The 110,866-nt window shown below is 44.0% G+C and overlaps 1 protein-coding gene across 2 annotated transcripts; it reads right to left on the reverse strand.

Annotated features, from left to right (window-relative positions):
- Nucleotides 1–4,684: 4,684 nt before the first annotated feature.
- hs2st1b (heparan sulfate 2-O-sulfotransferase 1b) lies at nt 4,685–91,246 on the reverse strand. 2 transcript variants are annotated; one of them, XR_011668377.1, is made up of 8 exons: nt 90,819–91,246; nt 14,869–15,107; nt 13,310–13,395; nt 11,506–11,644; nt 11,273–11,370; nt 10,503–10,660; nt 8,837–9,846; nt 4,685–8,799 (listed from the first exon to the last, which is right to left on the reverse strand). XR_011668377.1 is itself a non-coding variant. In XM_071346521.1 (7 exons), the coding sequence occupies exons 1-7, from the start codon at nt 90,940–90,942 to the stop codon at nt 9,620–9,622; spliced, it is 1,071 nt and encodes a 356-aa protein (XP_071202622.1). In that variant the 5' UTR covers nt 90,943–91,246; the 3' UTR covers nt 4,685–9,619. The 2 variants fall into 2 exon arrangements, 1 of the variants encoding a protein (XP_071202622.1); XM_071346521.1 differs by having other exon boundaries at nt 4,685–9,846.
- Between the last annotated feature and the right edge of the window lie 19,620 nt (nt 91,247–110,866).

The following is a 110,866-nucleotide window of genomic DNA, read 5'->3' on the forward strand; positions in this document are numbered from 1 at the left end:
CAATACCTTCATTCTGTTCAGAGTGTGTTGTTAGACTTGAACTTCTATTGAAAATAACCTTTTACATTGTGAATGTATACCTGACGTGTTGAGGGTGGACTATTGTACATCAAATCAAAGTTTATTTGTCACGTGCGCCGAATACAACAGGTGTGGACCTTACAGTGAAATGCTTACTTACAGGCTCTAACCAATAGTGCAAAAAAAGATATTAGGTGAACAATAGGTAGGTAAAGAAATAAAAACAACAGTAAAAAGACAGGCTATATACAGAAGCGAGGCTATAAAAAGTAGCGAGGCTATATACAGTAGCGAGGATATAAAAGTAGCGAGGCTATATACAGACTCCGGTTAGTCAGGCTGATTGAGGTAGTATGTACCTGTAGATATGGTTAAAGTGACAATGCGTATATGATGAACAGAGAGTAGCAGTAGCATAAAAGAGGGGTTGGCGGGTGGTGGGACACAATGCAGATAGCCCGGTTAGCCACTGTGCGGGAGCACTGGTTGGTCGGCCCAATTGATATAGATAAAACACAGTATTGTACATCATTGTAGAACGTTCAGAATATTCTGCATCCTGTCCCCGTCTTTCCCTCAGCTCTGCTCTTTACATTACTTTTAACTTCTTATGGCTGCAATCCCGTTAACGGGATGATATGACAACAGCCAGTGAAAGTGCAGGGCGCCAAATTCAAACAAAAGAAATCTCATAATTAAAATTCCTCAAACATACAAGTATTATACACCATTTGAAAGATAAACTTGTTGTTAATCCCACCACAGTGTCCGATTTCAAATAGGCTTTTCAGCGAAAGCACCACAAACGATAATGTTAGGTTGCCGCAAAATCACAGACAAACACAGTCATTTTTCCAGCCAAAGACAGGAGTCACAAAAAGCAGAAATAGAGATAAAATGAATCACTAACCTTTGATGATCTTCATCAGATGACACTCATAGGACTTCATGTTACACAATACATATATGTTTTGTTCGATAAAGTTAATATTTATATCCAAAAATCTCAGTTTACATTGGCGCCATGTTCAGAAATGCCTCCAAAATATCCGGAGAAATTGTAGAGAGCCACGTCAAATAACAGAAATACTCATCATAAACTTTGATGAAAGATACATGTTTTACATAGAATTAAAGATACACTTGTTCTTAATGCAACCGCTGTGTCAGATTTCAAAAAGCTTTACGGCAAAAGCACAATATTCAATAATCTGAGAACAGCATTCAGCCACAAAAGGAAGCCATACAGTTACCCGCCAAATTGTGCAGTCAACAAAACTCATAAAAAGCATTATAAATCTTCACTTACCTTCGCTGATCTTCATCGGAATGCACTCCCAGGACTCCCACAAGAAATATTCGTTTTGTTCGGTAATGTCCATCATTTATGTCCAAATAGCTATTTTTGTTAGCGTGTTTGGTAAACAAATCCAACGTCAGGAAGTGCGTTCACTAAAAGCAAAAGTTCCGTAACAGTCAGTAGAAACATGTCAAACGATGTATTGAATCAATCTTTAGAATGTTTATAACATAAATCTTGAATAACGTTCCAACTGGAGAATACCATTGACTTCAGATGTGCGATGGAACATAGCTCCCTCTCATGTGAACGCGCATGGTCAGAGCATGGCCAGGTCATGGTAGACCTGACTATTTCCTGTCTCCTTCGGCCCCACTTCACAGTAGAGGCATCAGACAAGGTTCTACAGACTGTTGATATCTAGTGGAAGCCGTAGGAAGTGCAAACTCATCCATATCCCACTGTTTGTTCAATAGGGACTGTGTTGAAAATCTACCAACCTCAGAATTCCCACTTCCTGTTTGGATTTTTTCTCAGGTTTTTGCCTGCAATATGAGTTCTGTTACATTCACAGACATCATTCAAACAGTTTTAGAAACTTCAGTCAGGCCAACTGTCACTAGCTGAATGAGGTCACTGTTTAGGAGCTAATTAACTAAAATAGGATCACGTATTCCATTAAGATCAATGGAAGGTATTTTCCAAATCACAGTAAACACTGTAATAGCAATCACGTTAGATTTCCGGGAGAAGTAACCTCGTTTTGTATCACTGGTTCAGTAAAGTTGTTTGTGAGAGGTGACATGCTGCTGTGAGATGGTCTTTAAAACTTCCTTTTTTTACAATAAGTAGCGAAATCATGGGAACAACCCATTTATGCCGTAAACCCTGGATTAAAATGGAGCTGTGTCATTATCCAATACCCTGAGAGTGCAGCAGCACAAATTATCCAAGACCAAGAAGATAACCTATTTATAGAGGTCTCCATTAGAGCCCAGAACCAATTGAGCTGTAATGGCTCAATCTGTATTCTTAATGGTGATACCCTATTCGTTTGTCCCATTCGGCTCTGCTCTGTACAGGTGCATTAATGAGGTCTGCTGGTTAACAGACCAGTGAACAGTTCCAGGGAAAGCAGACTAGCTTAGAGAATGAACAGGGTTGTGTAGTGGTTCAGTGGTTTCTTAGCGCCCTCTAGTGGCGCCCTTTAAGACTACAGTCAATTAAAAGGCCGTTTAAAACGGAACAAGTGCAAGCATTAAAATCTCAGCACACAGAATCAAATCAACTACAATATCAAGTCACCAGAACAAGTGTGGCTATTTACAGCATTCAGATTGATTAAATAAGAGACGGCTGTCCAAGAAGGCGATTACTCCTATTCATCTGTGACCGTTGAAGGGGTGGGGGAAATGGTGTTATTTTAACATTATATAAAACAAAACAAAACAAAGCAGTGTTTGTTATAAAACAAAAAAAGCTAAATAGCAAAGACTGTTAGATTAATATCACTATCATTAAATCACGCAAAAAAAACTATTCATCATTCAAAACACTGAAATAATAAAACTGCTGCCTCAAAATAAAATAAATCGGCAACATAAAAAAAAAACCCACAATGGAAACATTCACTTGTGTAGTTTTCCGTTCCCCTATTACCCTTCAGAGAACTCATCAGCTGACATCAATATACTGTAGAGAGTGTTTTTAATTGAGAAGCAGTAATTATCCTACTGGATCTAGTTAATGAACACAACCAACGCTCCATGTTGCCTACAGCTAAACTGGTAATTGAGTTTCTATTTTCTGAGACGGCTGGTCTGGCTCTTCTTGTGACTGTTCTACCCCCCCCCCCCCCAATCCGATTGGTTGGGGCCTCTGGTTGGGGCCTCTGTGTTGCTGGCCACACGGTGAGAGAATCTGATTGGTTGGGGCCTCTGGTTGGGGCCTCTGTGTTGCTGGCCACACGGTGAGAGAATCTGATTGGTTGGGGCCTCTGTGTTGGACGGGGACTGTTGGATCGTAAAAAGGCCTGAGGAGTAGGGACCACTGGCACGTTTCCCAAAGCTGGGTGAAGTTAGGTAGTCCCCTAGGTACAGATCTAGGATCAGCTTCCCCCTCCCACAATCCTAACCTTAACCATTAGTGTGGAAAATGCAAAACTGACCCAAGATCAGGATGTAGTGACAACTTCACCCTACACCTATCCCCCCTGGGGGTGGCACAGACGGTGCAAGAGGTGTCACCAATCCCTTCTTCAGGAGACCATCTTACCCCAGAGTATACTGATAATATTCAAGGCTATTGTTAATAACAGCCCTATGGTTTGTTAGGCTTTATTTCCTATGACATTGGTGTGAATTCATAGGACGACTACTGTTTCCATAGTGATTAAATAAGGCTCTTGTTACAGTTGGATGTTCTGTCACGTTTCCAGTGCAGCATCCTCTCTTGTTACAGTTACATTTCCAGTGCAGCATCCTCTCTTGTTACAGTTGTCACGTTTCCAGTGCAGCATCCTCTCTTGTTACAGTTACATTTCCAGTGCAGCATCCTCTCTTGTTACAGTTGTTACATTTCCAGTGCAGCATCCTCTCTTGTTACAGTTGTTACATTTCCAGTGCAGCATCCTCTCTTGTTACAGTTACATTTCCAGTGCAGCATCCTCTCTTGTTACAGTTGTTACATTTCCAGTGCAGCATCCTCTCTTGTTACAGTTACATTTCCAGTGCAGCATCCTCTCTCGTTACAGTTGTTACATTTCCAGTGCAGCATCCTCTCTTGTTACAGTTGTTACATTTCCAGTGCAGCATCCTCTCTCGTTACAGTTGTTACATTTCCAGTGCAGCATCCTCTCTTGTTACAGTTGTTACATTTCCAGTGCAGCATCCTCTCTCGTTACAGTTGTTACATTTCCAGTGCAGCATCCTCTCTTGTTACAGTTGTCACGTTTCCAGTGCAGCATCCTCTCTTGTTACAGTTGTTACATTTCCAGTGCAGCATCCTCTCTCGTTACAGTTGTTACATTTCCAGTGCAGCATCCTCTCTCGTTACAGTTGTCACGTTTCCAGTGCAGCATCCTCTCTTTAAGCTTATGATTTAGAGTTATTTGATTGACAGCATCACTTCTACAGCACCACAGAGGAAGAGGCACTGACTGTGTGTTATTTACTAGCTAGCTTGCTGTTGGATTTTTTTTTTTATTATCAAGATGTCAATCTGTTCAAAACAACAGTGGTTTAAAAAGACAATGCCACTTTTTATTTGTGGGATATCGCTTTTCAACAGGAAAAGTTCAACAAGAGAATGTCTTTAATTAATCTAAGTTTACACTTCAAAACAGAAGACCAGCGGAGAATGTGAAACAGTTTATGTATTTATTTCAAATGTTTTAGGTTGTTTACAATAAGAAATTTATATGAAAAAACAAAACCAAAAAAAACGGTATACTGACAGTTGAACAGATAATTGTGTCAAATGAACGAGCACAACACATTCAGGAACGAAAAGTGAAGGGGAAAGAGGACATGGGATATCAAAAAGTGGCTTAGGAGTCTTGTATAAATATGCATCCCAAATTACACCCTAGTCCCTATGTAGTGCACTACTTTCCCCCAGGGCCCTATGGGGCAGTGGTGCGCAGTAGTGCACTAAACAGGGAATAGGGTGTAATTTGGGATGCATATTTATACAAGACTCCTAAGCCACTTTTTGGGAAACTAAAATAATGACATGATGAAGGCACTATCAAGGATGTGTTTCTCTTCTTAGCGTAGCTCGCTCCCTAACGAGCGTGACCCTGTTACCCCCCAAAAAAAACATTCTTAGGCATAAAACATGTGACTAGACGGTCCCGATTTGCACCTTTCCCCACGGGACAGACACTTCCATGTCTGTAGATTTGTAAGGTGTATGCAACACGGTGGACGATATACCATCGCTTATACCTAGCCAGACCTTTCTGATCTGCAAACACTAAAAGGGTTAGGGCCAAGGGAGAGGGGTAGAGAGCAATTTGGGACTGGCTGGGGTAAAAATAATAATAACAATAATTTAAAAGAAAAGTGTTATTTCTGGTAAATGTTGATCACACACTGTTGAGTCATAGCGACACAGTGCTGCTGCGTTCACACACTAAACCCTTGTGCTAAAAACACGTTCGTTATCCAGACAACTCCAACACACTGATGAATGAAACACATTTGGAATGTGTGGTGGTTAAAAATGGGAGGAACTTCAGGTCGATAGTACAGAATGGAGATTATTTTAACAAATCTGAGAATGTTTTCTCAGTGGGCTACAAATTACTAGATGTTATGTTAGAGAGACACAAAAAAAGGTACAATGTTCAGGGAAGTTCTCCCAACCGTTTGGTCCAGTACATCAGATATGTTGTGTATAAATACACTGTGTACTGTGGTTTCATGTGTTCACTCTGTAAACTGCTAACAATGGATCTAAATATACAATCGTGGCCAAAAGTTTGACAAATATTAATTTCCACAAAGTTTGCTGCTTCAGTGTCTTTAGATATTTTTGTCAGATGTTACTATGGAATACTGAAGTATAATTACAAGCATTTCATACGTGTCAAAGGCTTTTATTGACAATTACATGAAGTTGATGCAAAGAGTTCATATTTGCAGTGTTGACCCTTCTTTTTCAAGACCTCTGCAATCTGCCTTGGCATGCTGTCAATGAACTTCTGGGCCACATCCTGACTGATGGCAGCCGATTCTTGCATAATCAATGCTTGGAGTTTGTCAGATTTTGTGGGTTGTTTGTTTGTCCACCCGCCTCTTGAGGATTGACCACAAGTTCTCAAAGGGATTAAGGTCTGGGGAGTTTCCTGGCCATGGACCCAAAATATCAATATTTTAATCCCCGATCCACTTAGTTATCACTTTTGCCTTATGGCAAAGTGCTCCATCATGCCCTAAAAGGCATTGTTCGTCACCAAACTGTTCCTGGATGGTTGGGAGACGTTGCTCTCGGAGGATGTGTTGGTACCATTCTTTATTCATGGCTGTGTTCTTAGGCAAAATTGTGAGTGAGCCCACACCCTTGGCTGAGAAGCAAACCCACACATGAATGGTCTCAGGATGTTTTACTGTTGGCATGACACAGGACTGATGATAGCGCTCACCTTGTCTTCTCCGGACAAGCTTTTTTTCGGATGCTCCAAACAATCGGAAAGGGGATTCAGAGAAAATGACTTTACCCAGGTCCTCAGCAGTCCAATCCCTGTACCTTTTTCAGAATATCAGTCTGTCCCTGATGTTTTTCCTGGAGAGGTGGCTTCTTTGCTGCCCTTCTTGACACCAGGCAATCCTCCAAAAGTCTTTGCTTCACTGTGCGTGCAGATGCACTCACACCTGCCTGCTGCCATTCCTGAGCAAGCTCTGTACTGGTGGTGCCCCGATCCCGCAGCTGAATCAACTTTAGGAGACGGTCATGGCGCTTGCTGGACTTTCTTGGGCGCCCTGAAGCCTTCTTCACAACAATTGAACCGCTCTCCTTGAAGTTCTTGATGATCCGATAAATGGTTGATTTAGGTGCAATCTTACTGGCTAAAATATCCTTGCCTGTGAAGCCCTTTTTGTGCAAAGTAATGATGACGGCACGTGTTTCCTTGCAGGTAACCATGGATGACAGAGGAAGAACAATGATTCCAAGCACCACCCTCCTTTTGAAGCTTGCAGTCTGTTATTCGAACTCAATCAACATGACAGGGTGATCTCCAGCCTTGTCCTCGTCATCACTCACACCTGTGTTAACGAGAGAATCACTGACATGATGTCACCTGGTCCTTTTGTGTCAGGGCTGAAATGCAGTGGAAATGTTTTTGGGAGATTCAGTTCATTTGCATGGCAAAGAGGGACTTTGCAATTAATTGCAATTCATCTGATCACTCTTCGTAACATTCTGGAGTATATGCAAATTGCCATCATACAAACTGAGGCAGCAGACTGAAAATTAATATTTGTGTCATTCTCAACTTTTGGCCACAACTGTACACACACAATGTAGATGAACAGCCCTTAACACACACAGTGCTAGCAGCATCACACGGAGCTGGAGCCACTCAGCATCACACTGAGCTGGAGCCCCTCAGCATCACACTGAGCTGGAGCCACTCAGCATCACACTGAGCTGGAGCCCCTCAGCATCACACTGAGCTGGAGCCCCTCAGCATCACACTGAGCTGGAGCCCCTCAGCATCACACTGAGCTGGAGCCCCTCAGCATCACACTGAGCTGGAGCCACTCAGCATCACACTGAGCTGGAGCCACTCAGCATCACACTGAGCTGGAGCCACTCAGCATCACACTGAGCTGGAGCCCCTCAGCATCACACTGAGCTGGAGCCCCTCAGCATCACACTGAGCTGGAGCCCCTCAGCATCACACTGAGCTGGAGCCACTCAGCATCACACTGAGCTGGAGCCACTCAGCATCACACTGAGCTGGAGCCCCTCAGCATCACACTGAGCTGGAGCCCCTCAGCATCACACTGAGCTGGAGCCACTCAGCATCACACTGAGCTGGAGCCACTCAGCATCACACTGAGCTGGAGCCACTCAGCATCACACTGAGCTGGAGCCACTCAGCATCACACTGAGCTGGAGCCACCCTTTCCTCCTTGTAAGTACAGTACCTCCCTTTCACAGCCTACTGTCCTTCTGACACTTTGATCTGAAGTTATGTACTACAGATCAAACGTCCGAATTTCTGACATACTTCCGTTTTCTTTTTAATTGACCTTCTCATATGTTGTTTGATAAAAACAACGAAACGTAAAATAGACAAAAGCTTTTGCTGGGCGTCTTCCGATGTGGTTGTGGTTGGGCAGCCATTTTGAGTTGGAGCCTGAAGACCACAAGGCAGGTCCCCAGTGGAGGGGGGGCTTATTGACCTCTGACCTGCGTGTATATATGGGCCCTGATGAATCCGCCATGCCGGATCTGGTTTTAATAACCTGTAGAAGTGACAAGCTACAGAGAAGTACAGGACACCATGTTGGATCTGGCTTCAATAACCTGTAGAAGTGACAAGCTACAGAGAAGTACAGAACACCATGTTGGATCTGGCTTCAATAACCTGTAGAAGTGACCAGCTACAGAGAAGTACAGAACACCATGTTGGATCTGGCTTCAATAACCTGTAGAAGTGACAAGCTACAGAGAAGTACAGAACACCATGTTGGATCTGGCTTCAATAACCTGTAGAAGTGACCAGCTACAGAGAAGTACATGACACCATGTTGGATCTGGCTTAAATAACCTGTTGAAGTGACCAGCTACAGAGAAGTACAGAACACCATGTTGGATCTGGCTTCAATAACCTGTAGAAGTGACCAGCTACAGAGAAGTACAGGACACCATGTTGGATCTGGCTTAAATAACCTGTTGAAGTGAACAGCTACAGAGAAGTACCCAGACCCCATCAACATCCCCCATGGCCTGATATTAACCCAAACCTCATCAACATCCCCCTGGCCTGTTGTTAGCCCAGACCTCATCAACATCCCCCTGGCCTGATGTTAACCCAAACCTCATCAACATCCCCCTGGCCTGTTGTTAGCCCAGACCTCATCAACATCCCCCTGGCCTGATGTTAACCCAGACCTCATCAACATCCCCCTGGCCTGATGTTACCCCAGACCTCATCAACATCCCCTTGGCCTGATGTTAACCCAGACCTCATCAACATCCCCCTGGCCTGATGTTAACCCAGACCTCATCAACATCCCCTTGGCCTGATGTTAACCCAGACCTCATCAACATCCCCCTGGCCTGATGTTAACCCAGACCTCATCAACATCCCCCTGGCCTGATGTTAACCCAGACCTCATCAACATCCCCCTGGCCTGATGTTACCCCAGACCTCATCAACATCCCCCTGGCCTGATGTTACCCCAGACCTCATCAACATCCCCTTGGCCTGATGTTAACCCAGACCTCATCAACATCCCCCTGGCCTGATGTTAACCCAGACCTCATCAACATCCCCTTGGCCTGATGTTAACCCAGACCTCATCAACATCCCCCTGGCCTGATGTTAACCCAGACCTCATCAACATCCCCTTGGCCTGATGTTAACCCAGACCTCATCAACATCCCCTTGGCCTGATGTTAGCCCAGACCTCATCAACATCCCCCTGGCCTGATGTTAACCCAGACCTCATCAACATCCCCCTGGCCTGATGTTAACCCAGACCTCATCAACATCCCCCTGGCCTGCTATTAGCCCAGACCTCATCAACATCCCCCATGGTCTGATGTTAACCCAGTTTCACCCTAGTTCACTTTGGGGTAGATTTTCTCATAGAAGAAGTTCTGGGCCAGCAGGTAGAGTTCCCCGTCCTTCTCCCGGACGGCGTGGGCTCTGATAAACTGGAACTGCTCCAGGGCAAACTCATAGAACTCGTTCTCCATCTTCCATATGTGGGACTGCTGCAGCTTGGCGATGGACTCCTTGGTGGGCGGCTTCTTCTCTGTGGTCTTACGCAGGTGGGACTTCTTACCTGGGAGCACACGGGGACAGGAGAGGATCGGTTAGGGTCTACAGTGGTATTGCAGCACAGTACTTTGATTATTTTGATTCAAAGCCATGAATGAGTGAGTCAACTCAGCTTTATATAGGTGCTGAGGCTATATGACTGTGCCATCAACTTGACAATATATAAACGATATTTGGAGATTATTCAGATTACAAATCGCTGACTTTTGTTTTTTTGAAAAGTAAATGAAGGCCAAAACATTTATTTCTGTTTTTAGAGGGAGAGAAACGCTGGGCCAATTGTTCGCCACCCTATGGGACTCCCAATCAAGGTCGGATGTGGTGACGCAGGGTACCGTACTAAACCACAAATTACCTCTAAGTCCCGCAGCATAATCGCAAAACTTTTAGTGGAGCAACCACTGTATCTATCCAACAGGCTACTCCTTCACTTGGTCTGCCCAAGTGTACTAAATAGGAGATTAGTCTGCCCAAGTGCCCTAAATAGTAGGTTATTCTTCCCATGTGTACTAAATGCTGTTACCAGGAAAAGAGCAGAGCTGCAGACCAGGGTCTGTCCGGAGGACATGGTACCACAGAGACAAGGCTAGAACACTGACAGGGTTTATCTGCTGAGGTTAAGTGAGAGGAACCAGGATACGTGATGTGCCAGTACAGTACCTGTTTTGTAGAGGCCAGTGGCACCCTTGAAGAAGCGTGGCAGGGCTGCCTCCAGCATCATGATAAAGTCCTCCAGCTCCTCTGTCACCCCTACTAGTAGATATTCATTCAGCAGGTTATACTTGGCCTGATCCAGCGCCCACCTGCTGCCCACGTTCCTATAGTACACATACACACAACATACAGTTCACACCATGGTAATTACATATAGAAAACTAATTTAATAGGATGTATCTGTGGTTTACACACGGTTTAATGACGACAAATTACTTAAATCATTACGTCATCAATGTGTTCTGATTACTAACACATTGACCAAAGTTCCCTAGGCCCCAGCCGGTGCAATGGGGATAAGTGGGTCAGCGCTGGCAGCCATCTTGGCACCCACCCGGCACTGGCAGCCATCTTGGCACCCACCCAGCGCTGGCAGCCATCTTGGCACCCACCCGGCGCTGGCAGCCATCTTGGCACCCACCCGGCGCTGGCAGCCATCTTGGCACCCACCCGGCACTGGCAGCCATCTTGGCACCCACCCGGCACTGGCAGCCATCTTGGCACCCACCCGGCACTGGCAGCCATCTTGGCACCCACCCGGCACTGGCAGCCATCTTGGTACCCACCCAGCGCTGGCAGCCATCTTGGCACCCACCCAGCACTGGACTGGCAGCCTACTTGGCACCCACCCGGCACTGGCAGCCATCTTGGTACCCACCCAGCACTGGTAGCCTTGTTGGCACCCAACCAGCACTGGCAGCCATCTTGGTACCCACCAGCACTCTGAGTAGTGTCCGCAGAAGAATGGGATCTGGAGCCAAAGCTTCTCAGAGGCACAGTCAGAACCACCTGCTGACACACACTCATCAAAGGTCTAAAACAAACACACACACACACACACACACGTCAGAAATAGAGCTTGATATACACTCACTAGGGCGATAAGAAATGTTAAAACACCATTGAAAACCAGTATGTTACTGTGTAACTTATATGTAAACAACAATACCTTTTTGTCGCCTTGTTTTCTCCGTCGAAGGCCGGGCCTGTAGTCATCTCCAAACCTCAGGAAGTAGTAGTATGATACGAGGCGTTGGATAGGGTCCCGGACCACGTTGATGTAAACGGGTTTACCTCTCACCCCATACCTAATCAGAGGGCAAAATAGTTAGGAGTATACCTAAACACAATAGTTAGGAATATACCTGTACCTAATCACAATAGTTAGGAGTATACCTGTCCCTAATCACAATAGTTAGGAATATACCTGTACCTAATCACAATAGTTAGGAGTATACCTGTCCCTAATCACAATAGTTAGGAATATACCTGTACCTAATCACAATAGCCAGCAGCATACCACCCTGCATACCACTGCTGGCTTGCGTCTGAAGCTAAGCAGGGTTGGTCCTGGTCAGTCCCTGGATGGGAGACCAGGTGCTGCTGGAAGTGGTGTTGGAGGGCCAGTAGGAGGCACTCTTTCCTCTGGTCTTAACAAAGATCCCAATGCCCCAGGGCAGTGATTGGGGACACTGCTCTGTGTAGGGTGCCGTCTTTCGGATGGGACGTTAAACGGGTGTCCTGACTCTCTGAGGTCATTAAAGATCCCATGGCACTTATCGTAAGAGTAGGGGTGTTAACCCCGGTGTCCTGGCTAAATTCCCAATCTGGCCCTCAACCATCACGGTCACCTAATAATCCCCAGTTTACAATTGGCTCATTCATCCCCCTCCTCTCCCCTGTAACTATTCCCCAGGTCGTTGCTGCAAATGAGAACGTGTTCTCAGTCAACATAACGGTAAAATAAAATAAAAAATAGTTAGGAATATACCTGTACCTAATCACAATAGTTAGGAATATACCTGTCCCTAATCACAATATTTAGGAATATACCTGTACCTAATCACAATATTTAGGAATATAACTAATCACAATAGTTAGGAATATATTTGTCCCTAATCTCAATAGTTAGGAATATACGGTGCATCCGGAAAGTAATAAGATCCCTACACTTAACCCACATTATTACGTAACAGCCTTATTCTAAATATGATTAAATAGTGACTACACACATCAATCTACACACAATATACCATAATGACAAAGCAAATGAAATGTTTGAAAAAGTATTAAAAATAAAAACTGAAATATGACATTTCGGGTAAGTATTCAGACCCTTTACTCAGTACTTTGTTGAAGCACCTTTGGCAGCGATTATAGCATCGAGGAGTGATGGTTGCTGATAATGGGCCTATGTAGATATTCTATTTTTTTTCCTTTCTTTTTTTAATCTGCCGTTTCCATCTACAATAGTCATTTACAACATTAACCATGTCTACACTTTATTTCTGATCAATTTTATGTTATTTTAAATGGACATTTTTTTTGTTGCTTTTCTTTAAAAAACAAGGACATTTCTAAGTGACCCCAAACTTTTGAACAGTAGTGTACCTGTCCCTAATGACAATAGTTAGGGGAACACCTAATGACAATAGTTAGAAGTGAACTGCTAAAAGAATAGCTGAACTTCTTTGGTGCTTTTGATTCACGCCCAATGCATTTCACAAATACAGGACTAGTTCCACTTTCAGCCACATGGTGGCAGTAGACGTTTTGAGAAGATGAAGAGCAAAGATAACCACACAGTAGGAGAAGTATACAAGCGATGAGAACAGTAAAAAAAACAATCTACATTAGTAACTAAATAAATAAATAAAAAGCACCAAGTCAAGACCTTCCTCATGTGTCATATAAAATGTGTTTGTTACTCATCTGGATATCAGTTAAGTAAAGATTGTAATGGAGCGTTTTACTTGGAGAAGTCCAGGAAAGCCACATGTCCGTGGTAGAACCCGGGCTTCATCTCTCTCCAAGACGTCACGTTACGGACAAAGCGCACCTGGAAGCACAAATCAAGAGTCCTAATCGCACAAGCTGATTAGTTTGTTATCTATGTCGTCTACACATGTCTGACACAGACATCAGGACAAGTACATTAGAGTGGCAGGTAGCCTAGTGGTTAGAGCGTTGGACTAGTAACCGTAAGGTTACAAGATTGAATCACCGAACTGACGAGGTAAAAATCTGTTGTTCTGCCACTGAACAAGGCAGTTAACCCGCTGTTCCTAGGCCGTCATTGAAAATAAGAATTTGTTCTTAACTGACCTGCCTACTTAAATAAAGATAAAATAAAAAAACAAAAATGAGACAGACAGACGTCTAACAACTTCCCTCTTGTCCCCATTAACATCTTCTTCTTCTTCAAACTGAAACGTTTTGTTAAACGTTCCTATTCCTTATTTTGGGGTAACACTCTTATCCAAAAGAGATACATTTAAAAAGAACATCAAACATTGAATTGTATTTACACTACAGTCCCTTGTGGCTACGAGTTTCTCTCATCTATCTAGGTGACATTTAACAACGCTCAGATTCTCCCCACCCATGTCGTATCGTCTGCACAGGGAAGAGACTGCTGTGAGAACAGACAGGTTATTACCTTGGCAGAGCAGAGGACAGAACTAACACTATCACGGCTCTAGCCAGAGGCTCCAAGGCATTCCTCCTGCTCGCTCTCCGTGTTCTCAACAGGAGTCACAGTGACAGTCAGGAATACAAATGCACACAGCCAGACCAGACTAAACACGTCAGGGCTGTGAGGACGCAGCCAGACTGTTTCTCTGACCAGGTGCTTGATGAGGCAATACTGTTTCTCTGACCAGGTGCTTGATGAGGCAATACAAGGGTCAATATGTGCAGGAGGGGTAAAGAGACAGATTTGTATTCAGGTTTCCCAACAAATCCTTAAATTAGTACTGTAGTGGCTCCTAGAAAATTCTCTTTTTTAAATGGATTCAAAAAGACGTTTGTGAAAGTACATGCCGAATTCCTTACCTTCCAAATCATGCTGACATCATTCTATTACATACGACTCTGTTAAACACCCCCTCCTTAACACCCCCCTTGCTCAACACCCCCCTTGCTCAACACCCCCCTTGCTCAACACCCCCCTTGCTCAACACCCCCCTTGCTCAACACCCCCCTTGCTCAACACCCCCCTTGCTCAACACCCCCCTTGCTCAACACCCCCCTTGCTCAACTCCCCCTTGCTCAACACCCCCTTGCTCAACACCCCCTTGCTCAACACCCCCTTGCTCAACACCCCCTTGCTCAACACCCCCTTGCTCAACACCCCCTGCTCAACACCCCCTGCTCAACACCTCCTGCTCAACACCCCCTGCTCAACACCCCCTGCTCAACACCCCCTGCTTAACACCCCCTGCTTAACACCCCCTGCTTAACACCCCCTGCTACTAAATGCTTCTCGTTGGAGGATCGTTTATAAAGTGGCAGGTGTCAGCTATGTTCTCACCTGGTCTTGTAAGGACATGACAGGATTGTTCTTGGTGGTGTTGATGTGCAAAACGTGGAAGTGGTTCTTTCCACAAAGGTCGTAGGCGATGTTGGTGAACGACGTGCTCGCCGTCTTGGGCACTCTATTATATATGATAACCACGTCCTCTGCTTCAGCCAGCGGCGGCGTGTCCCGTACGCCATCTTGGGTGTGGCGCTGCTCTACCTCCCTCACCTCGTGTCTGGCGATGGTACGCTCTTATAGGAGGGAGACAAGAGGAAGGTCAGGTTCACACGCAGAAAAGATTTATTGTGCCAACATTAGGCAATGGTCGTTAGCAATACAATGATCTGGTTTCACAATAAATAGGGGCTTCTGGGGGACTAAAGGATGAAGACAGAGCGTGCTGCTGGATAGACTGGAGAGTCACAGTGTACCAGCAGGGGGAGCAGGGGGGGCCTCAGGACGTGTACACAATAGCCTTCCATCTTCTATGACAAGTGCCTCCTGATAAACAGGCTATAGTCAATTACTTGGCCCAGTGTTTTTCGCTGAAGGTGTGATAGAGAGGGGGGGATAGAGAGAGAGAGAGGGGGGGGGATAGAGAGAGAGAGAGGGGGGGATAGAGAGAGGGGGGGATAGAGAGAGATAGAGAGGGGGGGATAGAGAGAGAGAGAGGGGGGGATAGAGAGAGAGAGGGGGGGATAGAGAGAGAGAGAGGGGGGGATAGAGAGAGGGGGGGATAGAGAGAGAGAGAGGGGGGGATAGAGAGAGAGAGAGGGGGGGATAGAGAGAGAGGGGGGGGGGATAGAGAGAGAGAGAGGGGGGGGGATAGAGAGAGAGAGAGGGGGGGGATAGAGAGAGAGAGGGGGGGATAGAGAGAGAGAGAGGGGGGGGGATAGAGAGAGAGAGGGGGGGATAGAGAGAGAGAGGGGGATAGAGAGAGAGAGGGGGATAGAGAGAGAGAGGGGGATAGAGAGAGAGAGGGGGGGATAGAGAGAGAGAGGGGGGGATAGAGAGAGAGAGGGGGGGATAGAGAGAGAGAGGGGGGGATAGAGAGAGAGAGGGGGGATAGAGAGAGAGAGGGGGGGATAGAGAGAGAGAGGGGGGGATAGAGAGAGAGAGGGGGGGATAGAGAGAGAGAGGGGGATAGAGAGAGAGAGGGGGATAGAGAGAGAGAGGAGGGTAGAGAGAGAGAGGGGGTAGAGAGAGGGGGGGTAGAGAGAGTACAGGACAGGCATGTTTTAACAACGACAACACAGACAGGACTGTTCACACGTTCCGCTGGTGGCTGGCCCCTGTACAAACTAACGGTGTAATTACACAAAGCTGGTAATTGACCCATCCTTCCTCTACAGTAAATAGATGCCCACTGGTGCATAAAATAACTAGGTTCCATTATTGATCACAGCGTCACAAGGCACCATACATCAACCTGGGAGCCGCCTGGATGTGAAGCTAGTCTCTCTGTTAAGAGCTGTCTAAGACCAAGGTCTCCATCATCCTGTAACAGAGGATAGTTGTTTCAGTTCGCACCACAGCCGTCTGAAACCTGAGGGGTCTAAACTATTTCTGTATCACCAGCTGGTCATGGTAGCAAAATCAGTCCGAGGGTAGGAGGGCTGGAAAACTGCCACATCAAAATAACTGCTCTCTCCTCTCTCTAACACATTGTAAATTAGATCATACTGGGTCATGATGCTAGCAGGCAGTCTGAACACACTGCAGAAGGCTCAGAAGTTCAGAAACGGCTGCTGCTGTCTAGTCTGTCCTCCACAGTCCCAAGTCCCCAGGCTCCGTTCAGGCTCAACTCAGCTCCTGCCTCCCACTCTGCTTGTTTGCATACTCACTGTTTCACTACTCAAACTACACTGTCCACACTCTGCACTACTCTCCAAACGGCACTCTCTGCACTACACAATGCAGTGCACTACTCTCCAAACTGCACTCTCTGCACTACACGATGTAGTGCACTACTCTCCAAACTGCACTCTCTGCACTACACTCTCCAAACTACACTGCACTACAAACTGCATGCAGGCATTGAGAATAACTGCTCTGTTCTCTGAAAATCAAACATTTTGAGAATAACTGCTCATCAGGCCAGCGAGCTGAGCACCGCACGTCTTCGCTCGTTAGCGTGGCTTAATTATCTAAAACAAACCTGCCCCTTCGCAGCGCACAAACCGGTTTCCATGTGATTAAGCCTTTGATGAAAACATTGAAGAGAGGAGGCGTAATTACAAGTGAAGTTTGTTTCCATTGTCCCAGTCTGATGGAAGTTAATTACAGGTATGGCCTTGTCAGTGTGTGTGCACAGTTTTTCTCCTAGGATTATTTTTCAGCAGCGTTGGCAAGTGTGTTTGGGGTGCTTCTGTTGCTTAGAGCACAGTCATCCGGTGGGCATCCTGCCGGCATCCTGCTGGCGGGCCTCTTTTAGGGTAATTTCACCAATTCAGTGCCTTTTGAGAAGTGTAACTTGGTCAAAAAAAAACAAAAAAACATTTGATTTGATCTAATTTTAACATTGTCATAAAGAACAGATGTTCAACTTCATAAAAACATGGTTTCCCATCTCAAGATGTTAAATAAAAATAGTAAGTGCCTATTAAGTGCCAAATAAAGTAACAGGGTGGACAATTTCTACTTAAATCAGCCATGAATCCCCTTGTGACAGGGGGAATGGAAGCTTGTTATGTGCATCAGGGAGTGGCAAGTGAATGCAAGCTGCACTAAAACATTGAAATTGTTCAAACATTTCTAGTCTTTCTATCTATGGGTAACGCGGTTGGACGTGTTCTGCTCGACCCACTCAGTTTCCTGGAACCAGAACACCTGATTTTACTGTATGACTTGACTATTTGGATGTTCAATGTTTCTTTGGAAAAACATATATAAAAAAATATTTTAAAATGAATAGTTTCACCATATATTAAAAACAAGAATTCAGTTCATGTAACAGGGTTGACCTTAAATGCGGGATAGACATAAAACGAATCATTAATCTCAATAAATAAATGAATCATTAAATCACATGAAATAAATGAATCATTAAATCTCATGAAATAAATGATTCATTAAATCACATTAAATAAATAATAATCTTCAAAACTGACTGTCAAAGCAACAAAGATAACTAGGTCTTTACAAATGTTGGGGTTAACTGGGTTAAAATTTTCCAACAAGTCACAGAGGGTAGACGGAGGGAAATGTCAAATTGCAAAAATTGTCACTTTAGCAAAGTCTTTATTCATATACAAATCTGATTTATTGAATTCTCCATATGGTCTATATTAAAAAGGGCACGTGATTTAATATAACCAGCTTTTAAAATTATATATTGGTGCAATTTCTACTTAAAATATTAAAAGGCACTCTTTTGTTAAAATGACCCATCTGTTGTACTACCACCAGCGTTCCAACGACACAAACACCAGCGTTCCAACGACACAAACACCAGCGTTCCAAGGACACAAACACCAGTGTTCCAAGGGCACAAACACCAGCGTTCCAGGGACACAAACACCAGCGTTCCAGGGACACAAACACCAGCGTTCCAAGGACACAAACACCAGCGTTCCAGGGACACAAACACCAGCGTTCCAAGGACACAAACACCAGCGTTCCAGGGACACAAACACCAGCGTTCCAGGGACACAAACACCAGCGTTCCAGGGACACAAAAACCAGCGTTCCAGGGACACAAACACCAGCGTTGGGGTCTGCTTAAGGGGGAATGTACACAGCTGTGACTATAACTGACGAGAATTCTCTTGGAGGTAAAATGGCCAGCACTTGAATGTAAGGAATTATAGAGCGGGTGAGCAGAAGGACTTGAGTTCCTGTATGTTGTTATGTTTACCACATGAGTCGTTAATCATGAAGCATACACCCCCGCCCTTCCTCTTCCCAGTGAGGTGTTTATCTCTGTCGGTGCGATGCATGGAGAAGCTCGGTGGCTGAACCGATTCCGACAACATTTCCCGAGAGCCATGTTTCCGTGAAACAGAGAATGTTACAATCTCTGATGTCTCTCTGGAAGGCAAGCCTTGCTCGAATTGTGTCTACCTTGTTGTCAAGAGACTGGACATTGGCTAGTAATATACTCGGGAGCGGTGTGCACGTCTACAGAGCCTGGCCAGGTGGCCGCTTCGTCTGCCCCTTATGCGGCATAGTTGTTTTGGATCGCCTACTGGAATTAGCTCCATTGTCCTGGGTGGTGGTCCGAACAGAGGATCCGCTTCAGGAAAGTCGTATTCCTGGTTATAATGTTGGTAAGTTGACGTTGCTCTTATATCCAATAGTTCTTCCCGGCTGTATGTTATAAGACTTAAGATTTCAATGTAAGAAATAACACATAAAAAAAACTAAATACTGCATAGTTTCCTAAGAACTCAAAATTGAGGTGACCATCTCTGTCGGCATCTTGCTGTTGATCCAGGAGACAAGCACCAGTGTTCCAGGAGACAAGCACCAGTGTTCCAGGAGACAAGCACCAGTGTTCCAGGACACAAGCACCAGTGTTCCAGGACACAAGCACCAGTGTTCCAGGAGACAAGCACCAGTGTTCCAGGAGACAAGCACCAGTGTTCCAGGAGACAAGCACCAGTGTTCCAGGAGACAAGCACCAGTGTTCCAGGAGACAAGCACCAGTGTTCCAGGAGACAAGCACCAGTGTTCCAGGAGACAAGCACCAGTGTTCCAGGAGACAAGCACCAGTGTTCCAGGAGACAAGCACCAGTGTTCCAGGAGACAAGCACCAGTGTTCCAGGAGACAAGCACCAGTGTTCCAGGAGACAAGCACCAGTGTTCCAGGAGACAAGCACCAGTGTTCCAGGAGACAAGCACCAGTGTTCCAGGACACAAGCACCAGTGTTCCAGGACACAAGCACCAGTGTTCCAGGACACAAGCACCAGTGTTCCAGGACACAAGCACCAGTGTTCCAGGACACAAGCACCAGTGATTAATCTACTTGGGTGTGAGAGCTGCTTTGGAATTAGTCTCTCAGTCTACACACCACTCCCCCTTTATCTAAGCTGAGACAGTGTAAATGTGCCCCGCCAGGCCGCATGCTCTGTTCTTAAAGTCCAAAGTAAATCAAGAAAGTAGCAAAGCATTCCAGGATCAGGAGTGGGGTACATCTGACACTGAGAACAGATGTGAAGAAGGAACATTTACTTTACTGTGACAGTAATGGAAAGGAATCCTGGTTAAACCAGTCTGAACTCTAAGTGAAGCCAAATAATAGTGACTGTATCATGTAGTTCAACGTAATGCAAGAACAGTAGGTATTAGGGGAAGCTTCTCCTCAACCATTCTGAACCCTGTATGAAGACAGTGACAACAAGGAAAGCATCTCAGGCCTACCTAGGGTGGAGCACCTAGCCTGACAAACGCCGGCACTGATATACGACCACCTATTCCAGAGATGGTTTCTCTTATCATATCGTTACATCATCTCACCTCCACAGTACAGAGAGCCCTCCACAGTACAGAGAGCCCCCCCCCCCCCCCCCCCCCAGTCCCAAAATGGCACCCTACAGGGCTCTGGTCAACAATAGTGCACTATATAAGAAATAGGGGGTCATTTGTACTGCAGTCCCATAGTGATGGCCACACTGTCTGTCACTGTCACATTCAGTCAGCTTCCCAGCAGACACTGCACACATCTTCCCCTAGGCAAAAGCTTGTGGTACCCTGCTGTGGAGTCCAACTATCGATCCTCTTTTTCCACTTATTTAAGTTTTTTCTTTTTTAAAAAGGTCAACTTTATCCACAACACTGGGCTATACAACACCATTTCAAATGTGGATACATTTCTCTAGCTATTTGAACATGGAGTATTGTACATGTAAGTACAGAACAAGTCTCATAAGTCTTCATCACCAAAAGTCTAGCCGATATCATCCTGCTTTAAAAATCGCACTCAAGAAAAAAACATGAACAAGGGAGAAAACATGAACAGCAACATCTGCCTGACACGAGTCCCAAGGTACATATTCCTATAGGTACTCTGCCTGACACGAGTCCCAAGGTACATATTCCTATAGGTACTCTGCCTGACACGAGTCCCAAGGTACATATTCCTATAGGTACTCTGCCTGACACGAGTCCCAAGGTACATATTCCTATAGGTACTCTGCCTGACACGAGTCCCAAGGTACATATTCCTATAGGTACTCTGCCTGACACGAGTCCCAAGGTACATATTCCTATAGGTACTCTGCCTGACACGAGTCCCAAGGTACATATTCATATAGGTACTCTGCCTGACACGAGTCCCAAGGTACATATTCCTATAGGTACTCTGCCTGACACGAGTCCCAAGGTACATATTCCTATAGGTACTCTGCCTGACACGAGTCCCAAGGTACATATTCCTATAGGTACTCTGCCTGACACTAGTCCCAAGGTACATATTCCTATAGGTACTCTGCCTGACACTAGTCCCAAGGTATATATTCCTATGGGTACTCTGCCTAATCCTTAGTCACGACGCCGCATAATTCATGTTTCTGTCTTAACTGTAAGCAAAAAAGTTGTATACATAAACCAAAATATTCCAGTCTCTTCAACGTTGTTGACGGAAGACTGTTCCTCTGCAGTAAGTTACTGAATCTACAGTTATGGACTTCATTTCAAAATGGCACCCAGGGAGGAAGGGAGGAAAGGAGGAAGGACAAGAGACAGTCCCCTTCTTATAGTGTTCCAGTCAGCCTCGGTGAAATACGAAGTCAACCAATTATGTGTGTTTATTCAAGAGGCCTGGGCTACACTTTAACCTGACTGAAACAAATCGAACGACCCTGGGAGAAGAAGTCTGTCAGCAGGTTTTGGAGGAGCTGATCCGGGCTACTTCTTTATCAAGAATACAGAAGTGTCGAATCTATTGCAGATGAGCTCGTAGAATAACCTCCACTAGCCTACTCCTTACACGTCAACGCTTACAAAAAGGAAAACATTTGAGTTTCAGGGTGATCTGAACCATTCAAATTGTAAAATTGATATTTAAAAATATGATTAAAAAACAAGCTCTAAAATATAAATCTGTGCTGAAGACAGTGAGAAAGAAAGAGAGAGACAGGCAGAGAGAGAGACAGGCAGAGGGAGAGACAGGCAGAGGGAGAGACAGGCAGAGGGAGAGACAGGCACAGGGAGAGACAGGCAGAGGGAGAGACAGGCAGAGAGTGAGAGCATCCCAAAAACCATTGTACACCACCATATTCTATGCTAAGTTCAACTGATTTATGGGTATAAACAACCCTGTGGACAGCCATAATGGACCTGGCCACCTATCAACATACTCTTGACAGTGTAGAATTTAAGGAGACAAAACAAGACCAGTTATCATCAGGAAGAGATGAAAGACAGAGCAGGAAGGTCAAATAGCTTCCGCTCTCTCTCCTTCTCTGCCTGAGCAGCTTCATGTTGCCCTGAACCGTGTCTTGTAATGGCCTACATGGGATGCCAGATAAAAAATAAATAAAATGGTACCCTACGCCCAGAAATACACGACCTCTGTCGAGCTGGATAAGTCCCAAATGGTACCCCAGTCAAAATCCCTTCTTACATCAGCTGATGCCACAAAGTGCTGTACAGAAACCCAGCCTAAAACCCCCAAACAGCAAGCAATGCAGGTGTAGGTGTAGAAGGTGTAGAATGCAGGTGCTGAAGCACGGTGGCTAGGAAAAACTCCCCAGTGAGCTCCAACAGTATTGGGGGAAATGACACGTTTAATTGTTTTGTCACTGTACGCCAACACTTTGGATTTTAAATAATGACTAGGAGGGTATTCTCATACATATTGGTTGAACCGTTTAGAAATGAAAATACTTTTTGTACATAGTTCCCCCTTTTTAGGGTACCAAAGGTATTGGGACAAATCTACTTACAGGGCATTCGTAAAGTATTCAGACCCCTCGACTTTTTCCACATTTTGTTACCTTACAGCCTTATTCTAAAATTGATAAAATAGTTTCCCCCCTCATCAATCTACACACAATACCCCATAATGACATCACAATACCCCATAATGACAAAGAAAAAAAAACATTTTAAATTTGTGTGCAAATTTATTTAAAACAAATCTAAAACTTAAATAATCACATTTACATAAGTATTCAGACCCTTTACTCAGTACTTTGCTGAAGCACCTTTGGCAGCGATTACAGCCTCATGTCTTCTCGGGTATGACGCTACAAGCTTGGCACACCTGTATTTGAGCAGTTTCTTCCATTCTTCTCTGCAGATCATATCAAGCTCTGTCAGTTGGATGGGGTTCAAGTCTGGGCTCTGGCTGGGCCACTCCAGGACATTCAGAGACACTCCTGCATTGTCTTGGCTGTGTGCTTAGGGCCGTCGTCCTGTTGGAAGGTGAACCTTCGCCCAGTCTGAGGTCCTAACCGCTATGGAGCAGGTTTTCATCAAGGATCTCTCTGTACTTGTCTCCATCTTTCACTCGATCATAACTAGTCTCCCAGTCCCTGCCACTGAAAAACATCCCCACAGCATGATGCTGCCACCACCATGCTTCACTGTAGATCTGTGCCTCAACACAATCCTGTCTCGGAGCTCTACGGACAATTCCTTCGACCTCATAGCTTGGTTTTTGCTCTGACATGCACTGTCAACTGTGGGACCTTATATAGACAGGTGTGTGCCTTTCCAAATCATGACCAATCAATTGAATTTACCACAGCTGGACTCCAATCAAGATGGAGAGACATCTCAAGGATGATCAATGGAAACAGGATGTACCGGAGCTCAATTTTGAGTCTCATAGCAAAGGGTCTGAATAGTTATGTAAATAAGGTATTTCTGGTTTTTATTTGTAAAAAATCTGCAAACATTTCTAAAAAACAATTTTGTCTTTTCATTATGGGCTATTGCATGAATTGATGAGGAAAAAATATATTTTATCAATTTTTGAATAAGGCTGTAACATAACAAAATGTGGAAAAAGTCAAGGGGTCTGAATACTTTCTGAATGCACTGTATATATGTGTATTAAAGTAGTCAAAAGTTTAGTATTTAGTCCCGTATTCCTAGCATGCAATGATTAAATCAAAGCTTGTATTATTTCAAATCCAATGTGCTGGAGAACAGAGCTAAAACAACAGTACATGTGTCACTGTCCCAATAGTGTTGGAGCGCACTATAGTGCACTACCTTTACCAGACCCTTACATTTGGGACACACCCTCTACCCCAGGACACACAGCATTCTGGGAAGAGGTGGACAGGCAACGATGAATAAACGGTGAAAGTCGTTTTGTCCTTTTGATTGACTCGGTGACTGGCGAACACAGTGACTCTAAAGTTGATTTGGGACAGAGCACAGCTGCTTAGGAAAATGAGAAACTTCAGGACTAACTGCATTTGGACATATTTATTGGTTTATTCAGACTTCATTTGTTTGGTTCCGTGGAGAGATATTTTAGCGCTTTCCATTAAGTTAATGTTTCTAGAGCTGGTCAACGGTCACAATTCGCCAGACAAATCCAACATGTCAGCAAGGTGAATTTGGGACAAATTCTGATGAGATTTTGATCCATAGGCCATGTTAGTCCCAAATCTGGAGCTGCTGCACAGTGGGACGCCACCTGTTCTCCCTGCGGTCATCTAGCCACCTGATCTCCCTGCGGTCATCTAGCCACCTGATCTCCCTGCGGTCATCTAGCCACCTGATCTCCCTGCGGTCATCTAGCCACCTGATCTCCCTGCGGTCATCTAGCCACCTGATCTCCCTGCGGTCATCTAGCCACCTGATCTCCCTGCGGTCATCTAGCCACCTGATCTCCCTGCGGTCATCTAGCCACCTGATCTCCCTGCGGTCATCTAGCCACCTGATCTCCCTGCGGTCATCTAGCCACCTGATCTCCCTGCGGTCATCTAGCCACCTGATCTCCCTGCGGTCATCTAGCCACCTGTTCCATCCCTCAGCATGACCTAATCCAGGAGTCCACAACTAGATTCAGCCACGGGACAATTTTCTTCTTGAGTGGATGGTCAGGGGGGCAGGAACATAACAATAAATAATTTTTACGCTACAAATTGATGCAAGAAGCCCCAACAGATATTGTATTTGACAAAAACAATAATTTCAAATCTTGATTACATTGGGACACAATTACATCTCTGAGTGGAGATAAATGTCTTATATTGCAACTATTTTGAGCTGAATTCCTAGTGATTTTACATTCTTTGATGATCAAAAAGTTAGAACAAAAAAAAAAAAATCGACCGCCAAATAAGGCATTTTATAAATAAAATAAATACATACAGATTTTTTGCTCAGAAAACTTTAGGGGGCCAAATAAAATTGTCCGTGGGCCGCCAGTTGTTGATCCCTGACCTAGTCTAACCACAGTCAACGTCACCAACATAAAGACTGGTGAACAACAACCAGCGTGCTGAAACAGGAAACCAAAATTGTGCTTTTGGGGGAATTAGGAGTCAGTTTAGCATTTTGAGCCAACAGATCTGTGCATTTGTCAGTTTCCACTGAAAACATCTCACTCTCATTACAATATCCAGCTGACTGACTCAAAACACCACCAGCTGCATGATGACGCACGATGTTTAGGCTTAAAAGCATCTTTAACTAAGGCAGGAACCTCTTCCTGATCCTTCTCCCTCCCAGAGGCAGATCTCAAAAAGAGCCTTAGAGAATGAGACTGACTCAACACTATCAGAAATCCTCATCCCAATTTAGAAGCTTCCTCTCTGATGAAACCACATCTCACAGCCCACCGAACACTAGTGTAGGGCTAACCCCCGTCTCACCCCCTCCTCCCTCATCCTCATCCTCACCCCTTCAACCCCTCCTCTCCCCACCGCCTCTTCCCTCAACCCCCTCCTCCCAGTCTCCTCACCCCAGTCTTCACCCCATCCTCCCTCAACCCCTCCTCCCAGTCTCCTCTCCCCACCGCCTCCTCCCTCAACCCCCTCCTCCCAGTCTCCTCACCCGTCTTCACCCCATCCTCACCCTCTCCTCCCTCAATCCCTGCCAGCCTGCCCTGAACCCTGTCAAATCACCAGACAAGACAAGCCCTCTCTAATACTTGTTCCCAATTAGAGTGTTACACTTCCCATCGTATAGCATGGTGGGGGAGAACAGACAGCTTAATGAAATTACAAAAGACTATTGGGAGCAGAGAAGAAAGAGAAAAGAATCCCTTACATATTGTGCTCTGGCCTAATTATTCGGTTTCCTGTTTCCAGCCGTAGGGGCTCTGTACTTTCCTTCCTTCTGCAATGAGCAAAAGACTAATGATTTGGCAGAAATCTTAGGAATCTTCAAAAATGCTTTGGATAATGGAGTGAAAACGTGTTCACATATTATCATGGCCTGAAACACATCTGATGCAGACCAATGTCACTGGTGAAATGTGGGCGGAGCAGGAACAGGAGTCCCAAAATGAACAAAGCTTTGACAAAAAAAAACTACCCATTTTCAAAAATGTCTCAACCTATGTGACTCATCTTTCCAGAACATTGTCTTGTTTCACTCTCCTCCAGTTGTGATGTCCAGTTCTTCGGAGACCAAATCACCGGGGATACAGAGGTAGCCCAAACTTGTCCATTTCACTTAAAATGTCACCTTTGGCTGTCTGTCAATGCCTGCCCCAGACGTGTGGCTAACAAGTCCCCAAAGCCTGCAACTGTGGATCAGGTGAGGGGTTGACAGTGTCACTCAGGGGAGGGATTCGTCCCGACGAGCATCCTACTATAGTGCACTACACTTGACCTGAGACCTATAGGCCCAGCATATAGGGAATAGGGTACTATTTGGGTCAGATCCAGATAAGAAGAAGAGGAAGATCATAGCTGACAGCTGGAAACAAGGGATGTAAAGCAGTTCTCTGAAGACACTTCTTCAGGACTAGACTGAAGGTGCTGTTGCAGCAGCAGACAGACAGTTCATGGTTTAAAAACAGGGTCTCCCTGAGAGGCTGAGATCAGAGGGAGAAATCTGGGATTAGTAAATAATTGTTTTTACTTTTAGTGGCAGGGTGACCCTCTTTGTTGTTGTTTGAATCCCAACTTGCCCCTTTAAAAAAGGAGACATGTTTTACCTTGTCCTCTGGGGTTAGTCTGACATGTTGAGATCCATGTCTCACTGAGCCGCCGGTGCCACCGACCAGACGGACCAATTAACAGGCACCTGGTGGAGGGTGTTAAAGACACCAGGCTGGAGTCACAGGGTCAAACACATCGAGATGAGGTTCTCATGTCCTCAGTCTGTGTTGTGTTAGAAGAGAGATGACCAGTATCCCTCAGAGTATTCATTCAATAGTGCTTGGTCAAAACATAATCTGGTAGGAAAATTGTGTTCCCCAACGTTCTATTGGGGAGCCTATGCTTTTTAAGATACGTTTTAAAATGATCATGGCAGGGGGTTTAAAATGTACACTGAACAAAAAAATATATATATAAAAACACAACATGTAAAGTGTTGGTCCCATATTTCATGAGCTGAAATAAAAAGATGCCAGAAATTTCAGGACACAAAAAGCAGATTTCTCAAAAACTAAATTGCACAAATGTGTTTACATCCCTGTTAGAAAGCATTTCTCCTTTGTCAAGATAATCCATCCACCTGACAGGTGTGGAATATCAAGAAGCTGATTAAATAGCGTGATTACACAGGTGCACCTTGTGCTGGGGGACAATAAAAGGCCACTCTAAAATGTGCACTATTGTCACACAACGCCACAGATGTCTCAAGTTGAGGGAGCGTGCAATTGGCATGCTGACTGCAGGAATGTTCACCAGAGCTATTGCCAAAGAATTGAATGTTCATTTCTCTACCATAAGCCACCTCCAGCGTTATTTTAGAGAATTTGGCAGTACGTCCAACGGTGTTGTGTGGGCGAGCGGAGTGCTGCATGGTGGCGGAGGGGTTATGGTATGGGTAGGCATAAGCTATGGACAACGAATACAGTTGCATTTTATTGATGGAAATTTGAATGCACAGAGATACCGTGACGAGATCCTGAGGCCCATTTAAGGTACAGTATCTGTGACTAGGGTTGCAAAAGGTCGGAAACCTTCCGGGAAATTTCCGGAAAGTTAAGCCCTGGAATTTGGGGAATTTTGCTTAAATTCATCAAAAAAAAGTTCTTATAAACAGTGAACCTTTTTTTGTGGGATACACAAGGCAATTCTAGGTCTTGTGGTATATTTTGGTTAAACTATCCCCAATTCAATGGAATTGCAACCCTCTGCATGCACAGTGCATTCTTCCATCACATGTGCAGTGCATTCTTCCATCACATGTGCAGTGCATTCTTCCATCACATGTGCAGTACATTCTTCCATCACATGTACAGCTGATTCTCAAAATCTTGCACACTAATGAGATGCTATTGAGCCCACACTACTACACCGTCTGAGCCAAGGACTACATGCTTTCTGGTAAGTTTTGATTACAATACTGGGTGGGGTGAATACATTTTATATGACATACGTAATGTTTTGTGAACTAGTAAATAGTAGCCTACAGCAAAGTGTGTTTAAATCATTTCTAACTTGTTAATTTCTGCTAGTTAGTTTTTGCTACCATGTGGGTTTTAGCTTGTGTGAGCCTGCTAACTAAGGAGTGTTAATTCACCTGTTTCCATACATGTTTAATTTTAAAACATTTCTTACAAAGGAGTTGTTTAACTGTACATAACAAATACACCATGACAGCGCAATACACAATGGGTGGAACAGTGGCAAAGGTACCGACAGTACAAACAGAATAATATTAGGCTGAGGAGAGGTTAAATAGCATTAATACAACAAAAATAATTCTGGGGGTTTTTTTTACTCATTTTTTTCTCATCTTTACAGGAAAATACATTTCACTGCAGCTAATGTAGAAGGAAAAGCTGTGTACATTTGCAAATACTGTGCCAAATGATATGTGAAGAAAGATGCAGAATCATCTGGCCAAGTGCATAAAGTTCCCTCAGCGCTCATAACAAGCAAACGCTGACAAAAGTCCCTCTACTTCTACTCGAGGTGAAAATGATGAATCAGACACCTTATCGATAGCAACAGCTCATGGACCTCCTGGAATCAGAAGTTTTTTTTAAAAACTCAATGGAGGAACATAGTCAGAGAAATGCTGATGAATGTCTTGCTCGAGCTGTGTATGCAACTGGTTCACCTCTGATGCTCACAGGCAATGTGTATTGGAAGAGATTTCTGAATGTTCTTCGCACAGCATACACCCCTCCAACCAGACATGCTTTATCTACTCATTTGCTGGATACAGAGTTCAAGTGAAGGTTAAGCAAATCATAGAGAAAGCAGACTGCATTGCAATCATCTCTGATGGGTGGTCAAATGTTCGTGGGCAAGGAATAATTAACTACATCATCTCCACCTCTCAACCAGTATTCTACAAGAGCACAGACAAGGGACAACAGACACACCGGTCTCTACATTGCAGATGAGCTGAAGGCAGTCATCAATGACCTTGGACCACAGAAGGTATTTGCACTGGTGACAGACAATGCTGTGAACATGAAGGCTGCTTGGTCTAAAGTGGAGGAGTCCTACCCTCATCACACCCATTGGCTGTGCTGCTCATGCATTGAATCTGCTCCTCAAGGACATCATGGCACTGAAAACAATGGATACACTCTACAAGAGAGCCAAGGAAATAGTTAGGTATGTGAAGGGTAATCAAGTTATAGCAGCAATCTACCTCACCAAGCAAAATGAGAAGAATTAGAGCCCCACATTGAAGCTGCCCAGCAGCACCCGTTGGGGGTGGTGTTATCATGTTTGACAGTCTCCTGGAGGGGAAGGAGTCTCTCCAAGAAATGGCCATATCACAGTCTGCCGCTATGGACAGCCCCATCAAGAGGATCCTCCTGGATGGTGTATTTTAGGAGAGAGTGGTAAGCGACCTGTAACTCCTGAAACCTATAGCAGTAGCCATTGCACGGATTGAGGGAGACAATGTCATCCTGTCTGATGTTCAGACTATGCTTGCGGATGTAAGAGAAGAAATCAGTACTGCCCTGCCCACATCACTGTTGCTCCAAGCAGAGGAAACTGCAGTTCTGAAATACATCAAAAAGCGTAAAGACTTCTGCCTGAAGCCCATGCAGCGTACATGTTGGACCCCAAGTATGGGATGGAGATGCAATATGGCAGTCGTGCCAACATCTCATCAGCCACCTGGTGGAAGGGACTTGGTGGATCTGAGGCTCTTTCCCCTGTTGCCTCCATCATCCTCCATATCCCACCAACATCAGCCGCCTGAGAGCGCAACTGGTTCAACAAGGGTTGAAAAATTGGTGGCCATCTGGGCAAATTTGAGGCTTTTTGAGCCTGACAACGAGGCATCCTCAACAAGGTTGGAAAGTGACAGTGAAGATGTCTGATGTTGAAGAGGTGGACATTGAGGAGGTCCAGGGAGAAGACATGGAAGCCCGAAGAGGAAGAAAACCAAAGCTTTAGTTTCTAGACTATAATTTTACAGATGTTGAAAACGTTTCTGGGAGATGCGATGGATCATTCAATATTCCCTTTTGTTGTTCAGTTTAATCATCCCAGTGAAGAGTGAACTCTTTTAATTCAAGTTAAATTAGTAACTAAATTGTTTTTTTATTGGAAGGATTGAATCATTTGCAATTATGTCTACTTATGATAAAGGTTTATGTTTCTGTCGCCATATGATATGGTAAATATATCCAATGCAAAAAACATCTACATTTAAATGGTATTAATATGTATTCCCATATATTCCCGTTAATTCCAACGGAAAGTTTCCATCTCTGAATAATCCCCAAAACGTGCAACCCTATTGGTTACTGTCCTTTCAGCTTCACAACCCTATTGGTTACTGTGACAGATGCATATCTTTATTCCCAGTCATGTGAAATCCATAGATCAGGGTCTAATGAATGTATTCCCAGTCATGTGAAATCCATAGATCAGGGTCTAATGAATGTATTCCCAGTCATGTGAAATCCATAGATCAGGGTCTAATGAATGTATTCCCAGTCATGTGAAATCCATAGATCAGGGTCTAATGAATGTATTCCCAGTCATGTGAAATCCATAGATCAGGGTCTAATGAATGTATTCCCAGTCATGTGAAATCCATAGATCAGGGTCTAATGAATGTATTCCCAGTCATGTGAAATCCATAGATCAGGGTCTAATGAATGTATTCCCAGTCATGTGAAATCCATAGATCAGGGTCTAATGAATGTATTTCAACTGACTGATTTCCTGATTTGAACTTGAAATTGTTGCATGTTGCATTTTTATATTTTCGTTCAGTATAATAAAATGGATCAACATGCAACACCAGTCTACGCGTGACACATATACAGCCCAGATGAGACGTATGAGACGCCATAGGAAAGCCCAGACTGAGAATAGGCTTAGAGGCTATTGCATCTGGTGGCTATGTGACTGTTCGTTTCGCTTCGACAACAGCGGATCGAGAGATCAATGGAGGATGAAGGAGAGAAGAGGTTGTCGATGCTGGAAATGGGAGACATGGCCAGTAGACACACGAACGCACGCACTCACTCACAAAACACACGCCAGGAGCCTCCTCTCCGCTGGGACTAATTACACGGCTGGCATTTAGCTCTCGCTCCACTACAATCCCCCTCGGCTCACCCTCCTCCTCTCGTCCCTCTCCTCTGTTTATTCATCTTCACATCAAATCGCAGAGAAAGAGGCGCTGCTGCTCATTCAGAAAACCTTGTCCTTCACTCACTTTGTATTTCCTCGACCCTTTGCGTCCTCATACTTTTCACCGCCTTCTATTTAAAACACATTGGAGGAGATGCAAACTTCCTGATATAGGCCTAGACTATCTTCTCCTAAACCAGTCTCAGGAAGTTATTACTCACACGCACAGGGTCGCAAATAGAATCCCAGGGTACAGTGGAGGTCAAAATATTATAAGTGAATTGTGTGAATGGTGTGGCTGTTGAACAAGTTGAGACTAAATTACTTGGCGTTACCTTAGAATGTAAACTGTCATGGTTAAAACATACAGATTCAATGGTTGTAAAGATGGAAGAGAGGTCTGTCTGTAATAAAGAGATTCTATGCTTTTTTGACACCACACTCCAAAAAGCAAGTTCTGCTGGCTCTAGTTTTATCTAATCTTGATTATTGTCCAGTCGTGTGGTCCAGTGCTGCAAGGGAAGACCTAGTTAAGCTGCATCTGGCCCAGAACAGAGCGGGACGTTTTGCTCTTAATTGTAATCAGAGGGCTGATATAAATACTATGAATGCCAGTCTCTCTTGGCTAAGAGTCAAGGAGAGGCTGAATGCATCACAAATTATTTTTATAAGAAACAATAATGTGTTGAAAATCCCGAATTGTCTGCATAATGAATTTACACATAGCTCTGACACACACTTATCCCACCAGGGGTCTTTTCACAGTCCCCAAATACAGAACAAATTCAAGAAAGTGTACAGTATTATATAGAGCCATTATTGCTTGGAACTTCCATCTCATATTGCTCAAATGAACAGCAAACCTGTTTTCAAAAACCAGATAAAGCAACACCTCACGCCTCTCCCCTATTTGACCTAGATAGTTTGTGTGTATGTATTGATATGTAGGCTACTTGTATGTATGTAGTTCTGTCCTTGAGCTGTTCTTGTCTATTGATGTTCTGTATTATGTCATTCTGTATTATGTTTCGTGTTTTGTGTGGACCCCAGGAAGAGTAGCTGCTGCTTTTGCAACAGCTAATGGGGATCCTAATAAAATACCAAATTTTTTGGGGGGGTAAAGGTTCATTGGGGGCCTGATGGCCTGGGATAGGAGATATTGGTTTTTGCCATCATACTCCTCGCGTTCATTGCACGCAGAGTCAAGGTATATGCAACAGTTTGGGCCGCCTGGCTCATTGCGAACTAATTTGCCAGAATTTTACGTAATTATGACATAACATTGAAGGTTGTGCAATGTAACAGGAATATTTAGACTTATGCATGCCACCCGTTAGATAAAATACGGAACGGTTCCGTATTTCTCTGAAAGAATAAACGTTTTATTTTTTAAATGGTTTCTGGATTTGACCATATTAATGACCTAAGGCTCGTATTTCTGTGTGTTATGTTATAATTAAGTCTATGATTTGATATAGCAGTCTGACTGAGCGGTGGGAGGCAGCAGCACGCTCGTAAGCATTCATTCAAACAGCACTTTCCTGCGTTTGCCAGCAGCTCTTCGCAATGCTTCAAGCATTGGACTGTTTATGACTTCAAGCCTATCAACTCCCAAGATTAGGCTGGTGTAACCGATGTGAAATGGCTAGCTAGTTAGCGGGGTGCGTGCTAATAGCGTTTCAAACGTCACTCGCTCTGAGACTTGGAGTAGTTGTTCCCCTTGCTCTGCAAGGGCCGCGGCTTTTGTGGAGCGATGGGTAACGATGCTTCGAGGCTGGCTGTTTTCGATATGTTCCTGGTTCAAGCCCAGGTAGGGGCGAGGAGAGGGACGGAAGCTATACTGTTACACTGGCAATACTATAGTGCCTATAAGAACTCATCCAGAACGCCGCAGCCCGTCTGGTGTTCAACCTTCCCAAGTTCTCTCACGTCACCCCGCTCCTCCGCTCTCTCCACTGGCTTCCAGTTGAAGCTCGCATCCGCTACAAGACCATGGTGCTTGCCTACGGAGCTGTGAGGGGAACGGCACCTCCGTACCTTCAGGCTCTGATCAGGCCCTACACCCAAACAAGGGCACTGCGTTCATCCACCTCTGGCCTGCTCGCCTCCCTACCTCTGAGGAAGTACAGTTCCCGCTCAGCCCAGTCAAAACTGTTCGCTGCTCTGGCACCCCAATGGTGGAACAAACTCCCTCACGACGCCAGGTCAGCGGAGTCAATCACCACCTTCCGGAGACACCTGAAACCCCACCTCTTTAAGGAATACCTAGGATAGGATAAAGTAATCCTTCTAACCCCCCCCCCTTAAAAGAGTTAGATGCACTATTGTAAAGTGGTTGTTCCACTGGATATCATAAGGTGAATGCACCAATTTGTAAGTCGCTCTGGATAAGAGCGTCTGCTAAATGACTTAAATGTAAATGTAAATACATCCAAAAGTCAAAGGTATATGAAATACAAATGGTATAGAGAGAAATAGTCCTATAATTCCAATAATAACCTCAACCTAAAACTTCTTACCTGGGAATATTGAAGATTCATGTTAAAAAAGGAACCACCAGCTTTCATATGTTCTGAGGAAGGAACTTAAACGTTAGCTTTTTTACATGGCACATATTGCACTTTTACTTTCTTCTTCAACACTTTGTTTTTGCATTATTTAAACCAAATTGAACATGTTTCATTATTTATTTGAGGCTAAATTGATTTGATTGATGTATTATATTAAGTTAAAATAAAAGTGTTCATTCAGTATTGTTGTAATTGTCATTATTACAAATAAATAAACACTTTTTTTATTTATTTTTTTATAAATGTTTTATATATATATATAAAAAATACACTTGTTTTTTTAATAAAATCGGCCGAATAATCGGTATAGGCTTTCTTTGGTCCTCCAATAATCGGTATCGGCATTGAAAAATCATAATCGGTCGACCTCTACTTGGCACACCTGTACTTGGAGAGTTTCTCCCATTCTTCTCTGCAGATCCTCTCAAGCTCTGTCAGGTTGGATGGGGAGCGTCACTGCACAGCTATTTTCAGGTCTCTCCAGAAATGTTAGATCGGGTTCAATTCCAGGCTCTGACTTGGCCACTCAAGTATATTCCGAGACTTGTGCCGAAGCCACTCCTGCATTGTCTTGACTGTGTGCTTAGGGTCGTTGTCCTGTTGGAAGGTGAACCTTCGCCCTAGTCTGAGGTCCTGAGCGCTCTGGAGCAGGTTTTCATCAAGGATCTCTTTGTACATTGCTCCGTTCATCTTTCCCCTCGATCCTGACTAGTCTCCCAGTCCCTGCCGCTGAAAAACATCCCCACAACATGATGCTGCTGCCACCACCATTCTTCACCGTAGGGATGGTGCTAGGTTTCCTCCAGACGTGACGCTTGGCATTCAGGCCAAAGAGCTCAATCTTGGTTTCAACAGACCAGAGAATGTTGTTTCTCATGGTCTGAGAGTCCTTTAGGTGCCTTTTGTCAAACTCCAAGCGGGCTGTCATGTGCCTTTTACTGAAGCGTGGTTTCCGTCTGGCCACTGTACCATAAAGGCCTGATTGGTGGAGTGCTGCAGAGATGTTTGTCCTGCTGGAAGGTTCTCCCATCTCCACAGAGGAACTCTGGAGCGCTGTCAGAGTGACCATTGGGTTCTTGGTCACCTCCCTGACCAAGGCCCTTCTCCCCTGATTACTCAGTTTGGCTGGGTAGCCAACTCTAGGAAGAGTCTTGGTGGTTCTAAACTCCTTCCCATTTAATAATGTGTTCTTGGGGATCTTCAATGCTGCAGAAATGTTTTGGTACACTTCCCCAGATCTGTGCCTCGACACAATCCTGTCTCGGAGCACTACAGACAATTCCTTCGACCTCATGGCTTGGTTTTTGCTCTGACATGCACTGTCAACTGTGGGAACTTATATAGACCGATGTGTGCCTTTCCAAATCATGTCCAAACAATTGAATTTACCACAGGTGGACTCCAATCAAGTTGTAGAAACATCTAGGATGATCAATGGAAACAGGATGCACCTGAGATCAATTGAGTCTCATCGCAAAGGGTCCTAATACTTATGTTCCCATGATGGGATATTGTTTGTAGATTAAATACATAATCAAAAATCCTCAAAATGTCAGAATAAGGCTGTAACGCAAGAAAATGTGGAAAAAGTCAAGGGGTCTGAATACTTTCCAAATGCACTGTATGCCTAGCCTACAGCACAGTACACCTCCCTGTGCAGCAGTACCAAAGACTTGGCTGGCTCAAGAGCAGATTTACCCAGCCAAGAGAATAATCACAAACACCTTTTCAAACTAATTTAGTTCATACAGTTTGCCAGAGAATGACTACTGCCACTCCAACATTGAGACAATCAACCATCAATCAGTGAGGAAAACTGATCAGACAAGCCCACACTGTGTGCCCGTCACCCTACTAACCGTCCATATGCCCATGTCACCCTACTAACCATCTCCCCGTCTGCCAGACTGCCTGTCACCCCGTCTGCCAGACTGCCTGTCACCCCGTCTGCCAGACTGCCTGTCACCCCGTCTGCCAGACTGCCTGTCACCCCGTCTGCCAGACTGCCTGTCACCCTACTAACCGTCTCCCCGTCTGCCAGACTGCCTGTCACCCTACTAACTGCTATCATCAGTGGGCTCTACAGATGAAGGTCCTAGCCCTATGTAGTCACAGTGCAGGTCCCAGATGGCACTAAATGCACAACACAATGACATAAAATCGAGCTGGAATTGGCTGATGACCAATCGCGTTCTCTGAACCTGACCCACGGACAACCCTGCAGTCTAATTGGTCTATTGATTTCCTGAAGTGTGTGATGAGCTTTCTGTCTCTCTGAAGAGAGTGCCATCAATGCTCGAGTCCCAAATGGCACCCTACTCAGTACACTACTTTAGACACATAGGGCTCTCTGGGTCAACCGTAGTTCACTATGTAGGGAATAGGATGCCATTTGGGATGCACATTGTGCCATGTATCATCAGAAGTGGGCATTAGATGCCCTGTAAAGTGAACAACCTCTTATTCCCTCAGTGAAGGACAAACATTAAAACAGTGATATCAGAGTAACAAATAAAGAGAGAGAGAGAGAGAGAGAGAACGTGGGAGATTATACTGTGTCACTGCCATCAATCATCTCACTGAGGGTTCCAGTGTTTTCCCATTAGCGCCGACTTGTTGGCTAATCAGCCGGTTACAGACTCATTTTCAGGCGGCTACATTTTCCACTTCATTCGAACCATACTAACTTTTCATTGACGTTTCAATCCGCTAGTCTGTCAAGCCGTCTCCCACTAGAACGGACGATATGCATCTTCTAGCAATCTAGTGATAGGCGCCTGTCAGTCACAAAGTGAGCGATGACACGGTAACGCAGCAGAGCGGAAAGAGACGAAAACGAGCGGTTTCACTCTCGCCAAAATCTGGAGACATGAGCATCTCATCATTATATACAGGTCTGTGGTTGCAGTCAAATGTCTTTACACGGAAGGAGAGAGAGCGCGATGCTCATGAATTTGCACCTCCCATGTAATGTCGTAACGATCAGGCAAAAATCAACAACTTAGCCTAATCACTATTTTCTGAAAAATGCATTTATTTTCTTTCTCGTGTTTCACATAGCCAGCCACACGGGAGTCCTGGTGCGTAGTATACTATTTACTGTGCGTTGATTGACAACCGAACAGCAAGTGTTGACTAGTTTATAAAAAGGTGTCAAATTGACTGAATAAAGTCGATATATATCCCTTTGCCATCCATAAAATCATGTAATGTGGTTAATTTTTTGTTTTTTTCACCTTTATTTAACCAGGTAAGCTAGTTGAGAACAAGTTCTCATTTACAACAGCGATCTGGCCAAGATTAAACAAAACAGTGCGACTAAAACAACAGAGTTACACATGGGATAAACAATCGTACAGTCAATAACACAATAGAAAATCTGTGCAAATGGAGTAAAGAGGTCAGGCAATAAACCGGCCATAGTAACGAAGTAATTACAATTTAGCAATTAACACTGGAGTGAGATGTGCAAGTAGAAATACTGGTGTGCAAAAGAGCAGAAAAAAATAACAAATATGGGGATGAGGTAGGTAGTTGGTTGGATGGGCTATTTACAGATGGGCTGTGTAGAGCTGCAGCGATCGGTAAGCTGCTCTGACAGCTGACGCTTAAAGTTAGTGAGAGAGATAAGTCAATTCATTCCAGTCACTGGCAGCAGAGAACCGGAAGGAAAGGCGGCCAAAGTAGGTGTTGGCTTTGGGGGTGACCAGTGAGACATACCTGCTGGAGCGCGTGCTACGGGTGGGTGTTGTTATTGTGACCAGTAAGCTGAGAAGGCAGAGCTTTACCTAGCAAAGACTTATAGATGACCTGGAGCCAGTGGGTTTGGAGACGAGTATGGAGCGAGGACCAGCCAACGAGAGCATACAGGTCGCAATAGTGGGTAGTATATGGGGCTTTGCTGACAAAACGGATGGCACTGTGATAGACAGCATACAATTTTCTGAGTAAAGTATTGGAGGCTATTTTGTAAATGACATCGCCAAAATCAAGGATCGGTAGGATAGTCAGTTTTACGAGGGTATGTTTGGCAACATGAGTGAAGGAGGCTTCGTTGCGAAATAGGAAGCCGATTCTCAATTTAATTTTGGATGGGAGATGTTTAATATGAGTCTGGAAGGAGAGTTTACAGTCTAGCCAGACACCTAGGTATGTATAGTTGTCCACATATTCTAAGTCAGAAGCGTTCAGAGTAAGAAGCGTCCAGAGTAGTGATGCTAGGCGGGCGCGGAGAGCGATCGGTTGAAGAGCATCCATTTAGTTTTACTAGCGTTTAAGAGCACTAGGAGTGTTGTATGGCATTGAAGCTTGTTTGGAGGTTATATGTCCATGGTATTGTATCGGGACAAGTAAACCCAAGGATTTCCTTGGCTCCCTTTCCTAGGATCTCGGGGCTTGCCAAATAGTGAGTGATTCGTCAGTCAACATAGCCTACCGAATTGCATCAATGAAATAGCCGTTCATTTGGCTCCTTAATTTGCAAAGGCTACTGGTAGGCCTAGGCTTTTTGGCAATGATCTGCAGATAAATTACTAAAACAATTTGATGACGATGGTGAATCCTCACTGTAGGAACAATAGGTCGTGGAGAGCCTCATCCTGGTTCAAATACGATAATTGGGGCTCTAACGGAATCCAGGCATTAAAACAGGATAACACTTTTTATTTTTTAATATTGACCTTAGTAGAGAATCAACTAAATGTATTATTTGCCAAACGTTTATCATCATAAGACATGAACATAATGCATCAGTCATTCATATTTCCTGCAACTTTATGTAGATGCAATGACAATGCCCACTGTTCTGATAGATGGACAGGCTTCCCCAAAAAAACTTCTCAATGAAATGTTAACTACAAAGTAACCAACGCTGACCTGGCAGAAGAGACATCATGATTATTTTTTATCAATCCAGTACTTGTCAGAAGTGGGTAGTAACACGTTACAGTATTTCGGTACAATTTCGGAGGAACTAGGGCTGTTGTAGTTACTGTCTGGAGGAACTAGGACTGTCTGGAGGAACTGTCTGTGGGCTGTACTGTCTGGAGGAACTAGGACTGTCTGGAGGAACTATGGCTGTTGTAGGTACTGTCTGGAGGAACTATGGCTGTTGTAGTTACTGTCTGGAGGAACTATGGCTGTTGTAGTTACTGTCTGGAGGAACTAGGACTGTTGTAGTTACTGTCTGGAGGAACTATGGCTGTTGTAGTTACTGTCTGGAGGAACTATGGCTGTTGTAGGTACTGTCTGTGGGAACTATGGCTGTTGTAGTTACTGTCTGGAGGAACTATGGCTGTTGTAGTTACTGTCTGGAGGAACTATGGCTGTTGTAGTTACTGTCTGGAGGAACTATGGCTGTTGTAGGTACTGTCTGGAGGAACTATGACTGTCTGGAGGAACTATGGCTGTTGTAGTTACTGTCTGGAGGAACTATGGCTGTTGTAGTTACTGTCTGGAGGAACTATGGCTGTTGTAGTTACTGTCTGGAGGAACTATGGCTGTTGTAGTTACTGTCTGGAGGAACTATGGCTGTTGTAGTTACTGTCTGGAGGAACTATGGCTGTTGTAGTTACTGTCTGGAGGAACTATGGCTGTTGTAGTTACTGTCTGGAGGAACTATGGCTGTTGTAGTTACTGTCTGGAGGAACTATGGCTGTTGTAGTTACTGTCTGGAGGAACTATGACTGTCTGGAGGAACTATGGCTGTTGTAGTTACTGTCTGGAGGAACTATGGCTGTTGTAGTTACTGTCTGGAGGAACGATGGCTGTTGTAGTTACTGTCTGGAGGAACGATGGCTGTTGTAGTTACTGTCTGGAGGAACTATGGCTGTTGTAGTTACTGTCTGGAGGAACTATGGCTGTTGTAGTTACTGTCTGGAGGAACTATGGCTGTTGTAGTTACTGTCTGGAGGAACTATGGCTGTTGTAGTTACTGTCTGGAGGAACTATGGCTGTTGTAGTTACTGTCTGGAGGAACTATGGCTGTTGTAGTTACTGTCTGGAGGAACTATGGCTGTTGTAGTTACTGTCTGGAGGAACTATGGCTGTTGTAGTTACTGTCTGGAGGAACTATGGCTGTTGTAGTTACTGTCTGGAGGAACTATGGCTGTTGTAGTTACTGTCTGGAGGAACTATGGCTGTTGTAGTTACTGTCTGGAGGAACTATGGCTGTTGTAGTTACTGTCTGGAGGAACTATGGCTGTTGTAGTTACTGTCTGGAGGAACTATGGCTGTTTTAGTTACTGTCTGGAGGAACTAGGACTGTCTGGAGGAACTATGGCTGTTGTAGTTACTGTCTGGAGGAACTATGGCTGTTGTAGTTACTGTCTGGAGGAACTATGGCTGTTGTAGTTACTGTCTGGAGGAACGATGGCTGTTGTAGTTACTGTCTGGAGGAACGATGGCTGTTGTAGTTACTGTCTGGAGGAACTATGGCTGTTGTAGTTACTGTCTGGAGGAACTATGGCTGTTTTAGTTACTGTCTGGAGGAACTAGGACTGTCTGGAGGAACTATGGCTGTTGTAGTTACTGTCTGGAGGAACTATGGCTGTTGTAGTTACTGTCTGGAGGAACTATGGCTGTTGTAGTTACTGTCTGGAGGAACTATGGCTGTTGTAGTTACTGTCTGGAGGAACGATGGCTGTTGTAGTTACTGTCTGGAGGAACTAGGACTGTCTGGAGGAACTATGGCTGTTGTAGGTACTGTCTGGAGGAACTATGGCTGTTGTAGTTACTGTCTGGAGGAACTATGGCTGTTGTAGTTACTGTCTGGAGGAACTAGGACTGTTGTAGTTACTGTCTGGAGGAACTATGGCTGTTGTAGTTACTGTCTGGAGGAACTATGGCTGTTGTAGGTACTGTCTGTGGGAACTATGGCTGTTGTAGTTACTGTCTGGAGGAACTATGGCTGTTGTAGTTACTGTCTGGAGGAACTATGGCTGTTGTAGTTACTGTCTGGAGGAACTATGGCTGTTGTAGGTACTGTCTGGAGGAACTATGACTGTCTGGAGGAACTATGGCTGTTGTAGTTACTGTCTGGAGGAACTATGGCTGTTGTAGTTACTGTCTGGAGGAACTATGGCTGTTGTAGTTACTGTCTGGAGGAACTATGGCTGTTGTAGTTACTGTCTGGAGGAACTATGGCTGTTGTAGTTACTGTCTGGAGGAACTATGGCTGTTGTAGTTACTGTCTGGAGGAACTATGGCTGTTGTAGTTACTGTCTGGAGGAACTATGGCTGTTGTAGTTACTGTCTGGAGGAACTATGGCTGTTGTAGTTACTGTCTGGAGGAACTATGGCTGTTGTAGTTACTGTCTGGAGGAACTATGACTGTCTGAAGGAACTATGGCTGTTGTAGTTACTGTCTGGAGGAACTATGGCTGTTGTAGTTACTGTCTGGAGGAACGATGGCTGTTGTAGTTACTGTCTGGAGGAACGATGGCTGTTGTAGTTACTGTCTGGAGGAACGATGGCTGTTGTAGTTACTGTCTGGAGGAACTATGGCTGTTGTAGTTACTGTCTGGAGGAACTATGGCTGTTGTAGTTACTGTCTGGAGGAACTATGGCTGTTGTAGTTACTGTCTGGAGGAACTATGGCTGTTGTAGTTACTGTCTGGAGGAACTATGGCTGTTGTAGTTACTGTCTGGAGGAACTATGGCTGTTGTAGTTACTGTCTGGAGGAACTATGGCTGTTGTAGTTACTGTCTGGAGGAACTATGGCTGTTGTAGTTACTGTCTGGAGGAACTATGGCTGTTGTAGTTACTGTCTGGAGGAACTATGGCTGTTGTAGTTACTGTCTGGAGGAACTATGGCTGTTGTAGTTACTGTCTGGAGGAACTATGGCTGTTGTAGTTACTGTCTGGAGGAACTATGGCTGTTGTAGTTACTGTCTGGAGGAACTATGGCTGTTGTAGTTACTGTCTGGAGGAACTATGGCTGTTTTAGTTACTGTCTGGAGGAACTAGGACTGTCTGGAGGAACTATGGCTGTTGTAGTTACTGTCTGGAGGAACTATGGCTGTTGTAGTTACTGTCTGGAGGAACTATGGCTGTTGTAGTTACTGTCTGGAGGAACGATGGCTGTTGTAGTTACTGTCTGGAGGAACGATGGCTGTTGTAGTTACTGTCTGGAGGAACTATGGCTGTTGTAGTTACTGTCTGGAGGAACTATGGCTGTTGTAGGTACTGTCTGGAGGAACTAGGACTGTCTGGAGGAACTATGGCTGTTGTAGTTACTGTCTGGAGGAACTATGGAGGTTGTAGTTACTGTCTGGAGGAACTATGGCTGTTGTAGGTACTGTCTGGAGGAACTATGGAGGTTGTAGTTACTGTCTGGAGCAACTATGGCTGTTGTAGGTACTGTCTGGAGGAACTAGGACTGTCTGGAGGAACTATGGCTGTTGTAGTTACTGTCTGGAGGAACTATGGCTGTTGTAGTTACTGTCTGGAGGAACTATGGAGGTTGTAGTTACTGTCTGGAGGAACTATGGCTGTTGTAGGTACTGTCTGGAGGAACTATGGAGGTTGTAGTTACTGTCTGGAGGAACTATGGCTGTTGTAGTTACTGTCTGGAGGAACTAGGACTGTTGTAGTTACTGTCTGTGGGAACTATGGCTGTTGTAGGTACTGTCTGGAGGAACTATGGAGGTTGTAGTTACTGTCTGGAGGAACTATGGCTGTTGTAGTTACTGTCTGGAGGAACTATGGCTGTTGTAGTTACTGTCTGGAGGAACTATGGCTGTTGTAGTTACTTGTCTGGAGGAACTATGGCTGTTGTAGTTACTGTCTGTGGGAACTATGGCTGTTGTAGTTACTGTCTGGAGGAACTATGGCTGTTGTAGGTACTGTCTGTGGGAACTATGGCTGTTGTAGTTACTGTCTGTGGGAACTATGGCTGTTGTAGTTACTGTCTGGAGGAACGATGGCTGTTGTAGTTACTGTCTGGAGGAACGATGGCTGTTGTAGTTACTGTCTGGAGGAACTATGGCTGTTGTAGTTACTGTCTGGAGGAACTATGGCTGTTGTAGGTACTGTCTGGAGGAACTAGGACTGTCTGGAGGAACTATGGCTGTTGTAGGTACTGTCTGGAGGAACTATGGCTGTTGTAGTTACTGTCTGGAGGAACTATGGCTGTTGTAGTTACTGTCTGGAGGAACTAGGACTGTTGTAGTTACTGTCTGGAGGAACTATGGCTGTTGTAGTTACTGTCTGGAGGAACTATGGCTGTTGTAGGTACTGTCTGTGGGAACTATGGCTGTTGTAGTTACTGTCTGGAGGAACTATGGCTGTTGTAGTTACTGTCTGGAGGAACTATGGCTGTTGTAGTTACTGTCTGGAGGAACTATGGCTGTTGTAGGTACTGTCTGGAGGAACTATGACTGTCTGGAGGAACTATGGCTGTTGTAGTTACTGTCTGGAGGAACTATGGCTGTTGTAGTTACTGTCTGGAGGAACTATGGCTGTTGTAGTTACTGTCTGGAGGAACTATGGCTGTTGTAGTTACTGTCTGGAGGAACTATGGCTGTTGTAGTTACTGTCTGGAGGAACTATGGCTGTTGTAGTTACTGTCTGGAGGAACTATGGCTGTTGTAGTTACTGTCTGGAGGAACTATGGCTGTTGTAGTTACTGTCTGGAGGAACTATGGCTGTTGTAGTTACTGTCTGGAGGAACTATGACTGTCTGGAGGAACTATGGCTGTTGTAGTTACTGTCTGGAGGAACTATGGCTGTTGTAGTTACTGTCTGGAGGAACGATGGCTGTTGTAGTTACTGTCTGGAGGAACGATGGCTGTTGTAGTTACTGTCTGGAGGAACTATGGCTGTTGTAGTTACTGTCTGGAGGAACTATGGCTGTTGTAGTTACTGTCTGGAGGAACTATGGCTGTTGTAGTTACTGTCTGGAGGAACTATGGCTGTTGTAGTTACTGTCTGGAGGAACTATGGCTGTTGTAGTTACTGTCTGGAGGAACTATGGCTGTTGTAGTTACTGTCTGGAGGAACTATGGCTGTTGTAGTTACTGTCTGGAGGAACTATGGCTGTTGTAGTTACTGTCTGGAGGAACTATGGCTGTTGTAGTTACTGTCTGGAGGAACTATGGCTGTTGTAGTTACTGTCTGGAGGAACTATGGCTGTTGTAGTTACTGTCTGGAGGAACTATGGCTGTTGTAGTTACTGTCTGGAGGAACTATGGCTGTTGTAGTTACTGTCTGGAGGAACTATGGCTGTTTTAGTTACTGTCTGGAGGAACTAGGACTGTCTGGAGGAACTATGGCTGTTGTAGTTACTGTCTGGAGGAACTATGGCTGTTGTAGTTACTGTCTGGAGGAACTATGGCTGTTGTAGTTACTGTCTGGAGGAACGATGGCTGTTGTAGTTACTGTCTGGAGGAACGATGGCTGTTGTAGTTACTGTCTGGAGGAACTATGGCTGTTGTAGTTACTGTCTGGAGGAACTATGGCTGTTGTAGGTACTGTCTGGAGGAACTAGGACTGTCTGGAGGAACTATGGCTGTTGTAGTTACTGTCTGGAGGAACTATGGCTGTTGTAGGTACTGTCTGGAGGAACTATGGAGGTTGTAGTTACTGTCTGGAGCAACTATGGCTGTTGTAGGTACTGTCTGGAGGAACTAGGACTGTCTGGAGGAACTATGGCTGTTGTAGTTACTGTCTGGAGGAACTATGGCTGTTGTAGTTACTGTCTGGAGGAACTATGGAGGTTGTAGTTACTGTCTGGAGGAACTATGGCTGTTGTAGGTACTGTCTGGAGGAACTATGGAGGTTGTAGTTACTGTCTGGAGGAACTATGGCTGTTGTAGTTACTGTCTGGAGGAACTAGGACTGTTGTAGTTACTGTCTGTGGGAACTATGGCTGTTGTAGGTACTGTCTGGAGGAACTATGGAGGTTGTAGTTACTGTCTGGAGGAACTATGGCTGTTGTAGTTACTGTCTGGAGGAACTATGGCTGTTGTAGTTACTGTCTGGAGGAACTATGGCTGTTGTAGTTACTTGTCTGGAGGAACTATGGCTGTTGTAGTTACTGTCTGTGGGAACTATGGCTGTTGTAGTTACTGTCTGGAGGAACTATGGCTGTTGTAGGTACTGTCTGTGGGAACTATGGCTGTTGTAGTTACTGTCTGTGGGAACTATGGCTGTTGTAGTTACTGTCTGGAGGAACGATGGCTGTTGTAGTTACTGTCTGGAGGAACGATGGCTGTTGTAGTTACTGTCTGGAGGAACTATGGCTGTTGTAGTTACTGTCTGGAGGAACTATGGCTGTTGTAGGTACTGTCTGGAGGAACTAGGACTGTCTGGAGGAACTATGGCTGTTGTAGGTACTGTCTGGAGGAACTATGGCTGTTGTAGTTACTGTCTGGAGGAACTATGGCTGTTGTAGTTACTGTCTGGAGGAACTAGGACTGTTGTAGTTACTGTCTGGAGGAACTATGGCTGTTGTAGTTACTGTCTGGAGGAACTATGGCTGTTGTAGGTACTGTCTGTGGGAACTATGGCTGTTGTAGTTACTGTCTGGAGGAACTATGGCTGTTGTAGTTACTGTCTGGAGGAACTATGGCTGTTGTAGTTACTGTCTGGAGGAACTATGGCTGTTGTAGGTACTGTCTGGAGGAACTATGACTGTCTGGAGGAACTATGGCTGTTGTAGTTACTGTCTGGAGGAACTATGGCTGTTGTAGTTACTGTCTGGAGGAACTATGGCTGTTGTAGTTACTGTCTGGAGGAACTATGGCTGTTGTAGTTACTGTCTGGAGGAACTATGGCTGTTGTAGTTACTGTCTGGAGGAACTATGGCTGTTGTAGTTACTGTCTGGAGGAACTATGGCTGTTGTAGTTACTGTCTGGAGGAACTATGGCTGTTGTAGTTACTGTCTGGAGGAACTATGGCTGTTGTAGTTACTGTCTGGAGGAACTATGACTGTCTGGAGGAACTATGGCTGTTGTAGTTACTGTCTGGAGGAACTATGGCTGTTGTAGTTACTGTCTGGAGGAACGATGGCTGTTGTAGTTACTGTCTGGAGGAACGATGGCTGTTGTAGTTACTGTCTGGAGGAACTATGGCTGTTGTAGTTACTGTCTGGAGGAACTATGGCTGTTGTAGTTACTGTCTGGAGGAACTATGGCTGTTGTAGTTACTGTCTGGAGGAACTATGGCTGTTGTAGTTACTGTCTGGAGGAACTATGGCTGTTGTAGTTACTGTCTGGAGGAACTATGGCTGTTGTAGTTACTGTCTGGAGGAACTATGGCTGTTGTAGTTACTGTCTGGAGGAACTATGGCTGTTGTAGTTACTGTCTGGAGGAACTATGGCTGTTGTAGTTACTGTCTGGAGGAACTATGGCTGTTGTAGTTACTGTCTGGAGGAACTATGGCTGTTGTAGTTACTGTCTGGAGGAACTATGGCTGTTGTAGTTACTGTCTGGAGGAACTATGGCTGTTTTAGTTACTGTCTGGAGGAACTAGGACTGTCTGGAGGAACTATGGCTGTTGTAGTTACTGTCTGGAGGAACTATGGCTGTTGTAGTTACTGTCTGGAGGAACTATGGCTGTTGTAGTTACTGTCTGGAGGAACGATGGCTGTTGTAGTTACTGTCTGGAGGAACGATGGCTGTTGTAGTTACTGTCTGGAGGAACTATGGCTGTTGTAGTTACTGTCTGGAGGAACTATGGCTGTTGTAGGTACTGTCTGGAGGAACTAGGACTGTCTGGAGGAACTATGGCTGTTGTAGTTACTGTCTGGAGGAACTATGGAGGTTGTAGTTACTGTCTGGAGGAACTATGGCTGTTGTAGGTACTGTCTGGAGGAACTATGGAGGTTGTAGTTACTGTCTGGAGCAACTATGGCTGTTGTAGGTACTGTCTGGAGGAACTAGGACTGTCTGGAGGAACTATGGCTGTTGTAGTTACTGTCTGGAGGAACTATGGCTGTTGTAGTTACTGTCTGGAGGAACTATGGAGGTTGTAGTTACTGTCTGGAGGAACTATGGCTGTTGTAGGTACTGTCTGGAGGAACTATGGAGGTTGTAGTTACTGTCTGGAGGAACTATGGCTGTTGTAGTTACTGTCTGGAGGAACTAGGACTGTTGTAGTTACTGTCTGTGGGAACTATGGCTGTTGTAGGTACTGTCTGGAGGAACTATGGAGGTTGTAGTTACTGTCTGGAGGAACTATGGCTGTTGTAGTTACTGTCTGGAGGAACTATGGCTGTTGTAGTTACTGTCTGGAGGAACTATGGCTGTTGTAGTTACTTGTCTGGAGGAACTATGGCTGTTGTAGTTACTGTCTGTGGGAACTATGGCTGTTGTAGTTACTGTCTGGAGGAACTATGGCTGTTGTAGGTACTGTCTGTGGGAACTATGGCTGTTGTAGTTACTGTCTGTGGGAACTATGGCTGTTGTAGTTACTGTCTGTGGGAACTATGGCTGTTGTAGGTACTGTCTGTGGGAACTATGGCTGTTGTAGGTACTGTCTGGAGGAACTATGGCTGTTGTAGTTATTGTCTGTGGGAACTAGGACTGTTGTAGTTACTGTCTGGAGGAACTATGGCTGTTGTAGGTACTGTCTGTGGGAACTATGGCTGTTGTAGTTACTGTCTGTGGGAACTATGGCTGTTGTAGTTACTGTCTGTGGGAACTATGGCTGTTGTAGGTACTGTCTGTGGGAACTATGGCTGTTGTAGTTACTGTCTGTGGGAACTATGGCTGTTGTAGTTACTGTCTGTGGGAACTATGGCTGTTGTAGTTACTGTCTGTGGGAACTATGGCTGTTGTAGTTACTGTCTGTGGGAACTATGGCTGTTGTAGTTACTGTCTGTGGGAACTATGGCTGTTGTAGGTACTGTCTGTGGGAACTATGGCTGTTGTAGTTACTGTCTGGAGGAACTATGGCTGTTGTAGTTACTGTCTGTGGGAACTATGGCTGTTGTAGGTACTGTCTGTGGGAACTATGGCTATTGTAGTTACTGTCTGTGGGAACTATGGCTGTTGTAGTTACTGTCTGGAGGAACTATGGCTGTTGTAGTTACTGTCTGGAGGAACTATGGCTGTTGTAGGTATTGTCTGTGGGAACTAGGACTGTTGTAGTTACTGTCTGGAGGAACTATGGCTGTTGTAGTTACTGTCTGTGGGAACTATGGCTGTTGTAGGTACTGTCTGTGGGAACTATGGCTGTTGTAGTTACTGTCTGTGGGAACTATGGCTGTTGTAGTTACTGTCTGTGGGAACTATGGCTGTTGTAGTTACTGTCTGGAGGAACTATGGCTGTTGTAGTTACTGTCTGGAGGAACTATGGCTGTTGTAGTTACTGTCTGGAGGAACTATGGCTGTTGTAGTTACTGTCTGTGGGAACTATGGCTGTTGTAGTTACTGTCTGGAGGAACTATGGCTGTTGTAGTTACTGTCTGGAGGAACTATGGCTGTTGTAGTTACTGTCTGGAGGAACTATGGCTGTTGTAGTTACTGTCTGTGGGAACTATGGCTGTTGTAGTTACTGTCTGGAGGAACTATGGCTGTTGTAGGTACTGTCTGGAGGAACTATGGCTGTTGTAGTTACTGTCTGTGGGAACTATGGCTGTTGTAGTTACTGTCTGGAGGAACTATGGCTGTTGTAGTTACTGTCTGGAGGAACTATGGCTGTTGTAGTTACTGTCTGGAGGAACTATGGCTGTTGTAGTTACTGTCTGGAGGAACTATGGCTGTTGTAGTTACTGTCTGTGGGAACTATGGCTGTTGTAGTTACTGTCTGGAGGAACTATGGCTGTTGTAGTTACTGTCTGGAGGAACTATGGCTGTTGTAGTTACTGTCTGGAGGAACTATGGCTGTTGTAGGTACTGTCTGGAGGAACTATGGCTGTTGTAGGTACTGTCTGGAGGAACTATGGCTGTTGTAGTTACTGTCTGGAGGAACTATGGCTGTTGTAGGTACTGTCTGGAGGAACTATGGCTGTTGTAGTTACTGTCTGGAGGAACTATGGCTGTTGTAGTTACTGTCTGGAGGAACTATGGCTGTTGTAGGTACTGTCTGTAGGAACTATGGCTGTTGTAGTTACTGTCTGGAGGAACTATGGCTGTTGTAGTTACTGTCTGGAGGAACTATGGCTGTTGTAGTTACTGTCTGGAGGAACTGTCTGGAGGAACTATGGCTGTTGTAGTTACTGTCTGGAGGAACTAGGACTGTCTGGAGGAACTGTCTGTGGGCTGTACTGTCTGGAGGAACTAGGACTGTCTGGAGGAACTATGGCTGTTGTAGTTACTGTCTGGAGGAACTATGGCTGTTGTAGGTACTGTCTGGAGGAACTATGGCTGTTGTAGTTACTGTCTGGAGGAACTATGGCTGTTGTAGTTACTGTCTGGAGGAACTATGGCTGTTGTAGTTACTGTCTGGAGGAACTGTCTGGAGGAAATATGGCTGTTGTAGTTACTGTCTGGAGGAACAAGGACTGTCTGGAGGAACTATGGCTGTTGTAGTTACTGTCTGGAGGAACTATGGAGGTTGTAGTTACTGTCTGGAGGAACTATGGCTGTTGTAGGTACTGTCTGGAGGAACTATGGAGGTTGTAGTTACTGTCTGGAGCAACTATGGCTGTTGTAGGTACTGTCTGGAGGAACTAGGACTGTCTGGAGGAACTATGGCTGTTGTAGTTACTGTCTGGAGGAACTATGGCTGTTGTAGTTACTGTCTGGAGGAACTATGGAGGTTGTAGTTACTGTCTGGAGGAACTATGGCTGTTGTAGGTACTGTCTGGAGGAACTATGGAGGTTGTAGTTACTGTCTGGAGGAACTATGGCTGTTGTAGTTACTGTCTGGAGGAACTAGGACTGTTGTAGTTACTGTCTGTGGGAACTATGGCTGTTGTAGGTACTGTCTGTGGGAACTATGGAGGTTGTAGTTACTGTCTGGAGGAACTATGGCTGTTGTAGTTACTGTCTGGAGGAACTATGGCTGTTGTAGTTACTGTCTGGAGGAACTATGGCTGTTGTAGTTACTTGTCTGGAGGAACTATGGCTGTTGTAGTTACTGTCTGTGGGAACTATGGCTGTTGTAGTTACTGTCTGGAGGAACTATGGCTGTTGTAGTTACTGTCTGGAGGAACTATGGCTGTTGTAGTTACTGTCTGGAGGAACTATGGCTGTTGTAGGTACTGTCTGTGGGAACTATGGCTGTTGTAGTTACTGTCTGTGGGAACTATGGCTGTTGTAGGTACTGTCTGTGGGAACTATGGCTGTTGTAGGTACTGTCTGGAGGAACTATGGCTGTTGTAGTTATTGTCTGTGGGAACTAGGACTGTTGTAGTTACTGTCTGGAGGAACTATGGCTGTTGTAGGTACTGTCTGTGGGAACTATGGCTGTTGTAGTTACTGTCTGTGGGAACTATGGCTGTTGTAGTTACTGTCTGTGGGAACTATGGCTGTTGTAGGTACTGTCTGTGGGAACTATGGCTGTTGTAGTTACTGTCTGGGGGAACTATGGCTGTTGTAGTTACTGTCTGTGGGAACTATGGCTGTTGTAGTTACTGTCTGTGGGAACTATGGCTGTTGTAGTTACTGTCTGTGGGAACTATGGCTGTTGTAGGTACTGTCTGTGGGAACTATGGCTGTTGTAGTTACTGTCTGGAGGAACTATGGCTGTTGTAGTTACTGTCTGTGGGAACTATGGCTGTTGTAGGTACTGTCTGTGGGAACTATGGCTATTGTAGTTACTGTCTGTGGGAACTATGGCTGTTGTAGTTACTGTCTGGAGGAACTATGGCTGTTGTAGTTACTGTCTGGAGGAACTATGGCTGTTGTAGGTATTGTCTGTGGGAACTAGGACTGTTGTAGTTACTGTCTGGAGGAACTATGGCTGTTGTAGTTACTGTCTGTGGGAACTATGGCTGTTGTAGGTACTGTCTGTGGGAACTATGGCTGTTGTAGTTACTGTCTGTGGGAACTATGGCTGTTGTAGTTACTGTCTGGAGGAACTATGGCTGTTGTAGTTACTGTCTGGAGGAACTATGGCTGTTGTAGTTACTGTCTGGAGGAACTATGGCTGTTGTAGTTACTGTCTGTGGGAACTATGGCTGTTGTAGTTACTGTCTGGAGGAACTATGGCTGTTGTAGTTACTGTCTGGAGGAACTATGGCTGTTGTAGTTACTGTCTGGAGGAACTATGGCTGTTGTAGTTACTGTCTGTGGGAACTATGGCTGTTGTAGTTACTGTCTGGAGGAACTATGGCTGTTGTAGGTACTGTCTGGAGGAACTATGGCTGTTGTAGTTACTGTCTGTGGGAACTATGGCTGTTGTAGTTACTGTCTGGAGGAACTATGGCTGTTGTAGTTACTGTCTGGAAGAACTATGGCTGTTGTAGTTACTGTCTGGAGGAACTATGGCTGTTGTAGTTACTGTCTGGAGGAACTATGGCTGTTGTAGTTACTGTCTGTGGGAACTATGGCTGTTGTAGTTACTGTCTGGAGGAACTATGGCTGTTGTAGTTACTGTCTGGAGGAACTATGGCTGTTGTAGTTACTGTCTGGAGGAACTATGGCTGTTGTAGTTACTGTCTGGAGGAACTATGGCTGTTGTAGGTACTGTCTGGAGGAACTATGGCTGTTGTAGGTACTGTCTGGAGGAACTATGGCTGTTGTAGTTACTGTCTGGAGGAACTATGGCTGTTGTAGGTACTGTCTGGAGGAACTATGGCTGTTGTAGTTACTGTCTGGAGGAACTATGGCTGTTGTAGTTACTGTCTGGAGGAACTATGGCTGTTGTAGGTACTGTCTGTAGGAACTATGGCTGTTGTAGTTACTGTCTGGAGGAACTATGGCTGTTGTAGTTACTGTCTGGAGGAACTATGGCTGTTGTAGTTACTGTCTGGAGGAACTGTCTGGAGGAACTATGGCTGTTGTAGTTACTGTCTGGAGGAACTAGGACTGTCTGGAGGAACTGTCTGTGGGCTGTACTGTCTGGAGGAACTAGGACTGTCTGGAGGAACTATGGCTGTTGTAGTTACTGTCTGGAGGAATTATGGCTGTTGTAGGTACTGTCTGGAGGAACTATGGCTGTTGTAGTTACTGTCTGGAGGAACTATGGCTGTTGTAGTTACTGTCTGGAGGAACTATGGCTGTTGTAGTTACTGTCTGGAGGAACTGTCTGGAGGAAATATGGCTGTTGTAGTTACTGTCTGGAGGAACTAGGACTGTCTGGAGGAACTGTCTGTGGGCTGTACTGTCTGGAGGAACTAGGACTGTCTGGAGGAACTATGGCTGTTGTAGTTACTGTCTGGGGGAACTATGGCTGTTGTAGTTAGTGTCTGTGGGAACTATGGCTGTTGTAGTTACTGTCTGTGGGAACTATGGCTGTTGTAGGTACTGTCTGTGGGAACTATGGCTGTTGTAGTTACTGTCTGGAGGAACTATGGCTGTTGTAGTTACTGTCTGTGGGAACTATGGCTGTTGTAGGTACTGTCTGTGGGAACTATGGCTGTTGTAGTTACTGTCTGTGGGAACTATGGCTGTTGTAGTTACTGTCTGGAGGAACTATGGCTGTTGTAGTTACTGTCTGGAGGAACTATGGCTGTTGTAGGTATTGTCTGTGGGAACTAGGACTGTTGTAGTTACTGTCTGGAGGAACTATGGCTGTTGTAGTTACTGTCTGTGGGAACTATGGCTGTTGTAGGTACTGTCTGTGGGAACTATGGCTGTTGTAGTTACTGTCTGGAGGAACTATGGCTGTTGTAGTTACTGTCTGGAGGAACTATGGCTGTTGTAGTTACTGTCTGGAGGAACTATGGCTGTTGTAGTTACTGTATGTGGGAACTATGGCTGTTGTAGTTACTGTCTGGAGGAACTATGGCTGTTGTAGTTACTGTCTGTGGGAACTATGGCTGTTGTAGTTACTGTCTGGAGGAACTATGGCTGTTGTAGTTACTGTCTGGAGGAACTATGGCTGTTGTAGTTACTGTCTGGAGGAACTATGGCTGTTGTAGTTACTGTATGTGGGAACTATGGCTGTTGTAGTTACTGTCTGGAGGAACTATGGCTGTTGTAGTTACTGTCTGGAGGAACTATGGCTGTTGTAGTTACTGTCTGGAGGAACTAGGACTGTCTGGAGGAACTGTCTGTGGGCTGTACTGTCTGGAAGAACTAGGACTGTCTGGAGGAACTATGGCTGTTGTAGTTACTGTCTGGAGGAACTATGGCTGTTGTAGTTACTGTCTGGGGGAACTATGGCTGTTGTAGTTACTGTCTGGAGGAACTAGGACTGTCTGGAGGAACTGTCTGTGGGCTGTACTGTCTGGAAGAACTAGGACTGTCTGGAGGAACTATGGCTGTTGTAGTTACTGTCTGGAGGAACTATGGCTGTTGTAGTTACTGTCTGGAGGAACTATGGCTGTTGTAGTTACTGTCTGGAGGAACTATGGCTGTTGTAGGTACTGTCTGGAGGAACTATGGCTGTTGTAGGTACTGTCTGGAGGAACTATGGCTGTTGTAGTTACTGTCTGGAGGAACTATGGCTGTTGTAGTTACTGTCTGGAGGAACTATGGCTGTTGTAGTTACTGTCTGGAGGAACTATGGCTGTTGTAGGTACTGTCTGGAGGAACTATGGCTGTTGTAGTTACTGTCTGGAGGAACTATGGCTGTTGTAGTTACTGTCTGGAGGAACTATGGCTGTTGTAGGTACTGTCTGGAGGAACTATGGCTGTTGTAGTTACTGTCTGGAGGAACTAGGACTGTCTGGAGGAACTGTCTGTGGGCTGTACTGTCTGGAAGAACTAGGACTGTCTGGAGGAACTATGGCTGTTGTAGTTACTGTCTGGAGGAACTATGGCTGTTGTAGTTACTGTCTGGGGGAACTATGGCTGTTGTAGTTACTGTCTGGAGGAACTAGGACTGTCTGGAGGAACTGTCTGTGGGCTGTACTGTCTGGAAGAACTAGGACTGTCTGGAGGAACTATGGCTGTTGTAGTTACTGTCTGGAGGAACTATGGCTGTTGTAGTTACTGTCTGGAGGAACTAGGACTGTCTGGAGGAACTGTCTGTGGGCTGTACTGTCTGGAGGAACTAGGACTGTCTGGAGGAACTATGGCTGTTGTAGTTACTGTCTGGGGGAACTATGGCTGTTGTAGTTACTGTCTGGAGGAACTATGGCTGTTGTAGTTACTGTCTGGAGGAACTATGGCTGTTGTAGTTACTGTCTGGAGGAACTATGGCTGTTGTAGTTACTGTCTGGAGGAACTATGGCTGTTGTAGTTACTGTCTGGAGGAACTATGGCTGTTGTAGTTACTGTCTGGAGGAACTATGGCTGTTGTAGTTACTGTCTGGAGGAACTATGGCTGTTGTAGTTACTGTCTGGAGGAACTATGGCTGTTGTAGTTACTGTCTGGAGGAACTATGGCTGTTGTAGTTACTGTCTGGAGGAACTGTCTGGAGGAACTATGGCTGTTGTAGTTACTGTCTGGAGGAACTAGGACTGTCTGGAGGAACTGTCTGTGGGCTGTACTGTCTGGAGGAACTAGGACTGTCTGGAGGAACTATGGCTGTTGTAGTTACTGTCTGGGGGAACTATGGCTGTTGTAGTTACTGTCTGGAGGAACTAGGACTGTCTGGAGGAACTGTCTGTGGGCTGTACTGTCTGGAGGAACTAGGACTGTCTGGAGGAACTATGGCTGTTGTAGTTACTGTCTGGAGGAACTATGGCTGTTGTAGTTACTGTCTGGAGGAACTAGGACTGTCTGGAGGAACTGTCTGTGGGCTGTACTGTCTGGAGTAACTAGGACTGTCTGGAGGAACTATGGCTGTTGTAGTTACTGTCTGGGGGAACTATGGCTGTTGTAGTTACTGTCTGGAGGAACTATGGCTGTTGTAGTTACTGTCTGGAGGAACTATGGCTGTTGTATGTACTGTCTGGAGGAACTGTCTGTGGGCTGTACTGTCTGGAGGAACCAGTACTGTCTAGAGGAACCAGTACTGTCTAGAGGAACCAGTACTGTCTAGAGGAACCAGTACTGTCTAGAGGAACCAGTACTGTCTAGAGGAACCAGTACTGTCTAGAGGAACCAGTACTGTCTAGAGGAACCAGTACTGTCTAGAGGAACCAGTACTGTCTAGAGGAACCAGTACTGTCTAGAGGAACCAGTACTGTCTAGAGGAACCAGTACTGTCTAGAGGAACCAGTACTTAGAGGAACCAGTACTGTCTAGAGGAACCAGTACTGTTGTAGTTACTGTCTGGGGGAACCAGTACTGTCTGGAGGAACCAGTACTGTCTGGAGGAACCAGTACTGTCTGGGGGAACCAGTACTGTCTGGGGGAACCAGTACTGTCTGGCTGTCTGGGGGAACCAGTACTGTCTGGGGGAACCAGTACTGTCTGGGGGAACCAGTACTGTCTGGGGGAACCAGTACTGTCTGGGGGAACCAGTACTGTCTGGGGGAACCAGTACTGTCTAGGGGAACCAGTACTGTCTAGGGGAACCAGTACTGTCTGGGGGAACCAGTACTGTCTGGGGGAACTAGTACTGTCTGGGGGAACTAGTACTGTTGTAGTTACTGTCTAGAGGAACCAGTACTGTCTAGAGGAACCAGTACTGTTGTAGTTACTGTCTAGGGGAACCAGTACCGTCTAGAGGAACCAGTACTGTTGTAGTTACTGTCTGGGGGAACCAGTACTGTCTGGGGGAACCAGTACTGTCTGGAGGAACCAGTACTGTCTGGAGGAACCAGTACTGTCTAGGGGAACCAGTACTGTCTGGGGGAACCAGTACTGTCTAGGGGAACCAGTACTGTCTGGGGGAACCAGTACTGTATGGGGGAACCAGTACTGTCTAGGGGAACCAGTACTGTCTGGGGGAACCAGTACTGTCTGGGGGAACTAGTACTGTTGTAGTTACTGTCTAGAGGAACCAGTACTGTCTAGAGGAACCAGTACCGTCTAGAGGAACCAGTACTGTTGTAGTTACTGTCTGGGGGAACCAGTACTGTCTAGAGGAACCAGTACCGTCTAGAGGAACCAGTACTGTTGTAGTTACTGTCTGGGGGAACCAGTACTGTCTGGGGGAACCAGTACTGTCTGGGGGAACCAGTACTGTCTGGGGGAACCAGTACTGTCTGGGGGAACCAGTACTGTCTGGAGGAACCAGTACTGTCTGGAGGAACCAGTACTGTCTGGGGGAACCAGTACTGTCTAGGGGAACCAGTACTGTCTAGGGGAACCAGTACTGTCTGGGTGAACCAGTACTGTCTAGGGGAACCAGTACTGTTGTAGTTACTGTCTGGGGGAACCAGTACTGTCTGGGGGAACCAGTACTGTCTGGGGGAACCAGTACTGTCTGGAGGAACCAGTACTGTCTGGGGGAACCAGTACTGTCTAGGGGAACCAGTACTGTCTGGGGGAACCAGTACTGTCTGGGGGAACTAGTACTGTTGTAGTTACTGTCTAGAGGAACCAGTACTGTCTAGAGGAACCAGTACCGTCTAGAGGAACCAGTACTGTTGTAGTTACTGTCTGGGGGAACCAGTACCGTCTAGAGGAACCAGTACTGTTGTAGTTACTGTCTGGGGGAACCAGTACTGTCTGGGGGAACCAGTACTGTCTGGGGGAACCAGTACTGTCTGGAGGAACCAGTACTGTCTGGAGGAACCAGTACTGTCTGGGGGAACCAGTACTGTCTGGGGGAACCAGTACTGTCTAGGGGAACCAGTACTGTCTAGGGGAACCAGTACTGTCTGGGTGAACCAGTACTGTCTAGGGGAACCAGTACTGTTGTAGTTACTGTCTGGGGGGAACCAGTACCGTCTAGAGGAACCAGTACTGTTGTAGTTACTGTCTGGGGGAACCAGTACTGACTGGGGGAACCAGTACTGTCTAGAGGAACCAGTACTGTCTAGAGGAACCAGTACTGTTGTAGTTACTGTCTGGGGGAACCAGTACTGTCTGGGGGAACCAGTACTGTCTGGGGGAACCAGTACTGTCTGGGGGAACCAGTACTGTCTGGGGGAACCAGTACTGTCTGGAGGAACTAGGACTGTCTAGGGGAACCAGTACTGTCTAGGGGAACCAGTACTGTCTAGGGGAACCAGTACTGTCTGGGGGAACCAGTACTGTCTAGGGGAACCAGTACTGTCTGGGGGAACCAGTACTGTCTGGGGGAACCAGTACTGTCTGGGGGAACCAGTACTGTCTGGGGGAACCAGTACTGTCTAGGGGAACCAGTACTGTCTGGGGGAACCAGTACTGTCTGGGGGAACTAGTACTGTCTGGGGGAACTAGTACTGTTGTAGTTACTGTCTAGAGGAACCAGTACCGTCTAGAGGAACCAGTACTGTTGTAGTTACTGTCTGGGGGAACCAGTACTGTCTAGAGGAACCAGTACCGTCTAGAGGAACCAGTACTGTTGTAGTTACTGTCTGGGGGAACCAGTACTGTCTGGAGGAACTAGTTACTGTCTGGAGGAACTAGTACTGTCTGGAGGAACTAGTACTGTCTGGAGGAACTAGTTACTGTCTGGAGGAACTAGTTACTGTCTGGAGGAACTAGTTACTGTCTGGAGGAACTAGTTACTGTCTGGAGGAACTAGCACTGTCTGGAGGAACTAGCACTGTCTGGAGGAACTAGTACTGTCTGGAGGAACTAGTTACTGTCTGGAGGAACCAGTACTGTCTGGAGGAACCAGTACTGTCTGGAGGAACCAGTACTGTCTGGAGGAACTAGTTACTGTCTGGAGGAACTAGTACTGTCTAGAGGAACTAGTACTGTCTGGAAGAACTAGTACTGTCTGGAGGAACTAGTTACTGTCTGGAGGAACTAGGTACTGTCTGGAGGAACTAGTACTGTCTGGAAGAACTAGTACTGTCTGGAAGAACTAGTACTGTCTGGAGGAACCAGTACTGTCTGGAGGAACTAGTTACTGTCTGGAGGAACTAGTACTGTCTGGAGGAACTAGTACTGTCTGGAGGAACTAGTACTGTCTGGAAGAACTAGTACTGTCTGGAAGAACTAGTACTGTCTGGAGGAACCAGTACTGTCTGGAGGAACCAGTACTGTCTGGAGGAACCAGTACTGTCTGGAGGAACTAGTACTGTCTGGAAGAACTAGCACTGTCTGGAGGAACCAGTACTGTCTGGAGGAACTAGTACTGTCTGGAAGAACTAGTACTGTCTGGAAGAACTAGTACTGTCTGGAGGAACTAGTACTGTCTGGAGGAACTAGTACTGTCTGGAGGAACTAGTACTGTCTGGAGGAACTAGTACTGTCTGGAGGAACTAGTACTGTCTGGAAGAACTAGTACTGTCTGGAAGAACTAGTACTGTCTGGAGGAACTAGTACTGTCTGGAGGAACTAGTACTGTCTGGAGGAACTAGTACTGTCTGGGGGAACCAGTACTGTCTGGAGGAACCAGTACTGTCTGGGGGAACCAGTACTGTCTGGGGGAACCAGTACTGTCTGGGGGAACCAGTACTGTCTGGGGGAACTAGTACTGTTCTAGTTACTGTCTGGAGGAACTAGTACTGTTCTAGTTACTGTCTGGAGGAACTAGTACTGTCTGGAGGAACTAGTACTGTTCTAGTTACTGTCTGGAGGTACTAGTACTGTCTGGAGGAACTAGTACTGTTGTAGTTACTGTCTGGAGGAACTAGTACTGTCTGGAGGAACCAGTACCGTCTGGAAGAACTAGTACTGTTCTAGTTGCTGTCTGGAGGAACCAGTACTGTCTGGAGGAACCAGTACTGTCTAGAGGAACTAGTACTGTTCTAGTTACTGTCTGGAGGAACCAGTACTGTCTAGAGGAACTAGTACTGTTCTAAATACTGTCTGGAGGAACCAGTACTGTCTGGAGGAACCAGTACTGTCTGGAGGAACTAGTACTGTCTGGAGGAACTAGTACTGTCTGGAGGAACTAATACTGTCTGGAGGAACTAGTACTGTCTGGAGGAACTAGTACTGTCTGGAGGAACTAGTTACTGTCTGGAGGAACTAGTTACTGTCTGGAGGAACTAGTTACTGTCTGGAGGAACTAGCACTGTCTGGAGGAACTAGCACTGTCTGGAGGAACTAGCACTGTCTGGAGGAACTAGCACTGTCTGGAGGAACTAGTACTGTCTGGAGGAACTAGTTACTGTCTGGAGGAACCAGTACTGTCTGGAGGAACCAGTACTGTCTGGAGGAACTAGTTACTGTCTGGAGGAACTAGTACTGTCTAGAGGAACTAGTACTGTCTGGAAGAACTAGTACTGTCTGGAGGAACTAGTTACTGTCTGGAGGAACTAGGTACTGTCTGGAGGAACTAGTACTGTCTGGAAGAACTAGTACTGTCTGGAAGAACTAGTACTGTCTGGAGGAACCAGTACTGTCTGGAGGAACTAGTTACTGTCTGGAGGAACTAGTACTGTCTGGAGGAACTAGTACTGTCTGGAAGAACTAGTACTGTCTGGAAGAACTAGTACTGTCTGGAAGAACTAGTACTGTCTGGAGGAACCAGTACTGTCTGGAGGAACCAGTACTGTCTGGAGGAACCAGTACTGTCTGGAGGAACTAGTACTGTCTGGAAGAACTAGCACTGTCTGGAGGAACCAGTACTGTCTGGAGGAACTAGTACTGTCTGGAAGAACTAGTACTGTCTGGAAGAACTAGTACTGTCTGGAGGAACTAGTACTGTCTGGAGGAACTAGTACTGTCTGGAGGAACTAGTACTGTCTGGAGGAACTAGTACTGTCTGGAGGAACTAGTACTGTCTGGAAGAACTAGTACTGTCTGGAGGAACTAGTACTGTCTGGAGGAACTAGTACTGTCTGGAGGAACTAGTACTGTCTGGGGGAACCAGTACTGTCTGGAGGAACCAGTACTGTCTGGGGGAACCAGTACTGTCTGGGGGAACCAGTACTGTCTGGGGGAACCAGTACTGTCTGGGGGAACTAGTACTGTTCTAGTTACTGTCTGGAGGAACTAGTACTGTTCTAGTTACTGTCTGGAGGAACTAGTACTGTCTGGAGGAACTAGTACTGTTCTAGTTACTGTCTGGAGGTACTAGTACTGTCTGGAGGAACTAGTACTGTTGTAGTTACTGTCTGGAGGAACTAGTACTGTCTGGAGGAACCAGTACCGTCTGGAAGAACTAGTACTGTTCTAGTTGCTGTCTGGAGGAACCAGTACTGTCTGGAGGAACCAGTACTGTCTAGAGGAACTAGTACTGTTCTAGTTACTGTCTGGAGGAACCAGTACTGTCTAGAGGAACTAGTACTGTTCTAAATACTGTCTGGAGGAACCAGTACTGTCTGGAGGAACCAGTACTGTCTGGAGGAACTAGTACTGTCTGGAGGAACTAATACTGTCTGGAGGAACTAGTACTGTCTGGAGGAACTAGTACTGTCTGGAGGAACTAGTACTGTCTGGAGGAACTAGTACTGTCAGTAGGAACCAGTACTGTCTGGAGGAACCAGTACTGTCTGGAGGAACCAGTACTGTCTGGAGGAACCAGTACTGTCTGGAGGAACCAGTACTGTCTGGAGGAACTAGTACTGTCTGGAGGAACTAGTACTGTCTGGAGGAACTAGTACTGTCTAGAGGAACTAGTACTGTCTGGAGGAACTAGTACTGTCTGGAGGAACTAGTTACTGTCTGGAGGAACTAGTACTGTCTGGAGGAACTAGTTACTGTCTGGAGGAACTAGTACTGTCTGGAGGAACTAGTACTGTCTGGAGGAACCAGTACTGTCTGGGGGAACCAGAATCTGACCATGTTTAATCTCCTGTTTTTATCTCCTCATATTATCTCTGCTTGTTGTTTTGTTACATATATTTTTTTCTTTATTTAACCTTTAACTAGGCAAGTCAGTTAAGAACAAATTCTTATTTACAATAACGACCTACACCAGCCAAACCTGGACGACGCTGGGCAAATTGTGCGCCGCCCTATGGGACTCCGAATCACGGCCGGTTGTGATACAGCCTGCTTATGTTAACGAGCTAGCCACCTTGTCATTGGCATGAAGAGTGAACAGATTAAATCAGATGTTTGTGGCAATAGCTAACTACCTAGCTATCACATTAGGTTGCCACTAGATAATCTAGCTAAACTAGCTGCAGTGTCAACCATGTAGCTAGCTAGCTAACTCCGCAGAACTTTTTATTTTATTTATTTTTATTTCACCAGTTAGGCAAGTTGAGAACAAGTTCTCATTTACAACTGCGACCTGGCCAAAATAAAGCAAAGCAGTTCGACACATACAACAACAGAGTTACACATGGAGTAAAACAAACATACAGTCAATAATACAGTAGAAAAACAAGTCTATATACAATGTGAGCAAGTGAGGTGAGATAAGGAAGGTAAAGGCAATAAAAAGGCCACGTGGCGAAGTAAATACAATATAGCAAGTAAAACACTGGAATGGTAGATTTGCAGTGGAAGAATGTGCAAAGTAGAAATATAAATAATGGGGTGCAAAGGAGCTAAATAAATAAATAAATACATACAGTATGGGAAGGGGTAGTTGTTTGGGTTAAATTATAGATGGGCTATGTACAGGTGCAGTAATAGGAATTGGTTTTGGGGGTGACCAGAGAGATATACCTGCTGGAGCGCGTGCTACAGGTGGGTGCTGCTATGGTGACCAGCGAGCTAAGGGGGGACTTTACCTTGCAGGGTCTTGTAGATGACCTGGAGCCAGTGGGTTTGGCGACGAGTATGGGCCACCCAACGAGAGCGTACAGGTCGCAGTGGTGGGTAGTATTTGGGGCTTTGGTGACAAAACGGATGGCACTGTGATAGACTGCATACAATTTATTGAGTAGGGTATTGGAGGCTATTTTGTAAATGACATCGCCGAAGTCGAGGATCGGTAGGAGGGTCAGTTTTACGAGGGTATGTTTGGCAGCATGAGTGAAGGATGCTTTGTTGCGAAATAGGAAGCCAATTCTAGATTTAACTTTGGACAGTCTAACCAGACACCTAGGTATTTGTAGTTGTCCACATATTCTAAGTCAGAACCGTCCAGAGTAGTGATGCTGGACGGGCGGGCAGGTGCAGGCAGCGATCGGTTGAAGAGCATGCATTTAGTTGTACTTGTATTTAAGAGCAGTTGGAGGCCACGGACGGAGAGTTGTATGGCATTGAAGCTCGTCTGGAGGGTTGTTAACAGTGTCAAAAGAAGGGCCAGAAGTATACAGAAAGGTGTCGTCTGCGTAGAGGTGGATCAGAGAATCACCAGCAGCAAGAGCGACATCATTGATGAATACAGAGAAGAGAGTAGGCCCAAGAATTGAACCCTGTGGCACCCCCATAGAGACTGCCAGAGGCCCGGACAACAGGCCCTCCGATTTGACACACTGAACTCTATCAGAGAAGTAGTTGGTGAACCAGGCGAGGCAATCATTTGAGAAACCAATGCTATCGAGTCTGCCCATGAGGATGTGGTGATTGACAGAGTCGAAAGCCTTGGCCAGGTCAATGAATACGGCTGCACAGTATTGTTTCTTATCGATGGCGGTTAAGATATCGTTTATGACCTTGAGCGTGGCTGAGGTGCACCCATGACCAGCTCTGAAACCACATTGCATAGCGGAGAAGATACAGTGGGATTCGAAATGGTCAGTGATCTGTTTGTTGACTTGGCTTTCGAAGATCTTAGAAAGGCAGGGTAGGTTAGATATAGGTCTGTAGCAGTTTGGGTCAAGAGTGTCCCCCCCTTTGAAGAGGGGGATGACCGCAGCTGCTTTCCAATCTTTGGGAATCTCAGACGACACGAAAGAGAGGTTGAACAGGCTAGTAATAGGGGTTGCAACAATTTCGGCAGATCATTTTAGAAAGAAAGGGTCCAGATTGTCTAGCCCGGCTGATTTGTGGGGGTCCAGATTTTGCAGCTCTTTCAGAACATCAGCTGACTGGATTTGAGAGAAGGAGAAATTGGGAAGGCTTGGGCGAGTTGCTGTGGGGGGTGCAGTGCTGTTGACCGGGGTAGGGCTAGCCAGGTGGAAAGCATGGCCAGCCGTAGAAAAATGCTTATTGAAATTCTCAATTATAGTGGATTTATTGGTTGTGACAGTTTCCTATCCTCAGTGCAGTGGGCAGCTGGGAGGTGTTCTTATTCTCCGTGGACTTTAGTGTCCCAGAACTTATGAGTTTGTGTTGCAGGAAGCACATTTCTGGTTGAAAAAGCTAGCCTTGGCTTTTCTAACTGACTGTGTATATTGGTTTCTAACTTCCCTGAAAAGTTGCATATCACGGGGGTTTTCGATGCTAATGCAGAACGCCATAGGATGCGTTTGTGCTGATCGAGGACATTCAGGTCTGGAGAGAACCAAGGGATATATCTGTTCCTGGTTCTAAATTTCTTGAATGGGGCATGCTTATTTAAGATGGTGAGGAAGGCATTTTTAAAGAATAACCAGGCATCCTCTACTGACGGGATGAGATCAATATCCTTCCAGGATACCCGGGCCAGGTCGATTAGAAAGGCCTGCTCGCTGAAGTGTTTCAGGGAGCGTTTGATAGTGATGAGTGGAAGTCGTTTGACCGCTGACCAATTACGGATGCAGGCAATGAGGCAATGAGGCAGGCAATGAGGCAGTGATCGCTGAGATTTTGGTTGAAAACAGCAGAGGTGTATTTAGAGGGCAAGTTGGTTAGGATGATATCTATGAGGGTGCCCGTGTTTACGGATTTGGGGTTATACCTGGTAGGTTCATTGATAATATGTGTGAGATTGAGGGCATCAAGCTTAGATTGTAGAATCCTCCCACTCCATTGCTCTCTCTCACTGTGTGTGTGTGTCTAAATGTCATTGTTTTTATGACAAGGCTTATAAGCACATCTGTCATATAGTGAAATATCTCAGTAAGCTTTTTGTACCATATAACTAGAAAAACTTTTTTTTTAATTTTATTTACAACTGGTAGCAGCACAACTGAGAGGGAGGAGGATGGGCCAGACAAGAAAATAAAAATACCCTTCAGTGGAAAGGAGAGGTTCTGGAGGAGGAGGAGGATGGGCCAGACAAGAAAATAAAAATACCCTTCAGTGGAAAGGAGAGGTTCTGGAGAGGAGGATAAATACTACCTTAACATGAAAAAGATGATAGAGTTGACTATGGCAATTGATCTCTGCACTGTTAGATTATTTACATCATTCTTACCTGAATACCTACAGTACCTTGATGTTTAAATCCATGCTGAAATGTCTGATTTGCATTCTAGTAACATGAAAGTGAAATGTCGATATTGATTGTTGTTTGACGGTTGTAAAACACCAGATCCTCTTTGATTTTTCATTCTAAATAGAAAGTCAAACACTTGGTGTAAATATTTTTAGTACGCATTCACCATCACATGAACTTGCAATTATAGTGAAATACATTTTCATTAATGCTATTGAAACGATTCTAATGTCTTGAGTACCTGTCACGTTCTGACCATAGTTCGTTTGGTTTTGTCTTTGTTTTAGTGTGGTCAGGGCGTGAGTTGGGTGGGTTATCTATATGTTGTGTTTCTATGTTGGGTTTGTTGTTTGGCCTAATATGGTTCTCAATCAGAGGCAGGTGTTTGTCATTGTCTCTGATTGGGAACCATATTTAGGTAGCCTGTTTTTCACTGTTGGTTTGTGGGTGATTGTTTCCTGTGTCAGTGTTTGTGCCACACGGGACTGTTTTGGTTAGATTTACTTTTGTTATTTTGTATTGTGTCTTGTTCAGTTTATTATATTAAAACTTACTACCCTGCGTCTTGTTCCGATCCCTGCTACACCTCTTCAGACGAAGAGGAGGAAATCTGCCGTTACAAGTACCATTTACATTTTTATGAAATTGAGCACACTGATTGCTGTTAAAGCATTTTAGCAACATGAAATGTTATTAAAGTCTGTTCATATACACCCCCAGGAAGAATAATTAAATGTTTTAAAATGTTGACAAGAGAGAACTTAAGACATTTCCATAAAGTCTTAGAATGTTTGGGGAATTTCATATAATAAGACATTTGTGAAAATTCTATAGCAATATAGAGTGGGAAAACAGCCGTGTGTTTGGACAATTAACTGCAGTAAATAAAACCGGATAAAAATGCACGTCTCGTCCAGGACCAGAGTCCACGCAGACCGGTGCATCATAGCCAATCAGAGCTACAGTAGGCCTTTATTTGCCACACGGGCCTGCCAACATTCACTTTGAACTGGACTGTGTGTATACTGGCAGTTGGGCCTGCCATCATTCACTTTGAACTGGACTGTGTGTATACTGGCAGTTGGGCCTGCCAACATTCACTTTGAACTGGACTGTGTGTATACTGGCAGTTGGGCCTGCCATCATTCACTTTGAACTGGACTGTGTGTATACTGGCAGTTGGGCCTGCCATCATTCACTTTGAACTGGACTGTGTGTATACTGGCAGTTGGGCCTGCCATCATTCACTTTGAACTGGACTGTGTGTTTACTGGCAGTTGCAACAGCGTGACTTTAGATCATTAGAACAAATTAGCCAAAAGCCACAAAATACACCTGGAAGGATTTCTGCAAATATGTCAATACCACTTGGGAGTCCTCTTACATTTGAGAACATTACAGTCCTATTGATCAAACAACCATAAAAAAAAGGTAGAACCTCTCTCCCTCAGTTATGCAACAAAAAGATCCAACAACTAATGCTAGCCAGAGAAAGATGAGCTAAAATATAACGAAGGAACATTAGATAAATCCTCTCAAACTTTTTCAGTTTGAGCCATCAAAAATTGCACTAATAAACGATGGGGAATTGTAGCTTACTCGTACTTCTGCAGCTTGCCTGACAACAATGCATTCATGTCCCAACTAAGCACCCAAAACTAACTGGCTAAAATTGGCTAGCTTGCTACTTCCAGACACAAATGAGAGAACACTCTGGCCATTTTACCCACACTAGCAGAGCTGGTTAGGCTGTTTTCACGTAATGTCGTTAACTATTACCCTCTTCGCCTACGTTTACTGACACCGGGCATATTCAGTGGGTGTGGTGCGGTCGTAATTTCATCATCAGATTCATCATCTTGGCCATGTTCTGTTATAATCTCCACCCGGCACAGCCAGAAGAGTACTGGCCACCCCTCATAGCCTGGTTCCTCTCTAGGTTTCTTCCTAGGTTTTGGCCTTTCATGGGAGTTTTTCCTAGCCACCGTGCTTCTACACCCTGCATTGCTTGCTGTTTGGGGTTTTAGGCTGGGTTTCTGTACAGCACTTTGAGATATCAGCTGATTTGATCAGTTCTTCTGTGCTCTGGCACACTCAGAACAGCGTGTTCTGAAATCGGAGTAGATAGCATGTAGTTTGCGTTCGCAAATTCCCTCTGGCTAACTGGATAACAGTCGTTCAAGTTCATGCTAGCTAACCAAATTACACCTGCATCTCTAGCTGTGTACAGTATAGCTACCAAACAATATGTGGGGAAAGTCAATCCCTCACCCACTCCTCCAATGACATCCTCCTAGCAGCTAGCTAGCATTATGCTCAGTGTTATTAGCTTGCTACATAAATAGATGCGCTAGCCTATTAGCCACGTTTTGACAGACTTGTGATCATTGCCTTTGCTAGTTTTATTGTATTGACATTGCCAGCCCTAATTACATTTGTCTGTTTTTAATCCAAAATATTGAGCCATTGGAACTGAAACAGTGCATCCCGAATGGTGACAGCAACAAATGTACCTGGCCAGCTGTGATTTACAACCTGACGGCAATATTCTTTGGACTACGAAGAAATGTATCGGTGAATTATATTAGTCATGCATTAAAATGCATCCATATATTCTGCCAACAATGCCTTAGTGTACGTCATGGAATGTTGAGGCAAATGGAACCTATTTTTAAAACCTTTAAGTTGGTTTTGTAACAAAACTGGGAATTTGAAATGTTTGACTGATATTATGATTGTCTGTTTCATTTCTGCAAAGTAGTTAAAATGTCGTCAGTTCCACTTTAAGTCAACTTTGAATAAGACTGTAATTGAAACTGTACAGCCTACTTGTGCTGGGGGACATCTGCAAGATGGTGCTGGCGGGCTTAAATAATAAATTAGTCGAATCAATTGCACTAAGTTGTTATTTTTGTTTGCTGTCAAAATGTACCATACGGTGTAAACTAAATTGTCTTCCTGTAGTTTTCTGACTGGACACCTCTTTACACTTACTTGAGTAGGTTCTTAAGAGGGTTATTTTTACAAATTACAAATCATTCTAAGTAACAGTACTTTTACTTAAGTACAGATTTCACCATTCATCCCACCTCTGGTATTTGTTATGCAAACTCTACTATCACATGTTCACTACAAAAACACACTTTAATTAGAAGGGTAACTACACCCTGATTATTCCCAGACCAAAAAGGCGGTCGGTCGCCTGATGTGGTTTAAGTGTTGTTGTGGACTTACAACATCCAATGTTGTTGTTTTTCTTATTTAAAAAATATATTACAAAAAGAAGTGATTGAGAGTGAAACCCTGAAAGAAACTGGGGAAAAATGAAAAAACAAAAATCTTTAAATTTATTTTTCAAGATAAATGTGGGCTATTTACCTAATGTTTCAGTTTTATCATAAAACACAATTTGAAGAACAAACATCCCTGTGGCAATTCATATCTCGCAGTAAAACAGTATAAAAGACTAATCAAGAGGTGAAATGTAAAAATAAAATAAGTTTAATGTTCTCTTAATTAGAAAATAGTACTGATCATATTGGCCTAGAGACGTAAATACACTGAATTCATACCATTTTTCAGTCATTTCAATTATAAAGTCATGTCTTTCTACACAATACCACAACAAATTCCTCTAATCTGGGAGGTAGACAGAGTCTTTAGAATGTATCAGAGGACACCAAAATAGAGCTGCTTCTGCAAAAGGCTGGCTACTTGTTCTATTTGACTGGCTACTCTATGCTCTTGTGGAAAACACTGTTAGCCAACATCAAAGTTACACTTTACTAGAATTAGTCTTTCTCTACGGACAGCATAAAAGGCAGGTTTGACAGAACGGTCAATAGTTTGTCTAGTTCTGCCAGAAGTGTATAGTAATGCATGCAGGCCTTTAACCTTGAAAGGCATGGTGGGTGGGGTATTAGACACGCTATGCAAGCTAGTCCCTTTTACGATGAAGATATTTTATGACTATCAAGGGAGCAGTCATTCAGATCAATTTAAAAACAGCAGGTTATCGTGTTACCCTTTTGATATTCTCTTACTGGAATATTGGGAGTCCTTTAAATTTTTACATAAACCGAAATGAAAGATATTTGTTGCTAACGAGTGTTTTTTTTAAATTCTGAGACAAGACATGGCAGTCTGCTGGACTGAACGCCATCTTCAGGTCCTCACAGCTACTGAAAATAGACTCTCATCTGGTCCACTGAGCAACCATAGCCCTCATCAGCACTGACCATGGGGGGAGGTTAGGCCTCATCATGCTTCACCAGCAGCAAGGTTGGAACAGCAATGCTGCTGGGCCCATCCCTCTTAAAAAGGTTACCATCACAACTTGGTTGAACGCCTATGCATTTCTGAAAAACGTGCAAAACCAAATTCAAGTCTGATCACATTTCCTTTTAGGTTTCATTCATAATATTTCATTCCTATTGGCCACATTTCACCAAGCTAATTCTATTTAACTTTCTCATTCATGAAATGACGCATGAATAAAGCTTTAGCTACACAACCGTGTCTTTGTCTATTAGTGTGGAAATGGAACAAAAGTTTCCACTCAACTCACTTGGAATGGAGAGAGCTCTGCCACCCATGTGGAGAGAGACACAGAGACAAAGATAGGGATTTTTATAGATCTACATTTATTTTTTTTAACCTTTATTTAACGAGGGAAGTCAGTTAAATTCTTATTTACAAAATGACAGCCTACACAGGCCAAACCCGGACGACACTGGGCCAATTGTGCGCCGCCCTATGGGACTCCAAAACACGGCCGGTTGTGATACAGCCTGGATTCGAACCAGGGTTTCTGTAGTGACGCCTCTAGTGTAACAGTATAACTTTAAACCGTCCCCTCGCCCCGACACAGGCGCGAACCAGGGACCTTCTGCACACATCAACAACGGTCGCCCACGAAGCATCGTTACCCATCGCGCCACAAAGGCCGCGGCCCTTGCAGAGCAAGGTGCAACACTACTTCTAGGTTTCAGAGCAAGTGACGTAACTGATTGAAACGCTAGTAGCGCGTACCCGCTAACTAGCTAGCCATTTCACATCCGTTACACTCACCCCCCTTTCAACCTCCTCCTTTTCCGCAGCAACCAGTGATCCGGGTCAACAGCATCAATGTAACAGTATAACTTTACGGCGTCCCCTCGCCCCGACACGGGCGCGAACCAGGGACCCTCTGCACACAACAACGGTCGCCCACGAAGCATCGTTACCCATCGCTCCACAAAGGCCACGGCCCTTGCAGAGCAAGGTGCAACACTACTTCTAGGTTTCAGAGCAAGTGACGTAACTGATTGAAACGCTAGTAGCGCGTACCCGCTAACTAGCTAGCCATTTCACATCCGTTACACTAGCACTGAGATGCAGTTCCTTAGACCACTGCACCACTCGGGAGAATAATCCATCATAATAATCATCTCACGTAATAACGGTGAGCTAATGTAAACAGCATCTGCACAGATGGCATTTAAGGCCTTACCATTGCTGCCAATGCTTAGCTTACATGACCATAATTGAAGTTCATCTTTTGTGCTGCTGATTAAGATTGTCAATATCCGATAAGGCGAGCTACAATGTTATTACACTTGAAATGCTCTTCGTTTTTATCATAAGTCATTCAGGTGGACTCACTACCCATTTCATTCCTCTGATACCTGATAGCGTTCAAGGACAGGCAGGAACCAAAACAGCAGCAGACATGCGAATTCAGTCGTTGAAAGTGAGAGGTTTGATAATGGAATCTCAAGAGAGAATAGCTCAGCAAAGTCACCTCCCTCTCTCTCCTGCAGACAGCAGACAGGGTCTATTTTCACTCGATGAAAATATGTGTTTCTTGGTCTAAACTCTGTTAGCACTGTATGGCTGTGTTGTGCCCCAGTGAAACTGGCGCTGACTACACCACACTGATTCTCTAACAGTCTCATCAACGTGTTCATTAGGTCACACTGCAACCAAATGTTTTAAAACACTTTGCAACTGAACAAACGACAAAAGCCCAGGTTGTCCCTCCCAGTTTCAGTCCCCTTTCAACCAGAATTTTGGAACCATCTATGGGCGATTCCAGCGTGATGGATGTTACGCAAAATCACAACTTTAATAAAAAATGTACTTTGGTGTGTGTATATATATAGTTCTCATTGAGGGGAGTGCATAGCCAAAAAGGCAGATTTCTAAACATTGGCATGTTGGAAAAATAAAATTAAAAAAATATTATTTATGACGGTTACATGAAATGGACAAGCTGTGTGGCTAGCCAGTTAGAATGACTTTTGCTAATGTGTTCAGTTGGCTGAGTTTGTAAGACTTAGGTCAAAATGGGGGCGGCAGGTAGCCTAGTGGTTAGAGCGTTAGGCCAGTAACCGAAAGGTTGCTAGATCGAATCCCCGAGCTGACAAGGTAGAAATCTGTAATTCTGCCCCTGAACAAGACAGCACTGTACCTAGGCCGCCATTGTAAATAAGAATTTGTTCTTAACTGACTTGACTAGTTACATAAAAATAAAATATTGTGGATTAATAGCTGTGGCCATCTGTCTAACAGCACACCGAGGGTGTTCTTTAATGGAAGATCCTCCAACATACAGTAATCCAGGTAGAATCAGGAATTCCCCAGGGTAGCGGTCTAGGCCCCTTACCTTTTTCAATCTTTACTAACGACACGCCACTGGCTTTGAGTAAAGCCAGTGTGTCTATGTATGCAGATGGCTCAACACTATACAAGTCAGCTGCTACAGCAGTTTCAGAGTGGATGGCAAAGAATAAGTGAGTCCTAAATATTTCAAAAAGTAAAAGCATTGTATTTTGGACAAATCGTTCACTAAACCCTAACCCTTAAATAAAAATATAGATTTTTCATCATCTTGCTAGGTAGTTATCTAGCTGTGGCCATCTGGCTAGTATCAACCATGGCTTTCTACAAAATAGCAAATAAAAGCTAGCATTGGAATCTAGACCGTGAGTTGAACACCACACACGGACATGCATTGCCAAACACTACTACCACCACCTTCTGGTTTGGGGTATTTTAACAAGGCTGAGTGGCTGACGACAAGGACTTTACGGTGTGATAAAACAAAAGAGAATGACTGCCAACACTGTTCAGAGGTGCTAAGTACTGTCGGCAGGCATAAAGTTTGACTATCCTACCGGTTTGTCTGAGCTATTAAAGCTACATTTTAGACAATGTTTTGGTTCTTCGCTAGCTTGTCAGCTGTCTAACTGGCTAGCTAGCTCATATAATTACCAGAACATATATCTGACAACTTTTTCAGTTTAACTATAGCCAACTGTCTATTCACCATACGTGGAAAATGAACACATTACAAGTTAATTATTGACAAGTACAGCGAGCAAAAAAAAAAAAAGCTAACTTAAAGTTCTGAATGAAGAAATAAAAGCAGTGCATTCTGTCGGTGGAATTTAAATCTTGATCAACGTCACGGTCAGGTTACCATGACCAAGATCGCAACAACGGGGTCAAATTTGAATGTCTATTCAAGTGGCAAATGGATCCAGGTGATAATCAGATGGCAGGTGCACCTGGGAGAGATAAGAGAGCCATCGAACAGATTGGAGAAACCCTGCATGGAAGGCAGATTTTACACACCTGCTCCCACATTCCACACAGGGACTGAGGGACAGCTGGAGGAAAAGACGCCTTCCATGCACTCAAATAGTGCGATTTTAAAAACATAGGAGGGATTTAAATACCTTTTTTGTAAGAAAATGTACTGATCTGATCCAGCCTTGTTGATATTAATAGTATTATTGCAGATATTACAGCCCAAGAGTGTGAACACTTAGCCAAATAGTGATGGGGGGGGGTGATCAAGTTATTTTGACGATATCATGTCGATATTTGACTCCAAGTATCGATTTCATCCTCTCGCTTGTTCTTCATCATCATCTTTTCAGACCTTATTTCCTGGAATGATCAAAGCTCGTTTTGTCATGCTCTCTCGTCTCTGCAGCAGACATATACAATGTGATTTTCTGGATTTTTTTCCCTCATTTTGTCTGTCATAGTTGAAGTGTACCTATGATGAAAATTACAGGCCTCTCATCTTTTTAAGTGGGAGAACTTGCACAATTGGTGGCTGACTAAATACTTTTTTGCCCCACTATATATAGGGAGCAATATAATTGAAACATCAAACAATTAAAAAATAAAAATCGCAATACACAGAATCGTGAAAATCGTAATACATAAATCATATCGGCACCGAAGTATCGTGATAATATCGTATCGTGAGGTCCTATAGCCTATACCTCTGCTTACTGTAGGCTACACCAACATAGGGAAATGTATCTTATTGTCAGAGATGAGTTCACTTTTATCAGCGTCCCCATGGACTTCTCCCTGAATTATTTATCACTACAAGGCGCTGCTAAAGAGAGAAAGTATTTGATTTCATTTCTCCCTCCCTCCTTACCTCGCCACCCCCCCCCCCCCGTTAAATATCTGCAGCATAGCATGAGTCACAGGCCAACAAGGCATTGGAAAAGTGAAACAAGTAGACCTGCAAGTAACCCAAATGGCACCTTAATCCCTATATAGTGCACTACTTTTGACCAGAACCCTATGGGCCTTGCGCACTACAACAGGAATAGGGTGTCATTTGGGACACTGGCTAGGACAAACTGTATTGATATAATGATGATTAATAGGCGTAATCAATTCAAGCCACGTGCTTCAAATGACAATTATCAATCGCAGCCAAATCTATAACTAAAACAGGTGTTTTAATTCATGATGTTGTCAGTCTCATAACATTGACCTACAGTTTGATATTTTCCTGGAGCTAGGCTACTGTGTGTGCGTACGCTAATTGAATACACATATATTTTGCTGCGGACTGTTGATGTCAAATGGGAGATTTGTGCAAAAAAGATTCAAGGCACACCCACGGATCTTACGTTAATTATGATATAGGAAAACGATCATATTGTCCTAGTACATTGGCGAGCCAGTCTGTGCACCACTCACACAGTGACATTACAATTTGGATAATGTGGTATATGCAGGCTCCCATGCTGTTGTACAGACAGACAGAGCAGATGGGATAATGTGGTGTATGCAGGCTCCCATGCTGTTCTACAGACAGACAGAGGAGATGGGATAATGAGGTGTATTTAGGCCATGCTCCCATGCTGTTGTACAGACAGACAGAGCAGATGGGATAATGTGGTGTATGCAGGCTCCCATGCTCTTCTACAGACAGAGCAGATGGGATAATGTGGTGTATGCAGGCTCCCATGCTGTTCTACAGACAGACAGAGGAGATGGGATAATGAGGTGTATTTAGGCCATGCTCCCATGCTGTTGTACAGACAGACAGAGGAGATGGGATAATGTGGTGTATGCAGGCTCCCATGCTGTTCTACAGACAGACAGAGGAGATGGGATAATGAGGTGTATTTAGGCCATGCTCCCATGCTGTTGTACAGACAGACAGAGGAGATGGGATAATGTGGTGTATGCAGGCTCCCATGCTGTTCTACAGACAGACAGAGGAGATGGGATAATGAGGTGTATTTAGGCCATGCTCCCATATTGTTCTACAGACAGACAGAGCAGATGGGATAATGTGGTGTATGCAGGCTCCCATGCTGTTGTACAGACAGACAGAGGAGATGGGATAATGAGGTGTATTTAGGCCATGCTCCCATGCTCTTCTACAGACAGACAGAGGAGATGGCATAAATAGAGGTAAGGCCAATCACAACCTTGTAAATCATTTGAGCAGCTGTCACAGACACATTTTACTTCCTGAGGCTTCTGCTGCGTCCCAGATAGAGCACTTTCAATAACCACCTCAGCGGTTCCCCATAGCAGATGTGTTCAATCCAATAGGCTTTGGCTTAGTGGTGCTACTGCCCAAGCTTTAAGTAGCATCTACTGTACAACTCACTGGCTCACTCAAATTGGTATGAAAAACTGGACGGTCAACAGACATAATTTTCTACGCTAATTTGAGTAACCTAGCCTCAATGACAAAAATCCATTGCGGCTTTGTCCTTCCTGATAAAAAATATAAAAAAAATATTTATTTTTTTAAACATTGTAATTCTTAGTCAAATCAAATCCCCTACCCCCAAAAAAAGGTGTGCATTTTTAAAGTTTAGCAAAGAGTGTATTGGTTCTGTTTCCACTTGGCCGCCCACCTCAGTAGGAGATAAAGGACAAATCATCCTGCAGCAGCTGATGTTACGCCTGAAACAAAGCGGCAGGTACCAAACAGCAATACTACAGTGGGTGAAATAAGCATGGAGAGAGACAGAGACAGAGAGAGACAGACAGACAGACAGACAGACAGACAGACAGACAGACAGACAGACAGACAGACAGACAGACAGACAGACAGACAGACAGACAGACAGACAGACAGACAGACAGACAGAGAGAGAGAGACAGACAGAGACAGAGAGACAGAGACGAAATGTGTCCTTGGCTTAACAACACGATTTCCATTTAGTCTAATCCTTTGCAGGAAAAAAATCATCAGTTATAGAGAGATGTGCACACGATGCAATGCTTTGGGGAAATGGGCTTTGGACAACAACAGGTTGGTGCTACAGCACATGCCCCCTACTATGTCTTGAACTGAAAAATGCAAATAGGGGAAAGTCTATGAGGCTACATCATGACATGAACCAAGACTTTCCCCTATGAGGCTACATCCCATCTGTTTAGTCTAGCACAGTAGGCCCCTAACACAAGAACAGCAGAAGTGAATCAAATCAAATTGTATTCGTCACATGCTTCATAAACAACAGGTGTAGACTAACAGTGAGAAAAACTTATTTTACAGGTCCTTTTACAACAATGCAGAGTTAAGATTAAACATTTAAATAAAAAGTGCCATGAAGAATAACTACACGGTGAATAATGAATAACAATTAAAATTTAAAAATAACATGTCTATATACAGGGAGTAGCAGTACCGAGTCGATGTGTAGGGGTACGAAGTAATAACATGGCTATGTACAGGAAGTAGCAGTACCGAGTCGATGTGTAGGGGTACGAGGTAATAACATGGCTATGTACAGGGAGTAGCAGTACCGAGTCGATGTGTAGGGGTACGAGGTAATAACATGGCTATGTACAGGAAGTAGCAGTACCGAGTCGATGTGTAGGGGTACGAGGTAATTTAGGTAGCTACAGTATGTTTGTTTATCTGGATCCCCATTAGCTTTTGCAGAAGCTACACTTCCAGGGGTCCACAAAATACATGTCAGAAAACTCTGACACTAATTTACACTGAACAAAAATATAAAAACGCAACATGCGAAGATTTTACTGAGAAACAGCTCATAAGGAAATAAGTCAATTTAAATAAATTCGGCCCTAATCTATGGATTTCACATGACAATACAAATACGCATCTGTCGGTCACAAATACCCGAACCCCCCCCCCCTGCGTTTCAGAGATGGCCAGTATATAAATATTATCCAATGTTAGAAATAAGGTTCATGAAATCAGTAACTTGCTACGGCTACATATATCACTATGGACTAGTCTTAGCCCTTTCCTCGGTACCGTATCATAAATATTTATGATATTTCCTCCTCCATATTATGACTGTTGGGCTGACGCTACTGACCCGGAGGACTGGCCCTCTCATTCCTCCCAAGCATTTGGTCAGGAGGATGGAAAATGAATCTGTCGCAGCAGATGTAAGCAATGTTCCCATACTCTCTGGCAGCTTTCATAGTTGGGATGAGTTCTTTCCGCCTCTGGCGCACAGCTTCAGAGAAGTCCCCGTTGAGGAAGATGTTGGTTCCTCTCAAGTTCTTGGCTCTCTCCAGAACAGCCATCTTGTCCTTAAACCTCAGGAACTTGATCACTAAAATCGACCTGGGTCTGTCACCTTGGCTGGTTACACATTTCCCAGACCTGTGGGCACGCTCCACCTCTCCACGTATGATCCAACTTCAGCTTTTCAGTGAATTTCTTACTTTCTCCTCAGGACTCAGCCCAGTTCTCATGTGAAGACTCTGGTATGCCAATATTACTTTTTGTGGCCTTCCTCTGACACCGCCTGGTATAGAGGTCCTGGATGGCAAGGAGCTCGGCCACAGTGATGTATTGGGCCGTGCTCACCAACCTCTGTAGCGCCTTCCAGTCGGGTGCCTTACTGTTGCCGTACCAGGAGGTGATGCAGCCAGTCAAGATGCTCTCATAGGTGCAGCTGTATAAAGTTGAATATCTGAGGGCCCATGCCAAACATTTTTCAGCCTCCTGAAGTAGAAAAAGTCACTGTCGTGCCCATTTCACAACGGTGTGGGTGGACCCCGTGTTGATGGTCAGCGTGGCGTATGTGTTGTTGCCCTCCTTCACCGCCTGTGGTAAGCCCGGCAGGAAGTCCAGGATTATTTTATAGTATGAAGAATACAATTGAACAAAGCTGAATAAACCATAAAGGATATTTTCTCCAAACGATGAGGGAGTGTTGCACATGCGGCTATTCTGTGTTGAGCGGTTAACAAAGAAATAGGTACTCCTATATGCTTAATTTAGAGTTATTAAAGCTGCATGATGCGACTAATGATGATTTGAAAAAAGGTACATGAAAAAGGCATGAGCTCTGGTTTGTTTTGTTTTTTTGCACAGGCCGTACACACTTCGTCAGACTCTCATTCACAATTTGAAAAGCAATCCATACCTTTTGCAGCCCTTCTCTGAGTGCTGCCTGCTCCGAAGCACCTCTCATCTCATTCACACGGCTCTCCATCATGTAAATCGTGTCTTTCTCACATGCTACAAGCGAAGACAGACAACTGCGCGCGTCCTTATCCAATTCCCGAGGTACATATTGAAGATATTGGAAGAACTGTCCACGTTTACTTTGTCAGCCAACCAGATGAGTAGGCTTAAAAAAACAGCAAAAGCACTAGCATGTCAATATACTCTCCCCCATAATACAAATGTTGACCTATTCTATTCTGTGCGAGAAATCAATATTCCAAACATAGTCTGGGACAGTTGTGGGATGCGATAGATGCCAAATTAATACAACCACTAGGATCAAAAAAAGCTTTTAAGCAATGCGGCTGATGCAACAGATCAGAACGTTTAGCTTAAAATAAAACTAATCAGGCTATATCTTCACATTATAAGCGCAGCAATGCACAAACGGCAGTACATGTGAATGTTCCATTAGCAGAAGACACCATTATCAAAAGTGACCAAAATGTGTTTATGCATGTCATGCTTTTATTATAAAAAGGTGCATTTTTTAATGGTGAAAATTATCTTCCCCCAAACCTGAAACTCACGCGCTGCTTATGTATGCCAGTTAGGCTCTACACCCGCTGTAAAGCATATTAAATGTGCTTCATTTTAAGAAGTTAATTTGGCCACTTTAGTTGTGATACAAACCTTAACAAAACATATAGGCCAGGCTACATGAGGTGTGTGACTGATTATTTTATTTTTTATTAAAAAGCCTCGTTTCTTGCCTTGTGAATGATGTCCAGCATAAGTGATCATATATAGTTCACTATATTGTCACCCATCAGACTATTCTTGATTTCATCTTACATATATTAGATCATATATGTGAATTACATTTTTGATTTAGAATGGACCATTATCATGCACCTGTCTCGAAACGGGCAGGGGGGGGAAATAAGCATCTCTGCACTTAAATAGTGAATGGAGGACGCTTTTCCTGTGGTTCATTTTCATGCCAGCCAGGTAGGCTATACTCCTGTAGTAAAGATAAGCAACGTGCTTAATATTAGGAAAGTTGAGAAATACATTTAGTAGGCCTAGCCTATAGAAAGCTGATGGGATCCTCCTCTTTTTAATAGAGGCCATCACTGTTTTCTCCCGCAATTGCATAGCCTATTGAAATGTTGTGCAACATGAGCTCATTGGCTCCCATTAAGCATTCGATTAGACTTTTGATTACATCTGCATTGATTTCAGAGTGATTGGAGGGACAATAGAGGGCTGAGTACCAGGTAGTTAGCAAGTTTGGTAGGCTAGTAATGACCATCAGCAGCATCAGAGCTTGGAGAAGCCAAATTACCGTGACTGTGTGGTCACATGGAATTTGACTGCCTTCTTGACTCGTGACTGCCGGTGTGTCGGTAATTCGGTGACCGCAACAGGCCTAGTCCAGAGTGTCTGGGATGATGCTGTTGATGTGAGCCATTCTCAGCATACACGTTCTGGTATTTCATCTGGCCCCGTGGCCTTGCGAATGTTAACCTGTTTAAAAAAGGTCTTACATCGGCTACAGAGAGCGAGATCAGTCAGGAACAGCTGGTGCTCTCATGCATGGTTCAGTGTTGCTTGCCTCGAAGCGAGATAGAAGGCATTTAGCTTGTCTGGTAGGCTCACATCACTGGACAGCTCACGGCTGGGTTTCACTTTGTAATCCGTGATAGGTTGCGAGCCCTGCCACATCCGTCAAAGCTTCAGAGCTGGCGTAGTAGGATTCGATCTTAGTCCTGTATTGAGGATTTGCCTGTTTGATGGCTCAGAGGTCGTAGATGGATTTCGTATAAGCATCCCGCTTCTTGAAAGCGGCAGCTTTAGCCTTTAGCTCAGTGCGGTGTTGCCTGTAATCCATGGCTTCTGAAGCCAGTGACTAATGTGGTAAACTCCTCAATGTTATCGGATGAATACCGGAAAATATTCCAGTCTATGCTAGCGAAACAGTCCTGAGCTGTGTTCGAATACTGATACTACGTACACTAACCGTACTATTTGTGAGGTGACTTGAGTATATAGTATGCTTATTGGTCATAGTTAGCATGCCAAAATTTCCCGGATGTCGTACTAAATACTTCAAAATATGAAGTATACATGCAGAGGGGACACCATTTCCATACTTTAGGGCCCATAATGCAATTCTTCAGGAAATGGGTGTGGCTTCACACAAAGAAAAACGGCAGAAATTATGTAGCCGAAGTCCAACGAGAGGGGACAAAAATGTATTGCTTTAACCAATTACGACAAATAAAAGTTACCTTACATGTTATGTTGGCTGACAATTTGTTAGCTACGCTGTCCTTACGAACCACATAGCATATCATGAGAGCAGTATGTACCGGTATGTTAGCTAGCTACCTAACGTTAGTTGGCTACTTATACAAACTTGCCAGTATGTTAACTATAGTCTAAACTATAGTTAATAAATGGCTAATAAAGTCAGACAGCTAGCTAGCTAACTTCACAACATCAGATGAGCTAACGTTAGCTTGAGGAACCAATTCACTATACTATTAACTGTTTTTATTTATTTTTTCTGTATTTGGCTGTTTATTGTGTGTGTACTATTGTACTGCTCTAGGGATGTAATTATTGTCTGGATAACCTTAGACTGATGTATTTTTTTCACTCTTTATGTGATGGACAATGCAGAGAATGCCGGAAGAAGAATGCTCATTTAATTACCATAGTGAATTATTGTAATGATTGTTAACGTGTCAGTTAATCCCATAAGGGATGGGTTGTCGATTTGACACGGAAATAACATTTAATTCATTCGGTATACAACTCCTTGCCGTTCCTCAAGCTGTAACGTTAGTTGTAACATACTGCGCTCTCCTGTAACATACTGTACTCTACTGCGCTCTCCTGTAACATACTGTACTATACTGCGCTCTCCAAATATCTATGATTGGTTCAGATCTGGACTGAACCAAATCTAGAAGTCTATGTTTGGGCCAAATCAAGGCTGGTCCGAACCAAAATAGTTGTCAGGGGTCTTTACTTCAACATGGTGTGCTGCTGTATCTCCAATAGACTTTTTCTAGTAGACGATTTCTAAAAAGACCCCTTTTCCATTAGTTTGACCCAAGAATCAAAGACTTACTCACATTTAGGATAGAAAAGGGTTGAAAAATGTATGCCTTAAAATAAAAAATAAATGACTCTTAGGTTTCATTTGACACCAGAGTTGACTTCACATGTTGATGCTCATGGGTCCTTTTTCATGGGTCTGCCCATATCTAAAATACCATCCTCTAAAGCTAAGAAAAGACCTAAGGATTTTTTTTTTTAAAGGATTTTCTGAGAGTATTTTAGTGAAGTAACCCGAAATAAAGCATTGAAGCTGAAGGCAGCACAGAGAACTAGGCAGAGACACAGTAGCCCTGTAGAAGCGATGCGATCAGGTGTCAGCCGGTGAAAGAGAAGGCCACTGTAATCTCTAGGATCTCCCTCTCCTTATCACCACCATCACTTCCCTGTTCTCTGGATCAATACAACTGTCCCGGGTCATGTTGGAGCACAAACAGTTTGTCGTTCACCACCAGAAAGTTACGTCTGTTTTCCAGTGAACTTGTGTAATAGCAGGAAGTGGAACAAGTTCAGAAACACAGTCGTGGTGCACCTAGTCAAGAGTCCTGATCGTGAATTGGACTGTCTGGAATGTGATAGGTCATTAATTCAGTACGGTAGCCTGGCTGCAAGGGCATGATCAATTATGGATAACATTTGACAAATTACTACAAACAATTTTTATTTTAAAAAGGCCCAAACTATAAAAGGAATTCATCAGACCAAATTCTAATCCATTCAGAGAAACATACACTCTGAGATCCAGGCCTAAGCATTATCAAGCAGGACTAAACTTGTATCTTATTAAAGTTCCCCCCCCAAAAAACAGGTTAGAAGGATATCTCAGATTAAACGCCTGCAGAATCTGCCACGTAGCCCGTTATACCACTCAATGACTAGTCTATTATACAACATTAAATCAGTCAAGTTGCTGATGACGTAATGGAATGGGGACACCCTGCTGAGATTGAGGGGTAGTGAGTGGGGACACCGAGCTGAGATGGAAGGTAGGTGTGTGAACGCTTAAACTAAAATCGGGATCCTTATCAAGAAAAAAAATCTTTTTTTTTTGCCTCCACAAAATTAAAATCACTGTGCAGTTATCACAAAACATAACATTCTGTGTTATAGACCAACTAGATAATAGGCTATAAAAACGCCTGGGTTCTGTGATTTAAAAATGGTAGACTCAGCGATAGGAAGTACATGCAGAAAATACACAGCATAGTGAGTGAAATGGCAGTACAGGTACAATGCTTAACCATCTGAAAGGGATGCGCACCATGAGACACAAATTGTTGCTAGCAGCAGTAGCATTGTGAATTCATGTGGAATGCAATCATTTATCATTTTAAAAGAAAACCAGATTTAAAAAAAATATAGTTTAAACGTTAAGAAAAAATACATTTGTCACATTCCTAATTGAGGGATAGTGAATGTGCACATGGAAGTGTGACACGGGCATACAGAGTGTTAGAGACAGGAATCAGCATGCCTTCAGCTGAGACAGAGGCATTCAGGGCCATACAGAGTTAGACAGGAAGTAGTCAGCTGAGACAGGGAGGAGGCAGCTCTCACTCTTCCTGCTTTCATTTCCGTCAGGGACTCATTATTTAGGGTACCATGTCTTCCATAGTGCTCATGCACTCACTTCCACTCTAGTTTAGATGAATTACTCAAATCTGCCTAGAAAGAGGAAGTTTGTTAGGCTTCGTTACTTGACAAAACACCCAAAATCTACAATAAGACTGGAGTAATTTGTTTCTAAAAAAGAGAATGATGACCATCCTCCACTTGCTGTCTCTATCGGTTGGTCTTTGCCTGTCCGTCCGTCCAGTCTAAACTGCACAAGGCTGAGAGGAAGATGACAAAACAGGTAGAAATCAAGGCTGAACTCTCATCGTGACGTGCCAGTTTGGTAGTTAACCCACAGCAGCAGAATAAGAAGTCCTGTCGAAGTAGAACGTACGGTCTGGCCTGGCATCGCTCTCCTCACCGCTACATTTGCAGTTTGACCGGCAGCTCGTTTATCAAAGCACTGCATGATTAACACAAAAGCCAGCCTCCTGATAAAAGATTCATATTGACAGTCAGAAAGACGATAGTCCTGCTGCAGACGTATTAATCACACACACACACACACACACACATCCATTCATCACTCAGCTAACCAGTATCATAATGGATGTGCTGCCAATCACCAACTCAAACCAAACTTACTCCAGTGGACTCGGTCGATTGGTTACAGTGAGCAAAAACCTGAATAATTAAATCAGTTACACAGAAACAAAACCTTATTTTGGGGCAACAGATAAAGTTTGTAAAATTATTATTTGATGAATTTGTATTTTATTTCCGTGTCTAAATCGCCAGTTGACAACCCATCCCTTACAGGATTAATTGACACATACATTACAATGATTCGCAGAGAACTTCGTAGTGCAGCAATAAGTCTAACCCTGGAACAATAAAACAATTAAAAATAAATACAGAAAAATTACAGATATTTTAAATATATGGAACCAAAACATTAAAAGTTAACTCTGTCTCTGCACCATTTAAAACAAGAAATCAGAGAGCATTTTGCTGGGATTCCAACCATCCATGAAAATACAAAATGGCTCCAGCAGTTTCAACTGAAAAGCTGCAGTCTTCGTGATAAGGCTGCTGAGCAGAGATCCAGATTGAACAGACATGAAAACCAGGCCCAGAAAAGAACAGGGCTTTACTGAACCGTGTGAGATGTGTCTGTCAAATCGCTCCACCTTCTCCCCCCCCCACTCCTTTCTTCCCCTCCATGAAGCCCACTTTGCCAAGGAGACCTGCCGGGGTACCAAGAAAATCCACTCCACAACGAGAGCCCTGCTATTGCTGCAGTGGAAAGAAGTGGGGGAAATGCATTGAGGAAACCCTTGGGAGGACACAAAGGAAACAGCCTCATTAGGTTCATTTTCACAATGAAATGTATAAAAAAAAAAAATGTAAGTAACATTGCCAAGTATAAAACCCATTGCAGCTCACATACTAGACTTAAGACATATACAACTATAAGCACAGGACTTGTTCTTGTTAATTCAGCTATGTCACTTAGGTAATGGCCACTGTGTCATCTGTGTGCATTCAAAAAGCTGGTAAGACAGCAACAGGGAGGGGCTTATGATCAATCGTGTACATGGCAAAATGCACTCTGCAAAAAAATCACAGGCCAGATGAATCCTGTTGATCAGAGGAGATAGTCACATCTGGTCAAAAGGGATGACCCATTGGCATGATGGGTAATGCCACTAATGATGGGTAATGCCACTAATGATGGGTAATGCCGGTAAATGGACTTCCTTCTCCTCTTCTTTCTCCCTCCAAATAGCCTAGGACCACCCGGCATCAGAGCAAAAAACTTGAGAGGTATTGTCCCGGCCCTACTTACTACCATCTAATAATATAGATCCCTCCTCCCACTCAAACTTCAACCCATGGGCACTGCCCTCAACCAATCCCTGCGGACAGAACAACCCCCCCCCTATGAAGTACTGCTACTGTCTAGTAGCATAATCCCAACGTCAGTCTGATGTTCTTCTGTTGCCCGATCAGCAGGGACGTGGACAACAGAGGATAATGGTCTGGCTAAGCTGCTTCTTCTTCTTGTCTACCAAGTAACAATTATTATAATCCTCTTTGTTTCCAAGGTTATGTCAGCAGCTTCCTGGAGTTGTGGGCCTTGACAATAGCCTTAAAAATGGCAATGTATTAGACATTGCAGGGGAAGGAAGCTGCTCAAGGTAGGTCCAATGCTTTTCACACATGACCTAGCGTGACCTGCAGCGAATCATAACGGAAAACCCATATAAAATGATAGATATTTGTATTTTTTTTACCTTTATTTAACTAGGCAAGTCAGTTAAGAACAAATTCTTATAGATCTAAATTCTTGTTCAGAGGCAGAACGAAAGATTTTTACCTTGTCAGCTCGGGGATTCGAACTTGCAACCTTTCGGTTACTAGTCCAACGCTCTAACCACTAGGGTACGCTGCCGCCCCATATTGGTAGCCTGCATAATAGGTAGAGTATCTGTACAGTTTACCCCTATTCAGAGTTTGACCAGTCCCTGGTCAAAAGTAGTGCACTATATTAGGGAATAGGGTGTGATTTGGGACGCAGACATTTATGTGTCAGAGACTGGCCCATAGTGACAGGCTGGCAGCGCGATAGGGAATAATCCCCATTGCTGCTCATCCATCACCTTTCACCTCTCCAGATACAGCAGCCGTCCACATTTAATCCCATTTAATTACAGTATTATTGGATTTCTGATTCCCCTCGCCAATCTCATCCATAATGAAAATTCAGAACATGACTGAAAGCTGTGTACTTATTCCTCGGGTTACCATTTCTATTATTGTATCTTTTAACCCTGCATTGTTGGAAAGGTTAAACACTTCACTGTTAAGTCTACACCTGTTGTTTAGGAAGCTTGTAACAAATACAAATTAGCTTTGAATAAAAACATGCTTTGTGTTCATTAGTCATTGGTTCATTAGTCATGATATACTCGATTGACTGTTATACACTGCTCAAAAAAATAAAGGGAACACTTAAACATAACAATGTAACTCCAAGTCAATCACACTTCTGTGAAATCAAACTGTCCACTTAGGAAGCAACACTGATTGACAATAAATTTCACATGCTGTTGTGCAAATGGAATAGACAAAAGGTGGAAATTATAGGCAATTAGTAAGACACCCCCAAAAAAGGAATGGTTCTGCAGGTGGTGACCACAGACCACTTCTCAGTTCCTATGCTTCCTGGCTGATGTTTTGGTCACTTTTGAATGGTGGCGGTGCTTTCACTCTAGTGGTAGCATGAGACGGAGTCTACAACCCACACAAGTGGCTCAGGTAGTGCAGTTCATCCAGGATGGCACATCAGTGCGAGCTGTGGCAAAAAGGTTTGCTGTGTCTGTCAGCGTAGTGTCCAGAGCATGGAGGCGCTACCAGGAGACAGGCCAGTACATCAGGAGACGTGGAGGAGGCCGTAGGAGGGCAACAACCCAGCAGCAGGACCGCTACCTCCGCCTTTGTGCAAGGAGGTGCACTGCCAGAGCCCTGCAAAATGACCTCCAGCAGGCCACAAATGTGCATGTGTCTGCTCAAACGGTCAGAAACAGACTCCATGAGGGTGGTATGAGGGCCCGACGTCCACAGCTGGGGGTTGTGCTTACAGCCCAACACCGTGCAGGACGTTTGGCATTTGCCAGAGAACACCAAGATTGGCAAATTCGCCACTGGCGCCCTGTGCTCTTCACAGATGAAAGCAGGTTCACACTGAGCACATGAGCACATGTGACAGACGTGACAGAGTCTGGAGACGCCGTGGAGAACGTTCTGCTGCCTGCAACATCCTCCAGCATGACCGGTTTGGCGGTGGGTCAGTCATGGTGTGGGGTGGCATTTCTTTGTGGGGCCGCACAGCCCTCCATGTGCTCGCCAGAGGTAGCCTGACTGCCATTAGGTACCGAGATGAGATCCTCAGACCCCTTGTGAGACCATATGCTGACACATGCACATTTGTGGCCTGCTGGAGGTCATTTTGCAGGGCTCTGGCAGTGCACCTCCTTGCACAAAGGCGGAGGTAGCAGTCCTGCCGCTGGGTTGTTGCCCTCCTACGGCCTCCTCCACGTCTCCTGATGTACTGGCCTGTCTCCTGGTAGCGCCTCCATGCTCTGGACACTACGCTGACAGACACAGCAAACCTTTTTGCCACAGCTCGCATTGATGTGCCATCCTGGATGAACTGCACTACCTGAGCCACTTGTGTGGGTTGTAGACTCCGTCTCATGCTACCACTAGAGTGAAAGCACCGCCAGCATTCAAAAGTGACCAAAACATCAGCCAGGAAGCATAGGAACTGAGAAGTGGTGTGTGGTCACCACCTGCAGAACCGTTCCTTTTTTGGGGGTGTCTTACTAATTGCCTATAATTTCCACCTTTTGTCTATTCCATTTGCACAACAGCATGTGAAATGTATTGTCAATCAGTGTTGCTTCCTAAGTGGACAGTTTGATTTCATAGAAGTGTGATTGACTTGGAGTTACATTGTGTTGTTTAAGTGTTCCCTTTATTTTTTTGAGCAGTGTATTTACACACACACACGTCCCTTATTAAAAAAAAATATGTAACTTACACCATTAAATAATGCCAAAGGGAAGCATGACGGCTAGTGTAGACAAGCAGCTCTGTCTCTACCCCGCTTCAGCGGAACAGGAAAGATCATCCTTTGGGAATAGGTTGGTTATGGCTTAGCCTATGGAGACAACTGACGGACATTATCAAAACAAATGGTTTATTGGTCGTGTACACACAGTTCGGCAGATGCTATAGAGGGTGCAGTGAGATGTTATGTTACTAGCTCCTAACGATACAGCAAAAGTCAAACAAGTAAACAAATAAATCAACCGAGAAATGTCTGAAATAATCCGATGAACAAACCAAATACAGTTGAAGTCGGAAGTTTACATACACCTTAGCCAAATACATTTAAAAACTCAGTTTTTCACAAATCCTGACATTTAATCCTAGTAAAAATTCCCTGTTTTAGGTCAGTTAGGATCACCACTTTATTTTAAGAATGTGATATGTCAGAATAATAGTAGAGAATGATTTATCCAGCTTTTATTTCTTTCAATCACATTCCCAGTGGGTCAGAAGTTCACATACACTCAATTAGTATTTGGTAGCATTGCCTTTAAATTGTTTAACTTGGGTCAAACGTTTCAGGTAGCCTTCCACAAACTTCACACAATAAGTTGGGTAAATGTTGGCCCATTCCTCCTGACAGAGCTGGTGTAACTCAGTCAGGTTTTGTAGGCCTCCTTGCTCGCACACAATTTTTCAGTTCTGCCCACAAATGTTCTATAGGATTGAGGTCAGGGCTTTGTGATGGCCACTCCAAAACCTTGACTTCGTTACATTAAGCCATTTTGCCACAACTTTGGAAGTATGCTTGGGGTCATTGTCCATTTGGAAGACTCATTTGCAACCAAGCTTTAACTTCCAGAAAGATGTCTTGAGATATTGCTTCAATATATATATATAAAACATTTAAAACTGCAATGTCTTTGAGTCAATAAGTATTCAACCCCTTTGTTATGGAAAGACTAAATCAGATCAGTAAACATGTGCTTAAGTCACATACTAAGTTGCATGGACTCACTTTGTGTCCAATAATAGTGTCTAACATGACTGTTGAATGACTACCTCATCTCTGCACCCCACACATACAGATCATTTTAAGGTTTCTCAGCCGAGCAGTGAATTTCAAACAAAGACCAGGGATGTTTTCCAACGCCTCGCAAAGGGCACCTATAAGTAGATGGGTAAAAAAAAAAGCAGACATTGAATATCCCTTTGAACATGGTGAAGTTGTTAATTATACTCTGGATGGTGTATCAATACACCCAGTCACTACAAAGATACAGGCGTCCTTCCTAACGCAGTTACCGGACAGGAAGGAAACTGCTCAGAGATTTTACAATGAGGCCAATGGTGACTTTAAAACAGTTAAGAGTTTAATGGATGGCTCAACATTGTAGTTACTCCACAAAACTAACTTCAATGACAGAGTGAAAAGAAGGAAGCCTGTACTGAATTTAAAAAAATATTCCAAAACATGCATCCTGTTTGCAACAAGGCACTAAAGTAACACTGCAATAAATGTGCCAAAGAAATACACTTTGTCCTGAATACAATGCATTATGTTTGGGGCAAATCCAATACAACACATTACTGAGGACCACTATCCATATTTTCAAGCATAGTGGTGGTGAACGCATCATGTTATGGGTATGCTTGTAATCATTAAGGACTGGGGAGTTTTCAGGATAAAAAAAGAAAGTAATGGAGCTAAGCACAGGCAAAACCCTAGAAGAAAACCTGGTTCAGTCTGCTTTCCACTAGACACCGGGAGATAAATTCCCCTTTCAGCAGGACAATAACCTAAAACACAAGACCAAATCTACACTGGAGTTGCTTACCAAGAAGACAGTGAACGTTCCTGAGTGGGCGAGTTACAGTTATGGCTTAAATCTATTTTAAAATATATCGCAAGACCTGAAAATTGTTTCTCTAGCAATGATCAAAAACCAATTTGAAAGGAATAAATGGGCAAATGTTGAACAATCCTGGTGTGGGAAGCGCTTAGAGATTTACCCAGAAAGACTCACAGCTGTAGTCAATGTCAGAAGTGCTTCTACAAAATGTCTATAAACATGTTTTCACTTTGTCATTTTGGGGTACTTTGTGTAGCTGGGAGAAAGAGAAAATGTATTGAATCCATTTTGAATCAGGCTGTAACACAACAAGATGTGGAATAAGTCAAGGGGTATGAATACATTCTGAAGGCACTGTATCAACACTGGATTAATTTACAAAACATATACTAAGAATGGTATGTACAGTAGTAGAGATACTAAGAATGGTATGTACAGTAGTAGAGATACTAAGAATGGTATGTATGTACAGAAGTAGAGATGTTATGGAGCCATGTCAAGAATATAGTATTTAAATACACAGTACAAAACCCAATGGGATGATGGATAGAGTTGCAGGAAATGATCTTCCAGACCAGAGTCCAGAATATAATATATATATACAGAATGTGAATAGAAAAGGTGTGTATAGCAAGCAGTAGTTATACAGGATGAGCCATGAGTAGAATACAGTATACAGTGTGTAAACATTATTAAAAGTGATCAGTGTTCAATGATTTTATGTACATAGGGCAGCAGTCTAAAGAGCAGGGTAGAGTACCGGGTGGTAGCCGGCTAGTGTCTGTGTCTAAGGTTCTGGGCTCCCAAATGGCACAACGGTCTAAGGGACTGCATCTCAGTGCTAGAGGCGTCACTACAGGCCCTGGTTCGATTCCAGGCTGTATCACAACCGGCCGTGATTGGGAGTCCCATAGGGCGGCGCACAATTGGCCCAGCGTCGTCTGGGTTTGGCCGTCATTGTAAATAAGAATATTATTATTATTTATTAAAGCTCAATAAAATAAGGTTCGGGGCAGGGTACTGGAGATAGATGTCTCTCAGTCTCTCGATCCTGGATTTGATGCACCTGTACTGTCTCCGCCTTCTAGATGGTAGTGGGGTGAACAGGCCGTGGCTCGGGTGGCTGAGGTCCTTGAAGATCTTCTTGGCCTTCCTATGACACTGGCTGCTTTAGGATGTCCTGGAGGGCAGGCATTGTGCCCCCGATGATGAGTCTGGCTGAACCGCACCACCCTCTGGCGAGCCCTGCGGTTTCAGGCCGTAGCATGCGGTAATACAGCACGACAGGATTCTCTCAACAGTGTATCTGTGTAAGTTTGTGAGGGTATTAGGTGGCAAAGACTAATTTCTTCAACAAGGCTCTGTTGCGCATGCATTACCACGCTGTCGGTGTGAAGGGGACCATTACAGGTCCTCAGTGATGTCCACCCTTTTGACCCTCTCCACGGTGGCCCTGTCGATGTGGAGAGGGGCGTGTTCTCTCTGCAGCAGTATCATACACAGGTGAAACGATAACCTGACATTCTATTTTGTTTGGAAGGGGAAATCTTTCAGATCAAACCTAGGTGGGTACAACTGCATGATGCAGAATTGCCTCTAAGGGAATGGGATACAACATATCAACACAGCTTTAGCTGTGACAGATGGCTTCTTCAAATCAAAACGCTTCACACACAGATATGAGAGCCATTCCTGCTCTATCATCGGCTCGATTTGAACAACACGACCCAGATTTCCAGCCAAACTGAGTTTCAATGCAGCTGTAACGAGAAAAGTGAAATACTGCACATTTTTACCCAGAAAATTTGTCATTTTCATCCTCATGCTAGCTTGCAGTAGCCAATCTACCGCTAGCTAGCATGAGGACAAAATGGGAATTTTTCCAGGAAAACTAGCAGTATTTCAATCTTGTCTATGTATCAGTGTGGGAAAAGTTACAATTTGGAGTACAGTGGCATATCACATCCCTGCATAGAGGTATGTTTTCCGACCCCTATCTCACGCTGACTCCATGGTGTCTGAAGGCCGAGATCCTTTTCCACGTAAATTTGGATAGCCACGTTTGCTTCACCCTCCTGTTGGTGCTAGCAACAGCCATGTATCAACAGTCAATCTAGTATGGGCTGGAAACTATAGTTACTGGAAACTAGTTCGCTTCGAATGGTCAATAGCAACGCAATTTTCATAAAGTTAATCTTTCCCCCAACTTTGGTCCTGTCATGTCCCTCACCCATATTAGCGTCACCCCCCCCCCCCCCCCCCCCCTCGCTTCTGTCATTGAAATTGAATGGTATTCCATTGTTTCCGCACTCCCAATTTGCTCTGTTGATCTCTTGTGTTAATGTAACCATGATTGCGTTCCGACCCCAGTGCAGCTCAGTGTAAAAAAAAAAAAAGCGTTATGTTAGGGTCGGTATCTTCTGGTAAATACTAAACGTATTAAGTTAACTAGTTTGTTGTTGGAAAACATCAACTAAATGTGGAAACACGGGATACATTGTAGCCAGCCAACTAACTACCGAGTTTCCTTTAGGTAACTAACTGCTAGCTAGCTCGATTAGAATGCAAAACTGCACTCTTGGCTGGAAAGCTATCTTGCTAGTTAAACGTTAGTTAACGTTACCCAAAATCGCAAGATAGATTTCCAATCTAAAGTCGATGATTGTAATTCTCCAACACAATGTTTACAAACACTTAGCAGGTAACTACTGTTGATATTTTACAAATATCCTGCAGAACAACGTTCAAATGCTTACCCAGTTTTGCCCGCGACTCCTCCAGTTTCTGGATTTGGTTTTCAATGAAGAGCATCGACACTCCAAAAGCCAAAATAGACAAAAACTGTAACTTGGGCGGCATCATAATCCTTAAAATCCCCATCAAACTATCAGATGCAAACAATTCATACCGCGAATTCAATATTCATAAGAGAGAGGGTAAAGTCAAATGTGTTCATCAATGAATGCGAACGATGTGAATGTCCGAGACTAGCGTTTACTTATCAAAGGATTGAAAAACTAGCTAATGCTACCCACTAATTTAGTATCTGACACTTATCAAATCAGTTCAACGTTGGGTCTTATTCTCTTCGGTCCAAATTCTCTCTGCGCCGTCCGTAGTTTCATCCGTGCTCCCGTGAAAAGCAGCCTGCTATAGACAGCGCGCTTTCAAGTAGGGTTGCCATGTCTATAACATTTAAAACCCGCCCCGCCAAAAGGCCGGAAAACGAGCAAAACATGATTTTCACAGCAAGAGATGAGTTGCCATATCTATACAATACACCATTTTCCATAACGTTACCAAGCCAATTAAGAAGGAATATCATAGTAACAGGCTGACTACACCACTCGCGTTGCAAAATAAATTTAGAAATCTATGTTATTAAATTAAATTATTGCACCACACTGCTCGCGCACCAACGAGTGTATGCGTAGAAGTCATTCCTATATCTAACGCAGATCGTGCTGCCAGTCCTGCCTCTCCCATCTCCTCGTTGGTTTATAGAAGCAGGTACCCAAGTGCCATCTCCTCATTGGTTATACCCACGTGGGTGACTGAAAGACAAATGAGGTCAGTAGCTGTAATGCACCAAATTTATGAAAGTTGCCAATAAAGTCAAGAGAAGAAAAAGCCTGGAAAGAAGAGAGATGACTAGAAACGATTCGGTTAACCGTTTTATGTGCGGATTAATTGGCGGAGTAGAGGACCTTGTGCATTTCAGGTAAAATACCAACTCAATGTTTATATCCCAGGACAAATTAGCTAACAACAGCAAGCTAGCTAAATAGGACAAATTAGCTAGCAAGTGCATGCTAACTAGCTAAATTGCCATAAATGTTTAATGCTTTTCGACCTGTCCCCAAATTAATATAATTCATTCAGAGTTTGTTTTGATATTTTAACCTGCGTGTCGTGATCGCGTTCTGTGTGGGGGGACAAAATACATTTATGCACGATGGCGCACGCGCGCAGACAGTTTGGGTTCCGTGTAACTTGTAACGACGTTAGAAGCAAAATTTGAGTTTCCTCAAATTAAGAATTATTGCAAGCTATGGCATTACTTAGCAAAGGAATTTAAATATGTGGCAAAAGAAAATATATTTCACCCTTGTTAAACTCGCCAGATCATTTTCCATCAATGGATGTCGATTTAACTTGTTTGACTGCTATGATTAACCAATAAGGCACAAGGGGTATGGTATATGGCCAAAATACAGTGCCTTCGGAAAGTATTCAGACCCCTTGACTTTTTGCAAATTCTGTTACGTTACAGCCTTATTCTAAAACGGATTTAAAAAATAAATAAAAAATCCTCAGCAATCTACACACAATACCCCATACTGACAAAGCGAAAACAGGTTTTTAGAAATGTTTGCAAATGTATTAAAAATAAACTGAAATCCACCTGTGGTAAATTCAATTGATTGGACATGATTTGGAAAGGTACACACACACCTGTCTATATAAGGTCCCACAGTTGACAGAGCATGTCAGAGCAAAAACCATGAGATTGAAGGAATTGTCCGTAGAGCTCCGAGACAGGATTGTGTCGAGGCACACACCTGGGGAAGGGTACCAAAAATATCTGCTGAGTTGTGATCCCCAAGAACACAGTGGCCTCCATCATTCTTAAATGGAAGAAGTTTGGAACCACCAAGACTCTTCCTAGAGCTGGCCGCCCGGCCAAACTGAGCAATCCTTGGTCAGGGAGGTGACCAAGAACCGATGGTCACTCTGACAGAGCTCTAGAGTTCCTCTGTGGAGATGGGAGAACCTTCCAGAAGGACAACCATCTCTGCAGCATTCCACCAATCAGGCCTTTATGGTAGAGTGGTCAGACGGAAGCCACTCCTCAGTAAAATGTACATGACAGCCCGCTTGGAGTTTGCCAGAAGGCACCTAAAGGACTGTCAGACCATGATAAACAATATTCTCTGGTCTGATGAAACCAAGATTGAACTCTTTGGCCAGAATGCCAAGTGTCACGTCTGCAGTAAACCTGGCACTATCTCTACGGTGAAGCACAGTGGTGGCGGCATCATGCTGTGAGGATGTTTTTCAGCGACAGGAACTGGGAAACTAGTCAGGATTGAGGCAAAGATGAACGGGGCAAAGTATAGAGAGATCCTTGATGAAAACCTGCTCCAGATCGCTCAGGACCAAAGACTGGGGCGAATATTCACCTTCCAACAGGACAACGACCCTAATTACACAGTCAAGACAACGCAGGCGTGGCTTCAGGACAAGTCTCCGAATGTCCTTGAGTGGACCAGCCAGAGCCCTGACTTGAACCTGATTGAACATCTCTGGAGAGATCTGAAAATAGTTGCTCAGCAATGCTCCCCATCCTACCTGACAGAACTTGAGAGGACCTGCAGAGAAGAATGGGAGAAACTCCCCAAATGCAAGTGTGCCAAGCTTGTAGCGTCATACCCAAGACCCAAGGCTGTAATCGCTGCCAAAAGAGTTTCAACAAAGTACTGAGTAAAGTGTCTGAATACTTTTGTAAATGTGATATTTAGTTTGTTTGTGTATATATATACACATATATATATATTTTTTGTATATATGTATGTGTATACATTCGCTAAGATTTCTAAAAACCAGTTTTTGCTTTGTCATTATGGGGTATTGTGTGTAGATTGATGAAGGAAAAATACAATTTATTCAATTTTAGAATAAGGCTGTAACCTAACAATGTGGAAAAAGTCAAGTGGTCTGAATACTTTCCGAAGGCATTGTATATCAGTACACTCAACAACTTAAGCACTACGAAACTTATATTGATCAAATAAAACTCAGGTAGCAAGTAGGCCATTATTTTTTGTAAACCAAATTTGACACTTTCTCAGATTTTCTGCCGAGTTAGGACTCTCTTCCTCGCTGGGTATAATAAGAACTATGGGAGAGCAGACTGGAATTGAGCATTTTATTCAATGGTAAACGGCCTGAGTGAACTATCATCATTTATCCACCATCTTTGATATAACATTAGCGCTTGGCTCGTTCTCATGCCGCATTCAAGACAACTCGGAACTCTGTCATTTTCGTATTGGAAACTTGTTGCAAAAAGTTTCACACTTGGAAAGTATCAGCAAAGATTTTTTATAACTAAACCAAGATAGACCACAGCCTCTCGTTTCCAATGTGAATAAATTAGTCATAGTGTGCAGAACAAGCAAGGAGGTGGTCAGAGACAAGCACGAGCTAGCAAGATCCTATTGGCGCGTCTGCATATTTCCGTTAGGGAACGCCTACTGTGAGGTGCGCATGTGCAATTCCATCTTCTCCCACTGCCGGCTACTGGGCTTCCTTTCACCACCATATTTGGTAGTGAGTGGAAAAGCCAAGCGGATGCTTCACATTTATACATCTGGTGAAATATCTGTCTCATTGTTCTATCTGTGGTATCAGAATCAACTAATAGGAACCTCCACGCAAAAAAAAATGTAGCTACGCAAATGTTTTAACTCTGAGGTTTCGAGTTTCGAAAAGTCTTGAAAGCATTGTTGCCATGTTCACGGCCAAATTGGGATACTTTGAAAACGATGTGGTGAAAATGTATTGGTTGCGGGTTTTTGGGCTATTTCTAAGTTGCACCGCCACTGTCATGGCATTCCTCTTAAAAAATATACAGTATATTTCACTGTGATCTGCTGCTTCCTGTCAGGCTATCACGACCCAGGATAAGACCCAGATACAGACAGGAGGCGGATAGTTCGATTCTCAGATGATTTATTATAATACGGGGCAGGCAAAAGGCAGGCAGAGGTTCGTAAACCAGGTCAGAGTCAGGCAGTTTCAGGACAGGCAGAAAGGTCAGAACTGGGAAGACTAGAAACAAAAACTTGAGAACAGGGGGGAAAAAATAGGAAACACGCTGGTATGACCTGACAATACAAGACGAACAGGCAACAGACAAAGAGAAAACGCAGGTATAAATACACAGGGGATAATGGTGAAAAATGAGAGACACCTGGTGGCGGTTGGAGACAAGCACAAGCCAGGTGAAACGGATCAGGGTGTGACACAGGCAGTGAGGCAGGCTGTTGCTGACCTAAGACCTAAGAGGTATGTATCAGATGTTCAACATGCTCTGCTCACACCTACTGTGATGGTCCGGGCCTAAACCACACAAAAACACTAGACACTATTTGACACATTAACACATTTGAGTTAACAGCAGTGAATGGATGGCGAGCAGCAGATCGTTTTGATCTTTCTCATGCTGTTGCTGAAAGGAAATACCCTGAGATTATGTAATACTTTACCTCAGGATACAAAGAACGATTACAACAGCATTTACTTTCACTGCTAACTCAAATTGTTCAATCCAAACAGTCCATTCGCCTTCTTTCCCCCATCAAAAGACTCTGGCATGAGCACCGGCCGGTTAATCCGCCTGTCCACGGCACCTGGCTGATCTACCACCGGCTGTCGTTCGGTTGGTGGTTGTTTGAATGCTGTTCCCAGGTTGTTCGACTTCTCCCTCCATTTTCACACCAAAGTGGCTTTGCAGCGCCATTTTGAGCCACCAGAACATGCTGACTGGAATCGTGCATTTTTTTTTTTTCAGGACAGAAAACGTAAAGTGGGTGAGTGCATTCGTGACTTTGGGTATGATTTAAGCAGGCTAGCTTCAAAGGTTTATCCAGATTATAGTGCGAGCACACCTGATTCACTGGCACGAGACCACTTTTATTACACACATTGGGTGCAGTGATCTTTGTATGCACCTGCGCAAAGGAGTACCAAAAATGTTGGAAGAGGCATTGCTACAGAGCTTGATCAGATACAGCCCAGACCAGGGGAGAGGGGGGGGGGGTCTAGTTTCCCCGGGAACGACAGAGGACGACCTATGTCGACCAATAGCAGGGTCTGCTGGCACTGTGGTTGCTCATTGCACATAAAAAAAAAAAGGTCCTTACATGGAAAAGGATGGCGCAGCATCGGTTTCAACTACATGCACAGCTGACCAGTCCACAGCAAGGATTACTTCATGTGTTGTGGGGAGTGGTGTTTACCTGGAGAACAAAATTGCTTATTTCGAGTGTGAGGTTCTGGTGGACTCAGGGGCCCCGGTGGACTCAGGGGCCCAGGTTTCCATTGTACATGAACAGGCATGGAGAAATATTACTGGAGGTAAGAGTGGTACATTGCAACCATACCACAGCACGGTTAAAGTAACAAATGGACAGTTTCTCTCAGTCCTGGGGAGCTGGTCCACAGTCATGAACATGGACGGTTTGAATCTGACCTGGGATTTTGTATTCGCTAGCGACGCAGACCAGTGTGAACTGATAGGGACAGACTTCCTGGTAAATTACGGGGCTGTAATGTACTTGATTTGAGAAAAGAATACATGTTGTGTTTTGGACAAGCAGATTCCGTTGATTTTTCTGAGTACGGGAAGGTAAAGTGTGTAATGTGGTAATGAAGAATGACACGATTATCCCCTCCGGAGGTGAAATATTTATAACTGGTAAAGTTGATGGTACAGTAAACAATAACAAAACTGAGGGTCTTCTTGAACCCTGTGTTAAAGTCACTGATACAAGTAACCTGTTGGTAGCATGTAGCGCTTTGCAGCTCAGTGATAGAGGAAACTGCCAGTGCATATGATGAATGTAACTCTGGAATCACAGTTACCGAGGGAGGGCCCTGAACTGGGGGGGGGGGGGTTCTCTATCTAGGAGAAGGGTAGTGAAGACATTATCGTTGCTAGGCTACAGGATTCTAACCAGCTGCCGTACTCTCCCACCACAGCAGAGTGGGATGTAAAAACAGTTCATCCAAAAGCTGGACATGGATTTCAGCCAGCTAACTGAGGTGCAGCTGAGAGCTGTAAAGGAATTGGTGGAAAGGTATGTGGAAGTGTTTAACACTGGTGATTTTTTTTTTTACTTAACAGCGGGCGCCTGTTCATCTGTAAGCAGTTTCACAAGCATTTGCAGGACATGTTAGAAAAGGGGAAGCAGTAACAGTGGCCAAGAAACTGGTAGAGGAATCTTTGTTGAAAGCTAGGCATTCCTCGCTCTATCCATAGTGACCAGCGGTGACATTTTTCAATCAACTCTTTTTAGAGAGAGAGATGCAATCTTTTACAAATGAACAAAACACGAACCACTCTGTACAACCCACAATCAGATGGGTTTTAGTGGAAAGAATGAACAGAACTCTGGTCGATAAGCTGGCACTTTTTGTGAATGACAATCAAAGAAATTGGGATGAGAATTCTCCCATATGTGATGATGTCATAGAGGAGTAGTTTTGAATCTTCCGCGGGGTTCCCTCCATACAGGGCGCTGTTCCGTACCGAAATGACTTTACCGGTTGATGTGGTTATGGGAACACGAACAAAATGAAGGGAAACATTATGTTTCTCGGTGGCTGCATTTCAAACTCATATAAGACACTCCTTCGTCCTCTTACCTTCGCAATGGGGGAATCCCTGCGGCCATATTTGTAGTAGGTCCAAATGATTAGCCAAGCAAGGGAAGTTTGCAATGTAAGCCCCTCAGCCCTCGTTTTTAATGGAGTTTGTGAGTGTACAATTATGTTCACTTCGGGGGCCTGAAACACCCCATAATTCAATTTGCTGATGTTTGTACCGCTAAGAAAAGTCTCAACATCAATATGGAGTCAACATACAAGTGTAAGTAAAAACGAATGTAAATAAGTTAGAAATTGTGCTACTAATGCACAAACACATCTCATAAAAGTAATGATATTTTTGTTTGGTTATCTTTTGGAAATTGTAGAAATAAAACATTTTCCTCCTTCAGAAGTTCCAGCTAGGCAGGCTAACGTTATTTGGCTAATTAATTTGCTAGCTATCATACAGTCGGCGTATATTAATAATTATATAGTTAAAATAAGTAGATATGCAATCATAATTGACTGTAGCGCCTATAAAGCACCCACAAGCTACCGGTGGCTGAAAACACAATCATCGCTGATAAATTTCCAGGCAATTTAAAATGAATTCCTTCCTCCCTCGCCCCTCGCCCTGCAAGTGTATACTCGTCAGACGTCATGATACGCTATCAGAAGTGTCCACTTAATGTGAGAGCTGAGAGGATAAGGTGTGTCTGTTAAGTGTTTGGAATGCAGCCAGTATGTGCGAAAGGTGCAAGGGTATTTTAAGCACTGTAAGGGGAAGCTGTAAAGAGAAATCCCCTTAAAGCCACAGGCAAACAAAAGCAATACTTTAAATCTAAAGGGTGACACCACAGAGATATGAGGAAAATTAATGTGTGGCTTAGAAACTATCAGAGGAAAAAGGGGTTGTCACTCAAACTGATAAAATAAATTCAAGGGTCCTTTCAAAATTGCGAAAAGAAACTGTCAGAGGTGCTGTATGAAGTAGTACAGTGTAATGGACCGTCATGCCGTGGTTCACTACAACAGGCTCAAACCTTACTTTGGGGTTGTTTCAGAGCATGAGGTCACTGACACGGGACAAGAGACTGAGTTGAGTTGAGCACTGACTTATTTGTGCCTAGTCAGACATACTACCCCCCTCAAGGAAACACGCTACTCCTGAGGAAAAAAGCAACCAAAGTTGCCTAGGTTACCCTTCAGGAGAAGGGGGGGGGACATTGTGAGACTGTGGGTCCCAAGGGATGTTAATGCCTTAGTGGAACGGGAACTGGACACTGTCAGGAGTGAAAGCTCAGTCGAAAGACACAGAGACTCGTATCACGCAAACGGATGTGGGAAGAGCCTGTCAGTCTGCATTGTTGGGAAGGACCTGTCAGTCTGCATTGTTGGGAAGAGCCTGTCAGTCTGCATTGTTGGGAAGAGCCTGTCAGTCTGCATTGTTGGGAAGAGCCTGTCAGTCTGCATTGTTGGGAAGGACCTGTCAGTCTGCATTGTTGGGAAGGACCTGTCAGTCTGTATTGTTGGGAAGGACCTGTCAGTCTGCATTGTTGGGAAGAGCCTGTAAGTCTGTATTGTTGGAAAGAGCCTGTCAGTCTGCATTGTTGGAAAGAGCCTGTCAGTCTGCATTGTTGGGAAGAGCCCGTTTATAGTCTGCATTGTTGGGAAGAGCCCGTTTATAGTCTGCATTGTTGGGAAGAGCCCGTTTATAGTCTGCATTGTTGGGAAGAGCCCGTTTATAGTCTGCATTGTTGGGAAGGACCTGTAAGTCTGCATTGTTGGGAAGAGCCTGTCAGTCTGCATTGTTGGGAAGAGCCTGTCAGTCTGCATTGTTGGGAAGAGCCTGTCAGTCTGCATTGTTGGGAAGAGCCTGTCAGTCTGCATTGTTGGGAAGGACCCGTCAGTCTGCATTTTTGGGAAGAGCCTGTCAGTCTGCATTTTTGGGAAGAGCCTGTCAGTCTGCATTGTTGGGAAGGACCCGTAAGTCTGCCTTTCATTGTTTGTCTACACCTCTTGTTTACGAAACATGTGACAAATAAAATGTGATTTGATCAGAACTTTTTACTCCTCCGTGGGTGGCCTTGTGAGTCCCAATGATCCTAAGAGCTGATTCTAATGACCCTGTCGTCTCACGGAAAGGTCGAGGGGGCGGTTCTAGGGGCGGTTCTAGACTAAGAGCGATCCAAAACTAGTCCCTCCGTCTGATAACCAGAAGGAATGGGACACACCCCTAGCACATCCACCTCCTTACCCCCTGTAGATCTGCCCCTGGTGCAAATATCATCATCGTGCACCTCCCCTTGTTAAAAGGCTATTCATGTATTTTATGAGAAACACTGTCTAATACTGTACCTCTGTGTGGGACAGTATTGGGGTTGAGCGAGGGATACCTAAATGGTAGTGAGTTGCTTAATGTAGTGCAACTTGCAAGCAGCCCATTGAACAGATAGTGAAAGACAGGCCCTCTCCTCAGCATTGGAGGAGGCAGAGGAAGAGAACAGCCCATTGGAGGAGGCAGTGAGGACGAGAACAGCCCATTGGAGGAGGCAGTGAGGAAGAGAACAGCCCATTGGAGGAGGCAGTGAGGAAGAGAACAGCCCATTTGGAGGAGGCAGTGAGGACGAGAACAGCCCATTGGAGGAGGCAGTGAGGAAGAGAACAGCCCATTTGGAGGAGGCAGTGAGGAAGAGAACAGCCCATTGGAGGAGGCAGTGAGGAAGAGAACAGCCCATTGGAGGAGGCAGTGAGGAAGAGAACAGTCCATTGGAGGAGGCAGTGAGGAAGAGAACAGTCCATTGGAGGAGGTAGTGAGGAAGAGAACAGCCCATTGGAGGAGGCAGTGAGGAAGAGAACAGTCCATTGGAGGAGGCAGTGAGGAAGAGAACAGTCCATTGGAGGAGGTAGTGAGGAAGAGAACAGTCCATTGGAGGAGGTAGTGAGGAAGAGAACAGCCCATTGGAGGAGGCAGTGAGGAAGAGAACAGCCCATTTGGAGGAGGCAGTGAGGAAGAGAACAGTCCATTGGAGGAGGTAGTGAGGAAGAGAACAGCCCATTGGAGGAGGTAGTGAGGAAGAGAACAGCCCATTGGAGGCAGTGAGGAAGAGAACAGCCCATTGGAGGCAGTGAGGAAGAGAACAGCCCATTGGAGGCAGTGAGGAAGAGAACAGCCCATTGGAGGGAGTGAGGAAGAGAACAGCCCATTGGAGGAGGCAGTGAGGAAGAGAACAGTCCATTGGAGGAGGTAGTGAGGAAGAGAACAGCCCATTGGAGGCAGTGAGGAAGAGAACAGCCCATTGGAGGCAGTGAGGAAGAGAACAGCCCATTGGAGGAGGCAGTGAGGAAGAGAACAGTCCATTGGAGGAGGCAGTGAGGAAGAGAACATGCATATCACTGATAGGTTTATTCAGAAGGGAAAGTGTTTCAAATATGTTCAAATTCATCTGCAAGTCCTCGCAATGCAAATATTGCTTAAAGTAAGATGTAATTAACTGAACTAAAATGGGGATTGTGAAACTATGAATTATTCTATTTCTGTTTACCCAGCAAGAATTTATTCAGAGGAAAAAAACTATTTGGCGCCACCAGCTGTTCGTTATCCTAAACCAGGGGTTCCCAAACTTTTTTGGCCCACGACACCATTTTGATATAATAAAAAAAATTGAGACCCCACCATGTAAAAAGAAAAGTGATGTAATCAACAGACAATGTGTACTTTTTTAATTGGGGCTATGACAGTCTATTACAAATCAGTATGACAGTACTTTTGACAGTATTTCAATCTGAAGGAAGTATGGTTTGAAGCAGGGACATAGGCGCGCCAGGCCCACCCACTCAGATTTTTATACTCTTTACTTGTCAGTGTTCCAAATGGGACATTATTTGTCTTTTTACCTAAACATGCAAACACTATCAGATACAATGAATTGCAAGCAGTGCAGTGGGTTAGTCAGATTTGATTAAATATAACAGAACAGATGACCTGGAATGACATTCACTCTCACGGGGTGGGTTGCCAAAAATAACTAACTGAAAGCCCCACCCCCAATAAGCCACAAAAATGACTGCATTGAGGCATACAGTATCAAGAAAAAGTATGTGAACCCTTTGGAATTACCTGGATTTCTGCATAAATTAGTCATAAAATGTTATCTGATCTTCATCTTAGTCACAACAATAGACGAACACAGTCTGCTTAAACCTATAACACACAAATTATTGTATTTTTCTTGTCTATATTGAATACATCATTTAAACATTCACAGTGTAGGTTGGAAAAAGCATGTGAACCCCTAGGCTAATGACTTCTCCAAAAGCTAATTGGAGTCAGGAGTCAGCTAACCTGGAGTCCAATCAGTGAGAAGATTGGAGATGTTGGTTAGAGCTGCCCTGCCTTATAAAAAACACTCACAACATTTGAGTTTGCTATTCACAAGAAGCATTGCCTGATGTGAACTGTGCTTTGAACAAAAGAGATCTCAGAAGACCTAAGATCAAGAATTGTTGACTTGCATTAAGCTGGAAAGGGTTAAAGAAGTATCTCTAAAAGCCTTGATGTTCATCAGTCCACAGTAAGACAAATTGTCTATAAATGGAGAAAGTTCAGCACTGTTGCCACTTTCCCTAGGAGTGGTCGTCCTGCAAAGATGACATTCTGCACAGTGCAGAATGCTCAACGAGGTTAAGAAGAATCCGACTTCTGGAGTGGCCCAGTCAGTCCTGACCTCAACCCTATTTAAAATGCTGTGGCATGACCTCGAGAGCGGTTCACACCAGACATCCTAAAAGTATTGTTGAACTGAAACAGTTTTGTAAAGATGAATGGTCCAAAATTCCTCCTGATCGTTGTGAAAGTCTGATCCGCAACTACAGAAAACATTTGGTTGAGTTCATTGCTGCCAAAAGGAGGGTCAACCAGTTGTTAAATGCAAGAGTTCACATACTTTTTTCCACCCTTCACTGTGAATGTTTACATGGTGTGTTCAATAAAGATATGAAAACGTATAAGTGTTTGTGTGTTATTAGTTTAAGCAGACTGTGTTCGTCTATTGTTGTGACTTGGATGAAGATCAGATCAAATGTTATGACCAATTTATGCAGAAATCCAGGTAATTCCAAAGGGTTCACATACTTTTTCTTGCCGCTGTATGTAACTGTGTTTCTATGGCTAATATGCACCATGCCACTGTCTATTTCATTTGTTCATGTATCCAACACGATGGCTCATAATCCAATGTCTTATCAGTCAAATTTCAGCAGGCCCCACCCACCAATGAATTTATGGCCACGCCATTGGTTTGAAGTGACTGAAATGCATCAGAACGGTATTAGTTCAGAAGATCATCAGGAAATATTTTTGTATCATCATCTGTGTATAAAAGAACATCATCATTGATAATGCACTTTATCCCCCCCAGTCTGATTTGGTGCCTGGTCTTGTCCACTCTGTTCTAATGGGGATTGGGGGCATCGTAGACTGAAACGGAGAGTCTCGTCTTTCAGTGATGGGGTCATAATAATTTGTTGTTTAAATGTTCGAAAGATAGAGACACATTTGTAAGAAAACAGAAAACTGTATCTAACGGCTACCAGAGGTTACTGACGTAACCCCAGTTCTGTGAACCAAGCACAATTTGTAAAGGTTTTATTTCATAGCTTCTCAGTTGTCACAAAGTCAGAAAGCCTGCCTACTCGACCAATCAGATGAGTGAGTGTGATGACACACACATATTCCCGGGTTGGTGGGAATCACCTAATTTTCAAAATGGTGAGAGTCATTGAAAAAAGTAATCTTCTATAGGGGGGAGTTTTGTTAAGAGCTGCGACTCTAACGGGTTTCGTCCTCGTCTGAAGAGGAGTATGAAATGTCGGACCAATGTGCAGCGTGGTAAGTGTCCATTTTAATTATTATAAAACTGAACACTAAACAATACAAAATAACAAAGTGCAAAATACTGAAAAAACCCGAAACAGTCCCGTATGGTGAAAACACTAACACAGGAAACAACCACCCACAAAACACAAATAAAAACAGCTACCTAAATATGGCTCCCAATCAGAGACAACGACTGACACCTGCCTCTGATTGGGAACCTGTTGGTGGAATTAAATAATTCCTCTAATGTACTCATTAATTAAAATCAATCTGTCTATTTATAAGAATTTGTAAGATACTTATTAACATAAAGTAGACAGGATACAGTCATATTAAAATTAGATAATAGTATTTATTCTCGCAGCACGCTACCATTTGACCATAAACAACAGTTTATATACAAGATATGACGTCATTGGTTACAGAATAAATCTCCTCCTCCTGACCTTTATAAAACAGGTTCAAAAGTTCATTCCAACTTCCCAGCGCACACACATGACACACAATATAATCTATTCTCCTGAAGGCTCACTATAATTTATTACCACTTTAGCAGACAACTCAAGATAATGGAAGACCTAAAAAGTTACTCACTGCCTTATCTAAACATCTCAGGGCTAAGTTGGGTCAGTTCAACCATTGTTTAACGACCCTTTCTGCTTACTTTATAACCCACAGCACAAATCTCTTTTCACTAGGCGTGCAGAGTTCAATTATAGTTTTATCTAAATCTAGAAATTGTTTTAGTTATTATTAACAAAATTCCTAACAGAACCATACTAGGCCAAACACAAACAGACAACGTAGACATATAACATAGAATGCCCACCCACATCACACCCTGACCAAACAAAACATAGAAACATACAAAGCAATCTATGGTCAGGGCGTGACAGCGACGCTCGGTGTGAATATTAACATCCATCGCTTGCGGTATGTTTTTGGAAGTTTAAGATCCTTATTTTTCATATCGGCAAAAAAATATTTTCAGAAAACAAAAGGTTAAATTGATACACACCTTTTTATAGGGTTAGTGTGCCCACACGGCCATATTTCCATATTACAGCGCTTGTTTACAGAAGACAGAGTGGGTTACCTGTGCTAATTAGCTATCTGCGTCTCCGAAAACACCTGTCTCTAAATGGAAGACAGACACCACAAACATGTTGTCACTGAAAAATTGTGTCGGCTGCAACTCTATTAAAACAGGTTAAAACAATGTTTTAGTATTTGTGAAATAATTTTGACGTGACATGAAAGTAGAGAGATTTATGTTTCTAGAACTGTACCGCAATTGAGAATCGATTCACACAGAGATGGAATATTTGGTTGTTTTGGCTTCCAGAGCCAATTCGCCCTTTAAACAGAACATGTAAGGTCCTTGGACTAAGGAGTAGCCTTCACCTCCTTTAGTCCCATATTGGGCTAGCATAAAGGATTCTGTTCCAAGCACAGAGAAGTTATTCTATTTGATAGAGCAAAGTTGTTTGTTTCCCTACAAGCCTTTCACTCTAATAGTAATCATTTATATTATTGACCCTGTAACAGATGCACCGCCTTTTGGAAGGAAAACATCTCAGCTGGGAGAATAAGTCTAATTTCAATGGTGTTTCATTTCGAAGTTGTGAACATGAAGACGTATTAATGCCACCAGGGGAAAGACAGACAACAAAACCCAAAGAGAAATATGCTGCTGAAATTAACAAGGCGGCAGTAAATTCAAACACAGATCACTGTAATTTATACCATACACTTCATTTTAATAATATTGAAGGACTAACAATGGAATGTTCCTCAATAAAATGAAAGATTAGACTTTAAACGGGTGTCCCAATGTAACAGTATAACTTTAAACCGTCCCCTCGCCCCGACACGGGCGCGAACCAGGGACCTTCTGCACACATCAACAACGGTCGCCCACGAAGCATCGTTACCCATCGCTCCACAAAAGCCGCGGCCCTTGCAGAGCAAGGGGAAACCCTACTTAAGTCTCAGAGCAAGCGACGTAACTGATTGAAATGCTAGTAGCGCGTACCCGCTAACTAGCTAGCCATTTCACATCCGTTACACCAACTCTGTGGTCCAATGGGGTGGGGTTATATTTGTCCTGTTTTCACTGCATATCAAACTGTATTCCTATCATGCAATACTGTGTATAAAATTACCATGTATGAAGGGTTGGGAAGGAATGGATGACATGTAATCCGTTACACGTAAGGGATTACACAAATACGGTAAATGTAATCCGTTACATTACCAGCTAAAATATTGTAATCAGATTACAGATACTTTTGAAAAACTAGATTACTTTTAAATACAGAAAGGATGTTTGACACAATTTTTTTGGGGACATTTCTCTGTTTTCTCAATGACCTTCAAATCAGCATTGAAAAAAAGTGGCAAGTTTAAGTTTGTTCCACCTGAGTGAGTCTGACCACAAGTCAGAGACCACTATGATGACACACCAAATGGGTTTGATAGATCGCGGGAAAAGAGCAGGAATAGGCTTTTGCAGGCTACAGTCCAAACTATGTCTTCCAATTGTTCGACTGCTGTAGGCATCCAAAGATTATCCAATTTGAATAAACCCTTAGAGTTAAGGATGACAGCAGTGGTGTAGTCTACAACAATACGGATATCACTTATTATTGATATCTACATAGCGCATTGATGTGAATCACACTGCTGCTCTCTCATTTAGCTATTTGTGCCTTACAGATTGTGGTTGTTGTGGATGGCTGTTCACAAATCTAAATGTGCATTTGAACCCAATAATGGTTGAATTCAAGAAGTTTAAGATGCCTATCAATCATTGTTTTTGAAACCAGTGGACAGCCAGTGAAAAATGTGCTCTTGCAACAGTTGCATAGTGCGGATCCCAGCCTATGGAATAAAAGTGGGGCTTTCATTGCTCAATCTAATTCATGCTGATAAGTTTGTTTTAAATCCATAGGCCTAATGGACACATACTCAAACTCACACACTTTTGATAGACTTAAAGGACTAATCTGTATTTGCTACATCCATTTTTAGACTTATAAATTATATCCATTGATTCTTGAAGAATATAACTTATGCCTTATGAGTTTAGTTAAACTGTCACACTCCATGATAACCCAAAATATCAGCTTGTTTTTCTCCAATGTTTGTAAAACATTGTAAATGTAAACAAACACTGTATAGCCTCATAACATGGTTAAAACAAACATGTTGATATCATGGATGGTCTGTCCTTGCGTCCATATCTCTGTCTATTAATCTGAGAGTGGTTTTCAATTCGAATCAATGAGCCAAATCAGTCATCTATGACAACAAAATCAAAAGCTAATAAGTCCTTAGTTTTGGGGTTATGCTCAGGTAAAACAATTTGGCTAATCTATGCTTCCATATTATTATTATTATTATTATTATTAGTTTTGTTCATTGTAAGTATATATATATTTTTTTAAACTTATTTTGTACATATTGTTGCTGCTACCGTCTCTTATGACCGAAAGGTGAAGATCATGCCCACATTGCACCCACCAGCTAGTGCCGTGGGCGAGTTGGGTTCAATAGGGTCTGGCACCAGCAGATATCATGCGTACTAGCTAGCTAGATAGTGTGTGTACTAACTAGTGTGGACTAACTAGCTCTGTTGATGTGATCTTGAGCAAGATACTTAACCCTAATTTACACCAGGGGTGCTGTGTTACTACGGCTGACCCTATAAAACAACACATTACACTACGGCTGACCCTATAAAACAACACATTACACTACGGCTGACCCTATAAAACAACACATTACACTACGGCTGACCCTATAAAACAACACATTACACTACGGCTGACCCTATAAAACAACACATTACACTACGGCTGACCCTATAAAACAACACATTACACTACGGCTGACCCTATAAAACAACACATTACACTACGGCTAACCCTATAAAACAACACATTTCACTACGACTATCTCGACCCTATAAAACAACACATTACACTACGGCTGACCCTATAAAACAACACATTACACTACGACTGACCCTATAAAACAACACATTACACTACGGCTGACCCTATAAAACAACACATTACACTACGACTGACCCTATAAAACAACACATTACACTACGACTATCTCGACCCTATAAAACAACACATTTCACTACGACTATCTCGACCCTATAAAACAACACATTTCACTACGACTATCTCGACCCTATAAAACAACACATTTCACTACGACTATCTCGACCCTATAAAACAACACATTTCACTACGACTGTGCTGACAAACTGCCTGGGAGCTCCCCAGGTGAAACTCCTCCTCCTTCAATCAGTGGTGAACCAGGTGGAACAAATCTTCCAGGCAATCAGGGCGTGCCAGCACCTGGCTCTGCTGTTGTCTTTAGACCGCAGTGAAAGGAGCATTTATAACACCACAAGACCAAGGAAACTTCATCTTTGTGATCAAGGTGACTGTGCAAGTCGAGGCCCTCCACAAAACTGTGAAAGACAGCCGGTAAGCGCCATATTAGCCATGCTTGGCTAGACTGACTTAAGCAGTGCACTGCTAATGATACTCTGGAAAACACAGACTCTTAACTCTTAACTTTGATAGGACTTTTGCAGTGGTATTTATAACTTCAAATGTTGTTTGTGGGGTATAAAGGAAAAGTAAGAAGAGCCAAATTCATTGTTGACAAAGAACTTGTTTGAAATGGTTAAAAGTAATTGAAACTTTGTAGAAATCTTAGTAAACCAAGTTCTTAATTCAGTAACAAATGTATAGTCTAGAAAATCTTTGGCTAAAAAATGAAAGATTTGTCTGTTTAAAACTACTGATTAGAGAATAAATGTAATTTTTTACTATAAAAAATATTTTGAATGTATTTGGCTAAAATGCAAATTTAGATAAATATACAGATTCTGCTCATTTGATTAAAAATGGTGGGTTTCTATTTTGGGAAACATTTGCTTAAAAGTGGAAACCTTGTATTTTATAATGGCAGAAATGTGTTTATCTGAGGTGAATGTGGATAATTTAGTGTATTTAATTAGGCTGTCAACTCAAATAATAACTTGTATTTGTCATCTCTTTTTTGAGGTTTTTCACCTGTTTACTGCCAACCAAAGAATGGTAAATAAAAGACAAACAACTGATTCCATGGCTGTTTATTGAGTGAAATCCAGTTAAAATCTTCATGTGGAGGGACTGTCCTTTTCAAGTGGGGAATTGCACAAGAAAGGGGTCAAAACTTGACAGTGAAAAACCGTGGCTCAAGACTGGAAAAGGACCAGAAAAGTGACCACACGTGTCCAGAGAGACAAGTAAAGACTGTTCCCGCCTGCTGCTGTGATTGAAATGGCTGATTCATTACTGGTGAAGCAGCTAAAGACCGCAAGGACATCAGCGAAGCGTCAGTTTTCCCGTCTGGCCAATAATGTGCTACGAATGCATACAATGATGTCAGAAGAGGAGCTCAAAGACAATTTTAGGAAGCTCACTGCAGAAGCTGGCAGAGTCCTGGACGCCAACGATGATGTAGAGGGGCAATGTATTGAAGAAAACTCTGATGCAGAGGAGTTGAGCGAGCAGCAGAAGTCTGACTTGGTCAAAACAGCAAATGAGTGTGAGAAAAAACTGCAAGAGCTAAAGGACCTCATACAAAAGACATTGTGGGCCAATTTCAGGGAATATGAACTGACACAAGCAATTACAACAGCAGAGTCGCAAGCAGAAAACGTGGGAGCTGTGGACCCAAGTAAAAACCCAGATGCATATCTCTTCATGATCGGACAACTAGAGAATCTTGTGAAGGCTGCGAAGGAGGTGCATAAACATTGGAAGTGCTGGGCCCCCCCAGCAGAGCAACAACATTTCCAGAGTCGTATCAAAGACCTTGAAACTATCCTGCCAAATCTCACAATAAGACAAGCAGACTTTACAGGGGCACACGTTAGAGGAGAAACCAGCAGATTGAGTACTACTTCAAACAGTTCTGTGGCCACACCAGCAATTAAATTAAAGCCTGCTGCCCTCCCAAAGTTTTCTGGCATCCGCCGAGAGTTTCACCGGTGGAAAAAAGACTGGGAAGCGCTCCAGATGCAGGGAGAACCTACTGGATCCAGAGAGGTTAAAAAGTTCCAACTTCTCGACAGTGTGGATGAGAAGACCATACGAGACCTTCACCTTACAACTTACACAACTGCTGAGGAGGTTTTCCGGGTCTTGGAGAACCGCTTTGGAAATAAGACAACTATAGCCCTTGAGATAGTAGAAGAGCTCCAAAGACTCCAAGCAGTTAAAGGTAACCAGCCCAGGAGGATTGTTGAGCTCATCCAATCTGTAGAAAAAGCCCTGGTCGATCTGAACGAGCTTGGCAAGACCGGTGCTATAAAGAACCCTCTTGTAACAAAGACAATAGAGAGTAAACTTCCTGATGGCCTGAAGAAGGAATGGCTTCTTCATGTAGCTGGCAAAGGTGATGAAGCTGAAGAAGACAAGCGATTTGACTACCTCCACAAGTTTCTTCAAGGTCAAGAAGCCATCTATGAGAAGCTGGACCAACTGAGAGAGGAGGAACCAAAACCGAAATCTGAACCTCGGCAAGCTCGAACCAGAACCTCCACCCAACTAAGCGACCAGGCTCAAGGATGTGTGGTCTGCGGAGACTGCAAGCATAAGAAAAGGCTATATTTCTGCCAAAAGTTTCGCACGCTTAAGCTGTCAGAGAAAAGAGATGCTGTCAGGAAGCTGAGAGCCTGCAAAAGATGCCTGGAGATTCACAAGGAAGGTGACTATTGTAAATCAGAGTTTCTGTGCAGGAGGCCAGACTGTATAGAACAGCGTGCTGCAGAACACCACTATTACCTCTGCCCGAGAGCTGGTACATCCAAAGGGAATGTCGTCCAGAGGTCCAATAACAGCAAAGTGGGAGGTAACACAAGAGAGCGTTATACCCAAGCCCAAGAAGAGTTCATTAAAAGTCTCTCACCTGAACTTGCAGAGAAGTGTTGCAATGCCTTTTGCAACACTATAGCCAGAACCTCTCTTGTGTCCAACCAACCCAGTCTTCTAGCAGAGAATGGAATAGTGGAGTGGCCAGTCATCATGATGCTCTTAGAGGTCACGGCCAATGCAGGACAAAAAGTTGGGACTTTGATCGACCTGGCATTGGATACAAACTATATAACTCATGATGCAGCTGATCGTTTGAACCTTAGAAGTGAAGCCATAACCCTTGTTGTCCATGGTGTGGGAGGAATGAAAGTTCAAGTCACCACAAAACGGTACCTCCTAAAGATCCGGGTCCGCACAGAGCAAGGCAATGTCAGATCCCACCAACTCCTCTGCTATGGTTTGGACAGCATTGCAGAGATTCACAAACATGTGACAGCCAAAAGACTCCAAAAATTCTTTCCAGATGTCCCCCAAAATGAACTTGTTAGACCAAGACAGATACAGCTTTTGATAAGCCATAAGGAAGGGCGACTGGTCCCACAGAAAATACGCACCGTTGGGGACCTTGTACTATGGGATGGGCCATTGGGAAAGACAATTG

The sequence above is a fragment of the Salvelinus alpinus genome, chromosome 16, assembly GCF_045679555.1.
Source record: "Salvelinus alpinus chromosome 16, SLU_Salpinus.1, whole genome shotgun sequence".
Lineage (NCBI taxonomy): Eukaryota > Metazoa > Chordata > Actinopteri > Salmoniformes > Salmonidae > Salvelinus > Salvelinus alpinus.

What these genes read in the sequence shown, in the direction of transcription:
- hs2st1b (XM_071346521.1), bottom strand. Translation starts at nt 90,942, where the DNA reads ATGGGGATTTTAAGGATTATGATGCCGCCCAAGTTACAGTTTTTGTCT. An exon ending in GCTTTCCTGGACTTCTCCAA is followed by an intron (nt 11,645 to 13,309) that starts GTAAAACGCTCC and finishes CCCTCTGATTAG; the next exon opens with GTATGGGGTGAGAGGTAAAC. An exon ending in CACTGGCCTCTACAAAACAG is followed by an intron (nt 9,847 to 10,502) that starts GTACTGTACTGG and finishes GTGTGCTCCCAG; the next exon opens with GTAAGAAGTCCCACCTGCGT.